The sequence below is a fragment of the Cornus florida genome, unplaced genomic scaffold (assembly GCF_030987335.1).
Source record: "Cornus florida cultivar Cherokee Brave unplaced genomic scaffold, ASM3098733v1 CherokeeBrave_3.0.0_Hap2_Chr05, whole genome shotgun sequence".
NCBI lineage: Eukaryota > Viridiplantae > Streptophyta > Magnoliopsida > Cornales > Cornaceae > Cornus > Cornus florida.
Window position 1 is genome coordinate 99,720,598 of NW_026775575.1, and position 120,444 is coordinate 99,841,041.

At 34.3% G+C, this 120,444-nt stretch overlaps 10 protein-coding genes across 15 annotated transcripts in view; 7 read left to right on the forward strand and 3 right to left on the reverse strand.

The window, feature by feature from the left end:
* The window catches only part of LOC132307941 (brassinosteroid-responsive RING protein 1-like), a 904-nt gene extending 33 nt beyond the window's left edge, over positions 1 to 871 (reverse strand). The window contains exon 1 of the mRNA XM_059805843.1: positions 1 to 871. This exon is cut by the window's left edge and continues 33 nt beyond it. Coding sequence (XP_059661826.1) covers positions 134 to 619 — 486 coding nt within the window. The 5' untranslated portion in view covers positions 620 to 871 and the 3' untranslated portion in view covers positions 1 to 133.
* A 21,622-nt stretch (positions 872 to 22,493) lies between these two features.
* Positions 22,494 to 25,861, forward strand: LOC132307942 (BTB/POZ domain-containing protein At1g63850). The gene is made up of 2 exons (XM_059805844.1): positions 22,494 to 23,790; positions 24,029 to 25,861. The coding sequence occupies exons 1-2, from the start codon at positions 22,744 to 22,746 to the stop codon at positions 24,968 to 24,970; spliced, it is 1,989 nt and encodes a 662-aa protein (XP_059661827.1). The 5' UTR covers positions 22,494 to 22,743; the 3' UTR covers positions 24,971 to 25,861.
* A 1,460-nt stretch (positions 25,862 to 27,321) lies between these two features.
* LOC132307943 (phosphoglycerate mutase-like protein AT74H) lies at positions 27,322 to 29,347 on the reverse strand. Its single transcript, XM_059805846.1, has 5 exons — positions 28,707 to 29,347; positions 28,480 to 28,599; positions 28,201 to 28,414; positions 27,955 to 28,035; positions 27,322 to 27,792 (listed from the first exon to the last, which is right to left on the reverse strand). Exons 1-5 carry the CDS (start codon positions 29,284 to 29,286, stop codon positions 27,702 to 27,704), a joined length of 1,086 nt encoding a protein of 361 aa, XP_059661829.1. The 5' UTR covers positions 29,287 to 29,347; the 3' UTR covers positions 27,322 to 27,701.
* Positions 29,348 to 34,958: 5,611 nt separating this feature from the next.
* LOC132307944 (homeobox protein BEL1 homolog) lies at positions 34,959 to 39,741 on the forward strand. 2 transcript variants are annotated; one of them, XM_059805848.1, is made up of 5 exons: positions 34,959 to 36,023; positions 36,131 to 37,114; positions 37,540 to 37,922; positions 38,419 to 38,479; positions 38,772 to 39,741. In XM_059805848.1, the coding sequence occupies exons 2-5, from the start codon at positions 36,224 to 36,226 to the stop codon at positions 39,363 to 39,365; spliced, it is 1,929 nt and encodes a 642-aa protein (XP_059661831.1). In that variant the 5' UTR covers positions 34,959 to 36,023; positions 36,131 to 36,223; the 3' UTR covers positions 39,366 to 39,741. The 2 variants fall into 2 exon arrangements, with proteins under 2 accessions (XP_059661831.1, XP_059661830.1); XM_059805847.1 differs by having other exon boundaries at positions 34,959 to 35,943.
* A 7,332-nt stretch (positions 39,742 to 47,073) lies between these two features.
* Positions 47,074 to 50,424, reverse strand: LOC132307945 (uncharacterized). The gene is made up of 3 exons (XM_059805849.1): positions 48,925 to 50,424; positions 47,877 to 48,419; positions 47,074 to 47,500 (listed from the first exon to the last, which is right to left on the reverse strand). The coding sequence occupies exons 1-3, from the start codon at positions 49,873 to 49,875 to the stop codon at positions 47,402 to 47,404; spliced, it is 1,593 nt and encodes a 530-aa protein (XP_059661832.1). The 5' UTR covers positions 49,876 to 50,424; the 3' UTR covers positions 47,074 to 47,401.
* An 8,035-nt stretch (positions 50,425 to 58,459) lies between these two features.
* Positions 58,460 to 71,812, forward strand: LOC132307946 (peptidyl-prolyl cis-trans isomerase CYP59). Its single transcript, XM_059805850.1, has 14 exons — positions 58,460 to 58,852; positions 58,988 to 59,092; positions 59,388 to 59,505; positions 60,624 to 60,674; positions 62,198 to 62,289; positions 62,410 to 62,509; positions 63,243 to 63,365; positions 63,464 to 63,541; positions 63,695 to 63,741; positions 63,825 to 63,880; positions 66,515 to 66,555; positions 68,181 to 68,286; positions 70,660 to 70,792; positions 70,874 to 71,812. Exons 1-14 carry the CDS (start codon positions 58,755 to 58,757, stop codon positions 71,400 to 71,402), a joined length of 1,677 nt encoding a protein of 558 aa, XP_059661833.1. The 5' UTR covers positions 58,460 to 58,754; the 3' UTR covers positions 71,403 to 71,812.
* Positions 71,813 to 72,529: 717 nt separating this feature from the next.
* Positions 72,530 to 82,653, forward strand: LOC132307947 (uncharacterized). Its single transcript, XM_059805851.1, has 11 exons — positions 72,530 to 72,935; positions 73,472 to 73,660; positions 73,840 to 73,893; positions 75,229 to 75,339; positions 79,800 to 79,862; positions 79,981 to 80,235; positions 80,547 to 80,693; positions 80,784 to 80,811; positions 81,140 to 81,210; positions 81,717 to 81,776; positions 82,210 to 82,653. The coding sequence occupies exons 1-11, from the start codon at positions 72,735 to 72,737 to the stop codon at positions 82,276 to 82,278; spliced, it is 1,248 nt and encodes a 415-aa protein (XP_059661834.1). The 5' UTR covers positions 72,530 to 72,734; the 3' UTR covers positions 82,279 to 82,653.
* A 1,327-nt stretch (positions 82,654 to 83,980) lies between these two features.
* LOC132307948 (serine/arginine-rich splicing factor SR45) lies at positions 83,981 to 98,551 on the forward strand. Of its 2 annotated transcripts, none has more exons than XM_059805853.1 (12): positions 83,981 to 84,295; positions 85,254 to 85,322; positions 88,059 to 88,147; positions 89,404 to 89,450; positions 89,546 to 89,626; positions 89,711 to 89,876; positions 89,968 to 90,202; positions 90,295 to 90,345; positions 94,493 to 94,609; positions 97,278 to 97,347; positions 97,425 to 97,462; positions 98,132 to 98,551. In XM_059805853.1, the coding sequence occupies exons 1-12, from the start codon at positions 84,075 to 84,077 to the stop codon at positions 98,199 to 98,201; spliced, it is 1,254 nt and encodes a 417-aa protein (XP_059661836.1). In that variant the 5' UTR covers positions 83,981 to 84,074; the 3' UTR covers positions 98,202 to 98,551. The 2 variants fall into 2 exon arrangements, with proteins under 2 accessions (XP_059661836.1, XP_059661835.1); XM_059805852.1 differs by having other exon boundaries at positions 83,982 to 84,295; positions 90,280 to 90,345.
* A 1,630-nt stretch (positions 98,552 to 100,181) lies between these two features.
* On the forward strand, positions 100,182 to 106,925 carry LOC132307950 (uncharacterized). 4 transcript variants are annotated; one of them, XR_009482355.1, is made up of 5 exons: positions 100,182 to 100,437; positions 101,314 to 102,379; positions 104,184 to 104,564; positions 106,241 to 106,488; positions 106,599 to 106,925. XR_009482355.1 is itself a non-coding variant. In XM_059805855.1 (4 exons), coding segments are annotated over exons 2-4 (1,428 nt in total). In that variant the 5' UTR covers positions 100,182 to 100,437; positions 101,314 to 101,334; the 3' UTR covers positions 106,243 to 106,925. The 4 variants fall into 4 exon arrangements, 3 of the variants coding, with proteins under 3 accessions (XP_059661838.1, XP_059661839.1, XP_059661837.1); XM_059805855.1 differs by having other exon boundaries at positions 106,241 to 106,925; XM_059805856.1 differs by having other exon boundaries at positions 104,184 to 104,511; positions 106,241 to 106,925.
* A 3,374-nt stretch (positions 106,926 to 110,299) lies between these two features.
* Positions 110,300 to 111,821, forward strand: LOC132307951 (probable BOI-related E3 ubiquitin-protein ligase 2). The gene is made up of 3 exons (XM_059805858.1): positions 110,300 to 110,481; positions 110,586 to 110,949; positions 111,030 to 111,821. Exons 1-3 carry the CDS (start codon positions 110,426 to 110,428, stop codon positions 111,618 to 111,620), a joined length of 1,011 nt encoding a protein of 336 aa, XP_059661841.1. The 5' UTR covers positions 110,300 to 110,425; the 3' UTR covers positions 111,621 to 111,821.
* The last annotated feature ends 8,623 nt before the right edge of the window (positions 111,822 to 120,444 follow it).

Sequence of the window (120,444 nt, forward strand, 5' to 3'; positions counted from 1 at the left end):
TCTTCAATATTTATTTTGATATATATAATTTTTTTTTTTTTTAGCATATATACATACATTATACATATCAACCTCAACCATCTCCAACTAACCCACCAAACAAAACCCAGAAAACGCAAAAGCCCACTACAATTTACAAACCGATAATCGGCGAGTACTCGCCGTTGAAATCCGAAGCGGCCCAAACCGGCTCGTTGAACCCGCACTGCATATCGTCGGGTATGAATCGAGTCCGACAGAGCGGACACGTGTTCTGATCGTGGTCCATCCAACGGTCCAGACAGCTCCGGTGGAATATGTGCCGGCAATTCGTCAGCTGCCTGACCTCATCGCCGCTCTCGAATTCGTACAGACACACCGCGCAGCTCTCCGGCGGGTCCACCAGGTCCGAGAACCTAACGACGGGCAGGAGCTCCCGGAGCCGAACCGCCGATACTGAGGGAAACCCGGACAAGTTTTCGGGTCGATCCGGATATGCAATGTCGGGCTCGAGAAAATCGCCGAGACCCAGAGAACGAAAAAGGGTCGAAATGAGCTTTCTGATGAAGCCCAGAACGGTAAGAGTGTGGAGGACAAGTTTTGGAAGAAGGAGCTCTGTGTAACCAACTGGAAAACCCATGGCTGTTCAGAGAGAGAAAAGGGTATACAATATAATTATCTATCAACTTCTATATAGATGGTTGTGTATATATATATATATATATAGAGAGAGAGAGAGAGAGAGAGAGAGAGAGAGAGAGGTGTAGTTGCGAATTTGGTTTGGGACTCTTGGTGTGCTTGTGTAGTGTTTCTTGGTTTATATAAGCAGAGTGTGGAAGGAAAGGACGAGAGATGTAAGTTTGGCTTCTAGAGAGAGAAAGAGTTAGAGAGAGAGAGAGGTGGGGGGCAGGGACTGTTATATGGAGGCGTGAAATGTGTTGTAATGTCACTAATGGGCCTATTGTTTTGCAAGAATGACAGTGAAGGGACGTAACACATTGAACAATTGGGCTAAACTTTTCTTTATTTTTTATCACTTATTATATTCTAATTCTTGGACTTTTGTACAGTTGGGCTGTATTAATTTCAAATTATAAACTAGTTACTAAATTTAAATGTAGTTTTTGTAAAGTGAACAAGGTCCACTATTACTTGGGACCTTGGTCATTTAAAAGTAATAAAAGTGACAGTACTAGCTAGGACCTGGGTCGTTTATGTCTGATGATGATGGTTTTTTTTTATTGAAGATTTATCAAAGGCAATTATTGTGTCAAGGAAAAATTAATTCTAGATTGTGTGTGTATATATTTATTTGTGATTAGACCACATTTATACTCGTCAATAGGAATGACTTATTATCTGGGATTGGAGTCAGGTCATATATATATATACATATTAATGGACTTGTTTGGGTCGAGGAACACGTGCTCCATGATTATGTCAATCAAAAGAAAATTGGATGAAATTTAATCAGTTTGAATTGAATTATACTGATTTGTAAAGGAAAAATGAAGTGGGTAAAAATTAATAAATATCAACCAGCATGTGATGGGACCAAAAGAAAAAAAGTTCATTTGCATTGCAATGTCATGTACATGGAATCAAGTACCAGTGTCAAAAATAATAATAATAATAAAAAAAAAAAAAAAAATCAAGTACCAGTATTGGTTCCACCAATTAATCATCACAAGCCCACCCAAAACAAAAGAAAAGAGAAAAAAGAAAAAGAAAAAAAGAAGAAGAATTGCACATTAAAAAAAAAATCTCTTGTGGAAAAGAACACCAATCATGTGTTCGATGAAACCCAGAAACCAAGCCAAGAAATGATAGATCAGGTTAGTAATGGGCAGTGGGTCATATTTCGTTGTCATGGTGTCAATGTTGCATGTTAATATGTGGTGCCACTGACATAGCAAAATGCCTTTTGTGAAAAATATTTTAAATATAATAAAATATCTAATAATTATAATAATACAATTATTAATAGAACAAGTCAAATTGATTCAAGAAAAAAAAAAAAAAATACTATACTTAATTTTAACCTAGTTCAATATATATATATATATATATATATATATATATATATTATTACTACTATTAACTCACTCTATTAACAATTTTTAAATTCACCCTTAAATATGATATGACTTTGTAGAATGATTGAAACAAAATTGAGGTCTCTCTCAAATCCAATCTTTATATCTCTATAGACATGGGTAACATCCAAATATTCCACGGGCCCATAACTTTTTATCATGAAGCCGTTCAAAAAACATATAATGTCCATAAATTGTTTCAATTTTTTTTTTTTTTTTTTTTGACACCGTTTCAAATTATTAAAGGTTATAAATAAATAAGCCCAAATAATTTTTTTTTTTTTTTTTTCCAATGCCCAAATAACTTCAACATTCACATCAAAAGTGGGGAAAAAAAAAAATTATACTTTTTATTAATCACAAGACTATAAAACAAAAAGCTTATAATAGCCCGCTCTGAATTAACCAATTTAAGAAAGGCCTATCATATGGTGTGTCTTATTATCTGGAAGGGTGTGTGTGTGTGTGGTAGAGAGAGTGTGTGGGGGGAGGCCTAACAACCTGCCAGAATGTGGAGAAGAAAAACGTGGCAGTTTGTGAGGCAAATGTGGGTGGGGGACGTGCTGCATCTTAAACCTGTCCGACTGTCTGGCAAGGCCACGGCACAATGGGCCCACCACCCCCATCCACATATACTGATATACATACATGCAATATACTGTACTATACTATCCGTCTACTCTGAAATACTCTCATTGGAGGGAGAAGGTGTACCGAGCACGTTATAACCGCATGTGCACAACACGCGTGAACTGTACAAAATGCACAAAAAAACACATTTATGTATATAATGTACCGAACACACTGAATATATTTTTTATTGGTGGGACATGAATTTTTTCATGCATGCTTTCACCCTCAGATTTTTTAATTCTTTTATTATTACCTTTGTTTTTACAATGAAGAGCCCAACATGATAGATACTATAACCTTCCATCACGTTGCACAACAAATGCAACATTTTTATGACAACGTTAGTGTAATATATTTACATCGAAGGAATAATATTCACGCTGACATATCAAAATTTAATATTTATATGTAATTGTGCATTGTAAATTTAAAATTACTGTTTTTGTTAATTTAAAGTTGTTATTGATCCATGGAGAGGAGCCCCCAACCCTCATTTTGAGCTCTCTATCCCACAAATATATATATATATATATATATATATATATATATATATATATATATATATATATTTTGTGATCATTTGAAATCTCTAGAAACTAAGGCCGGCATGATTTTTAACTTTAAAAACAATTTTAAAGAATTTAGAAAACAGAAAACTGTTTTCAAATAATTATAAGAAAAACAATTTTTTCAATTTGAAAACATGTTTTTATAACTAAGTTTTCAGAAAACTAAACCAAGTAGAGTTTTTTATACAATTTTCAAATTTCTGAAAATAAAAAATTATTATCAGAGTTACAAACCAAACAAGCCCAAAGTGTGATACCCCTCGGATCCGAGACACGGGTTGATCAGGCCGAGGCACAAACCCGAGGGATATCAAACAATTAATACATTATAACGAACACAGATTACAAAAGAAATAAAAATAAAGTTTTAAAAACTGGAAGAAACTAAAATATAAAATCCTTTACTAATTAAATACTTAAATCTGATAATCCAAAACTCCATAATTTAAACAACTCGGGAATCCATCTTCAGTGGATCCCTAATAAAATCCCAAACTGAAATGAAAGTGAAACTGAAGATAAAATCCAAATCTATTATCCGGAAAGAAATCCTACGTCGCTGATAGAGTGGAAGATCGTCTCTGCTTAGCACGAACAAGCTCAAGCCTGGAACTGACGTACACCTGAAAAATAGAAGTGGATCAGGCCCACGAACAAGTTCTATTCTACTACAATCCAAGCAGAGATTCGATACGCATGTACATACTAAATAGTTCAACAATAACTAATACTCCATACATAAATATATTCACACTATTGGACTCTCGCTAAATTATGAAAAGGGTCTCAACCTGGATAGAAGGCATCACACAATACGCATCTAAGTGAACATGAGTACCTAAACCTAAACAGGGTATACCTCAACCCTCACAGTCAGCTACACATCCAATTGTATATACACACCCTAACCGTCGACACTGAGACTCAAGCTCATGACATGATATCATAAAAATATATCTAAACTCCGTTCCTAACCATCCACAAGAAATCCAGTAAGTCAATCGGCGTATTCAACCGTACCGACTTATTTATATAAGGAGGATTATATTTAATAACCTGTGCCCTTTTTCCAAAATAGATAGGACTTAACAGTTTGAGCTAATCCAACCCTAGTATGACACCGTCCCATACCGGTGCATGCCATCTCCTCTGTCCAATAGTTGACAAAGTATTTATAATAACCACATCAACAATTCCATATTAAGTATAATAAAATAATTTATCAAACATGCTTAATTAAACTAACAGTTGATGTAATACTGTCCATGAAAGTATCAATACAAAGACTTCCAAACCAAGCATGCAAGAGCAGATTAACAACCATGCTTAAATACACTAATAATTTAGAAAACACTGTCAATATAAATGTCAGTACCAAGATTTCCAAACTAAACATGTTAGAGCAGATTAACAACCATGCTACACGGAACTGAATCCGTATTAAACTCCATGTTCAGGTTCCATATATTTAACAGAGCCAAATTTAAATACTGTCCTAGACAATTTCACGACATGTAACATAAACATAAGTAAATTATCATACTTATGAATTTCCCTGCTCAACAGATTTATGCACTGCAGTTTAGAAACTTAATCATCAATTTAATTCCTAAGAAGATATAAACTCCTAACACTAATTCCATTATTTGAACATGAAGTTAGCAGTGAACAACTCTCACAAAAATTCTAAATTAATTGAGAAAACAATCCAAAACCAAATAGTCCGCTAAGCAACATACAACTTTCATACAGTTTTAACCATTGAACACTGGTGTCTAAATCTATGTTCTCTGTTCCTTTAGACCTAAACCTCCTCTGGACAGTCTCTAAACCTCCATTATAACCTCTATTCTCCTCAGAACAAGCTAGAAAATCAACCATCCAAACCTCCACGACTGAAAACTGAACAGAGAAGAAGTAAAACGTGAAAACTGGAAGGAGCAAAGATGAAGCAGGCTCCAATAACACTTGGAGCCACCTCCAAGTCCAAAGGAGCCGGCTCCAAACCCAAAAGGAGCCGCCTCCATCTCCCTCTTCTCTCTGTTCACTTTTCCGACTTCGTCTTCACCTACGACCCTTCATTGCTGAAGTTCCCAGAACTTGTAACTGAGTCCCAGTAGATTACCAACCCTTGTTTAAGTCCTTATTACGTTGCTAAGATGAGTTTAAACAAAGAACTAAGCAAGAAAGTTTCAAATTTATACAATTTAGCAGGTATAACACATACTGTAATAATTATAATTCAAACCATGAAACAGATAACGTTTTTATTATTATTATTCTTTTTTAAAAACATGGAATTCATCCTGGAACTATTAAGTATGCAAATAACACGAAGCCTAAGGGAGAGAGTAAGGATAAAACTTGCCTTACACCGACGTTCGTCTATATTTTCCGGCGAAACTCTCCTTTATTTGCTCTTTGTTTTCCTGTCATCTCTAAAACTGCTCTCAGACTTACGATGTCGTAATCTTCTTCTTAAAACCCTAGGCAGACATCCTAAGTGAGTATTTATAGGCCACACAAATCCTAAGTTCCCTCAACCCTAATCGGATTTGCTCGGCCCATACAGAAGTTTCAAGTTTATACAATGACGGCTACTATGTATACCTAATGGAACGATATAACAGTCACGTTTTTTTTTTTTAAAAAAAAAACAAATTAACTATTTTACTTTAATTACCAATTAAACTTTATACCAATTAACCAAATAACTAACTAAAACATTTAACAAATAATTAAAATCAAGCAACACACGTAAGAAAATAAAATTAACTCAATAAAACAATTTGAAAAAATAGAGTCAACAACCAGGTCAACCTATCAACGAATTATATTTAATAAAACAATTTAATTAAAAGAAAACAATTAAAGCATTAAATAAAACAATTAATTAATGCCGAGACTATCCTATTGAAACTTAGGGGCATTACACAAAGTCACTCCAATTTTTACTTTTACACCTTTCAAAGCTAGTAACATAATAATATTTTGCTTGAATTGAAGAACAAAACATTTTGCAAAATTGAAAAGAAAACTTATTTGAAAGATTCATAATTTTATATGCTTAATTACTTGAAAGTCCATCCCAAATGACACAAAAGTGTGACATGAAAATAAATTTATTTTGTTAATTCACATGACTAACACACGCCTTTGTTTAGTATTAGTGTTGAGATTCTATTTTAATGGGATTATTACACATATATGGTGATATGAACTCATATTTATCATTTAATGGAGTTAAAGTCATGATATTTCGAAAAAATGAAGTTAACCAAAACATGAAAAAACATTATTCATTGTCCGAACAACTCTTACTATTTTCATATACCACTTTTGTGTTGGCATAAAAGTATCATTTTTATGCACATAGGTATCACTTTTAAGCACATAGGTATCATTTTTTGTGCAGTACAAAAAGTGGTACTTGGTGACAAAAGGTGATACCTATGCGCATAAAAGTGGTACCTATGAGGGTAGTTTTGACAAATGAACAGTGTGCAACACAGAAAGTGGTCATGATGACAAAAAGTTGTACCAATGCACCTAAAAGTGGTATCTCTATGAGAATAATTTAGACAAATAAATAATATTTTTTCATATTCACATTAATATATTAATTAACTTCATTTTTAAAAAAATATCATAACTTTAATTCTATCAAATAATAAATATAAATGCATAACACCAATAATCTCTTTTAATCAAGTACTTGTTAGGCTTTTCCTTGCACAACATAGGAAATGATGAAGTTTTGTTACAGCCTTCAACTATATAGTTGGAGTTGTACAATTCTTTGGTGGTGCCAAAAATTGATTAATCATAAAGCTGATTGATTGACTCCCAATAAAGTTGTAGCTTTTTAGATGCCAATCAATTTAAGCCAAACTATTTTTTTATTTATCTATTTTAATTTTTTTTTAAAAAGCAGGGTCAGTCACACTTCTGTGAATACAGAGGTATTTTGGCATATTGGGGTCAGTATTATCTATCAGTTAGGCCAGCTATTTCCAACCTCAATCCCCTTATAAAACCCTAATAAACAATGAATATCTTAAACCCTAATCACCCCCACTTGCTGTAATTAATTTATTTTTACATATATTGTGTGGGGGTAATTAGTAAATTAACAAAGATTTGTATGCACTTGAGTACAAAACCCACTTCATTTTTTTTACCTAATTATCAGAATTTGTCTGCCATAAAGTTGAACTAAGCATCATCACAAGGCTGTCTAATGGTTAAATGCTAAACATGAAATTACATACAGCTTTGGTTGTCAGACAATGTCTACCATTCACAACAATCGCATAACATCAACTTGCATTGGAAAGCAAAAGCCAGAGGGTTTTCTTGATAACCTTTAAATTGACATGTGAAAGCACATTGATCCATTGGTGAGTGACAGAGAATGCTTGTTTGGCCTTTTCTTCTTATTGTCCTTTTGGTACTTCTAATAGCAAATTAAAAGACTAATCAACTATAAGTGTTTTTTTTTTTTTTTTTTTACCTCATACACAATCTGTGTGAACAGGTGTGATCATATTGATAGGATACTGGGTGTCATGATCTCACATCTTATGAGAAAGGTGATGTGTTATATATAAGGTTCAACATTCTTTTATGACGCAATGTATTTTAAAATCGTGATAACCGTGAACTTAATATAACTCCAAAATTAAGTGTGCTTACTTTAGAATATTTTTCTGGGAAGTCTCTAGTCAAGGGAACAAAATGTAACAATCTTCACCTTATCCAGACACAAAATTATCTGCTTTTAACTTTCCTATAGCAGCTTTATGACATATTGTATTTTCAAATCATGATGGTCGTGAGCTTAACAGAACTTTAAAGTTAAATATGTTAGGATCCTTTTGGAAAGTCACTGGTCAAGGGAGCCAAAATGTAACAACCTTCTGAAAAATCTTTGGTGCAGGGAGCCAAAATATAACAACCCTCACCCTCACCCTCACCCTCATCCCAATTAACATGACTTCCAAGCATTAAAAGTATTACACTTCACTTTTTTCAGAAGATGTGAGATCATGACACCTAATAGTCCGTCAATATAATCACACTTATCCACATAGATTGTGTATGAGGTAAAAAAAAAAAAAACACTTATATGGATTTATAATTTGGATTGGTTGATTAGTCTTCTAATTTGCTATTAGAAGTACCAAAAGGACAATAAGAAGAAAAGGCCAAACAAGCATTCTCGGTCACTCACCAATGGATCAATGTGCTTTCACATGTCAATTTAAAGGTTATCAAGAAAACTATTGCTATAAAAATATTAAAAATAAAAGAATATTGCTATAAAAATGACACAACTAGTGCTGCTATTGCTATAAAAATATTATTAAAAAAATTTACTTGAATTTAGACCTTTTCTTAATCCAATATTCTTCAATTCTCTATTAAAAAGCCCTCAAAATTGCCATAACTAAAAGTAAAAGAATTGTAATTTTTTAAAAAATAACACAAAAGAAAAGTTAAATGCTTTGCTAGTTATTATTACTATAATGTATAGACAATAGGTTACTAATATTCAATTATATATATATAATTGAAAAACTAGCTTGAATATTAGTAACCTATTGATATAATAAACTCAAGTTGAATGGAGAAACTTTAGGGCTAGTCTAGAAAGTAGAAATCTAGGGTTTAGTAGGTGGTTTGGAGCCCACTTGAGAAAGAGCCAACAAATGGGAGATCTCCAGACGCACAATTGGGATGAAAAAGAGAACGATATTAAGCAGACATAAGTCAGATTAAGTGGGTGTTTGCATTCTTCTACCTAACCATCACTAAAAAACGTGCATATAAATCTACCAATACAAACTTTTATATAAAGTTCATTTACCTTCCAAAAAAAAAAAATAAAATAAAATAAAATAAAATACAAACTTTTGTTCTTCTTCATACGCAGGAGGGACCCAAAAATATGTAACTGGAGGCAATAGTGTATTCATTTTTTATTTTTAATAATTTTAAGGAATGCAAAAAGTAAATTTTATAAGTATATAAATAAAAAAAATAAAATTAATAAGTATAAAATACAAAAATTAAAAATTTTAGTGAGGACAATTGCCCGAGCCTTCATTAGATCGGTGCCTGTTCAAACACATCTCTCTCTCTCATAATGCTTCTTACTTGATTCTACTATAGTTCAAAAACAAGTTTGTTTTATGAATTTCAAAATAAAGGGTCTAAAATTTTGAAGTATTAAATACTACTAATCTACGAAATAATTGTTTTGATATTTTAAGAATTGCATTCTTTATCAATTGGGCAATAATCCACATGAGTTTGTATTACATTTCAGGAATTCTTCTTACCACGTATCCTTTGAACTTATGCAAGTTAAATCTTGAATATGTGCAATCACTCATGAATCATATATAAGGACGGATCTAAGAAGTTGTGAGAGGGGGGCAAAAACGAATTTAGTGTAATTTTTTTGTTATTTTAGGTGGGGCAAAGTGAAAATTTTATAGACATATAATTGAAACTAAGAAAATTTAGTGGTACATAACAATAAAAATAAAAAATAAAAAAATAAAAAAAAAAATAAAAAATCAGTAGGGGCAGTGTAATGTGCTTCCGTCCCTATATCATTTAAACTTCAGGACATCCAAGTTTACGGTTGATGATACTTCATTTGTCCCATTTTAATTGTCTATTTTTTGGGAGTGCTTTTTAAAAATTTTCATCATATTAATAGTTAATGAATGATCAAATTTGCTCCGAGTAGGTCCATAATAATATGGTGATTTATTTTTTATAAATTCAATATAAAAAGGTTAAATTGGTAATATTATAAAATAATACATTGACTATTCAAATGCAATAATTATTTTGAAACCGACAAAAAAAGAAATGAACAATTATTTTGAAACTGGGAGTATATTTTGTTTTATCTCCTACGAGGGCGATGAGCTTTAGAGAACAAGTATATATCAAAGCTGAGCACTTCATAATTATTACTTAAAAAGTACTAAAATAGCATTCATTACAAATAAGGGGAAAATAGAAAACGAAAACAGTAGCATAATAAAAACCAAAAGCATATGCTAATTTGTAACATAATATAAATTAACAGTAGCATAATCATAATTAGTCTTCCTTTAGGTCACGCGGTTCCTATTTGATTAAAGATAATTTTGGGCATGCCATTTTAGTGCATTGAATCTGAAATTGTTTATAAGTTAAATGACAGGTAATTGTCCACAATTTTTTTTTTTTTTTTAACAACTTGATTAGTTTAAATTAAAACCGAATGTTAAGATTCCAACCGTGCTTTAAAGGTAACGATATTCGAATAATTTAATAGGCTGTTTTGAGTTGCATTAAACCTGATTAATTTTGTTGGGGAAAGTTTCATGAGAGCATATGGGCCCAAATTTATGTAATTAAGACCAAAAAAAAAAATTGCACGTATAATATTCTTAAACTTGGGTACATTAATATATGGAAAATGATTGAAGTGTCGATCGGTTTTTATAAATATATAGGTATAAATCATTGATAGAAATACTTTAAAAGAAGAGAGTGTGTTATTAATTACTACTGATAAAGAATTCTTGTTAGACACTATTTATTGAAGTCACCTAAAATGGTGATGAGTAGTTTTCGTCTTTAGGTTATGTTTGGTAGAAATTGAGTTCAAACTTTTTACTAAATTTTCATCAATTCCCAAATTCAAGATGTTGATACCCAAACCTAACATTAGTGTGTGTGTGTAACACCAAGTATCGGGAATGGAGTACTGTACACTCCAACTTTGTATATTTGCACTTCGCTTACTTTTTTTTCTTTCTTTTTCCTAAAAAATAAAAATGAAATGACACAATTATTCTTTAAAACTCAAAAGTACTACTATCAACAGTCACAATTATCTCAAAAGTACTCTTATACTCCTTTTTCGAGGGTTAGATATGATTTTTTTTTTTTTTACAAAAAACAAAAAAAACAAAAACAAAAACAAAAAACGAATTAACGAAGTGGTGTGCGAATTTCACAAGCTCATTCCAAGGGTTGTTTGGTTGGATTGTTGGGCCATGAATACTGCATGTCTTCAAGCTCAGCCCAATGTGAGAAAAGCCCGAGTGTAATGTAAGAAAGAAACGACCCTCACTCACTAGGTTGATTCTTATACCCAAAACATCAGTCCAAGCCCACAACACCTTCATCTTCAACAAAGAGACTATCCAAAACTTGTCCACCAAATTGGTTCAGTTTAAGTGATTCTGGGTCCATAAATGCAGTAACCTAAATTATTTACCATATGAACCCAAAAATAAGGCCATTGCTGCTCATAATCACACTGATTATATATATATATATATATATATATATATATATATATATATATATATCCAAATCACACTAATTATATGCCACGTAAGTTATGATACATATAACACACTTTTAAGGAGAGAAAAAAGAAGATTTAGGAGCCTTAAATAACAAATTGGTCTATTTTTAAAGTTAATTTTTAAATTTGATCGAGTTAGGTAAAATAATTACATAAGCATAAATAATTTATGTCCAAAATTTCCTCCAAACTCTTATTTTTATTATTATTATTTTTTATCCACCAAACTCTTATTTCAAAATACCAAAATATCCTTCCTAAATCAAATAATTATTTCATTCATAAAATTTAGAAAAACAAGATTTTTGAGTTGACTTTCAACTTGACATTTTTGCATATGGTGTATATATTACCAAAATAAATAAAATAAAAAACAGCACATATATATATATATTTATTTATTTTCAAAACTTTAACCATATATATATATATATATATATATATATATATAATTTCGGTAAATGGAAATTCATCCTATATATATATATATATATATATATATATATATATATATATAGGTATAATTTTAACCATGGCTCTTAATTCATATCAATATAAACCTGCAAATGTGAAATTTTTCCTTTGAATATATATATATACACATATCTACACATCCAGTACACACGCACTGTAGAGCGAGATCATGAAAAATACTAAATGGTTGCTTTAGTAAATGGTAAACCAGCAATCATTTATTTATTTATAAAATAAGTGTAACTAATTGAGCCAAAAAGTTGATGATCATCTCAAGACATGCACCATAGCAATGATTATTCATATATTCTAAAGTTTAATTATATTTTTTCTTTTTGGGGACTAACCTTTGATTATCCCATTTTTTACTATATTGAATCTTTTTTATTATTTGTATAAGTTCTTGTGTATGTATATATATGAGATTTCCTTAAAATTTTCAAGTAAATAAATTATTTAAAGAAAGTACTTGATTTTAGGGGTTTTTAGCATTTTGGAGGGCATTTTCAGGGCCGGCCCTGAATTTGAAAAGATCTTGAGAGGCCCTAGGCGAACTTAAAATGTGAGACCCTTCATGCATAAATTTTTACACATAAAAAAAAATAATTATAAAAGTACAAAATTTTCATTAAAGTAAATGTGGTAGTCTTGCTTCATAAGCTGCAAAATTATCAATTAAAGTGCTTCAATAAAGTTTCTCCAACATATTTTTATTCAATCTCTCTTGTGTCATCGTCGGTAAGATTTGATTAACATCAACTTTGAAAAGTTTCTCTCACAGATACAACTGTAACTAGGATATTCAATAATATTCTATATGCAATCCAAGCATTTGGAATGAAGTTTCTCCAACATATATTTTTTTCAATAGATAAGATCAATCCATTCAATCTCTTTTGTGTCATCGTCGGTAAGATTTGATTAACTTCAACTTTGAAAAGTTTCTCTCGCAGATACAACTGTAACTAGGATACTCAATAATATTCTATATGCAATCCAAGCATTTGGAAAACAATAACCTATCATTTTTATAAAATCCAATAATTCTATTACCTTTTTTGTTTCTTTTGGTAAAAGCTTCTCTGGACTTGTAGTTCTAAAAATAATTATATCCCATCATATCAGAAATCATGTCATGTTTTAGGAAATTTTCAAAGTTATGACGCGAATACTTCCATCTGTCATTATTTGCAAACTTCAACCCCTCCAAATTAAACAAAAATGCAGCAAAAAAATTCAAGCAAAACCCATGAACGATAATACTATGAGGTGCCACAAAAACTAATAAATTGAAAAACATAATCAGCCAAATTAGTCAATTCAATGAATGAATGAACGAAAGATTTCAGCACGACAACACATGGTCACTTGTTAGCAAAATAATGAAATGGGCCAACCAAGCAATTTGAAAACAACAAACCCAGAGAAAAAAATATCTGGAGCTATAAATTTTGATGCCCCATAAACACAGTCACTTTTTTTTTTTTGGTGGCCCATCATCCATGGGGCCTATAAATTTTGAGGCCCTAGGCTACCGCCTTGGGTGAGGGCCGGTTCTGGGCATTTTGGACCTAAACAAGAGTTATTGATGTATATGTAATTATATTTAATCAAAGTGAAAAATGAACTTTTAAAATAGATCGTTTTGTTATTTAAAGTTGCTAACTCTATGTAAATGTAGTTTTTCCTATCATTTTTTTGTGAAAACGTTTTTGAGATTATTAGCTTTCGAATTATGGTCGAGAAATAGTTTTTCTCATATAAATGTGGAGTACTTAATTATTTAGAGTCATGATATGTCCTTCAAATTCTGAAGATGCCGACTCATGAGTATTGGGGGTGGAGCGTGCGTCCCACTTCATGACATCATTCCGATCAATGCCCACGCCCCACTCTTAACCCCCGTTCAAGTCAGAGCCCAGAGGATGTATCTTTTTTTCCAATTATTTATCATAATTTTAGTTTTAATGCACATGATGAAAACTTACACAATGGGCTTTAAGACAAGGCTTTTTATTTGTTGTTAACCCAATAGATTACCATCTCAGTATAGGGTTACTAATGGGCCGCAAAATTGTTGGACACATCCCCTATGCACTGTTTCTATTGGATCAGGGCTTCCTCTTATCGATTAATCCAAAGATTCATTTATAAGCTGATGTAAGGCTCTGTGACATCAGATTATATTTTGTGGGCCCCATTGATAAAAATCATCTTATCCAATAGTGGGCGACCAATTGGGCTAGTCCAGTTTGGTTGATGCTTATCTTCTTCATTTTTGGTAGCATTGATATACATATCTTTACTTTCCTTAAAAACCTGTTCGTAAGTAATCTTGCTCTTAATGGTCGATTTTAAAAGTTTATTTTTTATTTTGATTGAATTAATTAAAATAATTACATATGCATCAATAATTATTATCTAGGTCCAAAATATCCTCCAAACATTTATTTCAAAATACTAAAAATTATTTCCCAAGTACTTTCTTCAAATAATTTATTTACTTAAAATTTTTTTAAAAAATAAGATATTTCATTTATCTTTAAACCATATTGCTGTAATTTTCATATATATGCACACAAAAATTTATACAAATAATAAAAAATATTCAATATAATAAAAAATGGGACAATCAAAGGTTAGTCCCCAAAAAGAAAAATATAATTAAACTTGTGAATATATAAATCGTCTTTGTTATGGTGCATGCCTTGAGATAATCATCAGTTTTTTGGCTCAATTAATTATACTTGTTTTATAAATAAATAAAAAATAATTGCTAGTGTATCATTTACTGAAGCAACCATTTAGTTTTTTCATGATCTTCCTCTATCGTACGTGTGTATTGTATGTGTAGATATGTGTGTATATATATATATATATATATATATATATATATTCTTATGAAAGTTTTCACATTTGCAGGTTTATATTGGTATGAATTAAGAAATATGGTTAAAATTATACATACATACATACGTGTGTGTATATATATATATATATAGATAGAGAGAGAGAGAGAGAAGGGATGAATTTCCACTTATCGAAATAAAAAATTCTATACATAATGAATTTTCACTAATTTTTTTTGTATATTTCTAAATTAACATTTGCAAGTTTGAACGGATATAGATTATGACATATCCTTAAAGTTTTTTGCACATATATATAAAGTAGAGGCAAGAATGTATTTTGGATCTGAATATAAATTTAATAAGAACCCTTCTTCATCACATTTCTTTTGTTTTCCTCACATGAAGGCTGCACATGGAAAATATAATCACGATACTCAAATAGTATGGAACCTGTTCAACTTTTGCTCTTTTTTTTTTTTTTATTTTTTTTTCAAACAATCAAAAGCTTTACTTTACCCTCCTATTAATTTTATAATTACAATATAACATCACGAAGACCTTTAGACATCATAAAATAACGTATTTATTTTATAGGTAGAAAAAATAATATTCTTAATTTATATTAATTTTCAAATTTATATATTTTTTGTTTTTTAATTCTCATATGTTGGAGAATGAATATGGTAATTGTATTATGGCTATAGCGGTGAAGATGGTGGCTGTGATGGTGTGGATATGACGTAATTGAGATTACAAGAAAGATGGAAAAGATTAAGGAGGGGAGAGATTGAATAAAGGTATTGGCTAATTATGGCAAATTGACTATTAAAGTTAATATTATTAACTATGGTTAAGTTTGATAAGGTAATAAAGTGTAATTGATTGATTGAGTTTTGGTCCGTTGAAAAGTCCTTAGTTTTGGACCGCACAAGAGCCTTCCTGTATATATATGTGCTATTTTTTATTTTATATATTTTGATAATATATACACTAAATGCAAAAATGTCAAGTTAAAAGTCAACTCAAAAATCTTGTTTTTCTAAATTTATGAATGAAAGAATTATTTGATTTAAGAAGGATATTTGGGTATTTTGAAATTAGAGTTTGGAATGTATTTTGGACATAAATAATAGTTATTTATGCATATGTAATTATTTTACCTAAATCGATCAAATTGAAAAATTAACTTTAAAAATAGACCGATTTGTTATTTAAGGCTCTTAAATTTACTTAAGTTTAATTTTCCCTATATTGTAATAGTAATGTATTATGGACAATGCTTGTATATGTGTGTGTGTGTGTCTGTGTGCATATATATATATATATGTATATATAAATTTACAAATTATAGATATTTTAATCTTTTAATTTATTCTTTAGACTAAAGGATTGTTTTGTCAAATTTAAAAGGTATTTAAGTCATTTTAGATCATGTCAGGACTCTTCAAGTAACGACTGGAGTGTTAGTAAAAAACCGAGCAATGTGAGTAATAGTTATTTTCAAAAATTATTTAAGGGTGAAATATGATCAAATCTAAAGGAGTGACAGTGAAATTAACCATATTTTTAAAGTACGAATCAAAAATGCTAAATGTACCCACAACCTGTTGATCCCATCGTCCCATATAAACATATGAAATAACTGCACAATTGATCATCAATTCTTTGGTTTTTTTTTCTAACTGACAATGGTTAGAGAGCTACGGTTTTGTTTAAGGGTGGCAAACGGACGGTTTGGGTCGGGTTTGGTTAGGTTCAAATATGGGTTATGACTCACATTCAACCATTTGTAATGGGTTAAATATGGATTGGGTCAAAATGGTTCGGGTCAACTCGTCATGACTCACCAACCCATTTTAGGAATAAAAAAAAAAAAAAAAAAGCTATTATTTTGAATAATCTCATTATTATAATTTTTTGTTTTAGATGAATAAGAGGTTGTAAAAATATGTATCAATAATTGTAAATCTTCCAATTTATTTTGAAAATTCTTTAAATTTATATTATTTTATTTTATGACTAGACATGCATGAAGGTAAGGCATATATATATATATATGAAATCATTTATTAAGTTTTTTTATAGAATAAATAATTAAATGAATAAATCGAGTATTCCTCTATATATAATACACACAAATACATTGTATAGGTGTTGTGGATGTAGCAGAGCAATACTATAGTACTACAAAAAAATTTAGAGAGAGAAAGAGGATGATGAGTGAGAATTTTAGAAAGAGGGGGAGAGAGAGAGTTTGGGATTGAGAATTTTAGAGAGGAAGAAGAAGTGAATTTGAATTCAATAGATGATGTAAAACTGTCTCTTAGTGAAATATTTTTTTTTTTTTGGAATTTTAAGCAAATATATAATAAATAATAAAGGATAATTACAGAGTGAGTCATTTGGCCAAATACAACCCAAAATGGTAACAAGTCTAAATAGAGGCCCAACTAAGGAAGCCTAGGACCAAAATTCAAACCTGATAACAACCATTAACGACCAGTTTAGCTGTTAATGGAGGTTATTAGGAAACAATCCGGATTGTAACCCTAGTGGAAGACGCCAGAGGACGCCAAAGCAATACTCAATCAGGTGGCATTGGTGGAGGACGGCAACAGTCAGGAGGGAGATTCCAGTTGGCGAGAATCCGTCTCGAGGAGGGGCAGTCACGAAGAAAACCCGAATTTGAGAATAACAGTAATGGTGGAGGAAATTCTAAAGAGCACCATTCTTTGGGACGAAAATCTCCCTCTAAAAATTCGATCATTTCGTTCTTCCCAGGTGTGGTACATCATTGATGAAAAAAATTAATTTACGGAGGAGGTTTGTTGGTGAGTTTATCCTCCATTGTTCAGAAAGCAAGTGGATCAAGTCATCCCAATTAGTGATTGCAATGAAGAATTGACATCTAAGTTTGATGAACCGCTAAATTGGAGATACAAAATAGCATGTGAGGAATAAGTGATGGTGGGATTCTGGTTGAGAATTGCATAAGACACATATGTTGTTGTGATTAGACATTGATTTGCTATCAATAGTGGGTAACCTAGACTGAACTGCAAGCCAAAGATTGAACTTCATACAAGGAATTGTAGGGGAGATCCAGACTAAGTTATACCAGTGGACTCTTGGAAAGTGCTCTGAGAAGAATGATGTTGTATGCTTGAAGCTGAACTTGCCATTTGGTGATGCTGACCAGAGCTTATAATCACTTCTTGAAGAGCAAGGGTGCTGGAGAAGCAATACCTCAGGAATTGCAGAAGTGAGGCTTATGGGAAATGACCAGGATGAGTTTTGGATGAATGTAGCCACCGAGATTGATTCATGGAACCCAGCATTTGTGAGAACACTTTGTGGGAAACGAGTGCAAAGAGGATCTCCTATGGACCAATTATCAAACCAGAATGAAGTCTATGAGCCATTGCTTACTTTGTGCTTGATAATTTGCCTAGCAAGATGTCTAAACTGTAAAATCTTCCTCCAACTCCAGGAGCAGGGATGTGGAAATATGAGTCAAAATTGGTGGCTTATATTTAACCCATTTAACATTCTATAAAAATAGGTTGAATATGAGTCATTCATTTTAAATAATATTTTAAAATAATATACCCATATTTATTTTAAAATAGACAAATTAATGAGCCATGACCTATTTTGTTATCCCTAGTTTTGAAATAATATATCCATATTTATTTTTAAATAGACAAATTAATGAGTCATGAATAAAAATGCTAAATGGGCCAAGACCCACAACTTCTTGATCCCATCGACCCATAGAAAGATATGAAATAAATATGCAATTGATCTGATCAATTTTTTATTTTTTGACCTGACAATGGTTAGAGAGCTATGGTTTTGATGTTGATATGTCCAGAAGACTAGTAGTGTTTGAGCCGTTGGATTGACAAGTATTTTTTTCTAATCCAACGATTAAGGGAGCTCAGTACCCAAGATAGCGTTTTCCCATTCTTAAATGGAATCACATGTTCACCCACTGCAAGTTTCTTAGATTTCCCGCTTCCCACGAAAAGAAGAAATCAGATGATGAGAGATAAAGAGAAAGAGAGAGGCGCATCACATGATACCCAAACGAAGCCAGAGAGGTACCAAGCAAAAGCAAATGATAAGAAGCTATGATGAAAAAAGTGTTTTACCAAAACAGAATTAAATAACTCTTTGTCCCCATTCCCGTTGATGTCTTTATATCTATAATTTGATTTAAATAACTCTTAAAAGTTAGTGAACACAAATATATATATATATAATGATACCTTTATGGAATGGCAATCCATAAAGCTAATACTAGTGAATATTGACTGCAAAAGTACACCCCCATAAAAAATGTCGAGTGTTGATTAATTTTCTTCTTTACTTGTTAGTACCACCTACTACGTAGCAACAACTATTAAAAGCTGTATGAGTGGGACCCTGTTTCTGTGCAAATAAACTTGTCTGTAAAGCTGAAGCTTCTGAATGGATTCACATGGATAAACAACACATTGACGATTTGAATTTACACCGTAAGTCGAAATGTTATAGTGAATTTGTATAATTGAATAATTTTAATTGGCCATGTTTGTCATGTTACAGAGTGGAGGACCTTAATTTCTTATATTTTGTATAGATGACCATATTTTGTAGTTACGATATTCATCGTGATCACGGTATAACGAGTTTAAACAAATAACGGTGTAAACTAGTTAAATCGACCGGTTCATGAAGGTGTATAGTAATATCGAATTTTTAAAAAAGAGTTACGAATCAAGCGATACAGCGAACTTTGTACATAACTAATTTAAATCTTTTGATAAGGGAACTCATTGTATTTTTTCGGCCTTAAAATTATTTTTTACTTTATTTTTCCCTTTGTGAGAGGCAATAAATATTATGATGCCTGATTGAGTGTTATAACAATACCATACCATAATATTGAACGACTACGATGGTTCATAGTGTGCCGCGATTATACGCATGAATGATTGTTACACAAAGCGCGTTGTATTGTTGAAGATTGAAAATTTGGACTCATATCTGATTACATATAATGTATATACCTGATGACTTTTTCTATATATATATATATATATATATATATATGTGATATATTTGGCGGCACCCAATTAACGTCTTGAATTTGAGAGCAACTTCTTTCAAATTCAAATCCAAAACACCGAATTGATAATCCTAGCAAACATAAGAATAATGTTTTTAGAGCTTGTGAAATTGGCAAATTGAGATTGGTAATCGTAAAAGGTTGTATGCCCTAAACTCTACCAGACCCCACCAATCATTCAAGACAACCTATCAACTATGATTCATTTTCTTGGGCACTTTATGTGTATTGTGTGACTCAGTGTGTCTGTTGTCAACACTCAAAGCAAAATAGAATCATCTATGTCCCCTCATTATCAATGCTGTAATGCAAATGACAGTGAATTAGCAAGTGACATTAAGTGCATTTCATTTCACGGGAATGTAATGGAAATGAAGAATGATTTCAAGTATAATTACAGTACTACACATTGAATACATCTTAAAGACCACTTTAAAGATACAAAAACCATTAAATCAGTTTTCATTGCACAGGGAAAGGGGGGTATATGCGACCAAAACACTGTTCAAAAGGTTAAACACTCTCCTGCATTTGCTTTCCCTTTCTTAAAAGAAGCTCTGTTTTCTTCTTGTTTCTACTGCTTTCCCTCTATCCAAACAGTAGTCCAATTTAGGATAGAGCGTTAATATTTGATTTTATTGGTGAGAATTATAAATGTTTTAACAGTTCCATTCAACTATACCTTTGTCGGCCTTTAGACGATGGTCCCAAAGGGGACCCAAACCTGGACAATTTCGGAGTCATTGATTGCAAGACAAAAGTTGTGTGTTACACCAGTGGGACTACCCTTGGTATTAAAGCATACGAAGAAACCAAAACCATAGTGGACACTCACTTGGGACCCTCCGTCCTTGTTCGTTTTTTTTTTGATCTGTAAAAACCAAATGCCCCTCCGACGGAGAGACCAACCAACCTCCACATCCGTTCTCCCACCATACCGCAAAACACACACTCTCTCTCACACCAAAATTACTTTGCTTGGTTTGACTTTACAAGAAGATATCCGGTGTGCCTATTACACTTCAAAAAAATGGAAATAAATCATCTCCAAGAATTTTTTTTTAAAAATATTTACAAGTATTTTATCTTATAAGTGTTAAGACGTCATATTAACAATTTAATTAACAAATGAACAAAAGAAAAATGCACTGTTCTTTCTCATCTAATTATCGGTACAAAAGTAAGATATGTAGTTCTTACCAAAAATGTTGTTAGCTTGGTTGGAGGGGTATAATGTTTCGATCAATAAATATTGTTAATTACTATCCTCTTAAAATTAGTTCATCATAAAATGAATATTTGGAAATTAAGTTGGAAATAATTTAAGAATTTGTGTAAAAATCTACAAATTTGGGTATAATTTTTTTTTTTTAGAATTTGTCAATAAGAATATAAATTTCAATGAATACGTGATAATATTATATATATATATATATATATATATATATATATGTATGTATACATTTATATATGATTCAACTAATCTAGATGTTGCAATAAGATAAAACTCTAAAAGATAGAGGAGATTTAAATGACTTTTGAGTTATTTGATGTAGTGAGATTTTAAAATATTTTCTTAACTAAGAAAAATATGTGAAATTTTCCAAATCTTTAATTGTAACAAATAAAGATGGGTGATAATGAAAGAAATCAAAAGAGAGAAGCCAAACATAATGGCGTTTTTAGTCAAACTTTTATTAATTAATTAAATTGGTGATGTGGTGCCTTGACAACTCGCATGATTAAATACTTATAAATGTTTAGAGACAAATTTCCCATAGAGTATCCATTTATGAGGTACTGATTACACTTGATAAAAATGCATCTAAGTAACCGCTATACTAATTTTCATTTTTGAGCTGACCTATATGATTGGATGCCCAATATCAACACCCAAAAAAACCCCTTCTCTCACACACACCAAAATTTCCTTAATGGTTTATCAATGTTTGGGGTGTCAAAATATTCAGTTCTAACCCAGTCGGTTAGAGCGATTATGGGATGGCTAAATAGTTTTGAATGAAGGTTAAGCTTGAAAACCCGGTTTGCCTAATTTATAGTTATAAATTATAATTTGATCCTTACAATGTTTTATTTCCTTTTCAATAATATTAGGAGTATTAAACAAATATTATTTTTTTCTATTCCAATCACTAAATATTATTTTGATATTACAATAATAATTTTAATCTTTTTATGGACATAAGGGAAAAAAATTATTATCATAATTAAAAATTATTTTATTTTTTACTCTCGATTATATTTATGTTATAATTATAAAGATATTTTACAAAATCCGCCACTGCCCGTCTCATTCCCACCCGCCCCGTTTTGTAAAAAAAAATCTCTCTCTCACACAGTTACACGCTTGGCACATATTCATCTGAATCCCTAACAATATATCTTGGTATTAAATGGTGACTCTAGTGACCTCTTGCTGTTTTAATGTCATTTACTTACTTGATTCACGCTCGTCCTCGTCACCTTCGTCTCGTATCCACCGCCATTTCTTAATTCTTTTATCTCTCTCTCTCTCTAAACTCTGTGTCTTTCTCTCTCTACAGCCAACCCTCACTGATGCCAATGCCCTAAAGGACAACAACCTAAAACACCTTGTCACTACTACTACCATCCGCTACATCTGATGGCAGCTACTGCGACCCACCTCAAAATCCAAACCCAACCCACCAAACCCAAGCGTCGACGGTATCGCGAAACCACCATCTCCGCCTCCGCTGTACCAACTTCTGAGTCCTTATCTGACCCTTCCCCCGCCTCGTATCTGACCCACCACCGCAAGCTTGACCCTCCAACCGTTGTCTCCCCCGACAATTCCTGGTGCTGCCCGGCCTCCAAAGCCCCTGCTCCTCCGCCACCACCACCGCCGCCGTCTCCGCCTCCACCACCACCACCACCACGCCACAGTACCCCACTCGCAAACTCAAACCCAGAACCCGTTTCCGTCACCGTCGTCTCCAACTCCTCCCCGTCTTTGTCGCCGTCACCGTTAAACCCTAATTCTCCGTCAAATCCCAAGATTCGATACTCACCCGGTACGGTTCCTCAAGTTATGGACTCCATGCCCATCACCGCTACCACCGTCTACGGCGGCGCCACTGCCTACGATTCCTTCCCTTCATCTTTCAGCAAATTCAATTCTGCCCTCACCGCGGGACTCTTGAACCCAATGTCGCCGCCTCCGTCGATCGATAAGACTCGATCGAGTCCGACACTGTTCGAGATGATGGCGAGCGAGCCTGATTGCCTCCCCAGGTCTCAGATCCCCGCCACCAACGCCGCTGTGTCGGGCCCTAAATCCCAAATTTCAGTTCAAGACAAGCAAGCATTGATGCAACAGAGATTATTGGACATTTTGGCTTCTCGTAGTCCCGGCAATCAGTTCAATGACCCGACGTCGAGCGACGTTAAACTGACGTTGAGCTCCAAGGATGGTCTCAGTATTTCCATGAATACTCATAGGCAAATCCTGGTAGCTCACAGCCGGTTTTTCGCCGCGAAGCTTTCCGATCGGTGGTCGAAGCAACAGAGGACTTCGAATCCTTACATCGTCGAGATTGCTGACTGTGACGACATCGAGGTTTACATCGAGACGTTGAAATTGATGTATTGCAAGGATTTGAGAAAAAAGCTTATGAAGGAAGATGTTTCCAAGGTCCTTGGTATCTTGAAGGTAACAATGATATAAATATGCACACACATGAATGTATCTATTTATGTATAGAACACATATACACACATAGACATGAATGTACAAGCACATCATATGTGTAGGAGAGATGGATTGTAGTTAAATTTATAAATAATTGTGCACATATATAAATTTGTGTATGTATAGATTGGGGAATTCATTGGCAAATTGTGCATAAATACTATGGTTTTGAACTCTGTTTGATGTTGTTGTAATTTAGGTTTCGGCCGCAATTGGATTTGATGCGGGGGTTTTGTCATGTTTGGAGTACTTGGAGGCTGCTCCATGGGCTGAGGATGAAGAAGAGAAGGTGGCTTCTCTTTTATCAGAGCTTCGGCTCGAAGGGGTTGGTGCCGGCGAGGTTCTTAAGAGGGTTTCGATTGATGTCACAGGTGGGGTTGATGAGGGCAATGACAATGAAGAAGTGCTTCTCAAGCTTTTACAGGTAGTTCTTGAAGGGAAAGATGAGAAGGCGAGACGAGAGATGAAGGGATTGGTATCGAAAATGCTTCGGGAAAATTCTTCTCAAAATGATTTGAGAAAGGAGTCCTTGTATTCTGCTTGTGATGGGTGCTTGCAATTGCTTCGCTGCCATTTTTTGCGGGCAGCAGAGGCGGACTTGCAGGATGTGGGTCAGATTGCGCGGCAGGCAGATAATTTGCACTGGATTTTGGATATCTTGATTGATAGGCAACTTGCTGAGGATTTTTTGAAGACATGGGCATCACAATCTGAATTGTCTGGTGTGCATTCTAAAGTGCCTGCAATTCATAGATATGAAGTTAGCAGAGTGACTGCGAGGTTGTTTGTTGGGATTGGAAAGGGGCAGCTATTGGCTTCAAAAGATGCAAGGTGCTTGCTTTTGCAGACTTGGTTGGTACCCTTTTATGACGATTTTGGGTGGATGAGGAGGGCATCGAAAGGCCTTGACAGACACTTAATTGAGGATGGTCTAAGCAACACTATTCTGACTCTGCCTCTAGCTTGGCAGCAGGAAATTTTGATGTCTTGGTTTAATCGGTTTTTGAACTCTGGCGATGATTGTCCAAATATACAGAGAGGGTTTGAAGTTTGGTGGAGGAGGGCTTTCTGGAGACGAAATGGCGAACCTGAAAGGCCCCGGCAGATTCGGGTTACAACTGCAACTATAGAGAACTCATGAACTTAACAGTTCCACAATGATCTTGGCGGTATTGTACTAGTGCTTCTGTCTCCTTTTATCTTCTTGCGATCATTCCGTCTTCATTCCACATTATGGTTATTGTTTTAATTCTTCCGTTCTAAACGGGGTCCAAAAATTCGTTGTAGAGGAATTGGATTTGTAAAGGTGGATGGTGTGCCAGTTTTAGTCTAGAAGGAGAGGTATATGTAGGTGCAACTTCCATATTTTGTTGGGAATAATGAGAATAGAATTTGCCTGTTGTGCTCACTTTGACACTTAAAATCTGCTCTTCTCCCTCTGTTATCATATCATAAGAAATGGTATTTTGGTTCAGAAGGGGTTCATGTCATATATTTTTTCAGATTTCAGCATCAACTATTTGGGAGATTGTACCTCTCAAAGAAGAGATTTGTAACCAGTGTTCAATCATGAGGAGCTAGGTAAGTCAGACGAAGATTAAGATTGGACCCTAGTATTGGCTTTTGCTGTCTTAAGCCTTTCTAGCTACTGGTTCTTACCATGACAGATTTATAGCTGAATTACAATCACCGCCAAATGATGTAGATTAGGTATACAAGAAATTCATTTTCTATCAAATTCTTCTGGTGGTCAAATGGTGAACAGATAGAGTCACTGTCATGCTCACCACTTACCAGGCAGTAACAATGTACTTTCTGATTGTGCGCAATGTGCTGTCTTGGCCTGTGACCAAATATGAAGATGGGGTCTAAAGATATATTGAGCTTATGGTGTTTGTGCAGTGGAGTATTTTCATGATTAGACTTCGCTTTGCCCCTACATTTGATTTATCTTGTCTAAAGCCTTGTTTGTGCATTATTAACTTTGCCTATATTCAATGATTCAATGCTACAAATGTGTTTTATTTTACTACTTCTTGGTTCGGTGTCAATTCCTTTTCTTCTTCCATCCTCATGCTGTCTTCAGCCGGCTTTGTTTTGGGGTGTTTGAATTTGGCATGTCATTATTGTCCTTTGATAATGAAGCTTGAACTGTTTGCAGTCATGATCATGGATGTAGCACTAGTTTATGAACCATAATTCTTTGTAATATATGTTTGGTTTTTACATGTTGATTTCTCTTTTTGGATTTTGTTTGTTGATCGCTGCAATTAGTATTTGATGCTTTGCATTCCCATCAATTGTTATCAACAGAGTCAAATGTTTTATAAAGAATTTTTTTTTTTTTTGTGAACTATTATATAAAGATGTTGTCTTGTATATGTGTGCGGATGTATATGTATTTAGATGTTGGTTTTTAGCGTTGGTGAAACGTCTGGCCAAGGTTTTGTTGCTGAGAAGTATGCTCAAATAAGGTTGTTGGCTTGTTGAAAAACATCATTCAGCATTTTGATGGATTTTTAAGCCACCAAGTTATTTGACCAAGTGTTTTCATATGGGTATATGATTTAACTAGTTTTACTTGTTCTATATTATCGAAGGTAGCAATTGTGCCTCCTAACCATCCCCTTCGTATAATATATTACTTTTTGATAAATACCTTCATTAATATTCTAAAGAAAAGGTTTGTTTGTGAGTAAATCATCTGTAGAGTTGGTAGTAAATGGCATGGCGCAGAAATTCTTTTGTGTTGTCTAGTTACTGTCTGGTTTAGGAGAAACTCTGTTAATTTTAGGGTGCTAGAAAGTTGAACTCAACTCATGCCAACAGCATCTTTTTTTTCCTAGTTGGTACTCACACACACTTATCTCTTGTGAGACTTGAATTCCTGACCTCCCTTTGGGAGGTAAGAGGCTGATATCGCTAGGCCAGCATTATGATCAAATACCGAGGCAAATCATCCCTCTAGCTTGGCATGATAAATCTTTTTTGGCCTAGTGTCTGTAGGTGGCTTTTAAAGTCCCTTGTCTAATCCCAGGGTTTCTTGGTTCGATTAGTTGTGAAATTTTGGGTAAGAGCGATGCCTTTGAAACTGAAAATTTGGAGACGATGCCACCTCTCTTGCTTTAATTTTCCGAAGGGTGGAAGTGGATGTCTTAATAATGCATTTTCTACTTATATGCCCTCATGGATGCCAAAGAACAAGTGTCATTTTGCTTCAGTGCCAGATACTTTCACTCTGTTTTGGTGCTTCCTTGGTTTGCTGCGGACCTTTGCTTATGTTTCAAAACTGGTATCAGTTCTTGCTTTCAGCTTTCAAGATGACTGGTCATTTCATGTGGGTTTCAACTTTCATGTGCGCTCCTCAAGGTGATTCTGTAGTCAGCTTTGCGGTGCTAGCGAATCTGGGCTAGTGAAACAACATGCGGGGAATTCGAGGATTATGTGACAAAACAGAATTCAGAATTGTCTGCTGTCACAAACAATGCGGTGTCATTGACAGACATTCAAATAAAACTTGGAACATTCCATAAAGAACAAGACGAAGAGCTTCTCAAAGGGTATAAAGTTTTTACTACCATCATTGGATAGGCATCCTACTAGCAGACACCAATTTTAGAAAATCAACAATCTGATTTTCCCACAAAAAACAGAAGTGCAAATTCATTCTTTAGCATGCTCATTCTAGTTACTCTTCTCTGCAGTCATTCAACGCTAGTTTTATATACAGATTTGTGCACTTCACCTGTTCACCATATACAACTATGTTTCTTGTTGACTGCACCCATCGAGCTCTGTCATGTCTGTCTTACAAAAATTTCCAGCTCCTAGCCTCCAACTCCGCAACCAAAACTGGTGAATATGAATGTTACCTAGGTTCTGTTCTCGTCATCATGGAAGTGGGTGAAGAAAGATGATCCAGTAGTCGCGTAATTTATTTCACCTGGTTTTGCATACTTTTGCCTTTCCCAAAAAAAATAAAATAAAATCCCGAATTTAGAGAATCCTAAGCATTTGTGAAACTATGAACAGAGTAATATTAAATAAAAAAAAGAAAAATAAAAAAAAAGAAGAAAAAAGAAAAAGAAAAGTACTCAGATGCATAGACAAAACCATAATTTTTACCAGTCCTGATCAATTAGCATTTCGTCTGTCAATCCAAACTTTCTTAGCTCTTCTTCACTATGATGCATTAATAAACTGTACCTGCATATATTAGATTTGATAAGAGTCAATTGTTTCAATACTCTACAACTTTTCAATTCTTTTCATGTATAGCTCAATTTATGAATGTAGTGATTAGGAATTGATAAAGCATGTTGTCAATGTCCTAGAACTAGAAGGCATCAGTTGGAAGAAAAAAGACTTTACCTTCCACCATAACCCTTTTCCATCACAAGCATGTTTCCATTCCCCATGTTAGTGAGTCCATGAAATTGCTCTACTGTCCATTTGTACCACCTCATTAGGAACACTCGCAATGTTAGACCATGTGATACTATCACTAAATTCATGTCGGGGCTTTGTTCACCAGGTGGCTGAAAGCGTCCGATATCGATGTCAGCTCTCAGTGTTTCTCTGAATCCTGTACCACAAAAACAATCCATTGTTCCATATCTCAAGTTCAATGACTGGTAAGTGATCAAATACCCGTTATTCGATCATAAACATCTGCTGCAGATTCTCCATTAGGAAAGCGATAGAAGAAACGCCCATAAACATGCCGAATTGCTTTCTCAATCTTCATCTTCTCCCTATCCTGAAAGTTTCCTTGGTGGGGAAAACCAAAAAACACAAACAGAATTAAGAGAATTAGGAGAACCTTTCACCAAAAAATGCCAATTCTGTGACATTTTAAGTACTTTATATTGACATACCAAAATCTTGCTCTCTCAAACGAGGCTCTTCCCTCACACCAGCTATCCTTGAGCGTTCAAAGGCCGTCCCCAGACTTCGTAGTGTTTCAAGCGTTCTTCTATAAGGGGAAACATAGAAGTAAACCTTCCAATCAGCTGCTCCATCTTTCTCAATCATCTCACGAATTCTCCTCCCCCGTTCTTCAGCTTCAGCCACTCCTTTCTCTGTAATTCCAATCCTTGGATCAGGAATCCTTGTATACACGCTCTCATCTACGTTTCCTTCACTCTGGCCATGTCGAACCAGAATGATCCTGCGGGGCCTAGGAGGCCTCACAGTGCCTGGACTTCTAAGAAGGTTCTTTTCAGGAAAAGTGGCCAAACCATTATCAGGATATTTAAGGTTCACTCTACCATTACCATCTGTGTCCTCACAGCATCGGATAGTGTGAGAATTATACAGTTTTCGGTGCAAAACTGGAGGAGACGAGGCTGCAGAGAGCATTGAAAGGAGGGTGACCATTGATTTTGGGGTAGCAAAGACAACAGAGATGGAAGATGAAAGGCAAAAGAGGAAAATGCAGCAAACTGATGAAATCATGATCACCGCTAGTCTTAGTCAGTTGTTGCAGATTTAAGCAATTTCAGTACAGGACATTTTAGTGTTTTGTATGTTTGTGGTAGAGTTATTTGGTCCCTCAGTCACTAGGTTGTGACAAACACTAGCAGCATCTACAAGCTGAGTTCTTACAACGCGCTGCATTGCGTTCGTGGCATGAAAATTGTTTGGTGCGTATGGATGAATGTGTGGTTGTGAATTCATTGTGTTTAGACAAGTGATGATCACTTGAAAAAGAAGTGTCTATAGATCAGTATATGTAGATTGAACTGTTGAATAGTAGTTGTTTATTTTTCATTCTTGCTCTATTAATGCTTTTGTCCTTAGGTTTAACGATCTGGGGACCAATGTACCTATATTAAAGAAACTAGTTATAGTTTAGCTCTGTTCAATAATTTTTTTAGAATTTTCATTTTATTCTGTACATCCTTGAGTGAATTCACAACTAGAAAGTAGAAACGAGTTACATTGACACACCAAATCATGTAATAATGTAGCAAGTATCATTTTCTATATGGTGACACATAGAACTACACTTTTCAAGCTCAGCTCATCCTTCATGTGTATCCTTTGCCATTGGAGTCAAGTCATTTGCTGCAAGTGGTAAGCAATTCCAGCACAATTGCCCAAGAGATGCTTTTGTGTTTTGTATGTTTGTGCAAGAGTTCTTGGCCCTCATTGTGCCAGGTTGTGGAAAGAGATGCCCATATCTTTACGCGGAGTCGGCGCACGCGCGCGCACACAGACACACACTGCACTTTTGGCTTGTGGATTGAAAATTTCTAGGTGGGAATGGGATGTGTGATGGATTCATTGAAGGTGTTGATGCAGATTGAACATCTGCAAAGCAATTGGTTTTCTGTTCTTTCTAAAAATGTGTCTCTGTCCTTGAGCATAATGGTGTGGATACAGGGGGGGACCAATGTGTTTATTGGTACATTCCCACTTGATGAATTTTGTGGGAGAGAAATTTTCAGTAAGAGTAATTAAATTAAATGAAGAACCTAAGTGGTATTAAATTAAATGGTGATTAATGAGTGATGAATTGGAATCTTGAATGTGAGGTCATGTAGCAGTTTTGAGCTACTGGTAATCTATCTTTTAAAAGTTGTTTATATGTCATGAATTTTGCAGGGGGGCAAAAAAATGGTGATGAATTTATTATAGGGCGCTATATATATATATATATATATATTCAATATAGGCCTATAATTTTAATCAGGCCATGAACTGCACTGGCCTGAAATTTTATTACTTCCCCCAAGCCCAGTTGTGTATTGGACTGGACTCTGGAGTACCATAGAAAAAGAGCAACTCTTATTAGTTACCAGCAAGTGAATTGACCCGGTAGGACTTGTCAACTATTTGCACAACAAAAAAGAATGGTTCAATTTTAAAGAGTTGTCAACTTCTAGTCGCTTTACCAAGGGTCCTCTGGTTCAATGGTATAACTTATCGTGTTAGAATTGTGGTTCAAATTCGGGGGAAAATTCTCATTCTAGAAAAGTGGAATTGGTTGCACTTGGGTCGGTGATTCAAAAAAGTTTAACCGATTGTACTTTAGTAAAATGCCACCGGTTGTACTTGCTTAATATGTGCAAAAAAAAAAAAAGCTGAAGTTTTGAGAAAAAAGTTGTGTCTGTTATTGTAGAGTTGTAATTGATACCGCAACTCCTTGTGGCAGGTTGGGGAATCTTTGTCAAATAAGAAATTGGGTTTAAACTTTAAATAAGACTATATATAGAGATGGGTGTGAGAAAATTAGGGTTGAGAGAGAAAAAGAAATAATTGTAGAGGGAAAAAAATGGGTTGACTTTGTGAGAAAAGAAAGAATGTATAACCAAGTTTTAAAGTAAAAATAGTTATTTTTCGTCCTGTCAATTTGTCAAATCACATAAATCTTATTTTGTTTTTGTTTTTGTTTTTGTGTGTGCTTTTATCTGTTTAATTTGTCAATAATGTGTGCAATTCTTAATTTGTTAATTCAATTCCAATGAGCATTTTTTTTTTCCTTGGCAAAGAACTCGATTGAGCTTGTCAAGTTGTGAAATTACTGTCTTCCTGCTCTGCATCCTTGTTGGTTCTCAAAAAAATAAAAATAAAATAAAATAAGCTTTACTTGCATTATACTTCTTCATTTTATTTTATTACTATTATATTTCTATTGGCTCACTTTCAAGTATAATGAGTTAGTCGGCAAAATTATATCAAAGTTAACACAAATAGAAGTCTTTTACCCAAATAAAAAATAATAATGCTATTAAGAGAGTTCAACATGTTGACTTATAAATTAATTTTACTTACTCCACACGCATACAAAGAACAATTTAAAGCTTTCAAGACAGCTAGCTTCCGAAAGATTTGAGTACTAAATACAATTTGTTGAGCATAATTTATATAGAAAATAAACCTCATTTAAAGATAGTTTCAACTTGCATGGATGTCCTTAATTGTGACCCCAAACCAGTGGACTTGAACATCACACTTGAGCATATATATATATATATATATTGAAAAATCCAGATAACATTTACCATAGTAGTATATATTTTCTTTCAAATTTGATATTTAAGTCAAACTTCTGTTACTTTGAAGGAAAGACTTCTATTTGAATTATATGGATATGTATTTAGTGAAAATAATTAATTTAATTTAAAGTCTTTTATCTATAAGTGTGAAAAGAGATTGATGACCGACTGTAGTTAATTTATTTTACTTATTTATTAAAAAATAGTAGATGTATCTCACGTCAACCATTCAAATTAATTTGCTAGAAAATTATAGTAACATAATATATTAAAAACAAATCACTTGTCTGTTATACTAGATTTTTTCGTGATCAACCAAGGACAATGTTAGAAAATTTCTAAGAAAGTTCTTGTTATTGCCAATATATTATTCTGTTCAGATGTTGTTGCAGTTCAATTAACTTGTATGTTGAAAAATCGGCTAATTCAGCAAATGTGTATGCGACGACGGAGTGAAGAAAATTTACAAAGAAACCCAATACAAGAGACAAACATACATTTATTGACCATTATATATACATATAATTGTATGTGTATATACACACATACATATTTATATCTATCTTACATGAGAAAAGAACAAAGGGCTTCTTTATTTGGGTTTTTGTCGTTGGCATTGACTTCCATCGCCTAGGTGGACCTATATGCCTTTCGTGTTAGGAAAGGAGGAAATAAAAAATGAAGAATCATTCAAAATATAAAGAGATATTATCTTGTAATTCTGGATATACGGAGTAATATTTATCTCAAATTAAGTAATAGTGAATGGATTCCATTTTTCTGCTTTGAAAACACATACAAGTCAGAAAGTTCAGGTTGAGATTAGTCATATGGGTGATTTGAAATTTCATTCCGAATTATAAATTCGAGTTTAAAAATAGAAAGATGAATTGAGTTTTGGTTGAGTAATAAAGATTAAAAATCAGGATAAAATTGAACATTTTGTATATAGGATGAGCTTAAGTTATACCTTTAATTAGCCCAACTTGCAACCCTAACTCCCATTGTCTAGCTGTGGTGCAATGCATTGGAGATGATTTTTGTTCCTTTTAATTTGACCTAGAATTAGAAAACTTGGTCCATAAGCAATTTTATTGTGTGTCATGATGATATTCTTGGATCACATTTATTATAAATTTTATTAAAAATAAATAAAATATAAAAGACTTATATAGTTTATATAGCACCAACATATACGTAGAGATCCCACTAAGAGCTTACGACCGTTTGGGAGTAAGTCTTTGTTATCATATTCTGTGACTTATTCAATTCGGGATGAGGAGACTATCCTTCCTTAATTATCAGAATTAGCTGTACAAAGCCTCGAATATCCGAGTCATCAAAAAATAACAATAATAATAAAGCATATGCGTAGAGTACAAACTTGCTCTTAAATGGCTTGGGAAAGGCCACAAATAAAGACAGAAAAGCACGATTGTCACGCCCAAGAGCCCAAAGTCTCACACGCTAGCGCAACACGCACACAGAGACACAGGCCCTAATTATGATAACTTCAATTAACTCAACTAATTTATATGGCTACTTACGATACATCTTCCAATCAAACCATAAATTTCACAATCACCTTGATTGATCACCAAGTGAATGGGCTTAATAATTAATTACAACAATTTAATTCCAATTGATCATTTAATAACTATGTATGTGTCCGTTACATATATATATATATAGTGATGATGAGGATGAAAAAGCTGAATGCCCAAGAGTTGCAGTGGTACTTGTAGCGATGATTGATCTATCAGAGATGTAGAATGGTCCATCAATGGACCACCCTACCCTACCAGATGTACTACCAACCTGTTACAAGTTTCAAGAATATATTGCTCAAAATGTTGACTCTTCTTTCAAATTCAACACTTTCACTTTCCCACTTTTCTGCCATGCCTAGACCTCATCAAACCTCCGATACCAGCTCATCGTATATTTTTCACACCTACTTCTGTGTGTGTGACCAAAGGATCTATTGACTTAGCGTCATCACCCCCATGCTCTCCAAAAGAAAAGTCGGAGTTCAAATCTTAAGAGAGGTAGGTGTGTTCGTAATTATTTTAATTTTCAAAATATATATACACACATGTCAGTGTACGCATTGATTTTTTAAAATAATAAAGTAAATATATACATTTCTGTCTACACTCGGACTCAAACCCCCCTGATTTTTTTTAAGGATAAGGAAGGTTATATTGCTTGGTCAATGACCCTTTGGTTAGTGTGTGCATTGTTCCTAGTTAAAACATAATGCTATCCGACTATGACATAGTAGTTGTTATGAATCGTTTTTTATTTAGGATAAATTACACTTAGACCCTTTGAAATTAGGTTATTTTTCACCTAAATGAAGATTTTGGTTTTAATTTTCACTCGTACTATCCTTTAACTTTCAAGATTAAAGGGTAAAATTGATCAAGTCACATGTATCAGATGGCATAAAGTAAATTGAGAAAAATTAAAACCAAAATCTAAAAATGACGTAATCTTAAGAGATTTGAGTGTAATTTGCCCTTTTTTTTTTTTTCTTTTTTGGTCGTGAACATTTTTTGATCTTTTCGTCGTCAACATTTACAAATAATGTTATCCTGGGTAAAGACAAAATTAAAAAATAAATAATTTTAAAATATTGAGACCAAATTTTGTATCAAAATTTGTTGACTGTGTTTGACGAAATTAAACTATGATACAAGGTCTGCTAATAAAAAAAACTATGATAAGGTCACTATCAAAGAGTATATGTGTGTATATATATACATGCATGATGGTATATCATATATATGTGTTATATATATATATATATACATATATTTGTAGGTAAGGAGGGAGATATGACACGAGGCGGAGAAGGCTTGGTAATAATAGGGTCCTACAGGACCACTCGCCTTTAACAGACAAAGGAATTAAAGTCTTGTGTGTGTGGGTGTCTAAACCCACGCTGGTATTAGAGGTGTGTGAACACACCGTCCACTGTGTGATGTGTGTGTAACATTGGGTTTCATAAGGTGGTGTTTGGAGTTGGCACATTTCAGGATTAAAGAGAAAATGCGGTCCCATATGCTGATAGAGAGAGGGAGAAGTCTTTAATAGGCATTATAATTCGAAAAGTTAGTAGTTGCAAACATTGGACCACCACCCATCTCATCACCTAGCTACACCCTCTAATTTTGGGAACAATTTAGCTCAACACACAGGCATCTCTTCTCATTTCTTTTCACTTTCTCTCTCTAAAACAACTCTGTGACTATGTTGTTGTATTGAATTTTGATCAGAGTCTCTGGCCCAACAGCGCAACAGATGAGCTGCATACCAAAACCCCTCTGAAAAAGCCTGGAGCCAACTCTAGTTTAGGATTCTCTTGTAGGGACTCGTGCCCTCCCTCCAAATATCTCTCTCTATATATATAATTAGATATATATAAGTGTGTGTATATATATATACACATATAATCACTAATAGTAATTTTTTTGGGTCACTGTGGAATGGGTTTTAACTTTGGAGTTCAATTTTCGTGCAAAGCAAACAACCTATGGCGGCTTGTAGCATGTGTACCAGGCAAAGGACACTGATTTGTTTCTGTTCATGGTCCTGTGTTTGAGTACTTTGCGAAACAGGGTGTTTCATGTAGTAGTATTATTCTTATTACATGCTTTCATTTCAAATTAAAAAAATGCAATTATTTATCTGTTAGGTAATTTAATTATTATTCAGGACTAGTATTTTAAACTCCCTTATATTTAAATTAATTTTTTTAATTTATGGGTGGATATGAAATAATTGAGGAAGTCTTTTTGGATGTATTTATATCATGGTGCATTGACCCACACTTAGGCTAGGCTAGAGAGAGGAGAGAGAAAATAAGTAGTGAGTGAGAGAGAGAGAGAGAGAATAAGTAGTGAGAGGGAGAGAGCAGAGGTATCTCTCAAAAATGATATCATGGCTTGAAGCAGGTCATCATTGATGATCACCGCCTATTTGATCTTCTATTTCTGAGAAGATATTTGATCTGCTTTCCTTGGTTGGCCTTCACTGTACACCATATATAACATGATGGCTTGTTAAGAAGCCCTCTAAAACCAAGTTATTCCACTTTCCTGGATCGGTATACTCTCTCTCTCTATATATCTATATATTTGTATTTATGTAACAAGTGAAGAAAAAAGGGTTTTTTTGAGCAAAAGGGTGAGTTTGGTTGTGTGAAATTAGTTAGTTGATTGATCTTTACTTTGATGATCTTTTCTGCAACCTTTATTAATGGTAGGTTTTGGGTTGTTTTGATGTATTTGTAGTTGCAGAGCCATGAAAACCTCATTATATGGCAAGATCTAGAGGCACAAAGAGCAAAGAAAACAACAACAACAACAACAAAAAGCAAGTCTTGGATGTGTTATGATTCAATGGAACTTCAAAGTGCTGAAGAGAAACGATCAACTGGCTATTGTTACTCTGATATTTCGTCTGCTAAACCAAATATTCAAACCCATCTGGTGAATCAGCTTCAAAGCTTTGAGTCCAACTCAGAGATCTACAGCTTGAGTAGCACAGGTATGGAGATAATAGGGTTTCCACCAAAGAATCTACAGCAGCAGCAACAGAGTAGTCATGACACCAACTCAGGTTTATGGAAAGGGTTCTTCACCAAGTCCGGCGGCGGTCCGTCGTCTTCTTCTTCCAAGGCGGCCATCATGAGTGATTTTTATCAGCATGATCAGTTCAACAAGCCTGATTTCACATATGGTGATCAAACCCTATCTTGGCATGATCAGAATAGGGTTCTTGTTGATGATTCATCTTTGAGGTGTGTGTTTCCTTGTGAAGGAAATGAAAGGCCTAGTCAAGGCCTATCACTCTCTCTTAGTTCAACTCATCCTTCTACTCTAGGGTTACAGTCCTTTGAGCTGAGACAGGAGGGTACTCATGGTCATGATCAATTAAGGTTTGTTTCTTCAAGCTCTAGATCATCAGATGGGTTGTATGGAAATTCCATGATGCAAGATGGGTTTTTGGGAAAAGCTTCAATTCTTCAACATCAAGGCCATTTCATGATCAAGAACTCAAAGTACTTGGGTCCTGCTCAGCAACTTCTGAATGAGTTCTGTGACCTTGGAACAAAGCAAACTGATCACCCAATAAAGATAAAGCCCCACAAGACCACCCAACTGTGGCAGGATGAGAATGCAATGTCTTCTTCTTCAAAAAAACATTCTCTGTATACCCTTGAACTCCTTGAATTGCAGAAGAGGAAAACAAAGCTACTTTCAATGCTTGAAGAGGTATATATATATATCAATTTTTATACTACATATTTTGACTTTTTACTAGATCAATCTTTGATTAATTCTTCTCTTTTACCCTATCTTTTATTGCTTAATTTATATATGTATATCAAATAGTACATCACTAAGTTTCTAACTTTCTACGGGTGTTTGATTGATTGGGTCTCTTTGAAATGAAATCATGAAAACTAAGCTATTAATGATCACATGGTTTGGTTTTTTCTCGTGTACTGCGCTGGCCCTTTCATGATTGAGTTTTGTTTTTCTGGCTTCTCACTTTCGTTCTATTACTCCAACCTATGTATTCTATGTATATATTGTTATTCTAAAAAAAAAAAAACTCTCTGACAAAAACTACCAACAATTAATTTTTTTTAATTTATTGACTTTTATCTATATGTTTGTGCTGTTAAAATTTGCAGGTGGATAGAAGATATAGGGGCTACTGTGATCAAATGAAGGCGGTAGTATTGTCATTTGAGGAGGCGGCCGGCAATGGTGCGGCGACGGTGTACTCGGCATTGGCTTCTAAGGCCATGTCAAGGCATTTCAGGTGTCTAAGAGATGGGATTGTGGATCAGATTAAGGCTACCAAGAAGGCCATGGGAGAGAAGGACACAGTTGCACCGGGGACGTCACGCGGTGAGACTCCGAGGCTTAGGGCTCTTGATCAAGCCTTGAGGCAACAGAGGGCCTTTCAGCAGATGGGCATGATGGAGAGTCATCCTTGGAGACCCCAACGTGGCCTACCGGACCGATCCGTGTCGGTTCTTCGAGCTTGGCTCTTTGAGCACTTCCTCCACCCGTAATCAATCTCTCCCTCTAGTTAGCCTTCTTTAACTTTATATATCTATATATATATATATATATATATGTGTGTGTATGTATGTATATGTACGTATGTTTAATTTTGTACCACAAACTATACGGATTTACTGAGAGATTTGTTCAAACAACAGAGAAACACAAGTTGCAGTTCTAGTACTGATTTGGTTGTTACTTGTTATATGTTGTCTCAGTCATTTGCTTGCAAAAACAAACCAATATTTTGGTTGTTTCTATCCACCATCTTTCAGATTCGATTGTTCAGCTGTCATTATTTTCAATCCAATGTCTTTGTTCTCTGATTTATTTTGCTTGGGCCTCAATTTGTATGGATTTGATTCTGTTGCAACTTACATATATATAGGTCCCATCTTTCTCATCCACTCAAGTTTTTTTTCATTCTCTCTCACAAATAGTAAAAGTAGTATATCAAATATTGACTTCCATGTACTGAGTTTTCATTGAACTTTTTACAGGTACCCAACTGATGTAGATAAACACATCTTAGCCCGCCAAACTGGTCTATCAAGAAGCCAGGCACGTCCACATCTCTCTGTGAACCCGAATCCTCTCCGGTGTCATTTTATCCTGTGCCATGTCCTAGTGTTGCACTAGTGACACAGGAACGAGGCACAGAATCACCTCCACAGGAGAGGATCCGAATTCTTTCTCTATGATTATTTTAATTCGCCGTAAATATATTAATATTCTTAGTGGGGTATATTCTCCTAGAATCCACATATTAATGAATTTAGAAATATTTTATCTCCTTGTTTTTTTTTTTATATACGTATTCATGTTCATGTATGTACGTACCTTGTTTGTTCAGGTATCTAATTGGTTCATTAACGCTAGAGTGAGGCTATGGAAACCCATGGTTGAAGAGATGTACTTGGAAGAAACAAAGGAACAAGACAAATCCGCTTCCTCGGACGAAATTGCAGCCCTTGGTGATGACAATGGCCGGCCTAATCAAAGTTCTCAGGCACGTCACGATGATAAGAAACCGACACCTGCCCAACTTGTCCGAATTGATTCGGAGTGTCTCTCATCCATCATCAATAACCCTGAGAAAAATGACACTCCTAAATATCACAACTTGCACCACCACCACCACCACCAGCATACCAACTCATTTGGGGCAGTGGAATTGGACTTCGCGTCATACGCGCGTCAGCATTTTGGTGGCGGCGGCAATGGGAGTGGCACCGGCGACGTGTCTTTAACCTTGGGTTTGCAGCAGCATGGTGGGAGTGGGGTGAGTTTGGCATTTTCGCCACCATCACATAATTCTCTATTGTACCCTAGGGATCACATTGAAGATTGCCAAACAGTTCATCAGTACTCGCTTTTGGACGGTGAAGGACAGAATTTGCCTTACAGGAACCTGATGGGTGCACAGTTGCTTCATGACTTGGCTTGATATGGAGAGAGAGTTAAGAAGAAAAGATGAGGGATCGACCGGTGACCTTGGCCGGAGTTCTTGTTAGAGGAGGCTGATGGTAGATGACTACATGGGACGATATAGTATGAAGCTCAAAACTTGATTTAAACATACATTAATTAAGGTATACTTGATTGGGGGTAGGAAAGAAAGGGGTTAGATATAGAATGGAAAATCGATGAGTCTGATAGCTAGTTTCTTTTGCATGCATGGTTTAATTTTGTGGCTTGGAATGGAATGCTAGAATATAAAGATGTTTCTTTGGCTCTTTTGGGTAGATTTTGTAATCAGACAAATTAATATAGGAGCATGGTATATTGTGTTTTCTCTATCAAAGAAGAGTACCTTTTGATGATTTTTTTTCCCTCTTTTTTTGGGTTTTGGTGATATTCGGACTTTATTTAATAAATTAGAAATTACAAAAAAAGATATATATATATATATATATATATATATATATATATATATATATATATATATATCATGATCATTGCATGGTAATTGTGCTTTGATCCCTTAACCATTTCTTGGAAGATGATTTACGTGCATCATAAAATTGGTACCATTTTGATTTGTCAAGTATGAAATTGGATTGATCACATGATTGAAAGTTTTAAAATAATGAGAATAATCACTTTATACATAATAATGTCAAACGAATCTCTCTCTATGCTCTCTTATTTTGCAACACCGTGCATAAACTGAATGTCACAAGATGCTTTGGTTGGGTTTTGTGTATGCAAGCCACCACATTTGCAGATGGGAAGATGCTTTCACTAAATGCCCTTGCAAGTTTGCGTTGAAGGCATAGATAACTTGCACCTTGAAAGTGAGCAATTGTCTCCATTTGGAATGTGCACGGCAGCGGATGAGGATCCTCTAAGTTAATTGTCGACTGGTTATATTAAGTTAAATTTTAGATTGCTTGTGATACATCACGTTACTCAATAATTTAAAATACTAGCTTGAAATAACAAAGTTTAGGAAAATGCATCTAAGTAAATGTTGTGAATCCATAGATCTTAAAAAATTGCCACATTTAACTTATGGTAGCATAAACAAATTCAACTTAGAGTAACTTGTCCAACGGAACAATAGTTCTCCACTATTGCAGGCTGACATTACAGGTTTAGAAAAATACATCTAAGTAAATGTTATGAATCCATAGATCTTAAAAAATCGCCACTTTTAACTTACGATAGCATAAACAAATTCAACTTAGAATAACTTGTCCCACGGAATAATAGTTCTCCACTATTGCAGGCTGACATTACAGGTTTGGAAACTTCTCAAGAATACTATATTTTGATATAATATGTTCATGCTTTTATATATACACATCACATGTACACATATATACACTCTAGGTTATGGAAAAATATCATGTAAAATTGTAACAATTAAACCTTCTCTACTTACTATGTTTGATGGTTAACAAGACCAGATTAAATGAAAATTTTTACCTGAAGTAGTGGAGTTCACTCGATTATGGTTTTGGATTGGAACAAGCAATGATACTAATTAAGGCTCAGTTTGGCTGAACTAAATTGAAATGAAGAAAAATGAGTAGATGAATATTGCTGAAAGAGGTGGTCTAATCTATGATTGCATTACTGATATGCTATATAGCCTATATATAGAAATATCAAGCCACCTGGCTAATAAAATTATTTGAGAAAAAACAAATAAACTGGTGTTTGCCAATTTTGTTTCTCTTTTGGGCTTTTTTGCCCTTGCCCCTATTGGGCTTGCCTTTTAGGGTCTGTTTGAGATTTTTTAATTTTCTATTCCCCTTCTTTTGGGCTTTTTTGCCCTTGCCCCCTTCTTGTGCTTGGATTTGTTAGGCCGCTAGCTTGTTCTATTATTCTTTCCTCTTGATAAATTTTGGCCCGTTTGGAGAGTTTCCTGTTACCTCAAAAACTACTCCCAAAATTTTAAAAATCAATTATATATATATATATATATATATTGTTTTTAGAATCTCCTCTTAGTAAGCCAATTTTTTTTTTTACTAATATGTTTATGCTCGTCCTTAAAAAAAATTGTATCCTGTTAATAAATTTCATTTACTAAAACCCCCGCGGGGGCCTCTAACTCGTAGACAATAGTAAGACAAAATGAATTTATGAATCAAAAGAAGATTATTATTATTATTATTTTGATATAATGAATTTGCTATGCTGTAGAAGAAAAAAGATTAGATTTAAAAAATAAAAAATAAAAGGTTTCTTTCCCAGTGAAAGGACGGAGATGTGATAGCACTTCTTCAATTTGAGAAAGAAGGTATCAATTAAAGGAGGACTGAGAGATAAGAGAGAAATGGAGCAAGTAGAGGCCAGAAAAGCAAACAATAAAAGGGCTTTGACAACTTTGATGGTTCAATTTTAGAATTATCAAATATATATATATATATATATATATATATATAAAATTGAAAATGACATGACGAGTGAAGGTTAATGGTTTAAAAAGAAGGTATACGTGGATATCTTTCCAAAAAAAAAAACAACAATGCAGAATGTTAGAAATGTATATGAGAATATATGTATTGTGTTGCCGTAAATAAATATTACATGAATGTCATATATATATATATGTATAGATATATATAATGTTTGAGTTAGGTGAGTGATAAATAAGTTACCTATGCATGGCAACTAGGTAGGTGAAGAAATACACGGTAACTTGTACCAATCCTAATTTGTAGCTGAGGGATATAATAGTACTTTTGTAATCTAACAGAGAAAAAAACGAAAAATGGACAACAATTTACAACCCTACTCTTTATTACCTTTTGGAAAAAGCTTGCCTTAGGTCTTACAGTAGGTCTCTCCTTCTGATGTGATATGGACCAACAACAACTTAACATGTGTCCAAAAAATTTAAAAAATTAAACTTGAATCATGTGGATCTTTTCACGGATCATCAAAAGGAAAGAAGATTTTTTTTTTTTTCGTGGCTCTCTCTCGGTCACGATTCATCATCTGTTCCACCAGCCGACCTCTACCACCTCTACTACTTGCTGATCTCCTCCATTCTCAAACGTACCCTAGTACTTTGATTGCAAGCTTTAAAGTTTAGATATTATTCAATATGCCGCATTCATTGCCTGCCATATATGTTGCAATTCTATATCTAGAATGACACAAGACGACAACTATTCATATACAGGAGAATTGACTTATTTTAAATTTCTATAAAATCAATTGGGGGTTGATTTACCATTTTTTTTTTTATTTGGACAATTTGTTTAGTTTCTTATGTAACTGATTGCAATATGAAGGTTTTTCTTACTATTTTAAGAGTTGGGTGATCCAATGCTTTGGTGTATAAATTTCCATGGAAGGAAATTCATTTGTGGATTAAAAAATATATATATCTCAAAAAAAAAAAAAAAAAAAATCCATTAACCCTTTAGATGACCAGTGAAAAGATCAGCATGATTCAAGTTTAATTTTTTATATTTTTTTGGACACATGTCATGTTATTATTGGTCCATATCAACATTATAAGAAGAGGCTCTTTTCGCACCTTTGAAGAAGAATTCTTTTCTTTTCCATTTTATTTGGTAGGCACTGAATAAATTAATTATAGTACGCTTAATTATCTTGAATGTGGATTTTAATATGGGACAAGTGAAGAAAATACCCTAAAAGTATATTTTGTTTAGCACTTTTATTCTTATTTGAAAAAATGTATAAAAAATATCCCTAATCTTTTCACATTGTGCAAAAATACCCTTCTGACATAAATTAGTGTTATAATATCCGTTTTATCTTTTTGCTCTTCTGAAAATGCTCAGGGGATATATATGCTCCTAATCCAATGGCATTGGGGTGTTATTTGCACATTACCTCTTTTTTTTTTTTTTTTTTTTTTTGAAACTTTTTTCTATATATATATGATCATTTTTTTTTTCTTTACTTTTCTTTTATATTTTTATTTTTATTTGTTTTCTTTAGTTTACACTTTATTTTTATTTTTTATTTTCTATTTTTATCTTTACTTTTCTTTTATATTTTTATTTTTATTTTATATTTTTATCTTTACTTGTCCATTACTGACTTCCTCCAACAGTATCATTTTCAGTTATTTTATAAAATTATTTATTGTTATATATTTTATAAAATGGTTCAGTAAGAGTAATTTAGTCAACTTAGGGTTTAAATATGTCAGTGAAACCTATTTGCACCGGATTGAAACTTTAGGGATATTTTTTGCACTAGAGAAGTATCCTCTAATAATGTCATTTTCGGTCATTTTACAAAATTATTTATTTTTATATATTTTATAAAATGCTTCAGGGTATTTAAATTTGTCAGGGTACCTATTTGTACCAAATTGAAATTTTGAGGGTATTTTTTGCACTTGAGTGGTGTAATATGTATTGTAAGCATACTTCAGAGGGGTGTAATATGCATTGTAAGCATACTTCAGGGGTACTTTCTGCAGTTGAAATATATTTATGTTATGTTTGAGAGTATCGCATTGACAATTTGAATTTAGAATCGAAAGAAATTTAATTAAAATTTGAAACCAAATTATTTAAAATTTTAATTTCAAAACACTGATATGTTCCCCAAATACAACGTTTAGATTACGAAGAAATCTTGAAGAGGGAAGTTGTTATTCATTAAAATTCACAAATGAGATTCATATACAGAAAGTTTGGGTGTTTTGTGGCGAGTGCTTTATCATTGAAGGACGTTGAATTTGCTATAACTTAGATTGGCGATTTTTCTTTTATTATTATTATGGTATCTTATGCGTTATAGGTGATGTAGGTGTCTTGCATTCTCAGTGATGTCCATTGTCTTTCAAAAGTAAGGCAAAGTCGTGTGATGTTGATTTTAAGTAGGTGGTCGACGACAAAGACCTTTTCAAAGTTACAAAACATGTCAAAACACCATGACAAAACCATTTTTTTTTTTTTTTTTTTTTATTGTATTTTATTTGGTGGTATCTTCAACATATATTTTTTCTGTTGTAATTTCAGGGCACCAATATCATGCTACGCTAAATCTTCAATTGATATTAAGATTCTTTAGCGTTGGGTTAGCTTAGATGGTACAATATATTCATTTCAAAAATAAAGTTAATAAGAAATTATTATATAGTTCTGGTATATTTGGTAAATTTGATGAACTAATTCAATGACAACGCTTCAATGATGTCACCCTCCAATCATAACACTTAATACTCTCTCTGTCACAGTTTAAGTGTCATTATTAGAATTTGTGACTCATAATTTTCAATAATGACATTTAAATTAGGGCGAAAGAAGTAATAAATTAATATTTTTTTTTGAAAATTCCTCGGGGGACGACAATAGAGCAGGTTTCGGAATAGAGGGCACTCAATTTTCAACCCACTTCCCATCAGATGGGCTTGACATCCCAATTCAAAGCCCTAACATGGAAGATGAGAGAAGAAAGCAATAATTTATCTGGGGAAGGAATGAAGGGTCCTACAATTACAATCAATTGGTCAAATTGATGGAGAATCGGAGCAGTTGGTAACAATGTTGCTGGTGGACAGATAGGTCCAACAATTGACCAGTTTTCTGTTCTGGCCAATAATGGAATTAATCAAAGCTGGCTGGTGTGGACCTTCTCCCCTAATAATGGTTTTTGGCCCACAATACTAGACTCTACAAACGAGATTAAACATTTTTTTATTCCACTTGAAAATTTTTCGAGGTTTTCAACTCTCAGTCTCACACTCACGTCCAAAACCTCTTAATTGCTTCATTACCTTAATAGTTAATACTAACATATTGTAAAATATTCAGTCGCCCAAGGACATACGGCATGTTTTGTGTAATAAGAATGTCTATATCTTCCTTAACCATAAATAAATAAATATATATATATATATAAATAAGACTATATAGACATACTATATTACACAAAACAAGATAGGTCAAATGAAAGTGTGACCTGAGTATCCCTTGAGATTGAAAAAGAAGTTTTTTTAGAACATCTATTAATCTATGAGACATAATGTTGGACATCTCTAAACAAAATGAATGTGAAACAGGACTAGGGATGACAATTTGTCCCCGTGAAAACTGGTACCTGCCCCACACCCCGTTCTATTAATGAAAATCCACGCGAGGAGGGGGGAGGAGGTCGTTCCACCCCGTTTAGATAAATAAATTATTAAATTAGTTTATTGGTATATATAGTTAACTCTAGAAATCTTATGTCATATTTACTTACTTTCTCTCAATCATTTTATATAGTGGCAGTTTTATATAGTGGCAGTTCTACGAACTAATAATGTCCATATCCTTGAATTTTATGTTAAATTATTAATTACATATTTTTTATTAGTTTTTTCAATAGTTATATAATTGTATTTAAAGAAAATTTTTGAAATTAAACGGGACAGGTGTTCACGGGGTGAAAAAGTTAACTTGAGAAGGGAAATATTAAAAAGTGGAGTGAAATTTTTTCTCAAAGTGAACTTTTTCTAGGTCCAAAGCATTCGGTCAATGGACTGCTATAAAACCACCACTAACTGACAAGAGAGATGAAGAGGACTAGATGATAAAATGCATTAAAGAATCTTTGTCCATGCAAAGGCAAATACGTCATTTCGTCATTTCCACGCATCTAAATTTTTTTTAGAAAGCTGTGAGAATGCATCCATTTTTGCTGCAACAATGGTGCCTCTCCTAGAAAAACCTTGAAACTTCTCCTTTACTTCAACGTTTTAAATTCTAATGATAAGACTTTCTTCATTGAAATGTAAAGTTAAAGGTACAACCAAACAGGCCTTAACTTACTGAAAACAACACACCAATAGATATAAAATTTATGCATATTGGATGAACAGTAATCATGCTGTAATGAAAAGTTCCAAAAGTAATCCGACAAGAATAATCGCACCCATCTAATAAACTCACCGATTAAAAAACCAAAAAAGTTGCAACTTTCAACAACAACCATTTTTGAGTCACCTTTGGGTCTCATTTTTGATCGAGACCTCCTGCGTTAAGCTTCCTCATGTCACATTCATGCTAAAGTGTTCCACATCAAAATAATTAACAATACCAAAAATCATAAAAAAATATTCAGGAAATTAAATATTATCTCAACAAACAGGGAACCAAGATAGAGATTAACTAAAACTTTTTTTTTTTTGTGGAGCAAAAAACTTTAAGGACCACACCGGGAATAATCAGACAAGAATCTTCTTGGTAGTTAACGGTGGTGGACGACGATAACACATAAAATTCAAAGGTACTTGACTAACAATGGTCCACATCTAGCACCGTACTATATTAGATTGATTTAGGTTACCTAACCTGAATAATTTGATTGGGTTTTCACATGACACTTCACAATTGCAATATGTGATTGTCAAATGCTATACCATTAGCACTATGGGATCCAGCTTCATATTGCAGTAAACTGATGAATTTAGGGTTTAAAACTTGTACCCGTGTTATGGCAATTGCAAATTGGTCATGACTCATGAGCAAAAATAACAGCCATGTCAAACCTAACATATAAAGGGTCCAAAAAAAAATTAAATGTAGGATTCCTATATATGGCCTTTCCAATCGGATTTTAGGATCAAGCAGGCTTTCTAGTTTAATTTCAGGGTCAACAGCACTATAAAGTATGCTCTTGTCCAATAAATCAATGAAGGTTCTCCTATAATGAAGAATAATGGCATATGTTCCACAAACAAAAATAAATAAAATAAAACAAAATAATCCATAATATTTCAAGAAGAGAGTTAGACCTTGATTCACACTCCGATACCACACCTAAAGTACCAAACTAGTTAATTCAGAAACTAAACTAGCTCGATCAACATATATATACTATAAATACAACTTCTTTTACACCGAGTATTTCTAATGATTGTTTGTCAGTTCATCCAAGAAGACCCTTACATGAAAAATTGAAGGCGTGAAATTAACAAATGAAGAAATGAGACTAAGAATCAAAATGGAGAAAGATAAAACAAGAAGAAAAGGAAGCTCTCATCTTTGGTTATGATCAAATTTGACTGATCTCACCTTCTCTACATACACCCACATCCACCACCATGCTGCTGCTCTTCGATTGCAAGATCCTGCAACAGTTTCTCCTTGGAGACTGCACAAAAAAAGGGGGGAAACAAAAGCAATGAATCCATGTTGCAAGTCATATATACTAAGACGGACACAAACTGAACATATACACTAACATGTTATTCAGCTTATGCTAAACAATACTACTCTAGCATAGTGGGGGTGAATGTGCTAGCTAGCACATTCACCCCCATGGCCAAGGGTTCGTAAATGGACATTAAAAATGATGTCTGTGCCATTTTTGAAGGCAACACCCAGAAATTCTTCTAGTTTGTTAATGGCAATCTAAGATTAGGCTTCTCACAAAATTAATTAGATTGTCTTGTAACTAAAAACTGCAGTTTAAATGTTTAATTCTGGGAGTTTGCAATCAAAAGTAAAAAATCAGATATAGTGCTTACCCTATCCCATAGATGTGGATCGGGTTTCTTATGAACCTCCACTCTATCAAGTTTGGCAGGATCTGCCATCTTCCATCTGCACTCAGGATGAGGAATGCGATGCCGAATATACTCGCTTACTGTTCGATTCAGTGAAGAATTTACTCTTGCGTTCGAAAAGTAAAACACAAAGGGCTTCTGACACAGGTTCCGGCTAACCGGACGCGTGTTGAACGCATATGCTGTGTAATCAGCTCTTTTATACCAATTCAAGAATGTCCTTGATGGCATTTCTATTTCCCGCGGTGATAAAACACCCCGAAAAATTTGAACTGCAAAGCCCCACGACACAGAAACCGTCCACTTTTTTGCTTTATCATAACAAATGGATTGTTGCATGAGTCCTGCCGAGTCAAGCTTCATCGGAACCATAAGCTGCTGCAGAGCTTCCACCCGTGTCACATTGGGGAAAATCGGTTCCACCACATCAAGGTGGTGCAATGTCACAAATGGTGCCACCGGGTGTGCTGCCAGGAGCCCAAACAGGTTTCCATACACATCATACTGAATTGCCATCCACCAAGAAGAAATTCACTGTTAGGATTCAGTAACAACCTTTCGTGATGATCATAAACAGTACCAGAACTTAAATTAATTTAGGGGGGAAAAAATAGGAAAAAACATGATCATACAGATTCCATCAAGCATCAACCTTTCAGGACCATCAGAGTACCAATTTCAAATTAGGGCAAAAGTGTAATCGGAAAATATTATCATACTGAATTTCCATCCGACTCATTGTTAGAGTTCAGAAACAACCTATCATGACTATGGCAATCAATACACAGTAGTACAGCACCAAAACTTCAAATTAGGAAGATAAATTTTCCACTGTGGCACACAATCTAATTAATGAAGTGTGTCGGCAAAATGAGTAAAAATAGAATATCAAACACACCCAAAACAAAAAAAATAAAAAACACCCAAAACAGAAAGAGCAGAAATAGCCAAAATAGCAAATGGAAACAAATAGCAGTGTGTGCAAAGAGAGAGAGAGAGCGAGTCGGACCTGGTGAAAACCGAGTTCTTTAGTGAGTGGGACACCGAGTTCGGCCATACAAGCCTGCATTCGATCATCTGAGCCGTACAATCCTGGGTACCTCTGAATACACCTATCTTGCATTTTGTGAAGAGCTTTGGCTAATGGGTAGCTAATTGCAAACCCACCACCACCATAGGCCATACCATATGAGAAATATATGTTCTGCAAGTGAGACTCTGACAAACCCCCAATATAATAGTACTGGTTGTGATCGTACTTTGCCAAAACCCTAACCAAATTGTCGGTGATAAAAACGGTGTCGTCATCACCCATCACGAACCACTTCACGTTTTCCATCCCCAGTCGGAGGGTCTCCGATACGATCCGCGAAATCCGAATCGCCGACCTGTGGCCCTGCCGATTCGAGTATGAAAAGCGTGACGTGTCGCCGGAGATTTTGACCGGCGGGAGTCCCTCGTCCTTGGCTGTCTTCACCGGACTGTCTAGCCAAACTATGCCCCTCATCTGGGTTGGCCTCCACCACAGTTTGATGTAGTTTTTCCTCTGCTCCCAGAGCTTCGCCGACGCGGCAATGCCGAAAACGATGTGTTTGAGCTCTGTTCTCTGATAGGTTTCGACGACCTCTTCGTCCCGGCGAGCCACATGGGTCGTCTGGTTCTCAATCGAAGTTTGTGATGGGAATGTGATTTTGGGTTTTGCCGATGAATGCACAAAGAGAGGACGGTTGTGGCGGTGGTGGTTGCCGGCGGCGAAGATGTCGTCGTGGCAAGCGCGAGGGGAGGAGATGAGCTTCAGAGTGTAGAAAACGTAAGTGACGGAGACGAAGAGGATAAGCCAGACCATGAGTTTGGGTAGGGCTCGGTTCTGTGAAGCAGTGACGCCAATGGGTGCACCCGATGGGCTTCTCATCTGATCCCAAATGATTTTCTCAGAATCTTTCTGGTTCGTCACTTTCATGGTCTTTAAACTAACAAATCACAGCCAAGAGCTACAAAAAATGCCCAAATGATTCGTATTGTAAGTCTTAATTTGTGGAAGTGTTAAGACTTTTCCGAAGAACCTTTGCTCAGTTCTTCACAGATTACTGAGAAACCCACCAGATCTGTGTGAATCAGTACTCAGTAGTGGAGGGTTTCAATAATCTGAAATAAAAATTTTGACTGAGAGATGAAGATCAATGGAGTCTCTGATCACCCAAGAAAAGGAAATCGGAGGAATTCGAGATGAAGATGGAGATGAAGAGTTTGGGGAGAGAGAGCATGCATTATCATTGACAGGTTGCACACTCTCCCGAATAGAGCTGCACGAGAGGCTAATTATATTTCTTGTTTTATGTACTCCAACATAGTACACATATATATTCATATACACGCGTATACACATATATTCATATACCTATTCACTATATATATATACATAAATAAAAAAGGGGTTAGATCACAACGATAGAGAAGGATAGGGAAAGAGATAGATGAGAGGGTGGATAGATGTTAAGTAGTATATGGTTTTGTGGATTGTTCTCGCAATAGGTCAATGTGAAATCAAACAATTTATATAGATATAACTTTAGTCTACATAAGTGTTTTTGATACAGTGGAATCTAGCAAAATTTGTTTCTTTTGCTGGTTTTAGCGTGGAATAGGAATTCATACGTTTTTGGAAAGACAATATGTGGAAATAAGAAAGTTGAAATTCTATGAAATTGAACTAATTTGTCATTCAATGGATGTGTTCATTGTGATTTGTTAAGGAATGTAATATTCATGTACATTTGGTAAATGTAATTCACATTTAAATAAAATGGCATTACCATGGGCAAGTATGAAACTAAGAATCAAGTAGTAACTAAGGTTACAATTCGGGTGAATTGGCAGGTTTAAAGTATAATTTGAACTCAATCCACCATATAAAATGTTAAACTCAAGTTCAATTCTAACCTTATCTTCAATTCTAAGTATTCAACCCGAGTCTAATCCATCCTTCTACTTTAAAATTTAGACTTGTAACTCGAGCTTAAATTCTGCGTTAAAAATTCGAGTTACTCATATGGTTAAGCTTCACATCAAAAATTTAATATGATATTAAATTAGTTTTACTCTTAAACAAAAAAATATTTGAAAACTTTTTGTAAATTTTTAATAAATTACAAACAAATTCTTATAAAATTAATTGTCCTAAAAGTTAACATAAACTAAGTTAATAAAAAAATATAATTAAAATTTAAATATTATATATAATGTATTTAAAATTAAAAATATATAAAAAATAATATTAAAATTAGGATTCGACTTGATTCGGGTTACTAACACTCTAACTTAAGCACAACCCTAATTAAATTTGGATAGAAAATTTTCAACCTAAGCCTGCCTTTAATTGTAAAAATGAAAATGGGACTAGGCTTGGGTTTGGGTTGTCCAACCCAAGTTGCACCCTAGTAGTAAGAGTGTATTTATCTTTTTTTTTTATTAAAGAGAAAGCAATAATAATATTGCATTTATCACCTTCGCTTGATGAATTGGAAAAATTAATCCTTTTACAACAAAATCATTTTCTTGGACTTTAAATAACTTTAAATATAAATGAGATTTTTCTTTTAAAAGTGAATATTGTACCTTTCATCTCAGCACACGTGGCCTAGTTATTAAGAGGTCTACTGAAATGAGTCTAATTTTAACACCTTGTTTGGGAGAGAAAAAAATATATTTGGATGTGTGTGTGTGTTTGGATGCTGGGGGGTAATAAATAATAATAAGTAAATAAAAGAGTTAATTGCAAAAAAATTCCCGATGGGGCCGAGAATGGGCATAGAAAACAAGGAGGAAAGAATAACTTCATCTTGACTCCTATTTTGGTCCAACCCTGACGGAGGGATCCAAAGTTGTTTCCAGCTATCTACACGGTGCATTGAGGAGGTCTTCCATGGAACCAGAAGTTTGTTAACAGAGACTCTTGAATCTTGACCATCCGAACCTGCAAGAGTGACAGGTATGAAACTTCCACGGGTTCATGCTTTTTCTGTCTGTCATCTGAAAGGTACAAATAAGCCCTTCTAATTACTTTTGAATCACAATGGGATACCCTAAATCGTGTGATTATGTGTGGGGAAGGTGGTGGCGGTTTTGCAAAGCCATGGTGGTGGCCGGTTGTGCGTATATTGTTGATGGGGTTAGAGAGGAGAGAGATGGTTGTGGGCAGTGGGAGGAGGCGGCGGCCATGGTGGGTAGGAGGGAAAGATTGAGCAGCGACAGACCTGTGGATTAAGAAGTTGGTAATTTCTTCTTGTGGGTATGGCTTGACGTCTCTGAACAACGATTATACGGTCATCAAAATCGCTGACGGATGATGATGTTAGGGTTATCGGTCTAAGCTTCAGAGAGGAAGGAAACCCAATTCTAGAAGAAACGGGGGCCGATTTGCAATCTAACTTTCCGTGAAATTATTGAAGTTGATGATGAAAACAATAGCATGGTGAAAACACGTTAGCCTCCGCCATGATTTTCCTCTACTGCAAATCATAAACCCTTCAATAAATCCGTACCTTTCTTTCAAATTTCAGATAAAATCTTCAGAAATTTACAAGAAGGGAAAAACAAAAAAAAACAAAAATGGATAAGAGAGCTTCTTCAGAAATCCACGGTGAGAGAGCTTCTTCTTCTGATTGCCAGGTGATGTTGACGAGGCATATAAATTGGATAAGAGGGTCATTTTATATTGTTCGTATTTATAATTATTAATTTATTTAATTGAAGTGAGTAACACCATTTTATACCGGGATATGTTTATATCAAATTAATAATATAAAAATATTTTATACCACATATAAACTTTTTTAAATTATTTCAATAATAGAAGGAGTGTTTTTTTACACTTAATCCTGACCCTAAATAAAACTAGGGCGGACAATCCCCGCTGGTACTTTCAGCTCATACCTAGACCTAAAAGCATAGAGTAAAATTGTCTATTTTAAAATTTCATTTTTTACTTTAATTGGATTAAGTAAAATATTTACACATGTATCAATAATTATTGTTCAAGTTCAATATATCCTCAAACTTTTATTTCAAAATATTACTACGAAAATTATTCCCCTCAAATCAAGTACTTTCTCGATATAATTTCTTTACTTAAAAAAATAAGATATTTTCGTTAATTTTGAATCATAGTGCTGCAACTTTATATATACATATAGAGAGAGAGTCTTGATCTCTTATTCCTCATGGAGTAAGAAAATTAATTTACACTTTCTACGTAGACCGTTAAATTTAATCTAACGGTCATTTTTTAAACCCACCTATGAATTTTTCTTTTAACACAAAACCACCCTCACCTTATTTTAGTTTTTATATTTAATTTTACCATTACCACCTATTGTAACAATAAAAAGTAATTATCAAAATAAAAATAGAAGCTTTGAAAAAAAAAAAAAATACCTCTATATTTTACTAATAAATTTGTATATTATAGAATTTTCCTAAGGAACATCTTGTTGTTCTCTGTATAAGTAAATTAATATAATTTTTTAGTATAAGTAAATTTACCAATACTGTAATGTTGTATATTGAAGAAAATTTCATTTAAAGTTTGAACAAAAGTTCTTTCTATTTCAATTTGAAGTTTGGCATTTGGTGAAATTCATTATTGAATTAGTGAATTTGTGAGTTTGATTATTGGATGATGATGATGTACAAACTATGGTGGGTAAAATATACAGGTATTGTTTTATTTTCAAAGGTTTCTATTTTCATTTTGATAATTGCCTTTTATTGTTACAGTAGGCGGTAATGATAAAATTAAATATAGAAACTAAAAATAGGGTGAAAGTGGTTTTATGTTAAAAGAATGGTCAATATAAAAAGTGTGGATTAATTTTTATTAATTTTTTTTGCTCTGTAGTGAGCAAGAGATCAGGACTCTATATATATATATATATCACAATAATTTATATAAACAATAAAAATTCAATATAGAAAAAAATCCGGCAATTAAAGAGTAGTTCCCAATAAAAAATAATAATTAAACTCTTTCCTGTAAAGAATAAATCTTATTTGTTGTGATTCATGTCCTTTAGGTGATCATCATTTGGCTCAATTTATACTTTTTTTTTTTTTTTAATATATGTAAAAAAATGATGGTTGGTATACCATTTACTGAACAAATCACTTAATTAGTTTCATGATTCCATCCCGGTGTGCGAGAGTATGATTCCATCTCCCCTGTGTGAGCAGCTAATTTAGTGTCTATACTTAATGTGTGTGTATATATATTTTGCACAGGAAAGTTTTTACATTTGCAAGGTTTATATTGGTATGAATTAAAATATATGGTTAAAATTATGTGCACACAAAATTATATATATATATATATATAATGAATTTAACAAAATTATTTGTATGTTTCTAAATTAACATTTGCAGATTTGAACCAAATATAGATGAGGAAATACAGTTAAAGTTAAGTGCACAGTGTTTTTTTTTTTTTTTTTACCACATAAATATATATATATATATATATATATATATATATGTTATTTTATTTATATATATTTTTTTAATGTATACATCACATACAAAAATATCCTCAAAATTGAAAGTCAACTCAAATATCTTTATTTTCTAAATTTCTTGAATGAAGGAACTATTGATTTAGGAAAGATATTTTGGTATTTTGAAATAAGAATTGGAGGGTATTTTGGACTTAAAATAATAATTTTCAATGCATATGTAATTATTTTGCCTACCTCAATCAAATTGAAAAGTCAACTTTTAAAATAGACTGATTTGTTATTTAGGACTCATAAGTCCACTTAAGTGTAATTTTCCCTTTAAATTATATAATTTTAACTCGAAATAAAACTATTCAAACTATATATAGTGTATTATATTTTATTTTCCTAAAGTTCAAGTTGAACACAAATAATGTTTACAGGTTGAAACTCTACTTTTCCTTTGGAGAGAAGAGATTATGTCATTTAAACTAATGTCAATTGGTAAAACTACTAAAACTTGGTGAGTTCAATAATTTTCTTGGCATAATATTTTGAATATCACTCATAATTTTATATATATTTTTTATTTTGTTTATAAATTTAACTTAATATTAGTTATTAGGCAAATTTTTACTTCAATCACAATTTAGGCGAGTAACTAACAATAGTCCGACAAAAAAAAAAAACTAACAATATCTCAGAACAAATATTTGATTACATTATTAATCTCATTTTATATGAAAATTATATAATCATAAAAATATAAAATTATAAACTTTTTAATAATCGAGATCTAAGATTAAAATTCAGTCCCACTATCATGATTTCTATTATGTTAACTATGCTATTAAAATTCCTAAGTGAAATTCAAGTTAGGTGAGTACCAACTAAAATAAATAAATAAATAAAAACTCAGGTTAGGTCCACACAAGCCGCACCCCATCGTTGGCAGTTTTTAGTGATCAAACTCTACCAACGTATGAAATTAAAATAATAAAATTACTCAAATATGTTAGAATTATAACATAATAAAATAGTAAATTTGAATATTTTTGCCATGCGTTTTGTTTTAGGCGTTTTGTTTTTGGCTAAAACAGAAATAGTGTTTTTGTTGTAAGAATGTTTTGGAAAAAAATTGGAAGCACGTTTGGGAATAATATTTTAGGGGTTTTGTTTTTGGACCGTGTTGAACTACTATTATAGTTTTCGGTCGTAAACAGTTGTCCAAGTAAGAAAAAATAACTTTTTGGTGTTTTTGTTTGGGGCCATTGTTCATGAAGTGTTTTAGTATTGTATAAAATAAAACAAAGCCGTACCAAACATGTTTTTGTTGTCAAAATCAACATTGTAGCAAAAAAAAAAAAAAAAAATGCATGCCAAACGAAGCTTAAGGGCCTGTTTGGGAAGCGTTGTGCATTGTAGTGTTTTATTTTAGTCTAGAACAGAACAAGTGTTTTGTAGTGTGGTGTTCTGAAATGAGAACAAAACATGTTTGGGACAAAAATTTTGAGCGAGAATTTTGGAATATAATATTTTTTTTTAATGATTAAATTAAATTAATTACAGAGCTTGATTAGTTTGCAAAACAAGAATTACAGAGCTTGATAAGTTGATTTAGAAAAAAAAATTAAAACAAAACCCATACACACAGGTTAGCAGTTGCCGAGAAAGAGAGTGGGGCAAGCTTGAGAGTTAAGACCCATACACACAAGGAAACCCACACTGAAACAGCGGAAACCCATACACATAAGGAAAAGGAAACCCATACACACTGGAACAGCGGTCGATGGAAACCGAAAGAAACGGGTTTTGATTTTTTGAACAAGAATAAAGATGGAGGCAATTGGGAGGTTGAAATGATTTGTCGTGAAATCGTTGGGAGGCGATCAGGGCAAGTTCAGAGTTGAGAACGAGAATAGAAATGGAGGCGGGTTTTAAACTTCTGATCCTTGTAGATTTTGTGTTTGCAGTTGCAGAGAGAAAGAGGAAGCAAGTTCGAGTTGAGAACGTGAATAGAGACAGAGGTGATTGGGAGGCTGAAATAATTTGGCCTAAAAAAATATTATTATTATTATCCCCGCTATAGTGAAAAAAAAGGGGCTTGGAACAACATAGAATTCAAAATTGTTGTTCCAGCTTTTGGGCCAAATGTTGAAAGTGTACTGCTACTGTTGGGAACAAAACAAAGCAGGCCAAACATGTTGTGGACTCAAAATGGGTTACTGCAGCAGCCCGAGAGCAGTACAGAACACTTGGGAACAGAGCCTGTTTGATATACGTTTTGTTTTTGTCTGATACTATAGTTGTGTTTTTTTTTTTTAAAATATACATTTGGTAAAAAAATGTTTCATTCTGTATAGTGTGATAGTGTCAAAGTTTTGAAATAATAATATGGTATTTTCGTACGGTAACAATGAGTACTATAGTAATGAATGATACAAATTTTTTTTTTTTTTTTAAAAACCTCAAAAATGACCTTTTAAAAATAGACATTATATTTTTAAAACTTACAACACTTTTTATTGAATAAAAACAAAAAGAAATTATAATAAATAGTCATTACCAATTATTATTCAAAACACCGGCCAAAAAAATATTAGCTTTGTTTTCTGTTGAAAAAAAAGCAAAAACAATTCTCTAATAAAAATAAAAAAGTGAAACTCTCTAATAAAAAATAAAAAATACAAACTATAATTATTTTATGGGTTAAAATCATAAAATTCTTATTACTTTCAAATTTTGATCATAAAATCCAACCTATTTCAAAAAACTCCTACAATTTTAAAAAGAGACCACATTGTCCCAATATTCATATCCGATCCGTTAACTGAACTATGAAATGAAATGACAAATTTAACTTTTAATGTTAAATTAAAAATTAAATATTATTTTTAAAATTATAAAAATACCATTTAATCTTCTTCTTCACCCCTCTTATCTCTCTAAAACTCTCACCCCTTCTCTCTAAAACATAATTTTTGTAATTGTAAAGGGTTTATGTTTTTAATATTAAAAATAGTTTTTAATTTTTAATCTAATATTAAATAATAAAGTTAAAATTGTCATTTTGTAACCTGGGTAAGAGCAGGTCCAATGGATACAAATCCGGCAATTTAGGGTTAGATTTGAAGATTGGCCTACTCCAATGGACTCTCCAAAAAGTGAGTCCCATAAAGAGGCTCTTGATCCAGGTCGCCAAAAACCAAGATTGGGTTGGCAATTTACTTTTTTTTTTAATTCTAGCCCAAACAGTGTTTTAGTCCAGAACACACTGTTTGGTAAGCCATGTTTGGTTGAAAAAAAAAAGGAAAAAATCAATTTTTTGGCTGATTTTGGCCCTTTTTTTTTTTTTTTTTTTCCCTCAAAATAATTGAACCAAAGAACCGTTAAGGCAATGTTTGGCTGACACAAATAGTGCCTTAAAGGTTTTCGGGCAAAAAAAGTAAAAAAATAAATAAATAAAAGTGTTTTTTTTTTTTTTTTTAAATTTACTTTTTTAAATATTCCTACAGACATATAACCGTTTTAGGCACTGTTTGGCTAACCCGAAGAGTGCCTTAACGGCTATATTGGCACAAAAACGTTTTTTTTGATTTTTTTTTAAAAATAATAATTATATACATATTGGATGAACAAATGGTTATTTATATAACATGAAAAATATAGTCCCGTTAGGAAAAAGTAAAAAAATAAATTTTATTTTAAATTTTAAAAATATTAATATTTTTAGAGAGCAAAAATGTACCATTGAAGTACATTCGATAACTAAATTTTGGAGATTCTAAAACGCTGACGTGGTTATGAGAAATGTTGACCTGACTATGAAAAAAATGCAATGTGACAAATTTGAAGAGCCCGAATTCGAAGAGTTCACTGTAGATGTCCTGACGGATTGGATTTAAAGTTCTAAATAATAAGGTTAAAGTTTTTAATTTAATATTAAATAATAACGGAGTATAATTTTAATCCTCATTTTATCCGAATAGTAAAGGGCAGAAATTACTGTGTGCGCGCAAAAACCACCCATCTCTCTCTCCACATGGCAATTTCCCCGTCATGGAATTTCACTACCTCTGCACAGTCTTACCTTTGATTTGATACAGACCATTAAACCCTATTTCCGTCTTCCCATCTGCCTCTTCATTCGACACTTGGTTCTATCTGTCCCATGAAACCCTTTTATCTATTTCTCCCTTGACGCCCTAGCTCGCTCTCTCTATATACATATATGTATATTTGCTTTGAAGTGTAGGGAGAACATTTTGGGTTTGCATATTCAATCGACCTCCTGGCACCTACTGCCAATCAGCTCTCTTCCACTTTGGCAACCAACAACAATCAATTTCAATTAATGTCGGTTTATATAGTGACCAGTTTAGGAGAGATCGTTGTGGATTTGCACACAGACCTCTGTCCCTTAACCTGCAAGAATTTCATAAAGCTCTGCAAGTAAGTAACCCTAACCCTTTGATTTGTTTTAAACATGTATAAATATTCAATCAAGAATTTGCAATGGAATTTGAAATTTGAAAATGGAATATGCAAGTAGGTATGTATTATTTCTAAGGACTATTGTTGATGCAGGATTAAATACTATAATGGATGTCTATTTCACACGGTTCAGAAGGATTTCACTGCACAGACGGGTGATCCTACTGGAACCGGGACCGGTGGCGATTCTATCTACAAGTAAGAATGACTACACACATTAATCACTGATAGAATATCAACATTTTCTACAATAACTGTATCAGCTTCCTAATTAGCTTTCTAGTGATAGCTATCGCTTGCTCTATAGAATTTAATTTTATGTGTTGGTTAATGGTTTTTAGTTATGAATACAAGTCTTCTCTGACATATTATGATATTAATATATCAATGAAGTTATCTCTTCAAGCAATTCTGATGATGTATGCATTTGCTTAAGTAAGACTAATTCTGTAATAATGATTTCACATGCTCATTCCGCATCCCATTATTTCAGATTCTTATATGGTGATCAGGCTCGCTTTTTTGGGGATGAAATTCGTTTGGATTTAAAGCATACTAAGATAGGCACGGTTGCCATGGCTAGTGCTGGAGAGAATCTCAATGCTTCTCAGGTATGGCTTTTGTTATTATATGTTCTCACAATCTACAAAATCTCTAGGTTCTTTCTTCTTCTTCTTCTTAAAAAACACTCCACTATATAAAAAAATGTGCATAAAACACCTCCACAATTATACATAAAAATGTGTATGTATCGTCCTATGATATCATGCAATGTTGCATAATGGCACCCTTTGACTCCTGATACTTAGAAAGTAGCCTGCCAATTCTGACACAAAGTGAGTGAAAACCTTAACATGTCCCCCCCTTTTTTTTGTGTGGTCATTTCAATGTATGTATGTTTCTTACGATAAAGTGCTAAAAATCCTTGCAGAAACCCGTTGAAGGTTGAAAACCATTCTTAATGTTTCAAAATCACTCAAACAAGGATAATCCGTCATCATCTTGTTAATGGAGCAAAAAAATGATGAAATTGCTCGTGTCAATAGAAAAGGAAAAAAAAAGAAAGAAACGAGATACGGGAAAAGACAAAAAAGGACAGGACTGATAAATATTTGCAAATTATATATTTGTAGACATTATAAAATTTAAGCTATGGTTATTTGCAAATTTTGTAAATTCAAGTATATATTGATATAATTTAATCTATACGTTACATACTATATACATATATTATAGTTATATATACAACAAAAGAGCATTTTGGGATTTCCAACATTACTTTTGGTAGATAATGCCTATTTTTTAACGGTCAGTAGACGGAGGGGTTCAAGAAATTGTAGGTACCATATACACATAATGAACAGTAAGGGCATTTTCTGCACATCTTTTATATAGTTTTTTTTTTTTGGGGGCGGGGGGGGGGGAAGGAACGGGGGGTGTTTTGGTTGCACTTCACCCTATTTATTTCTTTTGGTTTTAACCAGGTTCTTGCACATTTTTATATACCATTATATTTTTTTACTTCTAGATTAGAGCGCAAGGCATGATAACTTGTCACATAATTGTTAGGGATTTCTTTTGTTGCCAGATTTTATCCAAGTTTAGAACTTCCAAAGTTTCTTTTTGATCGCCTTTTGTTTTAGTAAATTTTCTTATGAATATCATGCATTCTGAAAATTTGCAGAATCTTTAATATGTAACATTGTGTTCTCATGATCTATTTTTCCAGTTCTATTTCACACTGCGGGATGATCTTGACTATCTCGATGGGAAGCATACTGTGAGTTTCCTGCTATAGAATTTTATTGTTAATAATTTTGCTATTAATATTTGCTTCATTGCGCGGATAAATGATGCCAGCTATGTCTTTTATGTGTGCACTTTCAATTGCCTTGATGTATTGCTGGATCCAAAAATAACATTTTGAATTTTGAGGGATTGATGTAAAATTTTGTGACTTGTACAACTATTTGGATTAGCAGAAGCATTTTTTTCTTGGTGGATGACCCGGGTTCTTATCATTGGATGGCACCTGAGATGATTAAACGAAAGTCTTATGGCGGAAGAACATATAAAAAAAAGCTTTTTTACTTGGGAGGTTTTTCAGTTATTTCCATGAAGGGTCAGTGAGTGGTTTAAGTTTGTGGTGTTCTTTGAGGAGATTTTGATTGGTGTTTCCTATTCTTCATGGCATTATGGACATAATTCTTACCTTCTTTTGTTGAGGTAGAAGCATGACGGAAATGCTTCGTGATAGGCAAAGCAAGGCCAATACTTCTAAAAGTTTTTTAGTTGAAACTTGCAATTTTTTTTTTTTTTTGACATAATGAAAAATATATTAAACCATCATATAATGATTTTTTTATTTTTTATTTTAATAAAGAGTACATACAAAATGTTGAGCTAATAATGAAGTAAGGTATAAAAGACGGTTCTCTTTTGATGTTCATAGATAAACGTATGCACAAGGGTGCCTAATGTCATGGGTTCTTGTCCCAAATGTGATCCGAATGGGGAGGGTTTTGGGCATGTAAGGGCGAGTGTTAGCACTACTTAATAATTTAAACTTTTGGGTCGGATTGCAAGCGACTGACCGTTGACAATTAGATCAGATCGGATCTAATCCTTGATCCGGTGTCACACCAAACGCCCACACGGAATTGTCTGGGTCGTTAGCGGGTCCCCCTCCATTTGGGCAGACAGTTAGGTAGGGTGGACCTACCGCAGCGAGGGCGCTGCGGGTTTGGGTGGGAAAGTCATGGGTTTTTGTCCCATATCGGATCCGGATGGGGAGGGTCTTGGGCATACAAGGGCGAGTGTCAACACAACCTAGTAGCTTTAGCTTTTTGGTCGGATCGCAAGCACCCCGCCCGTGACACTAATCTTTAGCAAAAGATTGATGAATTTCTAAATATAGTCAAACAAGAGAACTAAAACACCATCATACTGATATTGACCTCTATATTCTTTTAATGATTTGAACTTTGTATATTCATTTGCTTCCCAATTATGTATTAGTCCCATGTAGTGTAAACGGTTTTGTGGACCTTAAATATGTTCAATTTATCAATTCTGGGGCTTATTTATACCCATAAAAGATATTAGTTTCTGTTCCAAATACTTCCTTGCATTCAAACTGTTTTCTGTTTCCATTGTGTTTCTATAATGTCTGTGTTTCCTGGCTGATGGAATTGGAACACAGAAATGGAAAGTTGATCCTTTTCCTTTCACGTCCTTTCCTGAGGGGAGTCTCCACTGGTTTTATATGATAAAATTTTACATTTCTTATCCCTATCTTCACAGGTTTTTGGGGAGGTTGCGGAAGGGCTTGATACTTTGAATAGGATAAATGAAGCGTATGTGGATGAGAAGGGCAGACCTTACAAAAATATTAGGTTTGTTTCACACACCTTTTGTATATGTTGTTTACTGTCTTTTGTGTTAGTATATGTGGAACTTTTCATACCTATTTATCTTGTCTTTACAAGGACTAATCAATGGAATGAATTAAACAGAATTAAACATACTTACGTACTGGATGATCCTTTTGACGATCCATCACAGCTAGCTGAGTTGATTCCAGATGCTTCCCCTGAAGGAAAACCAAAAGATGAGGTAACAAGATACTGCATATTTAATTTTATATATTTTGAGGCAATTTGGAACCAAATGGAAATGGATGACATTTGATTTTTGTAGCATTTTGTCTGCAATTTATCAACTAAAGTCTACCAACTAAAGTCTGCTGACACTTAAATCACCAGTGGATCACAATGAATAGAAATGATGCTCCTCATTGGATATTGAAATTACCTTTCTTTATGTAAGTGCACAAAATTGTATATTTGGAGTAATCTTCATGTAATTAATCCATGTAAGTGGTTTAACTGGATTTAGAAGCCTGAAATTTCCATTAACTTTGATCTATCTCACTATCTTTGGTTTTAGCAATGTCAAGGGTTCAGGAACCTCATACCTTATTCTTTACTTGAGTTTTCAGTGGAGGGATATATGTAATTTTAATTGGAAGGATGCCTAGTACATGTAAATGTTGAACAAATTAGTTAAAAGAAGTAAAATGAAGAAGAAATTATACGATGAACCAGGGAAGACTCTATTTATTTGAGATAAATCCAGGCTAACAGGTTCTTATAAGTCACTTCGAGTACTGACAATTCTGACAGTGACGAGATCCTGTAACCTACTGAAGTATACTGACTTGTGTAAACTCAAGTCAATTTGGAGTTGGATTTTATCTTTGCTGAGTTCTTCTACACAAGGTTCTTCCATGACAAATGTTTTCGTTCACAAAATCATGACAATGACTCCTTTTTTCACATTGTCTTAGGTTGATGACGATGTGAGACTTGAAGATGACTGGGTGCCTATGGATGAGCAATTAGTTCCAGGAGAGCTTGAGGAGGTTCTCCGTTCAAAGGAAGCACATTCTAGTGCAGTAGTGCTTGAGAGTGTAAGCATTGAAGCACTATATACCTTTTCTAGTATTTGGCATCCAACTTGAATGCAATCATTCATTATGGTCATGATTCTTGTGTATGTGCATCACAGATAGGAGATATTCCTGATGCAGAGATAAAGCCGCCTGACAATGTGCTGTTTGTTTGTAAACTAAATCCTGTAACTGAAGTGAGTGCCTGTTGTCTTTCTTATATGTTACTTGATAGGCATTTGGGGTTGCCTTTTATGGCCATAATCTTGAGATGTTTCTGCTCTCTGCATGCTTCATCTTCATATTTTCTGTAGTTTGTCATCTATGTGGCTGTTTATTTCTAAATGCAGGATGAGGACTTGCATACAATCTTTTCACGTTTTGGAACTGTAACATCGTAAGTAATTGAATGCTTGGGTTTTAGTTTAAACTTTTGTTTTGGTGCATAATTTATTTCTACTCACAAATAAATGATGACAGGGCTGAAATTATCAGGGATTTTAAGACTGGAGACAGCTTATGCTATGCTTTCATTGGTGAGTGTCATCCCCCCACCCTAACCACCATCACCACAACAAACTCCTTTGTTAATAATAATGTAACTTTTATAAGTAAGGATGGCAAAATTTTAGTAAATTCATTTTGAGTTCTCTTATGTGATGTGTCCTCTTCTGGTTGTGTTTGCTTTCTGAGGATTTCACTGTGATTCTTGGAATTGATTTTGAACTTAGCCTAGCATGTTGGTTTTTCGAAAAGGTTTGCTTTTATTTGGGGCCTTATCTTCTTACTAGCTGGTTCTAAGCCTGAAGAAAGAGGAATATTTCTCTAGATGCTTTTTTATAACTTAAGTACTTACAAACCAATTAGGTTTGTCTGACAATGTAATTTAAGCATCACCTTAAGAAGATAAGTTTCACTAAAAAAGGTCCAATTTTGTTAGTGAAGGGGCTTCACCTATCACCGAATGCAAAACTAATAAGAGGACGATAGGAAAGGGGTCAACGGGGATTGGTTGCTGGGTTTTAAAGTTTATAAAGAGCCGAAAATTGAAGAGAAGATTATTGGAATAACTCCTATTACCCCCTTATGCATCACCATAATCGTCAAGCCTCATAATTTCTAATATATTTTTTTAAACTGATTTTTTGTTGGCCTGAAAGTAATTAGGCCTGTAGACTTGAACTAGTTCCATTTACGCAATGCCAAAAAAAAAAAAAAAAAAATGCTATGTCCCAGTAATGCCAAGCATGGACCTTGCACACCATCAGCTCTAGGAACTCGACCAAGTCTCATGTGATTCCAATTCCCACCAATATGTCAGTGAGTATTGGACTCAGACTCAGTCAAGTCTCAAAATCATGCCCATAAAGCATATTAAAACATTTAAGTTTAAATCAGCACTTCACAATACTTATCAAAAAAAAAAAAAATCAGCACTTCACAATGGCGAAGCACCGGGTAACGGCCTTATATTAATTTGAAAGAATGGTAAACTAACTTTTTTATGCATTCTCCTAGAGACATTTTTTTCATGTATTTTTTACAAGCTTTGTGAGGGTGCTGCCACTTATCTCCATCACTGGTTACTGGATGACTTCATATATAGTGGCTAGGTGTTATAACGAGCTTGATAACATATTCAAATATAGTTTTTTAATTAAATAGGGGAAACTTTTCTTGAAGGAGCCACTGGAATGCACTACATATTGATAGAAGAATTGTTTAATTTTTCCCCGCCAAAGCATGCCAAGGAGAATTAGCGGAAATATGCAAGTTGAACAAAAGAGAATAGCATAGCGGCTAACATCTAATCTGTGTCAACCTATAAACAAATGTCCAGTTAACATCTAACTTTAATTGCTGTATTTGGAGTTCATCTTTCGATGGCAACCAGAATAGATAAAAGTGGAAGACTATGCTGTTCAGCCTCCTTCCACCATCACACTCTCTATTTCTCTTATACAATTCTTCTTGTATGTGTATGTTTGCCCTTGTTTCTTTCTTTCTCTCTCTCTCCATATGTGTGTGTGTGTGTGTTTAGATCTTACCTTTGTTTCCACTTTTGGTGCCTCGTTCTGTGATGGTTTGTGGTTGTTATTTAGGCTCAATAAAGTCATTTTTTGGGTTTTATTCTTCATCCTGGGCTACTAGACAATAAAGTCATCAATTAGGATAGCCATTTGACAATCTTGGATGAAGTGTAATTTTATTTTATTTTTTGAAGTACTAGAAACTATTTTCTTTAAAGGGCTATTGGAAAACTTTATATATTATGCTACAGGAATTTGCATTGTTCCATGTGAAGTATTAAGGAAAAAACCAAAAAACAAAAAACAAAAACCAAAAAACAAATAGAGAATGAGAATGAGAGAAGAAAAATGTGAAAATTAAGGAAGAACCAATTGTTTTTAGTCGATATTTGCTGTTTTAATACTCAGATTTTGGTTATTTTCCTTTCATAGAAAATATTTGAATTATCAAAATTTTAAATTGTAGTTAGAGATAACAAATCTGATTTGAGTTATCTTTGTGTCTACATTATGTTTCCCTAGCTATCACATACTTTTTGGTATATCGGAATGCTAGATTGGTCTTTTTTTTTTGGGTTAGGTAAGTATTCACACGCACATTTCACAAATTACCCACTACGGGACTCGAACCCGTCGCCTCCCCTTTGTGGGAGGAGAGGTTATACCAATGGGCTAATGGCTTATTGGTCGGAATGCTAGTTTGTTTTAATAAAATGTTCCATTCCCGTGGAACTATCTGAAGAGTGGACAAGCAAGTTTTACTATTTTACGTCTTGGTGACGCAAATCTCTTCAAATTAGACAATGCTGGCAGTATAAGCAAATTTTCTTTTTTCACTATGTAAAACCTATGCAAAACAGTTTAGTTGCGTGTGATGTCATTTAGGAAGAAGTGTCATCTGCTTAATCGGAATATTCCTGATATCGGTAGGCACCCCTATCCGCTGTTACATAGGGCGAATAGAAGTTGCAGCGTATGGAATTTCGTATCTCTCACCTCTTCCCCCCCAGTCCATGTATAGAAAAGCAATGTGCTTATGATCATTGACTCTTTTTGATGCTTCATATTTTAGTTCATATATCGCCGTCACATATCTGGTGATGTAATGATAATATATATTGTTTCATTCTGTTTGTGCAGAGTTTGAGAATAAAGACTCTTGTGAACAAGCGTATTTTAAGGTATGCTGAATAACTGAAAGAACTTTTATTTCCGATACTTTGCATGCTACTTTTGCTTGCATATGTTATGACCTTGACGTGGTTAACTTTTAAATAGCTAATTTCATACAAGATGGTAAGATACTGATTGAGAAGGGTTTTTATACTTTTAGTTTTATGATTAAGATTAATGGTATTTGATTTAGGGTGGGATGATGTAAATATAGGAACAGATTGTGGATTGATTGGGGGAAATGGGTGAGGTGAAGGTCTATTTGTGGAACCGGTGTAGATACATTCGCTGATGATAGTATTCTCTCTCTATTTAGAAAGTGAGGGTACAATAGTTTTTCAACTCATATTTTTTTTTTTCTCTTGTTATGCTTCATTGATCGTAGTTATGTGCTCTTTAGGGAAACAACATTTTTTTCTCTTGTTATACCTCATTGATTTTTATTCTTATTTGAGTCTTCCAAGTCCATTTCTTTCGTGGAGAAGGCTCACTGTAAAAGTGGTGCAGTACTCAGACTTCATTTGTTTTGACATGAAACATTTTCCGAAAAGTTTTTTTTCTTTTTTTTTCTACATTTTCTGGCATTAGGTTGCCGGATAGAATTGGTAGAAAACATTTTACATTTAAAATATTTTACACAATAATACTAAAATGATTTACGGATGTAAAGTACGCAAGTCATTTTATGCTCTTTCTAAATCCAACCTCTTGACTTATTTCACCAAACATTTCTGAGCTTCTGTCTCACTTTCGTTTCCCATCAACTTGTTCTCTTTCATAGCTAACCTGATCAACAGTTAGCTAATGGTGACAAGTTTTAAACCTTTAATTGATCTTTTTAATCCAATGGTGTGTTTATAAATCTCTGTCTCATCACACACACAAACATATATTTGGGTGTGTGGTTGTGTTGTGTCGATTAATCACAGTAGCAGAAGCTCTGCCGTCAAAATCGTCATTCTCAATGACAATCACTAACAGATCTGAACTAACAATAATTGTCTGGAACCCATAAACCCCAATACCACATGGTCAATCTGGAGCGACTTTTGTCACCGTTGTTGTCCATTACACAAGCCAACTCTACTCCAGATCATAGCTTCATTGAGAAATAAATTTCAGACAAATCAACATTGATTAATTGTTTTATATATATATATATATGAACAGCATACCTTCACAGTACGGTGCAGTAAGAGTTTATATTTGTAAACTGGACTCTTGGTATGACAATGCTTTCCAGAATCTAACCATACTTGCAACTTACAAGAGTAGTCAATTCAAATAACTTCAAGGAGTTTATATTTGTAAACTGGACTTTTGTGCCTCCATGACTCTCGAATCAAAACTGGGCATCATGAACATGAAAAGTAAAGGGTTATGGAGGGATAGTGTAGAAATTCCTTTTGCCTCATCCAAATGAAGACACTTCTTCTTTGATGGTCCTTTTAGAAAGATAATTGTCAAGAATTGGTGTCAAATTCGCATATTGGACATGCAGCTGTGTTCTTAATTATAGTCTGTATTATGGAGCTACATTGTTCCATGGTTTATTAGAAATTCTGTTAAATGCTCTTACCTTGTGGTGAAAACTTATTTCTCCTAACTTGATTTATTGGATGTATAATGACAGATGGACAACGCTTTGATTGATGATCGAAGGATACATGTGGATTTCAGTCAAAGTGTTTCAAAATTATGGTCCCAATACCGACGCAAAGATAACAAAATGGGTCAAGGTAAAGATTACTACTATGACGTATCAGGCTATAAATAGTCTTGCTAGGGCATGTATTGCAATGCTGTAGCAATTGGTATCATTTTTGTTTGGTTACTGCTTATCCGTTTTCTCATGGAACGTGGTGCAAGTTACTTGATGACCTGGTGCAGTAGTTAATTACTTCTGTCCCAAGAAGTATGTTATTGGTGATTGTCACATATTGGAACTGTGAGGCTCTGGCATGGTCTTTGCTTAAAGTAACATAATTTGAATAGATACAGGAATTCCTGATGTCGTTATCCCTTGCTCCATGCAAGTCCTATCATCTTGGTCAATTCAGTGCTTTTCTCCTTTTCTATTTTTCATTCATAAATTTCGTGGTAGCCAACCTGAGTGTGTCTCCCCTGCTGTTAAACTATATACGTTAGATTCACATTGCGAAGTGCTCTTCAATTGAGGCAAATAATGGTACTTTATGGTGCCAAGTCCCACCTTGAATTCTTTTGCTTTTGGTATTGTTTAGACTTAAGAGTCTTAGGTGGGGATTATGGTGTGGACTCCTAATTGTTCGCTAATTGACCATACTACAAAACCAGACGTGGGTATTGTTTGCTAATTGTCGTTTATGGTTTCTTAGATTCCTCATTGTCCCTTCATGTAGGTACTACTAGTATATGCTTATGGTTTCCTAGATCCTCCCTTGCCCCTTCACTTAACAATTACTTATATAGAACCCCCCATGGGGTTGAGTTCACATAAGGCCTCTGGGCAAAGAGCAGTGAGTCAGTGACGGACCCAGAAAATTGTATGAGGGGGGGCGGACCTGAACAACAAGAATATATCGCGGGGTATTATCAAAAATTGAGTGGGGGCATTTTTAAGATTTTAACAAGCATTATAGGTAATTTTGTTATAAAAAAAAATTGCATGAGGGGGCGGATTTGAAGAACAAGAATATATCATGGGGTATTATCAAAAATTGAGTGGGGGCATTTTTAAAATTTAAACAAACGTTATAGGTAATTTTGTAAAAAAAAAAAAATTAGTGGGGGCAGCCAACTCTTCGTGCCAGACTTGCCGGTACCTGTGGTTTGTGGGTGATTGCGGGTATTTGAAGCGAATAGTCATGTCCCTAAAGGAGGTGGGGATACCCCATGTCAGCGCTATTTTAAAAAATAAAATAAAACTATTTCTGTTATTTTAATTCCCATTTTCCCCTTTCCTTCTTCAATGTTACTTTCTTATCCTTGCACATTTAGAATGTTACATTATTTTTCTTCTGCTGAGCATTCTGTACACACAAAGTGTTACTCATGTCCTGTTAGGAATTGGAGGATTGATACATCCGGTACTTGATACAAGTACTTGAGTCCTTTATCCACATAAAAAGTCTTAATATAAAAGTGTCTCATAGACTAAGGTTTGACAAGACACTGTAAATGTGAGAAGAAAATATCGGAGGGTTTATTAGTTTGAAAGGTGTCATATCACTAATTTTGGTAAAAGAAAGGGATTTCTACACATAAATGGTGTTATGGACCCATATTTACTATTTGATGGAGTCACAATCATGATGTTTCGAGAAAATGAAGTTGACCAAAATGTTGACATGGACATGGAAAATCATTGTTCATTTGCCCCAACTACCCTCATAGAGGTACCACTTTTTGTGTTACACAAAAAATAATACCTACGTGCACAAAAAGTGGTACCTATGTTCATAAAAGCGGTACCTCTATGCCAAAACAAAAGTGGTACCTGAAAATAGTAAGTGTAGTTTGGACAATGAATAATGTTTTTCCATGTCCACATCAGCATTTTGGTCAACTTCATTTTTTCGAAACATCATGATTTTGACTTCATCAAATGATGGATCCATGAGCCATGTATTTGTAATAATCCCTAAAAGAAAAGGTTCAAGTCAAGAGTTGAAGTTGAGGTTCATGGTTTCTGCATTGTTGTCTCTTATGGCAATATTGTCACAAAACCAATTAAAAAAAAAAAAAAGACTAGTGAAAATCCTGAAATTGATGCTTATTTAAAGGTGTGGCCTGATGGGTGTGTCAGTCGTAATGCAGTTCATATTAAATTGAGTGGTCTTTGATGGCTAACATGAGATAGAGGATAAAAGTTAAAAAAAGATGCATAGCTTGGTAATAATTGTTTTTAATAAAAACAATGAGCATATGGTTTAAAAAGGGAGTGATGGTTGAAAAGCCCTGAAAGCTCAGTTCTGTGTAAATTGTAGTGTGCCTCCACCTAAGTATAGTTGCATTCTTGTTTTCACATTTTAATCTTGTATATGAAGCTTCTTTCAATTTCTTCTCATTCTCGGGACTATTTTTAATCCTTCAAAGGTGACGGATTAACTTTTTGTAACTTTCTGATGTAGGAGGAGGTTGCTTCAAGTGCGGCGCTGTTGATCACATTGCTAAGGATTGTACTGGAGGACCCACCATCAAACAACCTCAAAAATACATCTTAAAGGACGATAACACTCAGCGTGGTGGAGATGATAACTCAAGGTTGGTGAGCTTGTATGCAGTGATGAATCTACCATCTTCCCCCCTCTCTCTCTCTCTCTCACTGTTTAGTATCTGATCTAGGTATGAGATGGTATTTGATGGGGACACTGCTGGTAGTCCGAAACGAGAAAAGAGACGTAGGGACTACGAATCAAAAGACCAAATTGAGAAACAAAAGGTGAACCAGCGGAGTTCAGAAGAGTTCAATCAAAGGAATCATGAAAAGAAAGACTCCATCGATAGGCATAATAGGCAAAACGACAGAGACCAAATTGAGAAACAAAAGGTGAACCGGCGGAGTTCAGAAGACTTCAATCAAAGGAATCATGAAAAGAAAGACTCCAGCGATAGGCATAGGCAAGACGACAGAAGTAGAGGATACAGAGACCACGAGAGGAACTGGGAGAATAGGACAAGTCGATCTGGTGAAAGTAAAAGAGACTATGACAAGAGCGATGAAAGAGATTCTAGAAAGAGTGACAGGAGGTATGAGAAGGATCATAGAAACAGAAGTGGAGATGATGATGAGCGGAATTATGGAAAGAGCAGAGGAAGTGATGATAATCGTGAGCATTATCGTGATCGTGACAGCAGGCATCGATATGACTAAAGGAGATGAAATCTTAGATCATGATTTATAGTCTTTAGTTTACATACATGCTCTGGGATGATGGCTTGCGACACCCCTGGCCAATCTTTAAAAGTTTTGCAAGGTTGATGGCTGCAGCTATCTGTAGTCTTATTTGCACATTTGTTCACATCCGCTGGGATGCTTGTTCATCTTATGAAGCTTCCAAATACCTTAATGCACTTTTGAAATGTACCGTGGTAATGTTTTTGCTTCCTGATCATTGTTTAGGTGATTCGAACTCTGATTTTCAAATATTGTAATCTAGTGCAAGTATACAAGGAGAATAAACTTCATTCCAATGGGTACCCGAAACCATGTAGTGTTTGTTATCTTTAGATTATCTCATGTAATTCAAAATGTGAACTAATCAAAAGGTGGGAAGTTGGATGTGTTCTTATTGTATTGAGCCAGACCATTGGTTCATTGCATCGCACAGGAACAACTTCTGGGTTTAACAAGTTTGACTTGAGCTATAACCAAATATCCCTGTCAAGTATGAGTTTGTTTATTTGCAGGCCCATTCTTGGAGCACAACACTTGCTTCTGCAACCAATCTTAACAGTGCTGAAATTGATGAGCGAGCCTACAATCACATAGACATTCACCAAGGGTCTTGTGGTACTTCCTCTGTCTGTCAAAGTGGATGACGAGGATTCGAGTATCCAAAGGAATTTTTTTTACCTTCCAAAGTGGATGATGAAGATTCGAATCTCTAAAGGGACAAAGTACAAAGTGGATGATGAAGATTCAAGTCTCAAAAGGAGCAAACTGGGCGTTCAAAATGTACTCAGCCAAACCGACAAGTCAAATTAAATGAAAGGAAGCTACGGAAACACAAGTGAACAATTCTTTTTATTCTAGATCAAAATACAAGTTAATACATCTAATGTTTTCTCTCTTCTTAAAACTAAAAATCTACCATTTTCTCATCGTAATTTTCTTTTTTATTTATTAATTATCCAAACATGGACATTGCAAAGCACGGACACTTGGACGAACGGAAGGAAGATTTACAAAGTAAATAGACAATAGCCAGATAGCACGCAAGTTCTCAGCCCCAAGGGGGGTGTTTGCTTAACCTTAAAAAAAACAAGAAAAAAAGAAAAGAAAAAAGAAATGTGCAAGTAGTCACAGCAGCACTTTTCTCATTTTAGGGGTCTGATAGAAGGTACCATCATGGAAAAGCATGTCTCAATGAGGGCACGAAAGTAAATTGATGCGGATTTCTGCAACCCCACAATCTTCATTTTCCAGTGATAAACCTCTCTCCCCCGTAAAGCCTCTTGTGATAAACCCTTCTCTCTCTCTACAATGGCGAGAATAGCATGCCAACAACTTATTCCGACTATAGCTCTTCCGTTGAAGTCATCTCTCTTCCGGAGTCACACTTCTCACCTGATCGCCTTTCGGAGGCGTTTCTCATCTTCTTCCCCATCCAAGATAAGCATGAGCTTGAAAGCTGGAATCGTTGGCCTCCCTAACGTCGGAAAATCCACTCTCTTCAACGCCGTCGTGAGTATTCTTTATCTCTCTCTCTAACACACACACGCTCACCCACCCAACTTGCATATTGTTCACAAGTATCCTCAATCGATGTACTAGTATCCAAAACTGATTGTTAATTTGTCATCGAGTTTGATTATCATGGAGGTCAAAAGAGAGAAATACGATTCCCAAAAAAAAAAAATGTGTTCTTATTTATTTTTTAAAAATTATTTGCATATCCCAATGTGTTTCAAGTGAGAGTTGATAATGATGGGATGCAAAAATGAGAGGGTGAAGTCTCAGGTGTTGATTAATTGGAAACTTCTCTCTTGTATGAATGTATGTATGTATGTATTGCTGTCAATTGTATTTTAGGAAATGATTTTTTGCATTTCAAATGAATATCAAGATTGTGTTGGTACCTCGCTAGTTTTCTTGAATTAAATCTGTATAGTCACAACTATTCGATGTTGTCCATACGCGTTTCCTTATATTGATTCATGGTTAGTGTTTTCTTGTCATGTCTTGCTACCATTGATATATAATGATATTGTCATTTGCAGGTTGAGAATGGGAAGGCTCAGGCTGCTAATTATCCTTTCTGTACAATAGAGCCAAATGTAGGTATTGTTGCCGTGCCAGATCCGCGTCTCAATGTACTTTCTGATCTCAGCAAATCTCAACGTGCAGTCCCAGCATCTATAGAATTTGTAGATATTGCCGGGCTTGTAAAGGGAGCTAGCCAAGGGGAGGTGAGAATCCTTTGCTTCTCTAGCTGGACCTGGACCTGGACCTGGTCTAGTGTTTATCTGTGGCAGTGGGATTTCGGCGGTTCAGTTCTTTTGCACATGCTGTCTTTTAGATTCTTCTACAGTTAGCTTGTGTTGTTTTAAGTGAAGATATTTTCTTAATTTAAATTTTCTGATTTCAGGGTTTAGGTAATAAATTCTTGTCACATATTCGTGAAGTGGACTCCATACTTCAGGTTTAGTCAATCTCCCTGTTGCTAATTTCTGTTTTGTATTCCTCATTAGCATTCTTCCTTTCATTTCTGGGAATTTTTTTTTTTATTGCCATTTCCTCTTTTTTCCCCTTTCCTGGAATTCATGTGTTTTGTACTTTCCTTTAAGCATTAAAAGATTTTCTGGAAATATCACTACCCTTTTAGTTATTAGTGGCTTCCTTATGCAGGAAAATTAGAAATCTATTATCATATTATTTTTTCTCCCTCCGTGTCTGCGCTTTTAGATTTACAAGACAGATAAGTTTTCTTTAACTTCTTGTTTATCATTCTATCAATAGGAGAAATTATAATACCGGAAACATTATCAATTCATTTTTCAAAGCATATGTTAGAAAAATGCCTTTGCAAAGAAATCTGTGTCTTGGAATTTGTGCAATTTCTACATGGAGGAGTATTTTCCATGTCTTGTACAAGTATGATTCCAAGAAGCACAGGTTTGATGCAAAGGTTGAGTAACCTTTTGGCACCGGTTATGGTGAGGAAGAATCTCTATTCAGGTCTTGGAATCATATTTGCGTGGATGTTATTGGACAGTAAATGAGACATGGTACTTATAGTTGGTTATACACCTTAAATATACATTCACAAGGTGTTCAATGTTGGCAGAAACTACACAGCTTAGCTATGAGTTATCCCAACTATCTACTCAACTAATATTCCAACTGTTTTATCCTGTTTCAGCTAAACTAGCTCGCACAATTTACATGTTGGGTCAAGGTATCTTTTTGTCATATTGATCTAATCCATAAATCTTAGGGCACAGGGACATGGTTGTGGAATAAATGGTATATGGAACAGTATCAATATCCACATATGCTTTAATCATCGTAGTATTCTCAAAAGCCAGTGGTAGTATAAAAGAACCACCATCATGGGAAAACTGTGATATTTTAACTTCACAAAAACAAAGAGAAAAAAAACCTGATATTTTTGTAACTGTTTTAAGCATGCGCTTACGACCTCCAAGTTTTTGTCTTATAAAGTCTAGTTATGTTCTTTGTTTTACTTTCTTTATATGTCATTTCCTTTCATTCTTCTTATTTTTGATTAATCAGATTCAAAATGATCTGCAGATATTATCTTTACTAATAAATATTATGTGATGAAGCCACAACCCTACATATATCCGTCGGCACAAAACTTATGCATATTATAAAAAACTCGTAATTGTATGATTTTGGAAACACCTTTTTATTGCCGTTTCAGGTTGTACGGTGTTTTGAGGATAACAACATTGTTCACGCTAATGGAGAAGTTGATTGAAAATTTGAAAACAACTGTTTATTGCTGTTTCAGGTTGTACGCTGTTTTGAGGATAATGACATTGTTCATGTGAATGGAAAAGTTGATCCAAAATCTGATATTGATGTCATCAACTTAGAATTAGTTTTCTCAGATTTAGACCAGGTACGCTGTTAGAACTTTATGCAATTTCAGTACTTTTGAGGGCCAACTTAAGATACCAAGTTGATTATATGGGCAAACCCATTACAAGAGGCTCCCACCATTGTAGGGTTTGGGGAGGGTCAGATATACGCAGCCTTACCTCCACATGTGGAGAGGTTGTTTCCTTTTTTCAAACCTGTGACCTCCATGTTACAATGTAGCAACCTTACCATTGTGCCAAGGCTTGCCCTTTTAATCAACTTAAGATACCAAGTGATTCTTACTAATAAATTTAAATGAAATAATAAGAAAAAATCTAACTGTACTTGTCATAGGCATTATGTTTCTCAATTTTTTGGCATTGCTGCTGGGTTTTTAACTTCTAAGCAACAAATTGGATGATTGAGGGACAAACTAATGGGCATGACTGATGTGTGCCTGAATAGAAAGGTTCCGAACTCGACTTTATGTGCAAGCTATTTTTTCGGTCTCTGTGTGTGTGTGTGTATCTCAGTATCTCTGGTTTTAATTTAGGTATCAGATACCTGTTATGATTCATGTGCCACTGTTAATGATGCATATCCGGACTATATCTTAATTCTTAACAATGCAAAAGTCTTGGTACTATCGATATAGTGCAAATAACCCCTTGTGTGGTATAAAACATGAAGCAAACAGAAAATGATAAATAACACAATTGGATATTGATTATAACTTGAATACAACAGATATAGAGGCCGTCCCTTTTATAAGACAATTCTTAATGACACTTTCTTTCCCTAGAACGACTTTCGAAATACCCACAAAGCTTTAATGATAACTTCTGCTATTCCCAAGACATTTTCAGATTTCCTATACCATAATTACTACTAAATAGACTTTGACTAGAAATTTCGAAGGCACCATTGACTGTCTCAATCCTGACTAAAGTACACTTAATGATTTGAATCAGACCACCCTCCTTGAAGAAAACTCGCCCTTGAGTTTGAGACAATTTACCACGATCAAAGAAGAACCCTGTTCTAACCAGACACACTAATTTTCTGTTACTAACAAAGAATACCTTTGCCCTAACTTCCAGAGCTCTCTTTTGACATTTAGTAGATTTCCAAAACTTGCTTGAACATAGACCAGGAACCAAAACTTGAATTAATCTGATTTTTGAATGAGAACAAATCCAAGTTATATGTTGCAGCAAGAAATCATCCCAAATTGATTCATGAATATGGAATTCATGATTTTCCAACTTCATGAACAAAGCTTCATTCCCCAAATTTCCAAAGAAATCTAAATCAAACGTAATGCTCTCTGAACCACACACCGTTGGAAGATCAGTGTTTTTATCTTTCGATTACCCAACTTGAGAAGACGTTGCTCGATGAGATTTATTCTTTTTACTCTCAATAGCTGCTGAAAAGATGAATTGAAAGTTTTCCTTATAAGGTGATAAACATACAGAATAAAAAGGAGTCTCACGACCCTCAGAAGTGTACTACTTAGAACCAGTAGCAACATCCCACAGCTTAATTGTCTTGTCCTCTCCACAAGTTATGAAGCATAACTGTTGGTTTGGATGAGAGAATGCAAGATCACTATCACCATCAACCCGAGCATCAATCTCTAGGCGGTTCCGTACATTCTCACCACCATGGTAGGAATATATTGCTGAGTGTCCTTGGACTTGGAGACTTGGAGTATGCAGCACCAAAAAGGATGCCATCAGAACTCCCTATTACTCTCTTCGTTGATGCAGGATACTCGTTGGCTAAAGAATCCCGCAGAGTAATTGAACATTATCCAAGACTACAAACCTTGAAATTTCTGGAAGCAAGCTTCTCTTTGCCACCCAACTCCCACAATGCGAAATCAGCAATATTCATTCCAGAAGGATGCAGATTTTGTTGCACTGGATGGAAATCCATCCTCTTCATAGCAAAACCTTGATTCAGATTTGCAAGTAGAGTTTTGGGCAAATCAACAGAAGAATTTAAGATGCGGCTATAGTTCTGACCAGGATTTGCAATAGGCAATATTTTAGCAGAGAAATTGTTGACAAATCCATGAAGAGCAGGTTGAACAGTGACAGCTTCTTCAACTTTAGACAAGTTGTTGATTGCTTCCTTAGATTTCTTATTTGTTATCTTACCTGCTTCATTGTCCTCTTTAATTTCAACGTTTGACATGTTGTTGACCACCTTCTTCTGCCATATTTTCTCCTTCATATTCTTCATCATTATTGTCAAATTCTGAAAGTGATGAAGTTGCACGTGTTTCATCTTCTTCATTTACACTTTCTAAAGAATCGTCAAAAGATGAGTAGGTGTCAACATGATTCCCAAGATCTTCCTCAATCAAGAGTTGTTTTTGATCGATAATGTGACTGTTTACAACTCTTGGGCACTGGCATACTTGAATCTCGAACCTCACGTGTAGGACCAAAATTCAGGTTCTTCAATACGTTTCCCAATTGATGTCCATGTGTTTTGTGATCTGGCAACACTCTGTTTTGGTCTTCTAGACAAGTTATGCTGCTGATTTGTTTTTCCAGTAATCTGTTCTGTCCAATATTCTCATTTATATGCATTCATTTGTTGTTCCTTTCTCTCCTACTGATCAGATTCAGAGGAGAGATTTGTTCTAATAGAGTGCTCAGTCGAAGGAAAGGCTCTGATACCACTTGAAGCAAACAGAAAATGAACACAAGTCTTATTACAACAGTAAGGAAGACTAGGAATACTCCAATCAACATCGGAGCCTAGATTTCTAAAGGGAAATCTGGGAAAAGCCTGAAGAACAGTTTATAAACTGATAATAACTCAAATTTATATTGATTATAACTTGAATACAACAGATATAGAGGTTGTCCCTTTTATAAGAAAATTCTTAATGACATAGTTTTCCTCGAATGACTTTTAAAATACCCACAAAGCTTTAATGATAACTTCTGCCATTTCCAGGACAGTTTCAGATTTCCTATACCATAATTACTACTAAATAGACTTTGAGATCGTAGATCGTTGGAGGAAATTGTTGATTTTTTGGCCTCTTTGAAGGCTTGAGACGTTTGTGCTCCTTTGTATTTCCTTGGGATTCGCTCCCCTCTTGAGCGTCTTTTAATAATATTCTTTTATTTATCAAAAAAAAAAATAAAATTACTACTAAATAGACTTTGACTAAAAACTTTCCAAGGCACCATTGACGGCCTCTTGTCAGTAAAATGAAATAATTTTAAAAAAATCAGGCAATAATATAAAATGACATTTTAGACAATTCCCAAACACCCGTTTAGGGGGTCACTGTGCACAAAACCTGTAGTGGAGGTTTTTTTTTTTTTTGGCACTTAACCCAAGAAAAAAACGATAATTTGATGATTGTGTTGTCAAGGAGTAGACACTGTCATCTGGACTCTACAACATTAGGTAATGCTTTAAGAAAAATAGTTTTTTGATTTTTTGATGGATAATGCTTCCAACCTTGACAAAGAAAAACATTTTTCAAATTCACCCAAGCAAAATCGGGATATGAAATTTACTTTATGTCAATTCTCGTCAAAAAGTGGTCAGAGGGGGTGTATTTGCACCTCTTTTCAAAAATAGGGACTGACAGCGCTCACTTTTCAAAAGTAGGGGGTCATTGTGCACAAAACCTATAGTGTAGGGTGGTTTTTTTGCACTCAACCCTTTCCATTTATCACGAGAAATGGAAACATGTGATTATCCAAACCATTTCAATTTTATTTTGAATGTATGTCATTTGCATCTTTAGATGTGTTTCTGTATGGGATTAGTGTGCATGATTGACTATTTTTTTTTTTTTTTTTAAAGGAGTAAATGGTAGCCTCATGCTCATCTTACCTCACTAATCTGCACCCTTATGTATCTTTTCTAATTGGATTGTTGTGCCCTTATGTATCTTTTCTAATCGGATTGTTGTGCATTATTTCCTCCCTTTTTCTAATTATTTCAAGAATCAGATGCAAAAACTCACTCACCTTACCACACTAACCAACTGAGCAAGAGCTCCTTGATTCACAACGTCCATGCAAGAAACTAATAAATATAACATGTCTAATTGAGTTTTGAACCATTTTACAAAATTGTTGTTATCAAGGGCAAGTCAAGTATATGTGAAAAAAAAGAAGCTATTTCAGTATCTTTCTGCTCTTTCATGCAGCAGCATGAAAGGCACTCTTGTCGGGACACTCAGGCAAGGGACCCATTATATGGGAGATTGAGGATTCACGTTCCTGTAATGTAGTTGTTACACATGTCAAATACTAATGCTTCCTTGGGACCCATCACGACATCACCTCATCTAGATGTACACAAATATGGCATCTATTGCCTCAGGCAACTTCTTTCATTAATAACATAGTTTTAACCTCATTTTGATCACTTCTATAAAATCTTCTGTTTGTTTCTTTGGTTGAAAACGTACTAGAAACTGATAGAACTGAATTCTATCGTCTACAAGAAATGCAGATTGAGAAAAGACTGGATAAACTCAAAAAAGGAAAAGCTAGAGATTCACAATCTAAAGTTAAGGTAAAATTATTCTCCATGCTTTCATTTTACCATCAAGTGACATGCTTTCATGTTTCTTAGTTAATATCAAGTAACAGCAGTGGTTTTGAACATTTGGCTGCAAAATTCATAATTTTAGGAGGAAGCAGAAAAGTCTGCACTGGAAAGAATTCAGTGCGCTCTGATGGATGGAAGACCAGCTCGATCAGTACCTTTAACAGATTTTGAAAAGGATGCTGTAAGGCATCTTTGTTTACTTTCAATGAAACCGGTTATATATGTGGCAAATGTTGCAGAATCTGATCTGGCTGAACCTGGGAACAATCCTCATGTCAAAGAAGTAGTGAACCTTGCTTCTGAGTTACAATCTGGACTAGTGACAATCTCAGCACAGGTTTGATGATAACTCTGAGCAGAATCTCATCCAATCTGGGTATTGGACAATTATGTACATGCTGATGTGCAGACTATTCTATTTATTCTTTATAAATCTTTTTGGAGGGAGGGGTAGTTTGAGGCTCTGAGAGTGTTGACTTGCTTTCTACTGCCAAACATATTTTTCTCAGTTTTACATAAACCTAATGCTGAATTGGTGATGATTTTTATCCTTGTTCCTCTAAAAACTGTAAATCCATTGTTGACGTTAGTTTTTCATTTGTTAGTTATTGCACTTGGCACTTAAACTTGGGATGCTTGCCATGACAGGTTGAGGCAGAGCTTACTGAACTCCCAACTGAAGAACGAACAGAATATTTGAAGTCTCTTGGTGTTAGTGAAGGTGGACTTGGAAATCTTATTAGAGCAACGTATGGTCTTTTGGGGCTGCGTACATACTTCACTTCTGGCGAGAAGGTGAAGCAGATAATGGATAAATGCTTTACTAATTAGATAATACCGTGGTCAGCATAACTGCTTACAAGATTGTTTTGATGTTATTGACAGGAATCTAAAGCATGGACCATACTCTCAGGTTAAATTTTGGTCTTGTTGATTTTAAATAAAAATCAGTACTCGATTTCAATTCTAGGTATTGGACCTTGAGCTTCAAGCTAGTCCTGATGTGAGTGGTATACTTCAGTTTGGCTCGTCAGATGTAACTTAATCAACTGTGTCTTAACTAAAAGTTTATTTGACTGATGGTTGTAGGAGAAAAGAGGTCTTTAAGACTTGTTTATCCTTTTGAGGTTCAAGGTCCAATATGAGATTTCTTAGACTACATTGATCATAACTTTTGTTAATCATGTCAATTCTGTTGAGGGTGAATTTTCATCAATAGTTATTGTTCAATGATGAATTAGGAATGACTGCACCTCAAGCTGCTGGAGTTATTCATTCGGACTTTGAAAAGGGTTTCATTCGAGCTGAGACGGTGAGCACATCAGCAGAAATGTTGGATTTGTTTTCAAGCATTATTGGGACCATTCTCTTCTTCTGTTGGTGATAAGATGGTCTATTTGAATGGATGCAGCTGTGATAAATATGCAAATAGTTTTTATAGTATGAATGTTCTTTAGAATAACAAGATCTTGAGGTAACAATTCAATTTAATTATAATATCACTTTTATTGATACTGAAAGACTTTCAAATATAGGGATTCTCTTTGATTATGCTTTGAGATTTGATTCTTAATACCAAATCGTATGAAAACAACCAAGGAAACAGAAAAAATTGGCTGAAAACTTAAAACAGTAGGTTCCTTTAACAAAAACTGAATAGGATCCTTGAATTTGCATTTTGATTTATGTTCGTATGACATTTGCATTTTTTCTATTGATGTATCTTTCAATATTTATGTTCTAAATTCATTTTCCGGCCACTGGTAGTTTACTTTTTCCGGTTTCACGCACCACGACTATGATGCTTTTGTTTTTCAGGTTGCTTATGATGATTTTGTTACTGCTGGTTCACTTGCAGCTGCAAGGGAAAAAGGACTTGTAAGTTGGTGCTCTTCTTCTATCCTAATATGATCTTATAGCAATAATATGATCTCATATGATAAATTCATGATTGATTATAAATAATCTAATTTTAAATATAAAAGTTATATACTATTCTTATATTTCGGGTTCCTCGAGTTACTAAAACCTTTGTCCAAATCCCGTCCAAAATATATTCGGGTTCTAAAGTTTAAACCTAGTCCCATGCCACGATGTCAAGTACCTTGTCCACTCCCGTAAAATTTTCGGGCGGGAGTCGGGTTGCTTGGATTAGTCTCACCCCTATGAATATGTAAGCTGTTGCATATGCGGCCACGTGATTACACATGCATACCTGTGATTTATGCTCGTACTATTCTTAACACCACGTCACACCCTTCTTTTCCTTCAAGGTCGTATTGATTTACGCGAGGTTTTTGTGTGTATGCAGTTGAGATCTGAGGGGAAAGACTACATTGTACAAGAAGGGGATGTAATGCTGTTTCGTTTCAATGTCTGATCGGAAAGATTACCGTTGATGCTAAACCATCTTGTTCTTTTACAACGTCCGGTTGGAATTTTTTTGCGAAGGGCAGGATATAGCCCATCTTTTTGTGAAGGCTTGGAATGTTTAATGAACTGAAATGTCTTCAGAGGGAACGGCCGGTTGTGTGTTACAGGGAAAATCATTGAGGTGATGTGTTCTTCCAATTGTGTGTTACTGGGAAAATCATTTTTATATTTTTGGTTGTAGAGAGAGAAAAAAATAAATGTTATAAAAAGGGAATTGATTCTTCACTCTTATGGTTGGAATCTTTAATTCCTGGATCGTCATCTGTATTTTAAACATTACCCATTTCTTTATATACCTACTGCAGAACTGGGGTTCAAATCATGTGGAGACAGTGGAGTTGACTTGGGTGTCATTATGATTATCTAATTGAGTGCATTTTGATAACACAGTTTTTTATCACTTAAAAAATAAGGTAATATTTTTTGGGTCCTGACAAATAATTTCTACATTACACTTAAAAATAACTCTCATAGTACACTCTGAAGTTGAATTAGATTTTAATCTTGAAACAATAACGAAATAATTTAAAGTTGATAAAGAGATGTTTCAATGTGAGAAAACGAAGAAAAAACAAAATTGTTTTTCAACGAATATATTTATAAACAAAGAAAACTATATATATATTATATTGCTGTATAACATGACACCATCTCATGGGAAGATTAGACTAGAATTAGTAAAATATATTAAAGGACGAATAAAAAAAAAATCCCCCACTTCCACTTGTTTGTAAAAAACCTCCCTTGTGAATATTTTTAGCAATTAACTTTTCCTTAACTATTGTGAGGGGTCATTTTAACTGACCTCATTTAGAGTAATTGCGTGAGGAAAATTTTGGAATAAAATTACCCTTAACATTAAACATCCAATTTTGGAATAAAATTACCCTTAACATTAAACATCCATTTAGGTAATTGTGTGATAAAATTTTCTGCCAAAGTTAACCTTAAAATCAAAACAATAGATTATTACTAAACTACTCACCACTCACTTCTTCTTCTTTTTTTTTTTTTTTTTTTTTTTAAGCTTCTAATTTTGAAACGAGACCTTTGATTTTTTCTTTTGAAATACCAACTTAAATTGATTTTGGTTGAAAAAAAAAAAAAAAAACTTATTTATTAAATCTACATATTTCAGTAACCAAACAATGGTTGTATGCAACCTATTTATAAAACATTCAGACACATCCTCAAATTTTTTTTTTCTTCAATACATCCATATTTAACAAGCAACCATTTGTTCCCCTAGAAAATTTAATAACCATAACTGATAATTAGGCATATGTCTAAGCATCCATCAGCATGAATGAATCAACCTGTTGACCAAAACAATATTCATAAAGGAGATTTTTAACTATTCGCCCAATATTTAAAGAAAGAGTCATACAATTTGAAGCCAGCCCATCCAACATCAACATCTTTTAGAAGTAATTCAATTATTATCGAAACATGATATTGAATTTGGAAGACGAATCGGTTTTGAATTTCAAATCAACGAAAATTTAGTTCAAATTAAAAATCTGAATTGGACTTGTTTGAGTAGCACCCCATATTGGGCCTAGAAGTTACGCTAAGTCGGGATCTGTTCAGCCTATACGGGTCGACTGATTCGGCCCATCTATTTTATTAAGAGCTCAAAGCAGATGAAGCTTTTTCTCAGCGTCTCATCTCTCTCTCTCTCTCACACACACACACTAGGGTTTATCAGAGGGTTCTTTGAACCGTGTACTGTGCCGTCTAGTGATGGCGAAGCCAGCCCGAGGTCGTTCGGCCACTCCGTCGGGTTCTGGTTCTTCATCTGGATCTCCTTCTCGGTCTCGCTCCTTTTCTGGTTCTGGTTCTCGCTCCTCTCGCTCCCGATCCCGATCGGTGTCCCGCTCCGTATCTTTCTCTTCTTCATCCTCTCCCTCTCGTAGGGCCCGCTCCACTTCTGGAAGCCGAAGCCCCGTTCCCAAGAAAAGAAGGTCCGTTCCTCATCTGTTATATACATTTATATCTATTTCTATTTGGTGTTTCGATTTTACAATATCTAAAGTATTGATTTCCATTGCACTTTTTTTATTAAAAAAAAAATCATTTCAGTTATTTAAGTTGTGTAGCCCATATTTTATGTCCTGTTTTTTAAGTTGTGTAGCCCATATTTTATGTCCGTTATATACTTAATAGTGCATTTAGAATTCATTATCTGGGATGAAAACTTGCAGCGAGAACTTCTATACATTGTGCCTATACAGAAGTAACAGAGCTAGTTTTTTTAGTTCTTTTTAGGTCAATATCTTGCTTTTTGGAAACCAAAACAACATGATATTCATATTTTTCTTATTTTCTTTACACTTCCTCATTTTTCTCCGTGATTAAATGGGTCTTTTACTATTTATTTTGGAAAAAAAAAGGTTATAATTGATGCCCATTTTGGTTGCTGAGGAAACGTACCAGAAGCAAAGAAATTAACATTTTGGGACACAGATTTTTCATAGTTTGGAACCTACGAAAATGGAAGCTCCACTGCCTTATAACGCCCATTAGTTTAGTTCAGTTTAAATTTTTATTTCTCAGAAACCGATGTAAAACTGTGGGCAAATTTGAGACGTAGGCTGGCTAGTACAATTTTGGAAGTGATAGGTAATTGGTGGACAGTTTTTAGTAGAAAAATGTTCAATGTGATGAGCCACTTTTTCCAGATGCCTATTATGAATGAGTTTCCTTTCTTATAGCCTTCCCCTTTTCCAAGATCCCTATCTCTCAATTATTTTCTTACTATATCTGTTTTTCAGTTTTCGAAATTGGTCTTTATCCTTTCTTTTTTCTTTTTTCTTTTATTTGGGTTGAAGTAGTCCTCATCTTTCTTGCTCTTTTCATCCAATATTTCATTGCAGAATAATCCTTACTATTTGTTTTCATATTAAATTTGATTTTTTGCAGTCCTCCTGGAGGAGCTAAAAGAGGTCGCTCCCCACCACCACAGTCTAAGAAAACGTCTCCACCGCCAAGGTAATGTTAGGTTTGACATCATTTTTTAATTAAAAACTTAAAATTTTGTGAATAATTAAGTTCTTGTTAGCATCATAATTCTGTCTTTGAGATTTTTTTGGATTAAATCTTTTTTCATTATTTTTACCCATAAACTCAAGGAATTTATTTTTCTGGTACTTGGATTTCAAGGCATATGAAGTTGAGATATGACACCTTTATACATCAATATATTCATAACAGGGCAAATCTTATTTATATGATTTAATTTTTTACTTGCTTAATTATTATTGAGTTTGGGAATTTGAAAATCTTGATCAAATCAACTCAGTTGAAGTTAGCTAGCTATGTTAGGTGGAAATTTTGTGCCTAGAAATGTGGAACCACTATCCTAATCACCACTGAATGTAACTTATCCGTTCTTCTCTTGCTAATTGAAAAATATTGAATTAAAAACAAATGCATTTGTGATGCTGTATATTATGACCAACTGGAGATAAAAGGGAAGAAAACTAAACAAGATGGTTTAACAGATGCAATATGGATTGATAACTATACCAATGAAGAACAATGATATGGTTTCTCATTGGAACTAATGATAGGAAAAGGAAAAATCAAAATAAACATAAATTGGTATGGTAAAGAAAGATATAGTGGTGATTTGTTTAAATAAAGTCATGGCTTTAGTTGGAGCCTAAGAAGCATGTACACTTCTACGAAGGTGCCGTATCCAAGTGAGATACGTGGGACACCGACAAACAGGATATCCCTAGATACGTGTTTGAGACCTCATGGACGTGTCATCATTTGAAAATAAATTTTACTATTGCGAATGCTTAGCCCACACATCTCGGGCACTTGGTCAACACATCCCGGACATTCTCCAATATAAATCTTATATAACTCAAATACAAGTAAGAGCAGCCATGTGTGGTTATCTTGTTAATAATATGAACACAACTCAAAGTGCCCAATCTCTCTCCTCTTTTTTTGGCAGATTTATTCATCAAAGTGTAATACAGTAATCCAATATATCAAGTAGAAGGGACATTTATTCATGTATGGAACATCATTCGAAGATCAGTTGATGAATGATTCCATAATAGAGTGAGAAGAGAGGAAAGCCATCAATCAGTCTACAATCTTCCATTCTCTCTATCATGGTGATTCCTGCAAGTACGTCATGGCGTTCATGCAAATTCTGTAGTACCACCATCAATTAGCAATACTCTAAACTTACTCTTTCCTTTCTTCTTGAGAAGCCTGCAATCACTCTAACTCAGTGGCTGCAGATTTGGTACCATGGCGAAAGTAAATTTTAATTTAGGAGTGCTCAATGACTAGAACATTTAGTGTATGCATTCGTTTGGTGTAATTCTATTATGTGTTTCTCCTTGTTCAGGTTGTTGTACTATAAAATTTTGGAGGTGTCATATTTCTAAAGTTGCTGCAAATTTTCTCTCTTATTCAATAATAAGAATTTTAGGACTAATCAAAAAAAAAAAAATTCAATAAGAATTTTGGGACAGATGAAGAGGTAGCAGGATTTTAGGACTGAAATTTTGAGATCATGAATTGTGAATTTTGAATTTGAGAGCTGGCAATGTATTTGCTCTTAAATCGGCAGATTTGGGCACTGAATGTACGAGCGGCCATCCCTTATGCACAGATCGTGTGACCTAGGTTATATGACTGCATTTATTTTTTAATCGACTAATTTTTTTTTTTCTTTTTTTTTTTTTGAACATGATGAAGTTCTTTTACTGTACATAACTTCGAAATACCTTTCCTCTCTCTCTTTTTTAAATGAGTTATTTTCAAAAAATTTAGGAAGTGTATTATTTGATTCGCTGTTTTTCAAGGATTGGATTATATCTAGTCCTGAGAGTGGTTTTTGTGACATTCATCTATTTTTTTTTTTTTTTAATAAGTAAGAATTTATTAAAAGCGCTCAAAAGGGGAGCGAAGTCCAAAGACAACAAAAAGGGCCAAAAGGCGCCTTAGACCTTCAGAGAGGCCAAGAAAACAATGATTTCCTCCATAGATCTATAATCTCTCCTTGAAACCCAACAAAAAAGAGTAGAAATAACAGAGAACTTAAGCATAGAAATAGGCTTCTTTTTTCCCCTCAAAATATCTCCTATTTCTCTCAAGCCAAATACACCACCAGATACAAAGCGGCGTAGCCCTCCAAGCATCCTTAACACCAACCCCAACAGAGACGCCTCTCCAAGCTTCAATCAACCCTCTAGAGGAATAGGGCATGGCCCAATGGACCCCAAATAAACGAAGCATCAAATCCCAGCAGTCTCTGGCCATACTGCAATGTAAAAGGCGGTGATCAACTGATTCCTCATTACACAAGCACATGTAACAATGATTGACCACCACCTGATTCCTCCTCCTCAAATTATCCTGAGTTAAAATCTTACCCAGGACAGAGGTCCAAGCAAAAAAGGCGACCTTGTGGGGAGCCTTAGAATGAACTATTATGAGCACAACTGTTAAGCTTTCCAATTTGCCTTACTATACCTTGCATATCACTGCTAGTGAGTATAGATTGTGAATCCATTAGAATTTATGTTTTTAGTTGGGAAAATTTTGATTTTCTATCTGCACAATAATTTTAGTAGTTGCAGTTAAATATCCTATGCTGATTATGTTGTGTCTTGAGAAGGTTCTCTAACATTTACTCTAATATTTTCCTTATTTGCTTGTGCGTTTTGGATTTCATTCACATTTGACCTCTGCTTTCAGGAAAACATCCCCTATTCCCGAGTCACTCGTTCTTCTTGTCGAACATCTCACCAGGAATGTGAATGAAGGCCATCTAAGAGAAATATTCAGTATGTTCTTTACTTATTTTGATAGTGGCAGCACATTATGGATGTTTCTTATGATTTTAATTTGTAGCGATAGTATATTCTAAAGTCCCAAGGCTTGCGGCCAAACCTTTTGGGTCAGCAACAGTAATCCTATTTGGTCTTGGTTGCTTGTCACGGGACAATTTTATTCTCAAACTATACCCTCAAGAAATTGTCTTTTCTTAACCACAAGCTTGATGAATTTTCATTTTGAAGTTTCTATGTGTTATGTTGCATGGAAGCGATTTGAAATGCAGACATACCAAGACAAAGATGTTGGCAAAAAGAATTCTCAAAACATTTGACATGGACGTGTCTTATTTTCATACATATGTGTATATTAATATGTACATAGAAATGCATGTGCAATAGTGATGGCTCCTCTCTTCCTCTTACCTTCAGTATTCAACTAAGCCTTCATGTATTTCCTTTTGGTCTTAAATTTGATTTTAACTAGCTTTCTAGAAACCTATATTGATTTTTCTCGGTAGTATACTTATCTATACCAAAAAAATCCATATCCCACATCGAAAGTTTACCAGTCACATGTTATTTTTATTCACATAAATTTTTTATCATGGAAAATTCCAATATGTGTAGGTTGATTTTTTTTTTTTAAGATTTAAGGGTGATATAAATAATTATGTATATGGGTACTCGTCCACCTTATGTAAGCTTTTGCAGTAAAGACATCAACTGTATGTTTCAGTCCCAGTTGAAGTCACAATGTAAACTAGGTGCATCATTATTTTCTATAGGTGCTGTATAAGGATTGATAATCCAAGAACAGAAATTGAAAGTTCTTTATAGTGGCTTGTACAGCCATCAAACTTCATGAACTTGTTGGAAAGTGGTGCAGCTAGTTCAAAGAACAGTGCTTTTGAAGCTAAGTCAGTTGAATGAAACATTTGAACTTTAGAACATCTGGGTACCATGCATTGGTAAGTTAGTAGTTTTACCTTGAGCACATGGGATTGTGGTTAAAGAATGACTTAGCTTCAATCAAAGGAATGACTAATCGGGGTAAAAAGGCTAGCCCAGTTTACGGGGCTCCCGCCATTGCAGGTTTTGGGAAGGTCTGATGTACGAGCTTTACCTCCGCAAACAACGACTAATCGGGGTTCTACTTATAAATTGCCTACCAAAAAATTTGTGTATTTATCAGGAAGTACGAGTTGGGTACTCTCACATTCATCCCTTGGGGATAGTATTTGTGATTGATTTTTCCTATCTTGTAGGTAATTTTGGCGAAGTTGTACGCGTGCAGCTGGTAATGGATCATGCTGTAAGCTGCTCATACAACTTCATATCCTATCTCTTATCACTGTTGAAACAAACACAATTTTAGTATCATAATGTGGAATTGGTGTATGTTTGCAGGTTAACCTTCCAAAAGGAATTGGATATGTTGAGTTCAAGACAAGAGCTGATGCTGAAAAGGCGCAAATATACATGGATGGTGTACGTTTTGATTAAGATGTGAATTTGCTATAATTGGTGAATATCATATCTGGTAAATTGATGTTCTTGCTTGTCCTGATGCAGGCCCAGATTGATGGAAATTTTGTTGGAGCAAAGTTCACATTAACTGAGCGGAAAAAGGTTTCGCCACGCACTAAGGCCATAGCCACTGCTTCGAGGAGAGATGCTCCAAAAACTGATAGTGTTGGTGCTGATGTTGAAAAGGATGGACCCAAGCGTCAGAGAGAATGTATGCTCCACATAGTAATATATTTTTTGTTACGATGAGATATTTCTGGGTATGGGTTGCAATTAATATCTTTCTTGCTTTATGTAATCAGCATCTCCACATCGGAAACCTCTTTCCTCACCCCGAAGGAGGTCACCTGTGGTTCGAGGTGGTGGATCTCCAAGACGAGAGCCAGATTCTCCTCCCCGTCGACGGGCAGACTCTCCTATTCGTCGTCGACCGGGGTCTCCTTATCGCCGGGGTGATGCACGTCCAAGAAGGCGGATTGGATCTCCTGCCAGAGGTCGTTCACCCTCTCCACCGAGGCGGTATAGGTCACCTGCAAGGTTAGCTACTCATTTCATGGTTGCTGGTTTGACGGCTTTAGTGGTTTGACAGCATTTGACTAACTACTTCTCAATAGGGCCTCTCCGCGAAGGATGCGTGCTAGTCCTGTCCGCAGACGTTCTCCCGTTCCTCCAAGACGCCGGTAATTCTACCTCTATGTTGAATTAATTATATCTTTTCTTTTTGAAACTACATTGAAATTTGTTGCAAGCCACAAACAATTGGAGGAATTTATATAGGACATTGTACCCGGCGTGCTTTTATATATGGTTGTAGGTACTGTTGGTGCCTTACAAACAGTAGCATGTTTTCATTTTGGACCATCCATCCAGGCCATATTGTTAAATGGAAAGCACCTCCATGCATTGATGTCTAATTGTTTAATTCAGATTAATTCCACCTTTCTAATCATTTGTGCTCCTATCATAAGGTGATGAAATATGTTCCGTTTGTCCCTTTAAATAGTGTCTTCATTAGACTAGGTTTTGGTGTGTTCAGTTTGAACTAAAACTACATAGGCTGAGCTTGACCGATTTTAAGTGGTTTTACAAAACTTCGACCTGAACCTATACCTTTGGGTTAAAATCTAAGTTAATATTGCTAAACTGTATTTAACTTTTTGAGAACTGAACTTGAAGTGCTTGGCAATATCATAATAAATTGTAAACGAAATTAAAATGTATTCGAATTGGGTAACCCACTAAAAAGAAAAAAAAGGAATGGGTATTCATGCCCAGGAGTCTAAAATAAACCCAATTAGTTTGTTTTCTGGTTGAATATGAATTATGGATTGAATTTGCCAAACTCTTTTACGGGACATTGTTCCACATCTGATCTTGGATATAGATAAAGTCTGCCCATTTGTTGGCTTTAGTGTCAGGTTTTAAACTGCACCACCTATTACTTTGGGCAGCGGCAGTGTTAATTCTTTTTTGTTATTTGGGAAGAAGAATATTCAATCTCTGCCCCAGTTTCCTAGCTGTTGGTACAATTTTCAGTTATTAAATTGTGAAATGATCTGATGATCATGCTCTAGACTTGATATTTACCCCCTTCTTCAACTTTTCTTTTTTCGACCAAGGTTCACTGATTTATTTGGGCAAGTTTTAGTCAGTGGAAAAACTGAAATTGGAATCATTTCATCAAAGAAGCACTGAAATGGATATTGGACACGAATACGATACGGCTGGGACACAACGAATATTGATATTATATATATATATATATTTATATATATATGATGTAGTTTAAGAAATTAAGAGTAATATTATTTTTTTATCAACCTAGTAATGGAAAAAATTTATGTTTTGCTGGCAAAAAGAAAGAAAGATAGAAAGAGGGTTTTTAATTTGTGGGTTGCGGTTCCCCTTTTGAATGCTCTCTAATACAGTCTTACTTATCAAAAATATATATATATATATATATATATATATATATATATATATATATATGTAGAGAGAGAGAGAGAGATAAAACAATAAAACAAAGAGGATTAGGGTTTTAGAGATAAAAGAATAAAACAAAGAGGATGAGGGTTTTGTTAAAAAAAATTTAAGTCTTAGTAAAAAATAAAGGTAAGAATCCATAGAAGAGAAAAAGTTCTTGGAAACAAGAGGAAAAAGACAGACAGAATTTTGCCGTGAAAGGAAAAAAAGAAGTATCTAGGGTTTGTGAAGAGGAAGGAGAGAGAGAGAGAGAGACCATCCGCTTGGTTGGTGGGAGAACAAGAGAAGGTCAAAGTTGATCGTGCAAGAGTTTGAAACTTTGAACTAAAATATAAGCCTAAGTATTTGATTGTTTTATAAAACAAATACTTATTAAGTCATTATGCAATGGCCACCATATTATTGAAATGTACTAAACAACTCCTCATATTTATGCTTCAACCCAGCGTTGTTTCTTTAATATTCTTAATACTCCATAAGAATGCAATACGCGTGACTGACACGTATCCATGGCGTGTCAAACGTGTCCATGGTGTGTCCTTGCCCGTGTTCGAATGTTAAAAAAAAAGAAGGCATTTAATACATGCCCAAGAAGGGGTTGAGGTGCATGAAATGCTCCAAAACATAAATCGGTACTTATTTAGATATTTAATACATGACCAAGAAGCTAAGAAGCTACAAGCTTATTGAGTACTAAGAAGATCCCACATCATAGACAAAAATGTTGAATTCCATAGAAGGGGTTGAGGTGCATGTAATTTCCGGAATATAAGTATAACATAAACCGAATGATATTGCAGCTAGTGGCAGTCAATACAAAATAATAACGTGCAGAGAGTTTGGAGAAGACACCGAATTTGTGATATATAAGCAAAATAATGTCTACAAGCCTACAAGGTTTAGGGTGTAGGGAGAAGTTTTGTTAACCTATACCTGGTATTTTTGACATATCAACTAGGAGGATCAAATAAACCAGTATGCATAATTGTTACTATATGCATTTCATAAACAAAATCTGTTGTCATTACAACTTTGAAATGATAATAAGTTAGTTAAAATCTTTTCAACTTTAAACATATAAATAAGCACTAGACACAATTAGAGCCCGTTTGGGGTGTTTGTTAGAATAAAAAATCACTTTTATCAGTGGAGCTGTCAAAAAATTATAGTCAGTAAAAAAAAGCATGTTAGGCTTTTGGTGACACATTATAATAAGTACTTTTCAGAATTAAATTATTTTTTAATTTATTTGGTAACAATATTTTTTAAAAACTTCTATGGCTAATTTTACAATAATATCCTTTAATAGGATGTTACCATATTTGATAATAGCAACTTTATTAAGGAATGGGTGTAATTGTCTTTATAAAAATAAAAATGACAAATTTGTCTAATGAAAAGAGTTACCTAAAATATTCAACCTCTACTCAGAACGCAATTTTGAAAGCTCCAAATTCTAGCTTCATTCAAAAGCTCTACTGAGCTAAATTTGTTACCAAACACATCTAAACACATTTTTTTTATAAAAAAAAAGCACTTTTAAGCAGTGGAGAAGCAATCCCAAACGGGCTTAATGTAAGTAGTCAACCGTGTAATTGTATATTTTGTCAAATAGTTGATAAACAATATGACCCTTCAAATATATTCATGATATGATGATGATATAGAGCATGCAGATGGATAGTCAGTGAGAATAAAGAAAATTATACGAATGATGATTAAAAATAAAAGGCACATATTTTTTTTAGTCTGGAGGGTACTAAAAAGCATGAGCAGAGGGCTTTATGTGAGCTTGATTGAAGGGGCTTGGTGTATCGTACGTTGAGACAGTTCAACTGAGTTTTGGCGAGTTTGGGGCTTTGTTGGGCCCTGGCAATCCTTTAACGAATAACAACTAGGTCTAGATTCTTAAGGTGTTGATGGAATTGATGCATAAATAACCTCCTGCTCAAAGTCAAATATAGTGTTGTTAAAGGCGTGCCTAGGCTCCAGTCTCATACATGCGCAACGCTGGCGCCTGTTGTGTGCTCAGGTGCACCTTCGACAACATTTGCGCCTTTAATATGGATATGAATATGCTTTAATTGTAATATAAATTTCAATTGTGTGCCTCACTTCACTCAAGCGCAAGAGTCGCCCTGTGCCTTGCGGCTAGGCTCCAAAGGGCCTCTAGCGCCGTAGTGCACCTTGGGCCTTTGATAACACTAGTCAAATGCATATAAAAATGAAACGTTGGTGCCCATTAAAATATATTGGATCTGTTACCAAAATGCTTTAGTTTAAGAGCATAAAAAAGCTTCCTTCTAGCTTATTGACACTAAGAGAACAAAAATCTCTCTCAAAGTAACTAAGTCCATGCATCAAATGTTTTCTAACATCTTAGAATATCTTATTAGAGAAAAAAAAATCACTTTTTAAGTGGTGAATTCTTGGCAAAATAATTCACTTTTTAAGTGGTGAATTCTTGGCAAAAAGTAACTAAGTCCATGGGCTTGTTTGATACAGGTGAAAAACCATTGAAAGTAATATATATAAAAAAGAAGCTTGACTGTGTAAAACCATTGATTTGACTGATTTTGAAGTTACAGGCAATCTTCCCTTTTCCATTCAGGTAGCAATAACATGGAGCATACATTGCTTTCAAATATTAATGTATCATCTTTATCTAGCATGTTCTGGTGGTTTTGTTTTATCCGTTGACTTTCATTAAGTTGTTCTTATTGTGGTAAATCTGGATGGTGATTCCAGACAGGGTGGTCACTAAATGAGTATTTTGAGAAAAGCATCATTTGCTATGCCTTTTTTTTTAAAGTTGTTCTTAGTCCTAGTTTCATTTTCATGCAGTTCTCCTCCTAGACGACCTCGGAGCCCACCCAGAAGATCTCCTGTTAATCGTAGACGTACCCGCTCTCCTATTCGAAGGCCTGTTCACTCACGTTCAAGATCAGCCTCACCAAGGAGGTAACATATGGATGTGCAATTAGATCTTGCTAACTATGTGCTTTATTTTGCATTTTTTATCGTTAATTGTTACATGCCATTTCACTTTTATGTGATGGGGGAGGAGAAGGGAAGTGTTCGGCAATATTTATGCTGTTGTCTGTAAGATTTTGTTACGACTGGGTAAGGAGGAATTCTATATAATGGATGGATTCTGTATATATTTATCTTCAGCTACACCTCAGAATTTTGGGTGGGTGGGTGGGTAGATCTAATTCAATGTGGGTGTGGCTGACTTCTTGGCATGCAATAGTGTAATTGCAGAGCAAACTGTTAGAATTTTCCATTTGAAATTTTGGATTATCATGGAATTTTCTATTTCAAGTCTGGATTGTTGAAGAAATGGCTGGTAGCTTAATTGTCTTAAATAGTGATGAAAAAGGTCCTAAACCAAGTTTCCTAAACATGGTCCCTAGGGTTTATCTTAATTTGATTTTCCAACTTCACTATGATTAGTAGGAGATTAATTGCACCTGCCCTTTATGACAGATAAATGGAACACAAGCTTTTAACACACAGCTGTTGTTATTGTCAAATGAACGAAACATTATTATGTAAACCAATAATGATTTGTACAAAGAAGAGGCAGAAACAAGAGGTAAAGGACTGTAATGCTATTTGTTGGCCATTATGATATATGCTCATCGTCATCTATCCGTCCGAATGGCATCTGGTACCATAGCAGCTAACTGTTGGGGGCTTGTAGTTCATTTTGTTCCCTCATAGTTGTTTAAAACTGTTACCAATGGCAAATGAATTTGGGAATCTGCACAAACTTGTTTCTGCATTTTGTCTTCAATTTGGTCTCTTTGTAAGGTTAAAGACTGTGATCATAGCATAAATGTACCCTTTTGGATATATAAGGCAATATTTAAGTTTATCTGTTAGTTATGCTTATATTTCACTTATTTGGTGTTGCTTGAGATTGGAGCATTGCGGCTATATATTTCACACCAACGTTCCTTATTAAATGTCAAATCTGTCAGGACAATGCAGAACTGGAAGAATGGGTCTCCTTTGTGTGTGTTAGAGGGGGAGGGGTAGAGGGAGGGGGGGATGTTATTGTGTACTTTAGTGTGTGTTATTTATTTATTTAATTTTTTGTCGGAGGGGTGGGGCTATTTGGTTGTTTAGAATTTTAAGGACATAAATCTTGTGGTTGCAACAATTTTAACTTTGTTTTCTAATACTTTTGGGATATTTCAACAGAATTTAATAGTTAATACCTTAGGAATTCACTTATATATGCGCCAGGATTCTCTATAAGTCATTAAGAATGCAAGTGTGTGGTAAAACTAGGAAGCACGGCTACAGAAAAGGGATACGGGTACGACACGATATGAACACGGTGATGTGGACAAGTTGGACACGCCAGGGATATGTAAAGTTTAATACATAATATATTAATTTTATCTCATTTTATCCACATTATCATGAATGAATTACTAATTTGGAGATTGGAGCTGGATGATTATTGTTTTTTTTTTTTTTAATTTTAAATTAACCTATAATATATTCTAAAATTGCATTGGAATCACATTCTTCTAAGAAAAATAATTATAAAATACCCGATTTGTCAAGTGTCCCAAATGTCCTTACCTTGTCTCCGCCGTGGCCAAGCAGAAAACAAAATATTAAAATTTTAGGACACTTCTAACCGTGTCCCACGTGTGTCTGATATTGGTACGGCACCCCTAGGAGAAGTGTTAGTGCTTCCTAGGTGGTAAACTAGTGCCATATGTGCATATCAGTGAGTTACATTTTCTTTGCATTCCATATTAAACATTCCGTTTTGTGTGTGTGTGTGTGGCATGTTTTTCTTTTTCCTTTTTGTGTGCTCGCGTGTGTAATCCAGAGATTAACCATTCGCTTTTATATAGTATTACTTAAAATCACTATAACTTCAATGGATAAACGTATTCAAACTCTCTTCCTTCAATAAAGTCTGAGCTGCGTTCTTCCAAGTATCATCCTATTGCAGGCAGATTTCTGGTCTTTTTTAGAGTGCCATACTACACAGTATGTAGTCTTTATGCATTTGATGGGTGATACAGGTGGTCTGTACACCTTTCTCCAGATCTCCCTCTTCCTCCACCCAAAAATGTCCTCTTTTTTTTTTTGTTCATTTCATGGTTCTTTTTTCTATACTTTTTAATGTTTTGGATACTTGTGTTCATGGTAGTACACACATAGTATTGCTCATTAGTATAATCGTATCCTTATTGTTTATGGTCCCTGTATTTTTCATTGTGGTAAGTCATTGACTAAATTAAAATCTGAAGCTGAATATCATTGTGTAGTTTAATGGTTAAAGTTTGGCATGCATGCTGAGGGCAACCGTATTGCACTAGTAATGCCATGGTTAGGTCTGTACCAGTAGTTTTCCTCCCGGCACCTTACTTTGTGACAGCGATGTTTTAGTTACCAATATTTGAACATGATAATGTTACTTTTCTTTCCTTAAAAGAAACAGAAAAAAAGGGAAAAGTTCAAAATAACGCTATAGTCATGTAGCATGGTTGTTTGTCCCTACAGCACAATACACTTTGGAACTGCTGCTAATTTTTAATCTTTTTTTGTTTATATGTACCACTAATTTTTACTACTCCTGGTTATCTATCTTCAATAGAGGTCGAGTACCAGCCACAAGACGTGGGAGGTCGTCATCGTACTCTGAATCACCTAGTCCACAACGCAAGGTCTGTAAGGTGTCCTAAATAAAAAAACACTCTATTTAGTATATGCTGCAGCTTCATCTATTCTGTAAATGTTTCAGGTGGCTCGGAGGATATCAAGGAGTCGCAGTCCTAGAAGGTATTCTTTCATTTGCAATGATGATATCCTTCTTATTTTCCTTGTGAGAAGGAAACCATTAAGATGGAGAGAATGTATTTTTGGGTTAAGGTCTTCTTAACCATGTGGTGGGGAAAAAAAAAATTACCTTTCAGAAGAAAAAAACTTTTTCCTGTATGATTATTGGAGTATTTTTTTTTCCACATTTTTTCATCTTCTGATTTATTATTGGAAAAGCATTTATGAACTATGAGATCAACATTTAGTCATTATGCTATTTCAAGCTGCTGATATAGATTGCTAATGCTTAGTCGGGAAAAATCATTTCTACCTGCGTTGCACCTGTTAATGTAAGTGATGTAATTGGACGTTCATATTGGGGCTGTAGACATGGACGCTCACAACACACTTGGACGTTCATATGGTTGTTTGGGCCTTTTTAGCATTTGAACCAGAGAAGTATTATTTGGTCCCATCATGTAAACTGTGTAGTTTGCTGTAAGCTTTTATTCATGGCAGCAGCTGAGATCACTTGTTTTTTTCCAAGTCCTTCTGGCCATTGTTGCTATTGTTATTTTCTTGGCTTCTTGTCGGCTTTTTTACTTGCTTGTTATCATTATAGTTATCTTTTTTCACTTGAATTCCTTCCTGCTTGTGATAATCATGTGAAATGGTGGTTTCCTTTTGCAGGCCTTTGAGAGGAAGAAGCAGTAGCAACAGCAGTAGCAGTAGTTCGCCACTGCCATCTCGTAAGCCATGAGTTATGGAAGAGGGCGTTGCAGCCACTTTGTGATATCATCATTGTTCCAACTTTTTTTGCTCGACATGTGTGGCTGTGATGTTATTGGAGTTGAGAATTCTATTATTAGGGTAGTTTCAGATAGCTGGTGGAGGCTGTATCATGTGTTTCTGTGGTTAATTTTCTGATAATTTCTGGAGAAACAATCTAGTGAGACTGACTGAATTTATTCCCCAATTGTGGTTCAAGTATGTATGTCCCTTTATGATTTTTCTGGGTCCAGTGTGCTAGTTTAGAACGGTAATGTTCACTCTTTTGTTAGAGAATTGGTGCTGCTTTTGTTGAAATAAAGCTAAAATCTTAGCTTGGGATGTGGTGATGATTTATGAGAAGGGATAGCAAAATGAAAATCTACTTATTCACTTGTTGCAAGTAAGGTAAAAAAATGTATGTGTATAAAAAATGCTTTACATATTGCACGACCAAATGTCATGCCGAAAATTTTGAACTTTTAAAAATTTTATATTCCAAGTTTTGGCATTTGGAAGCGCCAAACTTGTTGGAGTACTAATAAGAGGATTGTAAGTGTCAAAAAAAATAAATAATAAATAAAGAAGTACTAACAAGAGGTTAAGGGCCTGTTCGGAATGTGTTCTGATATTGTTATTTTGATATCGGCCGGCTAATATTGTTTTGAAATAGTAAATAGTTTATAATATATCAGATTTTTTAGTCCAAATTGGTGATATTGTGTGTTTTGGTACCATAACGAGGAGTTAGAGCAAAATTTTGAATTTCACAAAATAATCAAATATGGTTTTGATTTTTACTCAAATGTTTTAGTAGCGTCAAACATATAGCATGCATCTAACCCGAAATCTCAAACATATAGCGTGCATCTAACCCGAAATCAGGAAGTGGAGTTTGTTTTGTACTTGTTTTGTGATGTTTAGGAAGTGGAGTTTGTTTTGTACTTGTTTTGTGATGTTAAAAAAAATAAAGTTTATTCTTAAGAAAGAATGTAAGGACAAAACTTCTGCCAAGTTGACATATTACACACTGCACTCTATTCATATGGGAGGTGAACCATGGATGCTTTAAAATGTATAAAAGTGTTTAGCTGTTTTTAAATTTTTTATTTTGGGTTTTTATTTTGGGGAAAAAATGTGAATAATTTAGTAACTGTAAGACTTAAGAGAGGTCTTAGCTCGAGAAGAAATAGTAAATCAATTAAAGTACTAAGAAGGGTAAATTCATAATTCTAAAATCTGCTTCAAAAAAACAGTCATTTTTTTTGGGCAAAATGTATAAAATATTATTTTTTACCAAATTGAGTTTACCTATATATATATATATATATATTAATATTTTGGATTAGTGACCATTGTTGCAAATGAAACCAGTGAGTTTTAATTTGATCAAGCTTAACTTGTTTGTAAGTTAAGTTTGGAATCCTAAAAAAAAATGTCAATATTGATATCATATTTATAATTTAAATTGTTCATGAACTTATACAATCCTAAATAAGTCTATATTCATGAACATATACGAGCATTACATAAGTTAGGATTGTCCCATTTACTAAACGAATTTGATCGATATATATATATATGTATATATATATATTTTTACTTATTTATTTAATAAACAATCTCGAACCAAGCCTATCCTATATTCAAGAACAATTCGATTTATTTTCAACCCTCGAGAGTGGAATTGAGAATTTGGCAAGTAATGTTGGGGTGGATATATAAGCATTACATAAGTTAGGATCATCCCATTTACTAAATGAATTTGATCTATATATATATATGTGTGTGTATTTTATTTATTTATTTATTTAATAAACAATCTCGAATCAAGTCTATCCCTAAATTCAAGAATAATTCGATTTATTTTCAACCATCTGGAGTGGAATGAGAATTTGGCAAATAATGTTGGGGTGGATTTAAAATTATGAAATTGTGAGACTTTTTAAGAAAACAGCAAGACAGTAGAGGGTACAGAAAGAGAAGAACTGATGAATAAAAAAAAACGAGCGTTAAGTTGCTCCCTATTTTCGCTTTGAAGCATCGTCTCTTCTACCAAATCACGTCTTTCTCTTTCTCTCTCTAGATTTTGTTTTCAAAACTTCGCAGACATTTGAAGTTCTTTTACAAACCCTAATTCGTCTATTTGAACTCCTCGTGTTCGAGCGACCAATTCATTTAGAAATAGGATATCAGTTAGGTTCTCTTGCAGATTAACAATACTAAAGGTCAGTCACACTTTCTCTCCCACTCTCTGTGTGTGTGCATATATACGCTCATATATGTGCACAAATACGAATGTTTGTGTGAATTTAAATATGAAAATATTTGTGTGCAAATGTGAATGTGCGTAGTGTTTCTTATTCGGGTTCTTTTGGGTGATCAAAGCAATGCTGTAATTTCTTGTATTTATATGTCCTTTCAATTCTTCAAAATTTGGAGTGAATATCGATTATTGATTACTTTTTTATGCATAAATGTTAGCTAGAGAATTAGTAAATAGAAAATTTGTTCAATATGTGAAATTCTGAATGTGGAAGATGTTGGAGTGGTATGGCTTAGCTCCCTAAACCTCAATCAGCTGCCTTATACACACACACACACACACACACACACACACATATCGAAAGTTCAAACAAATACACACACCCACTATATATTTTTGCCCCCAGCTGGAGCTCTCGAACACTCAACCTCCCCAAAAGGGGAAGAGAGCTTATACCATATAGGCTGCCTTGTATTATTTGTGAACAATGACGAATTATTGAATTGATATAGCTTTTTCAAAAATTCTTAAATTGATCATAAGAATGTCATTTTTCGATGAATTATTGATTTTTGGAACAATTAATTTTCCTAGTGGCAAAATAAACTCTCACGCTATATTAATTTTGCTCTGATTATTATTACTCTTATCTGCGTTTCTTTTTGTACTCAACCACGAATTACTTGTATATATATATATTTTTTTTAAGTGAAGTGCAATTGTTTTCTCACGTAAGAGTAACTAATGCTGCTGGTATATTTTACCTGTGATTAATGGATTTTTCTATCAAAGCAACCAATAAAGTTAATGCCTTTCATATATTCTACTCTTAATGCAGTTGTCTTATTGCAAGGGTTCCATGGCAGGCAATGGCCTGCCATCTTTGGGTCGTGTGAAGCTCACTGATCTAATAGCCTCTGAAGGCCTTCCTTCTGATTCGTACAAACTATCAGTATCAACTTTGTCACAATCACTGGTTCAATATTCGGCTGCCATCATTCAACTACCTGTGGGAGATGGGGCTCTTTTGAGATCTTGTTTGGAATCTGCTCGTCTCTACTTCCATCAAAGGCCATCGTATCCATCGGCAGATATGATTCATACCAATGACTCCCGTGAGTGGTGCAAGACCTCTGGTTACTATGCAGATCCTCATCTGTGGCAAGAAACGTATGATTTTCGACCAGGTCTGACCCTCACAGAGGCCAACAACGAAATGGAGTTCCCTCCGGCTGGTCTGGTGGACGTATTTGCGCTACTTGGAAAAGCAGCGCGGGATATACTGGATGCGGTCAGCTTCTATTTGAATTTGCGCAGTTCTCCATTTACTGAAATACTTGATAATGTTCCCCTGAGAAATCGAGAAGTTTCATCCTCGGTACTCTCCATTTGTTGCAATGGAAGGCCATCATTTCAGGGAGCTCAACACCACAATTTGACATCCCAAGAGGATGGTCAGTTGGTCATGTTTTCTGACCATGAGCATCAGTTTGATAAAAGCCTGATATCTCTTGTTAAGTCAGATAAGGCAGGTTTACATGTAAGAGACTCTCATGGTCGGTGGGTTCTTGTGGATGGAGATCTTGGCCCCCAAGAAGCCATTGTTTATCCTGGACTTGCTCTCTACCAAGCAACGGCAGGCTATGTCAGCCCTGCAGTGCACCGAACGGAGATTGGTAATCTGCAGAATAACATCTATGGACGTTGTTCTCTGGCTTTCAAGCTCATGCCTAGATCCATGACCAGTCTTAATTGTGCAGAGATGAGAGCAGCTGGTCATGGGGTTGAAGCTCAGTTCCAGCTTCCTGTACCAGTGGATGACTTCATGCAGAGACCCCACTCTACTGATCAACTTTTTAACAGGCACAATTTTCCAAGTTCCAATTATCCTGCAGCCCAAGATGGTAGGGAGCATTCCGATAATTTGCTTCTTTTGGTTGCTTGATTATTAGAGATTTCACTACATTTTCCAGCATATTCATTATAAAACTATTAAAACAACTGCTAAAACTTAATACTTTTTTAGTATTATGCATAATTTTATTTAGGTCAATTAAGGACATTTATCTGAATGGAAAAGGCTTTGCTGTTTATAAAATACGAGTGATTTTTGCTCCTTCTCCAACAAAAAGGAAAAGAAAAAAACAAAAAAACAAACAAAAATTAGCGGGTTGTTCTAGGCTCTAAAAAATTTCAAGACCACAATGTGTGCATGTTTGGTTCTTTTTCTGGCATCTATCCTTCTTGTTTGCCTTCGTGATTTGTATTTGCAATTTACGTGGTAATATATAATCAATTCTCATTTTCTATATTGTTATCACCTCACTTATTATAACTGGGTAAGCATGATCTAAGACTAGATTCCCTTTGTTTCATCTGATAATACAATGAAAAGTCAATGAACAAAAGTTACAACTTTCCTAAATTATCCTTAGATTTTGATAATTCATTCAAATCAACAAAGTAAAAATACTTTATTCAGGAAAAAAAGTCTTTGTACTTTGAAGGGTTAGTTTTAGAATTTCATAGGGAGACTTGCATTAATGCATGTCTTCTTAAAAAGTTCGGATCATGAAAAGGACATCAAATTTGAAATGGTGGTAGAGTTTATTTTAATTTTTGTAGGGTTGAGACTTCTAACTTTCTATGTGGTAAAATAGCTTATCATATCATCATTTTTAAAGGCCCTGTGAGGCCTTATCTCTTGAGGCTCACTTTTAGACAAGGCTTCAGAGAAATGCTCTGAAGTGCACACTTAATGATTTAGCAAATTGATATCAGTCATTTCTTTGTCAAACAATTCCTTTTTTTTTATTTATTTATTTTTTATCTCAGCTATAGAGAAATGATGATTTATGACCCCTTTTTTAAACTGCCTTGTGCTAGGTACATCCTTGATAAATGTTTTTGGTATTTGGCAGGCTCTGTACCATGCTATCATGAACTTGAAATTTCACTTATCAGGGATTATTTGTTTCAACATCATTGGTGTCCTAGTTCTTTTGCTTTAAGTCTGTGAAAATGACCAAGGCCTGTGGCCCAATCGTATTTCCTCTCCTTTCAACTTGAAAGGTAGAGGGTTTGAGTCTCCTCAAGTGCATTGTGGGAATTAATTGTCAGGACGGACACAAAAAAAAAAAAAAAAAAAAAAAAAAAAATTCCCAGTGAAAATGGTTAACCTTACTTGTAAATGGAAGAATATAATATACATATAGATGCATGATCTAAATGACATTAATTTACTAAAATTTAAATAATTGTGATGATTCTTAATTATTAGGATCCTAGACCATCATGAAGTTAGACTCTTATTGAATTGCTTTAAAACAGAAACCTATGTTGAAAATAGATGCAAAACAAATTGGAACATACTGGGCATTATGATTTATATATATATATTTGTCTATTCATTAAATGAAATAAAGAAAAGGAAAAAAAAAAAAAAAGGATATCACAAGTGAAAAAGCGATCAATTTTTTGCTCTTTTGATTGAAAGGCGAGGGAAAGGGAAGGGATTATTATTATTTTTTAAATGGTGGGGTGTCTGTGATACTATGCCATATCATGTTGTAACCAAGAGAGTTATCATCATAATACATTGTTACTGTACCACTAGTTGCACAATCTTGATGTTGGAGTGTCATTAATTCTTTTCTTAGTAAGAAGTTTATAACAGCAGGTCCTTGGATCGATGAAATGCTGGTACAGGATCCATGAAACCAATGAGGAGGAGGAAGAATAATTCAAGATGCAGACCACTTCCACCTTCCAAGAGATTGAGACTTGAGGCACAGAGAGTTCTGAAGGAGAGGGTTCAAGACATTGCTGATAAGAAGGGCATTAAGCTGAGGTTCTGCGCTCTGAGGGAGTGTGAAAGTCACATCCACACACTTGATAGCCCATGTGCCAATACAAGAATGGAGATTGGGTGGCCACCAGGAGTGCCATTTGTTCATCCCCATGATCTACCTAACAAGGCAAAGATCGGATTTCTTGAAACTTATGAACCTGGTTGGATGGCCACTCATGATATGGAGTTAAGTCTCATCGAATCTGGACAGTCAAGTCAACACTCGGCTAACTGTAACTGTAACTCTCTTGTGCAATTCTGATATCTGCTGCATATGCATGCTTATATTTCGGATTGCTCTAGTTTTCTTAACTTTGCACACACACATGCTTGTATCATTAGCAAAAGGCTTGTTACCTTTTAGTGTTGAACTATAATCCTTGTTTTGCCAATCAACTGATTTATATTTACTCTTTATAAGCAGCATGCTTGTACCATGTCCTTAAAAGTAGGAAATATCTTTTGTTTAAATTATATATGAAAATTGGAAGTTTGACGTGGCATTTCTAGGACGAGAATGTAAACCAAATTCACACTCCTGGAATATGAAGACCTGACTGATATTAACTGGTCAAACATATAAAAGTTTTGCAATAGTAAAATTATATAGTGCTCTTTCTGACATTTATGAAGTATATATTTTATCGGTTTCCTATGTATCAATGGGCATAATAATACGTGATTTGCTTTCCTTTGTGTTTGTGCCTTTACAAACATATAATCCATAAGAACGTACGTTTTGGATGAGGGTTATGCTTATACAGTAACACCTTTTGCCTTCCAGTTTATCGAAATTTAGACCAAAGAATTGTCTGGTTCATTTTGAATAGCTAAAGGTTTGTGTCTTTGTTGATACATGTTCCTCCTCATCACAACAAATGGTCCTTGTTGAGGTTCATGTTAAAGATTTTCAGTTTTCCCTGCACAGTGGTCAACTATTTCATCTAGGATATTTCTGGATCTGTTGTAAAGTTGAATATGCTTGAGTAGGCTGAACGGGGGCCTTTGTTGGGACAACATTGTCAAGATTTCACCCACCGAATAGGCTGGCCCTCTTTAAATAGCTAAGAATTATTTAATTTGTTGGTACATGTTTTCCCTCACCCTCCTTGAGGTTCATGTTATTGGTGTTTATTCCTGCATAGGTGGTAATCTATATTACTTTTTTTAGATATTTAGTAGCTCTCTAAGTTGGTAGCAACATTTATTGTGCTTGAGCAGGCTGAATGGTGGGAATAGTTGGGACAACTTTATGTTGAGAATTATATTCTTGTGCACATGATATTATATATTTTACTCTCTGATCAAGAGTTTGGTGCTTATGCGAAGCTTTCATTGTAAAGAGAAGATGCCCTTCGATGGAGAATGCCCCAACTTATACAGTCTCCAAGTTTATTTTGTAGGTATTTGTAATTTCAACATTTATCAAACAAACCGATGTGCCAGGCAAGCATAGAAACATGAGAGAGATTTTGTTTTTTACTTTAATTTTCATAATTTCAAAGTTTTGGGGTTTCTTTAATTTAGGGTTTGTCTTTTCTGATTTTTTAGCTGAGAGTTTACCTATATATATGGTTTGATATCGAGAATTTGAGATTGAATGTTTTGGTTGATTGAGAATAATAGAAGTTTGATTTGTCCTAATTTCTTATCTCATCCTTTACCTTCTTATCTTCTCTGCCCTCGTGCAACACTGGTATCAGAGCAGACTCTCAGCCTGCTTCCAATCACACTGTTCTTTTCTCCCTTCTCTTCTTCTCTGCCCTCTTGCATCATATCTCCTTGCAGCATTTGTTATTTTATTTTTATTATTTATTTATTTATTTATTTATTTTTGTCATTTCCATATGTTATCTTCTTTCCTTGGCTTTGGATGCTCTTAACAGAATTTACATCTATTGGCTTGTCTTTGCAGGAATGACTCTGTAATTTTTTGATATGTGGTCACTCTTGTGCAAAATGCAACTAGTTTGTGGTTGGAGTCACATTACCATAGTTTTGACGTGTGGCCTCTCCAGACTTGAATGTGGCTACTTTGCCGGAGTTTCATATATCTGCATCCAAGAATGTGTATTGGCCCCATAGTGTGCAATTTCCGCTCAAAATGATGGAGAACAAAAAAAGATGTTATCCGTTACCAAGGAATATATCGCCTGTAAATAGGTAATTTTATGAGGAAGAAAGAAAAGGCCATGGATGTTTTTCTCGTTCTCCTTTTCTATTTAGACTTGGATGCTGTTCAGAACCACCAGGACTGATTTATTTTATGGCAGCTTTACATACTCTATGAGGTAGTGTGTACTTGGAAGAGGGCGTCAGATGGGAATTTCTGGACTTGAAGGGTAGACGGAAACTTTCACCTCCTCCATGACAGCCAAGATCAGCTCGAGTGTTTGATGCAAAAAGCATCCACCTTGACTATCCAAAAGTTTTTTGTGGAAAGAGAAGGTGTCATAGGTGGATGTAACAAAGCAAACACAGTTGTTAGTTGTATTAATACTTGTATTTCTTCTTCTTCTTCTTCATTTTGTAGCAGAAAATGAAAACTAGCTAATAACTAGACTCACTCTTCTATAAATTATGCTGTTTCTGATGGTTAAGAGATTTTGTTCCATGGTGGTGGTTTTTGAATCAGAGTTGAGAATATCTTGGTCGCATTTATCTTCTATTACTCTTTGCAGGGTTCATTGTCTTTTTAATTAATTATTGTTTACTGATTATTTACTTTTGACACCAAGCTGTTGAATCCTGAACTTGGTGAGTGATAATATATATATATATATATATTCGGGCAAATAGGTGAGTGATATATCTTGAATTTATTAATTGTTTGCTGATTTACTTGGTTGTTTTGCATTATTTATTGTTCAAATCTACTCACTTCATACTTACGAGTATTATTCAGGCCACGGAGGAGGAGGAAAGTACTATGCATTGTCGAATAGATTCTCTCTCATGTGATGCTCTTTGATTTGATACTTATTGTTGAAATATGATTTTGATTTTGATTTTTATTAAAAATATTTGATTTTGACAATTCGAATTTTAAGGAAAAATTAATTCCAATTAGATTTTAACAATTAGTTGACTTTTTATTGGTGGTTTTAGAACTGCAAATCACCTATTGAGTGACATAATTATTTATTTGCGGGCTCTCAATAACAGAGTGTTAGAAAAGCACATATGGGTGTGAATTTGAGACTTTAAATGCCTAGCTTGAAGAAACCAAAACTATAATAAATAAATTGATTCAACAAATAAATGAATTAGCCAATCTCATTCAATAATTGATTTCAATAATACAATTCTGGAGAAAACGAGGACGAAAGTGCAATGAGCTAGATCTAAAAACAGGCACGAGATGGACCATTATTAATTACTTTTACTTGGATACAAATGAAAATTTGTAATTGAAGGACCAAAATCTATATATCTTGTGCACGGTCTGGATCAGCAGCATGCATCGAAGACAAAGCAGCAACACAAATCAGCAACGCTGCAGAAGTGGCAACAAAGATGAATTCGTTAGGGTCAAGAATTCCCGGGTTAGGACTATCGACTAGACTATTAAGTTTGAATAACATTGTCGTACATATATATATAGAGATGTGTGTGAGGCTTACCTTCTTTTGTGGTAATTAGTTATATCACCCCTACTTTTAGTTTTCAGAGGAGGGTGGACTTGGGGGTACCCATGACCTTCTTTTGTGGGATAACCAATTGGTGGTGGTGCAACCACAACATGGGTACCCGGCGGTGTAGGGTATGCACTCGAAGGTGGAGGATATGCAACTGCATGTACATATAACTAACAACATTATATGTCACATGTATGTATTTAAATCAATATATATATATATATATATATATATATATATATATATATGTATATATTAATATCATGCACACCAAAAAAAATGTTTCCCTAACATATCTCTCGCCACTCACATCATCATAATTAGTGACGCTCTCAAGTAAAAAAATGAATAATTAGCGTGACATTAATTACCAGGAATTTGGTGTTCATCGTAGTGGCTCATGACTGTGACTAAGAGAGATGAAATTAATGGAGATTGAGGGATTCTTTGGGATTCTGGTGGAGGGTATTGTGTATATATATATATATATATATGCGTGGAAGTGTAGTGGTAATTAGTTAGTAATTAACGTAGTATTGGAATTAACTGCACCGACGAGGTTTACGAGGCCGGCCACATAAATAGAGCCGAACGAGTTTGCTTTTTGTGCTCGTTTCCATGTCTATTGAGCCGGCCGGTTACGCCTCTGGCCGTTATGCATGCCGGCGATCAATTATATATATATATATGTGTGTATATATATCTTCTATAAATTATACATAGAGAGAGCAATGCTATACAAAAGTAAATTATGTAACTCAACAATGACCTTGAGTGCCTTCAGTACTGTGCAACCGGCAGTAATTAAAGCATGTTTTTAAGCTTGTTAATAAAAACAATTTTTTTTTTTTTTTGGGTAAGTATAAAATGTTCATGAAACCAACTTTCCAAGATAAAAAGGAAAAAAAACTTGTGAAAGAGATAAAGTTTAGGACAAATTAATTTACAAATTCGAGACTTTGATGAAATATTGTATCATATTACACCCAGCAAAGATATGAGATACCGTTAAATGTGTGAATATATATGCATATATATAGTAAGATGTAATACGGAGTATTATATAATTACATGCAAATATATATATATATATATATAAGGGACATTTTGTTTATATATTTAGTGTAATATAGTAAACTTAACGGCAACATTTTAAGATAGGTGTACCTAAAGTTTCAGTGTCCTGACTCCTGACTATACAAGCAAGGTATAATGTTCTGACACTTAATAATTTTTCTCATGGTAAAAAATTAGTTGGCAACCTAACATTAAAAGGTTACGAACAACATAAATATTATTATTATTATTATTATTTGTTCTAAGAAGTACTTTTCAAAATTAATTACTACTATTAAGACCCAACATCACATTAAGTTCCGACAAGTAATTCTACCATGAAAGACTTCCATACATTTTTAATATATCATTATATATGTCATTAATCGATTATATCGTGTCACATAAGTTAAAGTACTTTATTTTAGTAGATCCTATCACTCTATATCAGTATTATATGAGTCAACACTTGACTCCCTAACATAATAAAGAAGTGCCCTACCATTGAGTCACCAATTCACGTCGGACAAAAAAAAAAAACTCTAAAGTGAAAGGAAATATTAATAGGAAGTGTTCTTTTATTTGTTTCTTTTTATTTTTGAAAGATGTATTTATTTTTATTTGGGGCTATGCTTTTTGGGAACCCCATTCATCATCAACACCTCAATCAATCTTTGAATCTATCAGGCTCACACTTCTTTCTTGGAGAGAGAGAGAGAGAGAGAGATTCTTTTTCCCAATGGGAGTAAAGAGTGAAAATCACATAAAGAATACAATATCATATCAAATTTCAAAAATTGAATAGAAAGTGAAAAAGATTAAATATATATATATATATATATATATATATATTTTCCGCAAGTCATTAACCTAAAAGGGGAAACACAAACACACATATGTCAACTATTTAATTAAACAAGTTTGATTCATCATGACAACATATGTCTTGAACAAACCACAAGTCCTCCAAATTAGTTGCCTGAATTAAAATTAATCCAAATGCAATAAGTGTGTTGTGACCCATTAAATATTACCCCTCTTTTTTACTTTTTACTTTTGTGGTGTTCACATTTCGTTTGTGGTTAATTAATTAAAGTATCAATAATAGAGTTTAATAAGATGGCCAACCATGAAAGCATGCTCATTGGCGAATCCATCCACTCATTCTCATCTCTAGAATACAAAGGAAGGATCGGAGCAAAATGCACGTCACTTTCACGTTTTAGTGCCTCCTTCTCACTCTGTGTGTGTATATATATATATATAAGCATATCCACGGAGTATATTTTATACTTTTGTTCATTTCTTTCCTTGCTTCTCCATCACTTGGTCCCAAACCAAAACAAGCAAATAGAAAACCACGCATATACTTATAGAGAGGAAAAAGAGAGATCGAGCTAACTTTCATGGCTGTTGAAGCTCGGCATCTAAATCTCTTTCCTCCCCAATTCATACGAAACAGGTAATCTCATCTTCTCTCTCTGAGCCTCTCTCTCTAGATGTTTCTCTCTACCTATTTTCTCTCTCTAAAATCGAAACTAACGAAAGAGTTTGAATAAATCACAGGGAAATTATGAGCGCCATTGAAGGCCGCGCGAACATCTACAGCTACTGCGCGACTCCGATCGGAAACGCAGTGCCCGATCCATTATCAGGAACATCCACGACGGAGACTCTGCAGCTTCCTATGTACACCTCTGCCATTGCCAAGACTGCCGATAGCGGTCTCACGGCCTACACTACTACTCTTCCGGTTTCGAGAAAGCGTTCGAGAGATTCAACCAATCCATTCATGATCTCCTTTCCCGACGGTCAGAATCAAAACAATGATCACAACAACCACTCCGTCTCTCACACTTTCGTCGGCGAGGATATTTCGTTACAGATCCAACACCAGCAACTAGAGATCGATCATCTCCTCACTCAACATGTGTGTACAATATTTGTGAATTGTGTGTTTGATTAATTAAATTGAATATGAATGTGTAATGTGTGTGTATATATATGCAGACGGAGAAATTGAGAATGGAGATTGAAGAGCGGGGAAAGAGGAATTTGAGGAGGATTATGGCGGCATTGGAGGAAGGGATGGGGAAGAGATTGAGAGCGAAGGAGGAAGAGATAGAGAAGATGGGGAAGTTGAATTGGGCGCTTGAAGAGAGCGTGAAGTCGCTGTACATGGAAAACCAGATGTGGAGAGACTTGGCTCACTCCAACGAAGCCACCGCCAATTCTTTGAGGACGAACCTCGAGCATGTGCTGCGCTACCAAAACCACCACCTCGGCGGCGCAGGTCTGGACGAGTCGGCCGCTCCGACGGACTATGCTCAGTCGTGCTGCGGCAGCAACTACAATGGCGGCGGCGGCGGTGGTGATGAGGAGGAGGAGGATGGGCGTACGTTAGCAGGTAGTGGATGTGATGGTGGTATGGTGGACAGGAAGAGATGGTGCAGGAAGTGCGGGAAGGAAGAGTCGTGCGTGTTGGTGTTGCCATGCAGGCACCTGTGTCTGTGCACTGTTTGTGGGTCGTCGGTCCAAACTTGCCCCATTTGTAATTCCAACAATAACGCCACTGTGCACGTTAACATGTCTCCCTCTTGACAGATTGATGAGAAACATTTTGGAAAAAAAAAAAAAAAAATAGTGTATGCCCTGCCAACAATGTAGTGTTGGTAATTTTTTTTTTTTTGGTTCAATGAACACTTATTATTGTTTTAGAGTAAGTTTCACTTACCTTGCATGAAATTTGTTAATATGTTAATATTTTACATAGATTTCTTTGTGATTTCATAGTTTCATTTACCGCCTTTGAGATTGTGGTTTATATAATTGATTTTTCACCGCCTATTAGGGCACTTTACAAAGAGACGGAGACAAACAAAATATATTAATGTTTGTAACAGAAAATGAATAGAAGGTTGTTTTTGATATTTTAATACTTGAAATGATAACAAACATTTTATGAGCAAAAAAATATGTATATAAAAAACCCACATTACAGTCGTCAAGTTAGACACCCATTGCTGATAAGGGAGGTAAATGAGATTATGAAAAAAAGAAAAAGAAAAAAAGAGAGATTTATGTGAGATATTGATAAAAATGAGGGAAATCACACATTATTAGATGAAAGGATTATATGGTATTTTTCTGAATAGGATCGTGAGTGATGGATGTACTAGGGTTAAAAGGTGTGAAATCAATAGAAAGCTGAAAGTGACCCGTGAAGGGTAAAAGCTAACACGTTTAAGCAAAAATGGTCTGAATGAATCTATTTCATAATTGTAGTGATCGTTTCTCCTGTGTTGAGTAAAGGCTAATACGTTTAGGCGAAATGGCCTAAACCGGTGTGTATCATGGCTTTCTAGTGTGATTTTCCAACTCGATCAGTATATGAGTGAGTCTTGGAAACGGTGCTACGATTTATAGTTGCAAATCATGATCTCAATGTATTTGGTGAATCTTAAATTTCAAGCATGATTTATACACTTTACGTATGCATGTGGAGAGGCCGTGTTCTTCTTTTAAAGTCGTGAACTTGAACAATTTTAACACTGCAATGAGACTCGTCCTCACTCATATGTTATATGGACTCTTTAAAAGGAATAAGATTTTTCTCCCAATAACAAATGTGGTAATGAGAAATTAGACTATACATTTAGTATGACATATCACCTATATAATTCACTTTTTTATATATATAATTATATCAAAAGAAGCACTAAGTTACATAAAGTTATTAATCTAAAAAGTAAAATAAAAATATTAAATAATATTAATATTTAATCATATTTATATATCATTTTATTTTAAAAAATGACAAATTAGATACGTGGATTGCACAATCCTACCTACTAAACACATAGTACCTGAGTTCACGTGATACCACCATTAATCAAAAGTGTTTTTTTTTTTTTTTTTTTTTAGGTAAAAGTTACTAGGAATGGCAACGGGGCGGGTTTGGAGCGGGTTTTTCTAAATCCCGCCCCGCCCCTTTTAATTTTTGTCAAGTCCATGTCCGTCCCGAGACCCGCGACTGGTTGAATTTTTATGTCCAATCCCGTCCCGTTGGGAAATACTGTGCCTGCCCCGTTAACAAATTTTTTTCTCCCACTTTTTAGAACTTAAGCTCCTGCTATTTAAATGTGGAAAGTCTGAGAATGACACAACATAAATGAAATTATGTATCCCAATAAAAATAAAAAAATAACATGCACATAACATAATTTAGATAACATAATAAATAAAAATAAAAATTTAATACAACCAAATCACAAGAAGTTCTAAGCTCTAACTTCCACCATAACCAAAACAAAAATAAATTTAATACCAAGTTTACATCCCAAATTAGGATTCTAAAAGAGGAATAACTGGGTAAGTCGCAAAAATAAGTTATATATATATATATATATATATATATTAAATATAGTTATATGCTTCGCGGGGTGGGGCAGGACCCCTAGGATATGTATACTGAACCCTTACCCGCCCTTTGATTCGCGACGGGTACAAAATTTGTATTTATGCCCGCCCCAACGGAATAAAAAGTATTCCCATATCCTTTATTAAAGGGGCGGAACGGGACGGGGTGGTAAAAATTGACATCCCTAATTAAAACCATTAATCAGTGTTGGGCTCAAATTGAATACAGATATGATTTTTAATTGTGATTACTAAATTAGCCCCATTTCAAACGTATATTGCTAATGGAAATGTTAACAATTGCATAATTGTCCGACCAGTAATTCTTAAAAGCACATCTACATCTGAGACCAAACCTGGGCCCACCGCAACAAGTACAAAAGGCCAATTTTAGCATTTAATGAGGAGGTAACTCCAACAAAAGACAGCATAGATATAATTGAGATTTGTTTTAAAGATAGTGGACCCCAAATCTCAGGGCCATCTGTCCCTTTCTGACCGGCATAGCCTCCAAAACACGTGAATCTGATTCGACTTTCACTATCTTACTTTATTATTATTATAATTATTTTCTCAATTACCATAATTAATTATAACACACAGTAAAATAGGACATGTTCCTCCTTTTTATTATTATTATTATTTTTTTTATTCAAATGTTAGGAGTCAGAATTGGTTTCGAATACGAATTTCGAAAAGAAGTAACTTAACCACTCGATGAAGGTAATACTTGGCATAAAAACATATTTTCATTAAACAAACCGTTTTTTTGCCGGAAAATTTAATTTTAGAGAACAAGTAAACTTTTTTTACCTAAAAATAAAAAACTTCACTCCTTTTGGTTTTTGGTTCACTCACTCTATTTTCATTTTTATTTTTATTTTTAAAATTTTTTAATATAAAATCACAGGCATTTGTCACATTAAAGAGCTTAATCCTCAACTTCTACAATTTCATAAAAATTAGGTTAATTTTCATTTCATAATTTATATGATTTGTAATAATAGTCACGTCATATATTACGTCACATGTGCTCCACGTGCATTCACGGACGGCAATACATTCAATTAAATTACATATTTTTTAATAAAATTATTTACTAATTTGATCTAACAAGTCAATTTATAAAATCTCAAATAATCTTATCTATTGGTTGCTCAGAGTCATCCCAAACTGGATAAATTCGAATATATTGGCAGTTAGGTTAACAATGAAATCACAAGGTCTTCATCACATTATGTCAAATCCCAACCTCTAATTATTGAGGATGAATAATAATAAAGAAATTAATAGATAAAGACAAAAATCAATGACTTGCCATGGCCAACAACATTTCTTGTTCATAAGCTATGTTTGGTTTATTAAGAAGGCTAATGTCGACAATGAGAGTGTTCTTGTTGAGCTCGCGCTAATTATTTATTTATTTTGGATAAATTGCAAAAAAAATTCTCTTTTGTCTCTCTAAAATTTGCAATTAAAGACACGTTACAAAAAACTATTTTATTTAACTACTATTTTCTAAAATGGATAACTTATTATTAAACTTTTACTATTTATAATAAAACTTATTATACTCAATTTAAATTTTTTTTACCATAAATAAATACATTTTTTTAATACAATATATTCATGAAAAATTAATAAATTACTTAAATAAAACATACCTTATTTTTCATGCAATATATTCATGAAAATTTAAGAAATTAGTAAAATTGTATTAAAATTTTCTACTAAAGGTTTTTATTTAAAAAAATTAAAGGTAAATTTATGTAAATTTAATGGATAAAATGTCATCAAATTAACATGATTTTTTTTCATAATTTATTTCAATAAGAAAAATAGATTAAGTGTAATTTAATAATAAGGAGCATTATGGTCATTTATTGAAAGATAGTCTAAGCATTGGGATATTTTGTAACAAAATGTAATAGTTCATAGGGTTTATTGTACTTCACCCTGTAGTTTCTAAAAAGTTCAAGTAATCACACACATCATTGTGCTTTTTTAAATATTCGAACCTTCACCATCCACTTTGAAAAATACAAAAAGTACAGGTCGATCACGAGACCCTTGATATGCAATCACACACTTATATATATATATATATATATATATATATATATTTGTCCTCCACCTGATTAAAGGCATACATTATAGACTTAGCTATAATTAAAAAAGGAAAGGGAGGTCGGTTGGCTAATCACATCCTACCACAACCTAGTTCAAGGAATAGTTGTTGTTAGAAGAAAAATATGAATGATGTGTTTGTAATTATTTAAGCAACTCGTTTTGGAGGACACTGATTGATTAAGCATCATCTTGTGATATAGTCAAGATGGTGGTCCCCAAATCCATGTAACATTGCTTAATTTTTCAAACTTTATTATAATAATCTAATTTTAAAAATTGATATATTTGGATATAATTTGGATTGTCAAAGGGGAAATTAAGTACTAATTTTGGATTGTCATTGTGGGTCATAAACTTCAACCACCACCCACCATCTTTTTTCCTTTAAAACCTTTCATTGATATATGTATGTATGTATGTGTATATATACACACACTTAATGAATTTTTTTTAACAAAAGAGGTAACAAAAAAATAAATAAATAAAAAACTGCTGCAAAATGGTTCCTACCAGATTCCTTCCATTTGGAAATAAATGTAGTTTTTTTTTATTTAAAATTTAAAGATTTTATTTTATTTTTAAATTTTTTTATGAGAGTCGGCAAACAAGATTTAGTCAAAGTGAAGTTATCTTTTTAACATTTTGTCCTAAGTGTACATCAAACTCATTGTCATGTGCATGCCACGCATGCCGACGATGAGAGTCGACCAATGGCTATTTCTTTTTTGGAGAACATTAAAAATATATTTATAGGAAAAAAAAACAAAAAAAACTCCTGCAAAATGGTTCCTACCATCTTCCTTTAATTTGGAAATAAATGCAATTTTATTAAATTTAAAGATTTTATTTTATTTTAAAAAAAACTATTGAGAGTCGACAAACAAGATTTAGTCAAAGTGAAGTTATCATTTTTTACATTTTGTCCTAAACAAAATAACAATGATAAGTGTACATCAAATTCATTGTCACGTGCATGTCACGCATGCCGACGATGAGAGTCAACCCAATGGCTATTTCTTTTTCGGAGGACATTAAATATTTATTTATAGGAAAATAATAATAATAATAATAATAATAATAATAAAAATGTGAACGCTAAAAGCTAAGCATGTTTTAGGTCCATTGCTTGTATGTGCTGTTTTAGCTTTATTTATGTCTGATTATAAGGACTTCTCACATAAATTGTGTCCACTATGGTGATCCAATTTTAACGTGGGAGTGGGGCTGATCATGGACAGTACAAAGAACAGAATGTGAAACCAATGAAAGAGACATTTGTGGGCCCATCATGAGTACCCTCAACTTTCTCCTCTTGTGAAAGATGGGGGCCATCTCTTAAATCGTCTTAGAATTATTATTATTTTTGCTTTCTACTTTTTATGAGATGATAAAAACATTATCGTTTCAAGATAACCCCACATTTGAAAGAGAAATATATTGCAAGACCTCCAACCAGTAGATTATTAGGTTTAATTAGATGGTTGTAAAGTACCATTTCTTTGTCGGTGACATTAGATATGTAATATATAAGTATATATTGGTTTATGTTGTCCTTTAGGTCATGCACTAAGTCATATGAAATGAGAGTGAGAGCAAAAGTATGAGAGTGACAAAATTATGTTATAAATAGTGAAAATTTGAATAAAAATGTGCACAGAACATGAAAGCTGAAGTGCGCTTAGAACATGATAGCGACTCCTGTTGAGAAGAATTGTGTGACTTAATGCAACCCTTCCCGGAATCAAAGGAATAACCAGCATGTGATTCTTTCCAAATTTCACAATGACAAAAGTCTATAATTATGACATCATTAAACTCTGCAATAGCGAGAGCCTCTTTCACTATACTTAGTCTTTTTGACTATATATATATATATATATATATAATGGAATTTAAACCTTATTAAAATTCAGGGTTCAGGAGTATTGTGGCGTAAACAATGGGCACTTGGGATCATGATGGAAAATAGCTACTTTTGAGCTGGCAAAAAAACGAAAGAGACCTTAAAACAATCTTCACTCATAGAAATCATACCTTACACAATCAATATACTTTATGTGGGAATTTCAATGACCCTGTGCTGAGTCTTACTTTACATGGATAGATTTAGTGTGTAGGTGGAGTAAGGCTAAAGATAAAGACAGTATTCATTGCATGTTTGAATCCACCACTGCCCACTACTGATGAAGCATTCAAAAGAAAATTAATACTACTGTACATGAGAATCAATCCACAAGAAAAAAAAAAAAAAACTGTTATGATTACTCTCTTTCTAGGGTTGTAACAGATTGGTTCAAAGTGTAAACATCAGCTTCTCCCACTAGCACATATTCCATCTGCTAAAGACTACAATCCCATTAATGGGATTTTGGAGATTGTGGTTGCAAACCCTACTCCACCATCTAGGGTATTTTCATTCTCTCTCTCTCTCTCTCTCACACACACACACACGCACACACATCAGTGGGCACATTGTTAGAAGTGTTGTAATTGTTTGTCTACATTAGGAAGAAGTGAGAAAGCTAACCACTAAAATTATTCAGTTTTTGTTTCTTTGTGGTAAGTGGGGCAGATAAACAGAGAGGGACTACTGGGGGAGAAAAAGAGATCTAATGGGCACTCATAACAACTAATAACAGGGAATGGGTCTTCTGGATTGGACTCTAGATAGATTTAAATATTGAAAAGTGATTCTATTCTATGGCAAATAATCTTATCTCAGACTAAGATGATGGTACAATGTTTCAAATCTTTATCCTTTTCATTTCCAACTTTTTTCAAAGTTGCACGTTCAACTAGTGAAAAATTAGACAATGACAACAGAGTTGAGAATGACGTACCAAGAAAAAAACACACAAGCTATGGTAAAGCAAGCAAATTTGAGGACAAACTTCAATGATCACCAATTTGAGTGTGCATACTTGTTGAGTTGTCCACAAGCGCGTAACTGCAGGAATTTTAGACCCCAGCATCAGTGTACCATAAATTTTTTTGGTTGGAATTCAATCTTGAGTTGCATGATTATGACCTCAAAGTGGTCCTCATACAACTTTATATGAGTGAGGTATAAACTCTATAATTCATTTTTCTCTTATTGATTTGAAAACACACACACACACACACACACGCACAGTGCTTTAAATCCAATACTTGGAATTTCTAAGCAATAGTTAGTCCACTGATCAGCTAAGGAATCAATTCACACAAGAACGTTGCATCAATAGAATAACTTGAACATTCAACAAATCACAAATTGGACGGTTCATGTTAACTAATAAACGTATATGCTCACTCCATTCATACCTTCAAAGTTCAAACTGTTTGAAATTTTATTCAGGAACTTGATGCTTTACCAAACAAAGACATTGCTATGTGTCGTTATCGGCACTAAAACAAATCATTTTGTGTGGTGTGCCCAGTAAATCACGGCGGAATAGAGCAGAATACGTGCATAATCAGACTTTATCAAGGATTACACATACTTTGTCCATGTCTATTCTTTTATTCATCATTCATGAAAAATGACTTCAATCCCACTACCAAGCAAAAAGTTGGTCATGCTTGAAGGTTCCATTTAGTCCGAATGTACAATCTATTAACTATACTTTCTGGAACACATTGTCAACATATTTCCTGTAGTCCAAGTAATTTTCACCAGAAATAAAGAGCTAAAAATAATCAAAGTATTGAAAGACTTGAGAACAGAGAGATTGCAGAAGCTAAATCCAAACGGTAAAAGCCCATAAAACCTACTGCCAGGAAATGTAATAATCCACCTTTGCCATTATAATGGTTGGAAGTGCCCTAAGTTCCCATGTTTCTATATGAAAAATCTGAACTTATCAGAAGAAAAGGGCCATGTTGCTACCTTTTACCTAGTAGATATAAATATTCCAAATAATTTATGTTCATCTACTCGACTGGTAAGGAAACATAATGTTTGTTTTGAAGGGAAAAATTATATTTTCGTACCAGGGTTGTAGCCCAGTAATATATCTTCTGATTCATACGTGGACGGTCAAGGGTTCAAGTCTCATCAGAGACAAAAGGTGGATGCATGAGTTACAACTAGGGGAAAAGAAAACCATATTCTTGTGGCATTTAATACATCATTTTGTTTATTTCATTTTCTGATTATGCTATTTCACCTAAAGCAAAACTTTCATGTGCCATTGTGACTTATTTTTGTAAAAATAATCAAACACATATTACATGTATTACCAGGATATAAGAAGCACAAGTATGTATTACAAGGATATATGCTTACATTGTAAGTGTCCATGCTGCAGAAAACAGAAAGAAAAGCAATGCCCATAATGTGTCAGTGTGCCTAGCACGACAAACAATGCTGAATATCATGTATAGTACTTAGTTGTTACATGGTCTACATCAACATTTTACAATTCTCAATGAAAATTCATATAGATATTGTAGACTGACCACACACAAGTAGTTAAATTAGTGGCAATGATTGGCAAATTTTGTGCTATTAAACAAAAAAGAAAAAAAAGACCTGAAAATTCTTCAATATTATTCAGGGGGAAAAAAATTCAATGTTCATGAATGTATTTTATGTTTTAATGATATCCTCATTTTTCACTATATGAGTTGATTAGCATTGAGACCATGTGTTTGTGGATTCTAGTATTTAGTTTCTCCCTCAAGTCTCACTTAAATTAAATCCACATTCTAATTGTATGTCTCGACATTTTCTCTGTACAGATTAATTTGTTTTATAATAGTAGAATTTGGTAACACATTATAGCTTAATGTCAAAATTGAAGAGAGAAATTGAAAATGAAGCACACAAGGATACACGCACAAAGCCCAAAGGGCTACATCATCTTTATTAGTAGTCTCTCTTAAGATTGTTTAC

Excerpts from the sequence above, each read along its gene's own strand:
- LOC132307942 (XM_059805844.1), top strand. The coding sequence starts at position 22,744 with ATGGCAGCTACTGCGACCCACCTCAAAATCCAAACCCAACCCACCAAA. Across the intron at positions 23,791-24,028 it reads AGGTCCTTGGTATCTTGAAG|GTTTCGGCCGCAATTGGATT; the intron begins GTAACAATGATA and ends GTTGTAATTTAG.
- LOC132307943 (XM_059805846.1), bottom strand. The coding sequence starts at position 29,286 with ATGATTTCATCAGTTTGCTGCATTTTCCTCTTTTGCCTTTCATCTTCC. Across the intron at positions 28,415-28,479 it reads TGTTTATGATCGAATAACGG|GATTCAGAGAAACACTGAGA; the intron begins GTATTTGATCAC and ends TTTGTGGTACAG. Across the intron at positions 28,036-28,200 it reads GAAAAGGGTTATGGTGGAAG|GTACAGTTTATTAATGCATC; the intron begins GTAAAGTCTTTT and ends TAATATATGCAG.
- LOC132307944 (XM_059805848.1), top strand. The coding sequence starts at position 36,224 with ATGTGTTATGATTCAATGGAACTTCAAAGTGCTGAAGAGAAACGATCA. Across the intron at positions 37,115-37,539 it reads TACTTTCAATGCTTGAAGAG|GTGGATAGAAGATATAGGGG; the intron begins GTATATATATAT and ends TAAAATTTGCAG. Across the intron at positions 38,480-38,771 it reads CTGGTCTATCAAGAAGCCAG|GTATCTAATTGGTTCATTAA; the intron begins GCACGTCCACAT and ends TTGTTTGTTCAG.
- LOC132307945 (XM_059805849.1), bottom strand. The coding sequence starts at position 49,875 with ATGAAAGTGACGAACCAGAAAGATTCTGAGAAAATCATTTGGGATCAG. Across the intron at positions 48,420-48,924 it reads AAGAACTCGGTTTTCACCAG|TATGATGTGTATGGAAACCT; the intron begins GTCCGACTCGCT and ends ATGGCAATTCAG. Across the intron at positions 47,501-47,876 it reads ATCCACATCTATGGGATAGG|TCTCCAAGGAGAAACTGTTG; the intron begins GTAAGCACTATA and ends TTTTTTGTGCAG.
- LOC132307946 (XM_059805850.1), top strand. The coding sequence starts at position 58,755 with ATGTCGGTTTATATAGTGACCAGTTTAGGAGAGATCGTTGTGGATTTG. Across the intron at positions 63,742-63,824 it reads CGTTTTGGAACTGTAACATC|GGCTGAAATTATCAGGGATT; the intron begins GTAAGTAATTGA and ends AAATGATGACAG. Across the intron at positions 68,287-70,659 it reads AGATAACAAAATGGGTCAAG|GAGGAGGTTGCTTCAAGTGC; the intron begins GTAAAGATTACT and ends TTTCTGATGTAG.
- LOC132307947 (XM_059805851.1), top strand. The coding sequence starts at position 72,735 with ATGGCGAGAATAGCATGCCAACAACTTATTCCGACTATAGCTCTTCCG. Across the intron at positions 72,936-73,471 it reads CCACTCTCTTCAACGCCGTC|GTTGAGAATGGGAAGGCTCA; the intron begins GTGAGTATTCTT and ends TGTCATTTGCAG. Across the intron at positions 80,694-80,783 it reads ACTTCACTTCTGGCGAGAAG|GAATCTAAAGCATGGACCAT; the intron begins GTGAAGCAGATA and ends TGTTATTGACAG.
- LOC132307948 (XM_059805852.1), top strand. The coding sequence starts at position 84,075 with ATGGCGAAGCCAGCCCGAGGTCGTTCGGCCACTCCGTCGGGTTCTGGT. Across the intron at positions 85,323-88,058 it reads AAAACGTCTCCACCGCCAAG|GAAAACATCCCCTATTCCCG; the intron begins GTAATGTTAGGT and ends CTCTGCTTTCAG. Across the intron at positions 94,610-97,277 it reads AGATCAGCCTCACCAAGGAG|AGGTCGAGTACCAGCCACAA; the intron begins GTAACATATGGA and ends TATCTTCAATAG.
- LOC132307950 (XM_059805854.1), top strand. The coding sequence starts at position 101,335 with ATGGCAGGCAATGGCCTGCCATCTTTGGGTCGTGTGAAGCTCACTGAT. Across the intron at positions 102,380-104,183 it reads TTATCCTGCAGCCCAAGATG|GATCCATGAAACCAATGAGG; the intron begins GTAGGGAGCATT and ends ATGCTGGTACAG.
- LOC132307951 (XM_059805858.1), top strand. The coding sequence starts at position 110,426 with ATGGCTGTTGAAGCTCGGCATCTAAATCTCTTTCCTCCCCAATTCATA. Across the intron at positions 110,482-110,585 it reads CCCCAATTCATACGAAACAG|GGAAATTATGAGCGCCATTG; the intron begins GTAATCTCATCT and ends AATAAATCACAG. Across the intron at positions 110,950-111,029 it reads ATCATCTCCTCACTCAACAT|ACGGAGAAATTGAGAATGGA; the intron begins GTGTGTACAATA and ends ATATATATGCAG.